Below are 144,179 nucleotides of genomic sequence, written 5' to 3'. Positions count from 1 at the left end.
TAACGCTTTTCGCCCTAAGTGGGATGGGTATTCCCAGACGTGGGATCCGTGCTCACTACGCCACTGGAGTCAAGCTATCCTGGCTGATGACGGCTGATAGCCAGAAACCGGTCCTAGGATGCTTGATTCCGGTCCAGGGAAGACATGGCTTGGCAGTTCGGGCTGGACTTATGAGGCACAAGTTCAAGACTGATTTGCATATGGACATGTCTAAACTGGGGTGGCGTAGTGGGCAAAAGAACGATGGATTTAACCCAGATCTCTTGACTGGGGGAGAATGTCTGCATTGTCAGCATTCCGTCCATCATTTGTTTGTTGTAACGCTTTTCGCCCTAAGTGGGATGGGTATTCCCAGACGTGGGACCCGTGCTCACTACGCCACTGGAGTCAAGCTATCCTGGCTGATGACGGCTGATAGCCAGAAACCGGTCCTAGGATGCTTGATTCCGGTCCATGGACGACATGGCTTGGCAGTTCGGGCTGGACTGTTCCCATGAGGCAGAGGGTCAAGACTGATTTGCATATGGCCATGTCTAAACTGAGGTGGCGTAGTGGGCAAACGAACGATGGATTTAACCCAGATCTCTTGACTGGGGGAGAATGTCTGCATTGTCAGCATTCCGTCCATCATTTGTTTGTTGTAACGCTTTTCGCCCTAAGTGGGATGGGTATTCCCAGACGTGGGACCCGTGCTCACTACGCCACTGGAGTCAAGCTATCCTGGCTGATGACGGCTGATAGCCAGAAACCGGTCCTAGGATGCTTGATTCCGGTCCAGGGAAGACATGGCTTGGCAGTTCGGGCTGGACTGTTCCCATGAGGCACAGGGTCAAGACTGATTTGCATATGGCCATGTCTAAACTGGGGTGGCGTAGTGGGCAAAAGAACGATGGATTTAACCCAGAGCTCTTGACTGGGGGAGAATGTCTGCATTGTCAGCATTCCATCCACCATTTGTTTGTTGTAACGCTTTTCGCCCTAAGTGGGATGGGTATTCCCAGACGTGGGACCCGTGCTCACTACGCCACTGGAGTCAAGCTATCCTGGCTGATGACGGCTGATAGCCAGAAACCGGTCCTAGGATGCTTGATTCCGGTCCAGGGAAGACATGGCTTGGCAGTTCGGGCTGGACTGTTCTCATGAGGCACAGGGTCAAGACTGATTTGCATATGGCCATGTCTAAACTGGGGTGGCGTAGTGGGCAAAAGAACGATGGATTTAACCCAGATCTCTTGACTGGGGGAGAATGTCTGCATTGTCAGCATTCCGTCCATCATTTGTTAGTTGTAACGCTATTCGCCCTAAGTGGGATGGGTATTCCCAGACGTGGGACCCGTGCTCACTATGCCACTGGAGTCAAGCTATCCTGGCTGATGACGGCTGATAGCCAGAAACCGGTCCTAGGATGCTTGATTCCGGTCCAGGGAAGACATGGCTTGGCAGTTCGGGCTGGACTGTTCCCATGAGGCACAGGGTCAAGACTGATTTGCATATGGCCATGTCTAAACTGGGGTGGTGTAGTGGGCAAAAGAACGATGGATTTAAACCAGATCTCTTGACTGGGGGAGAATGTCTGCAGTGTCAGCATTCCGTCCATCATTTGTTTGTTGTAACGCTTTTCACCCTAAGTGGGATGGGTATTCCCAGACGTGGGACCCGTGCTCACTACGCCACTGGAGTCAAGCTATCCTGGCTGATGACGGCTGATAGCCAGAAACCGGTCCTAGGATGCTTGATTCCGGTCCAGGGAAGACATGGCTTGGCAGTTCGGGCTGGACTGTTCCCATGAGGCACAGGGTCAAGACTGATTTGCATATGGCCATGTCTAAACTGGGGTGGCGTAGTGGGCAAAAGAACGATGGATTTAACCCAGATCTCTTGACTGGGGGAGAATGTCTGCATTGTCAGCATTCCGTCCATCATTTGTTTGTTGTAACGCTTTTCGCCCTAAGTGGGATGGGTATTCCCAGACGTGGGAACCGTGCTCACTACGCCACTGGAGTCAAGCTATCCTGGCTGATGACGGCTGATAGCCAGAAACCGGTCCTAGGATGCTTGATTTCGGTCCAGGGAAGACATGGCTTGGCAGTTCGGGCTGGACTGTTCCCATGAGGCACAGGGTCAAGACTGATTTGCATATGGCCATGTCTAAACTGGGGTGGCGTAGTGGGCAAAAGAACGATGGATTTAACCCAGATCTCTTGACTGGGGGAGAATGTCTGCATTGTCAGCATTCCGTCCATCATTTGTTTGTTGTAACGCTTTTCGCCCTAAGTGGGATGGGTATTCCCAGACGTGGGACCCGTGCTCACTACGCCACTGGAGTCAAGCTATCCTGGCTGATGACGGCTGATAGCCAGAAACCGGTCCTAGGATGCTTGATTCCGGTCCAGGGAAGACATGGCTTGGCAGTTCGGGCTGGACTGTTCCCATGAGGCACAGGGTCAAGACTGATTTGCATATGGCCATGTCTAAACTGGGGTGGCGTAGTGGGCAAAAGAACGATGGATTTAACCCAGAGCTCTTGACTGGGGGAGAATGTCTGCATTGTCAGCATTCCGTCCACCATTTGTTTGTTGTAACGCTTTTCGCCCTAAGTGGGATGGGTATTCCCAGACGTGGGACCCGTGCTCACTACGCCACTGGAGTCAAGCTATCCTGGCTGATGACGGCTGATATCCAGAAACCGGTCCTAGGATGCTTGATTCCGGTCCAGGGAAGACATGGCTTGGCAGTTCGGGCTGGACTGTTCCCATGAGGCACAGGGTCAAGACTGATTTGCATATGGCCATGTCTAAACTGGGGTGGCGTAGTGGGCAAAAGAACGATGGATTTAACCCAGATCTCTTGACTGGGGGAGAATGTCTGCATTGTCAGCATTCCGTCCATCATTTGTTAGTTGTAACGCTATTCGCCCTAAGTGGGATGGGTATTCCCAGACGTGGGACCCGTGCTCACTATGCCACTGGAGTCAAGCTATCCTGGCTGATGACGGCTGATAGCCAGAAACCGGTCCTAGGATGCTTGATTCCGGTCCAGGGAAGACATGGCTTGGCAGTTCGGGCTGGACTGTTCCCATGAGGCACAGGGTCAAGACTGATTTGCATATGGCCATGTCTAAACTGGGGTGGCGTAGTGGGCAAAAGAACGATGGATTTAACCCAGATCTCTTGACTGGGGGAGAATGTCTGCATTGTCAGCATTCCGTCCATCATTTGTTTGTTGTAACGCTTTTCGCCCTAAGTGGGATGGGTATTCCCAGACGTGGGACCCGTGCTCACTACGCCACTGGAGTCAAGCTATCCTGGCTGATGACGGCTGATAGCCAGAAACCGGTCCTAGGATGCTTTATTCCGATCCAGGGAAGACATGGCTTGGCAGTTCGGGCTGGACTGTTCCCATGAGGCACAGGGTCAAGACTGATTTGCATATGGCCATGTCTAAACTGGGGTGGCGTAGTGGGCAAAAGAACGATGGATTTAACCCAGATCTCTTGACTGGGGGAGAATGTCTGCATTGTCAGCATTCCGTCCATCATTTGTTTGTTGTAACGCTTTTCGCCCTAAGTGGGATGGGTATTCCCAGACGTGGGACCCGTGCTCACTACGCCACTGGAGTCAAGCCATCCTGGCTGATGACGGCTGATAGCCAGAAACCGGTCCTAGGATGCTTGATTCCGGTCCAGGGAAGACATGGCTTGGCAGTTCGGGCTGGACAGTTCCCATGAGGCACAGGGTCAAGACTGATTTGCATATGGCCATGTCTAAACTGGGGTGGCATAGTGGGCAAAAGAACGATGGATTTAACCCAGATCTCTTGACTGGGGGAGAATGTCTGCATTGTCAGCATTCCGTCCATCATTTGTTTGTTGTAACGCTTTTCGCCCTAAGTGGGATGGGTATTCCCAGACGTGGGACCCGTGCTCACTACGCCACTGGAGTCAAGCTATCCTGGCTGATGACGGCTGATAGCCAGAAAACGGTCCTAGGATGCTTGATTCCGGTCCAGGGAAGACATGGCTTGGCAGTTCGGGCTGGACTGTTCCCATGAGGCACAGGGTCAAGACTGATTTGCATATGGCCATGTCTAAACTGGGGTGGCGTAGTGGGCAAAAGAACGATGGATTTAACCCAGATCTCTTGACTGGGGGAGAATGTCTGCATTGTCAGCATTCCGTCCATCATTTGTTTGTTGTAAGGATGACGTTGGTCATGAACTTAGTACATAGGGGCAGATTTATGACGACTGGCGCATCCCTGCATATCAGCAGGGATGCGCCAGTTATTATGCGCCACAGCTGCGCCACCATGGATGCGCCGCATTTATAATGCGGCGCACCATGGGGCAAAAACGGCACAGATGCGTGACGCATCTGTGCCGAAAAGTGGCGCATTGCTGGAGTTGCGTCGCAAGCGCGACGCAGCTCCAGCAATGATCTGGGGGGCCCTATCTCTACAATGCTGCGTCAATCCTTACGCCTGCTTCAAGCAGGCGCAGGGTTTTGACGCAGCATGGGCCTAAAAGTGACTGAGTGAAATCTTGTAGATTTCACTCAGCCACTTTTAGGAGGCGTTCCTGCGCCGGAACACCCCCACCTGCCCTGGAACGCCTACATGTGGCGCAGGGCTTTACAACGTGACGCATCTCCCAGATGCGTCACGTTGTAAATACCCCGCACCATGGCGCAGGATTTGCGCCGCTGCTGCGTTACAAAAGTGACGCAACGGCGGCGCAAAAGTGGCGCAAGTGCAACATAAATCTGCCCCATAGATTTTATACAGGAGATGGTAATCCTGCTGTGCTTCCAAGAATCCTCATGCATAATGTATGAGATTTCGAACTAGGGAAAACCCGCGTTCTGAATGCAGTGGAATATCTAGGTAAAAGGTCAGTCCCTGTAAACCGTGACAAGTGTAATGTAGTGAGAGAATATAGGTGAAGGGTAATGAGATTACCTGGGCCTATATTATGGTACCTATATGGAATATAACACCCACTCCTCTTCAGAATGGACGACATAGTTAAATTCTAACTGTACTACTAGGCTGACGAGATACTGGTATGCAAATAGTAAAAAACATTAGTTTCTTTTTATTCTTAAAAACAATGTTTAAAACGTTAAAAAATTGTTCTGAAAAAATCTAAAAAGAGGTATATAAAACAAAATTTGGGAAATTGACACTCAAGATATAGCTCTAATATGTCCGTAGGTATAGTTTGAATTACAACAAGCATTTGAAAGCCATGCATGCTCAAAAAGAAGGTCAATTTTGATATGGAGTTCCAATTTTCTGTTTGTTTTCCAAAACATCACATTTTTTCCGAGCACACGACGGGCCAAATGAGTCAAATGTTTATGTGCCCTGGCTGGTAGAGCGACATTCTTGTTGCTTGCTTCTGCAGTTGGCGGTCCCTATAACACCTTGTATATTATGTCAATTGAGCACAGATGATCTTGCGTCCTATCCAAAGCCTGTGTGCCATTTAAGGCCAGGGTGTCAGAGGAGGAGCCGGTGTCCATACCAACAAGAGCAGATACTACCTGTGGTGGCTCTAGGAATGCCGCCATCAACATTTGAATATGCTAGAGACACTGCAGAACATGGGCCGTTATCGGGTCCAGTAAAGCATCAACGTCCGGTTGCGCACTTGATGGAGGTGTCAGACAGAGATCCAACACGCATTCTTCTCTGCAAAACAGGCATCAGGGGACAGTTAAGAAGCAGTCCATCCAGACTGGTCTAAATGACAAGAACCAAGAAGCACTTAGCTCCCTTAGGCGAGGTGTGCCTAGAAGTTGTACCATGCAATCACGGTATTTTCTCTCCAGGAGTACTGTTTCCATCTCCTTGGTGACTGGGACGTCCATTGCGTAGCAGAAAAATGAAAATCAGGATACCTGCTATTAGAAACAGGATCAGCGGCAGCCCTCCAAAGTTCTTCCTAATACGGGGATGTATAAGTTTGGTATAACTCCAAGGACCGTCTGAAAGGTGCTTAATAGTCCAGAACCTATGGTCTTAAATAGGTGGACAATGCCTGTCGTATCAGACATGTTAAAGATACGATTTTCCATTTCTGCGAAATGGAAAGGGCAATTTGTACGTATACGTGCTTTTACCTCTGCCGAAGACCTTGCTACTTGAAGATCAAAAGTCTCTTGAGCGGAGGTTAAGGGCACGGGTTTCTCTATAAGCATGGCTTTCATTCTGCTGAAAGCATCAAACTGTATTAATGAAACATTTAGCGAAAGGCCATAACGGTGCCTCCCTGACTGCATGTGTTGGTGGAAACAATACTTGCATACAGCAATTAAACCTGGAACTCACGGTTACCAGATATGCGATGCCTGGAAGTATCCCACATCAGCCTTGATCGTTCAGCATCAAGTAACTCCCATTCGAAAGTAGCCTGAATACTGGAGTGATCACGGCAGCTGGGGCACCCTTTAAGTGACAGGACAAGTTTGCTACTGAACTGTTACAGGCCCCATGAAGCACTATATACTGGCATATAAGTGATCCACCTAAAGTATTCTCGCAGTTTGTGCCATTCAGAAACACTTCTTTTTCCCCGCACCAGCATCGAAATCTGTACGGTAATTCTCTAGATTCCTCTATGAATTCTCTACCCATTTCTTCATATCTGCCTGCCTGAATTTGTTCAAGACAATATTGGAATTGAAAAGTTGTAACCGGAAGTGTTATGTGGCCATGGATTAGCCATTCCGTGGATGGTGATTCTGCCACTGAAAATGCTAATCTATCAATTTTCTCAATACGCAGCATTGTATATTTTGCTCCCCTCTGTGCCATTTCTATCTGTTTCTCTGTCAGATTGTATGAAGAAAACAGAGATGTACTGTTTATAAATGCCAAGGCACATAGCCTGCGTGCAAAGATTACAGCGTCCAGCTTAATAACATAATAGAACGTAATAGAACGTAATTGTAATTGTAATTGTAATTGTGATTGCCCTTGTTGTAATATGGACAGATCCTGTTCTAGTACATGAACAGCAGAAGATACAATGTTGCCTAGAGAATATATTCTGGAGGTTAGTGTTGTTAACCCATTGTCAACCACTGCTAGAGCTTTCCCTAGATTTATACGATCTATTTCTCGTAATCTTTCCGCTGCCTTTTGCTGTGATATTTTCCAAATCTTATTGTAGACAGCATAATAGAAACGTTTATGACGTGGCTTCCTAGGACCTAATAAAAAATCCTGTAGGTCCACATCCTCTGAAAGTAAGGATAAGTGTTGTTTCACGTGTGTGAGTCTTGAGGTCTTTAGCCAATCGAGGCATAACTTCCCAACACTGTAAGATGTATATTACCTTCAGTGTGTAATGGTGTGGGCATCCGAGGCGTATTCAAATCTTTATTCTTAGCTGATCCAAGACAGGTCATTTGCTGCACCGTTTCATTCAAAAACATTATTTGTTGAGGAATAAGGCATGCTCTAGATAGTACCTGTGTTCCCTGGGCCTGCCACCCTCTAATTCCCCAGACCGATTTTAAGTCTATGGTGTCTTTCCATAAGTCAAAACCCTTTTCAGACGGTTGGGCAATAAAGGTAGCAGAATAAATATGTTCAGTGTTCGTTAACATATTTTTTCATGCTGGTGTTGATGCAGCCTTTTAATAATATGAGGCTGGGTCTGATTTGTTAATCCCTGAAAAATACCGAAACTTCTGTGCAAATGTTTTTGAACTGTTTTTCGGGAATGTTGGGCAATGTTCCCATTGGTGGTAGATGAAAACATATCTAGGATTAGCAGATTTATGCAGAAAGTGATGACCATAATGTTGATGTCAGTACATTGTTTCAAAGTCTGTTGGGCCTTCTAACATTTCATTATTAGAAAAAGCAACAGATTTCTCTAAATCAGACAACATATTATTTACAGTTTCATAATCCCAATCATCGGAAAATGTACTGAGGAAATGATATCACTTAATGAAATCTTAAATAAATGTGGTATTTTTAAAAGTTTAGTTGGGCCAAATATATCGTAATCAACCTTGTCCCACACTATACCATCAGGTATAGGAACTGCTGTAATGTTCACTGATGATAGGTCTGTTTTCTCACTATGTGAAGATAGATGTGGTTTCAGAACCACATTCACTTTTTGTGCTGCAGAGCTTTCGCAAAGATAAGTTCCAGTAATAAGAATACTAAATACAGTAACCAGGCCTATCCAGAAGAGAAAGAAAAGTATTTCGGTAGTTACCCAGAGTTCTACCCAGTCTTATTAAGAAAGTTCAGGGAACCTTTAAATTGCTGTAGACGAGTTCTTTTGGCTGGCGTGTTTCAGGTTCACTTGGATCCAATAAAAACGTATCAAAGTCAATTAAGCAGCCTGATGCAGTTCGATCAATTTGCGGTAATTTCGCAGGTTTTGTGGAAACTGTAGCTTGCTCTCGTTGGGGCACGAAGACGTAGATATCTGTGTTTGGTTGAATAGAAATGTGTTTTTCTAATCATTTTGAACTTCGGTGTCGAGAGGAACGAGTTCCATTGCATTGTTGCATATTCCGTGTCAGTGACTCTTCAAACGTTATGTTTAGACATTTTGTATAGTTGTGAGAGGAGGTTGGCTGTTACTCTGGAGTCCACGTGGCCTACTACTAAGTATCGGCCACATAGTGTGGTTTGATCAAATCAATTGAGACAAATCTTTTCTCCTTTTTACCGGCAAGAGGTGGCAGAAGTACTGTTCTTGTTCCTTAAGCTGCCAGGACAGGTACAGGCATTCTGTATGATGGCCTAAATTATTTTTTGCCCTCTAATTTCTCTCTGACCAGATCCCCAACTTTAGGGACCAAAAAGGTTTTTGCTGTGACACTTTTCGCTCCCTAGTGGCGGTCCTTTTCACCTGAACATTACTCTGTAGTGCCCTGAATTCATTTAGGTCCTGTAAAACAGCCAAATGTTTATGGATGTCAAAAGGTTTATCGTCCGCAACTGTGCCACCACAATCAAGATCAGGTACCCACATTCTCGTCCAACATAGGGCCTTATAAGGAGTGACACCCCCTAGAAAACTTCTTGGATGACTATTTAATGCCCTTTGTACTCCATACAGATGTTTTACCCAGTTTCCACCTGAGCCTAATACTCTAGTTGTTAAAGACTGCTTTAAGTTCCGTTTTTTCCTCTCCACAACCAAATTTCCCTCAGGATGGTACAGAGAGGTGTACCGCAATTCTACACCCAAACTTTCTATGGCTTCCTTGTAAGCCCTAGAGCCCAACGCGGGGCCACGGTCAGATTGTTGTGTGCCAATTGTGTATGTTCCTATAAAGACTCGCAAATCTTTTATAACAGTTTGAGCGTCAGCCGAGCGCTGGGGCCACACCCATATGAACCTAGAGCAGGAATCCACTGCAACCATGATATACTTGTAAGCCCCATCAGATTGTAAGGGTCGCAGTGGTCCAAATAAACACACACCAGTGGTTTGTCTGATATTAATAATTGTGTCTGCACCAAACGTGTTATGGTGGGGTGTGTGAGGGCAACAGGTGACAAGAAGTGTCTTTCCCCCTTCACAAAGAGGGTCCCGGACCTAGTTCTATCCCTTTTACATTTCCCACTCTTTCTCATTACTCTCTCTTCGAGGTAAGCGTGACTCATTGGTACAGTCTCACCTTCATTATATGTAAGATAGGTGTACCCAGATTGACCCGCAACTATATGAATCATCAGGTTGCGTACATTTACGCGTGTCTGTAAGTGTTTCGAAGCTATCATGTCAGACTGTAAGGAACAAAGTTAATCTGTGTGTTGCTGTGTCCACTGTCTAACTGAAAAGTCAGGTTTTATCAAATCGTAAAAGGGTCTTACTCTTTCTGCGTAATCTAAAATGTATGTTCTGCCAAAGTTCAGGAATCCCAATATTGATTGCAAAGTTTGTAATGATTTAGGAGGTTGGAGCAGCGCACATTTTTCAAAAAAATTATCTGCTGGACATTTCCCTTCACTTGAAAGCTCATATCTTAGAATCATGACATTAAGGTAAGCAATCTTTGATTTTTTTGGAAGTTGAATTTGTATCCCTCAGTGGCAAATCCCCAAATTAAGGTATTTACTCTGTTCAAGTGTTTCTCCAGGTCATCATCCGTCAGATAAATATCATCTACGTAGGACAATGCCTCATCATCCAGGTTTTGAAGTAATTCAGTTACCCTATCCAAAAACAACCCCAGGCTGTTCCTATACCCCTAGGGGAGTCGACAAAATTGACACTGAGACCCTAGCACAGAGTATGCAGTCAAATATCTGCTCTTAGTTGCTATATTTTGGCAAACGTAAGGTTCTCCCAAAAGAGACCTCCAACTCTCCTGCATTTGCCCCCCTCCATTTCGAGTGTTATTTCATATGATTTGTGTGGGACACTTACCCTAGTATCAGGTGTTTCCACCGTGATGTAATCATTCAAGTCCGCTGTCACCAGAAATTCCACAGGTTCTGGTGAGCTATTGTTACTTCTACGGCACTGTCTAGCATCGTCAAAGCCCATTCCCCGTTCAATAGTTGAGTCCTCAGAATTCTTGGCATGTCTGATCTTTAGACCTGCAACCTTCTTCTTTTTGAACTGTGATTTTTTGTTTTGGTTTATCTTCTTTTTTTGGAAATATATCCTTAAGCGTGTTGCTTGTCTCTGGGTTTTTTTACGCTCTGCTTGTCTGTCTGACCGCCCTTCTCTCTCAGAGTTTTCCGTTGAACCCTGAAAGGAATGAGAGGAACATGTATGTATCCTGATACCTGTCAGGTTTCTTAATATTATTCCTATTCCTAAGGTTGTACCTCATTTCAGAGGTCTCCTGTGGAGGAGATCTACATCCGGATGGAGATCTGTTTTCTTTAACTTTTTATTTTTTATTATTGTCCCACTTCTTTTTTGAAGAAGCAGGTGTCTGCTTGAAGGTCTCCTTCTCGGGACTGGCCATCAGTTGTGGTTTCAATGCTTTTCCACCCAAACTGTCTCTGCCTTATCTGCATATGCAGTTTCTATTATTTTGGTAGTTCGTGCTCCTGTTGTAAAGGGCTGAACTCCCTAAGGCGTTGGCGGATAGCCACTGATGCTGATTCCCCTTTAATATTTGCTAATATTATGGCTGATACCTGGGCATACTTACCTAGTAACTTCATCCCCAAGTGCAGAGCAAGCTTTGCTCTGTCCTCATTTTGTATTTGTCTTAAGACATCTGGTATTACTGCTAAGGATGGTATACCATGAGTTCTGGTATTTGGCTGCGAAAACTGTACCCCAAGAAGTACAATCCTCGATATGTGGTGTTATCCCCATTGGCAAGCAGATTGTCAGCAATCTGTGATTTTCATAAGCGCTGGTATTTGGGAATACTGTTTCTAGCTGTGTTATTTTCTAAGCTATCCACAAAGGCATTTGTTCACGTTTTGTGGGCATTTTACCCATTACTGCATGTAATGTTTGTGGTGTAATTTTAGTTGCTGTGTTTTGAACGTGAGCTGTATTTGTTATAACCGTTGCCGAATGGACAGTAAGCGCCTCATGACAAACTGTGTCATGTTTCTGTAAAGTTTTATTAATTCTTTGTGAAGTATGAGTAAGTCTGGTCCTGGCATTGTTTCAATGTCAGGATGTGGTGTGTAGGCTGCTAATATTAGCCATGTTGCCCCTTCTCTTCTGAGCGGGCCGAGTCTCACTCTGCTTCTTGTATGGGGTAGGGTACTTTTAAACCAGTATGTGTTCCTGGTACATGAGCGGCACCTCAATGTCCTCATACGGACAATATTCCACTGGTGGTTCATCTTCTGTGTAAAAATGAAAAGTTTTTGTTCTTGCATTTGCTGCTGGGAATGTAACCCACAAATAAAATACCTTTGTTCTGTATCATTTGTGTGACTCAATAACGAAAGCTACTATACCACCCCTAGGTGTTAAACCATGCGCAAGCAGTTTCAGGGTGACTGCATTTCTAACATTTTCTGCAATCAGTATCGCATCTGCATTTTCCTCATCCACTGAGAGATTTAGTTCTTGCACAACTATCTCCCCTTCCTCAGTCATTGTTTTTTTTTAAAAAGAAGGAAGAGTTTCCCAATGAAACTAAGATTAGGTGTTTTGCACAATTTTAGGAACACTGTGTCCTTCAAGCTTGATTAACCAACAGCCAATAAGTACTCAGAATTGACAGAGTTTTGCCCACCCACTCCAGACATCTCTGGTGTTTTGTGAATAGGGATTTCTGAGAATAGCATGACTGAACTACTCAGATTCTACTGTTAAATAAGTACCCAACCAACATTGGCAATACCATGTAGTGTAGTTCCTATAAAAAGTGTACAGGATCTTCACGTTTAGACAACATACACTGTAGGATTGGTGTCAGACAAACTCTGATCACCCCCACCGGGTATAATGGCCTTTTGTATGAACTAGCTCACAGTGCCACCAGAATCTCCTCTTACCAAGGAGAGAATAGTTACTGGCAACCATCGAACATGACAACCCTTATCCCTCAGGACCGTGGAAACAATATACTACCTTTCGCTCAGTCACTCGTGCTTACTTAGTCTGTCTCAGAGAAATACACATAATAAAACAGGTTGGGCATTTTCAATAAAAATGTATTGAGTAGTTGTTATTCTGGTGTAAAATAGGTGAGCTGCAACAACAGCTAGGCAGTGTAAGATATAAATGATTAGCAGTACGATAAAGGTAAATGGATGGTATAGCTCTACCATCTTACTATAATCATGAATACATACGAATATATAAAACACATGATAAAAGATGCGTACTCCTACAATGCTTCCCTAACTAGATGTACCTAAGGGTACCTAGCATGGTGGTGGGTGTTAGGCCATGAATCACTATAGGATTTAGTCAACTCCATTACCTGAAGTGAGAGACTGTGGGACCACATCCTGGTTTTGAGTTAGACACACCGCGAGGGTTGTAATTAGACCACTGCGAGCCGGAGCATCTGCATGCAGGAACCTCAGCGTCTCTGGTCAGTGTGTCAGCCGGGAAGTCTTGGTCTACTCTGTCTTATCTTAGCAAGATGTGATGTATATAGACCCATAGGTCTCCCCAGGGGTCCTACCTTACTGTATTACTGTGTCGGCCTAAGGATGACATTGGGCATGAACGTTGTACATAGATTTTATACAGGAGATTGTAGTCCTGCTGTGTTTCCAAGAATCCTCCTGTATAATGTATGAGATTTCGAACTAGGGAAAACCCGCGTTCTGAATGCAGTGGAATATCTAGGTAAAAGGTCAGTCCCTGTAAACCGTGACAAGGGTAATATAAGTAGGGAATATAGGTGAATGGTAATGAGATTATCTGGGCCTATATTATGGTACCTATATGGGAAATAACAGCATATACTCGTTCTACTCCCGCGTACACGGCCTGCAAGTGGGGCTGGATCAGATTGTGGGTTCCCTTCACTACTGCCGCTTATTAAGACTATCAACTACCTAGGTTGCACACATTCTAACCACAGCCCCCAAATACTGCAGCTAAGCTGGGAGGCCAGCCTGCCAGTGGTACCTACTTGGCCTCTCCAACCGGCAGCTCTCGAAGACCCCACGTTTCACGCCTCAGTAGAAGCAGTTACAAAGCAATACTTTGAAGACAACGCTGGTTCCACACACAGTACATCCACTGAGTGGAAGCATTCAAGGTGGGCATTAGAGGACACAGCATGGGGTTGGTCTAGAATATGAGCAAGCAACTTACCCGGTAAATAGGAATAATAGCGCAGGATCTCTTACCGCACGAAACCCAAATGGCATCAGGCACGAGAGACCCACAGCCACTACACAAGAAACTAAGCGAGCATATCAGTCTGTTAAAACGGCTGCGATGCCTCAACTACAAAGCACACTCGGCGAGCATGCATGCATTGTCAGACAGACCTGGTAGGCTATTGGCCTGGCTGATGCAGCAGGAACAACCCAGACACCCCATACATGCCATACGCCCTGCGGACGGCCCCACGGCATATACCCAGCACAAACTACACGTGGAGATGACCAAACATTACACAACCCTCTACAAGGCCTCCACCACATTGGATTGGGGCAGAACGTTTCTGTCCGCAGTGCACTTGCCTACTATCATGCCTGAACAAAGTGAGACACTGTGTGCCCCGATTGACCAGGAAGAAATCAGGGAGCGATAGCAGCATTAGCAACAGGGAAAACCCCTGGCCCAGACGGTCTCCCATCTGAATTCTATAAGGCATACACAACAGTATTGGCGCTGCATCTCCAGGAGGTCTATGCTAAGGCAATAGACAATTCCACCCTCCCACAAACACTGAACGAAGCGAAACTGGTCTCACTACCCAAAGCGGATAGAGACCCTAAGGAGCTGGGCTCCTATAGACCTCTGCCCTATTAAATACTGATAAAATATTGGTGAAGCTGTTAGCGGACAGGCTGGCGCCATTGGTTCAATCACTTGTACACGATGACCAAAGTGGGTTTGTCCCAACACGGAGCACCTCTTTGAATCTTCATCGGTTCTTTAGGGTTGCCAAATACAGGCTCGGGGAATGGTCCGGCTTTTATACAGTGATCCAGTAATAAGGGTGCGAACAGGCCTGCACATGCCTGCCCGATTAAAGTACGAAGAGGCACCAGGCAGGGATGTCCATTATCCCCATTGCTGTTCTCAATCGCTGTGGAACCTCTAGCAGTGATGTTTTAGGTAAAGGGCATGGGCTAGGGGATCCCTCTAGGAGACAGCACACACATTATCTCAATATATGCAGACAATCTCCTCCTATATCTAAGAGATGTGCATTCAATCACAGGGGAGGTAGAACACATTCTAGGGGAATTTGCTGCTGTGTCTGGGCTTGTCGTCAATGTATCTAAGTCTTGGCTTCACTCATTTGATGATGCATCTCCCAACCCGCATTATGTACTCAATGGCACGAACATTGAGTGGCAAACGCAAACATTCCGGTATCTGGGGATCCAAGCATACCATCGCCCAGAGGATAGGCTTGAGAGAAACCTAGGCAAGGCAATGCAAAGGACAAATTGCATTCTGGAGGACGCCCCCCACTAACGACTAAGGGCCATGTGGCTTTGATGAAAATGGTAGTCCTTCCACGACTACTATATTACTTCGCTAATCTTTCAATATATCTCCAATCAGCCATCTTCAAAAACTTGGAGGAGATGGTGAGATGGCACATATGGGGGGCTTCACGCAACAGAGTAGCTCTCCGTAAGCTCTACCTACCGACAGACCAAGGGGGGCTTGCACTACCCAACCTAGAGCACTACTACCAAGCAGCCCAACTACAATGGGTGGCTGGATGTCTCTCGGAGCGGTGTCTGGCAGATACGGCGACGGGCCTCCTGGCCCTGACCCACCAAGCTATTCTTTCCCTATTTCACCTGTGTAGCAAACAGAAGCCACTGCCACAGCTATTACTAAGCGTGGCAGATAGATGCTATCGCAGAAGTCTGCTCCTGACACGTAGTGTTAAGCCATATGCCCCCACGCACCACGCACAGAATACACGCCAGCCCCAGCGAATATCACTACCCAACGATTATCACTTTGGTTGATTGGAGGTGCCCCGCCAACCTACACCCTGACCAAGTAAGCCTCAGTTACCCCCGATTTGTTGCCCCACCCCCACCATCATTATTATAGAATAGTAATAGATGCACACTCCATCAATACGCAAACGTCCCTACGATGATCAACAACACGTCATGGGTCACCCCCTACCAGCTGCAGACCCGCGGGCCAGCCCGTGGCACACACTAGCTGGGAATTAAGGTTTATCGCAGTTTCCTGCATTATGTAACAGTAATAATTATCACCGGAGATGTTATGCATTGTATTACTTATGCTGCATTTGATTCTTTAGCAATGGAAATGATGATAAATACAAAATACAATAAACAGATTAAAACGAAAAAACAAAAAAAGAAAGTGCGGGCTGTGAGCACTGTAACTAGTTCACTTTTAAAGTGTCAAGAGGTGTTTCCAGGAAATTATGGTGTAGGGCTGTACTTCCGATGCAACCCTTCATGTTTGGATGACATATGCACCATACGTATGTGCCACATGGCTATATATCAGAATCTGCATCCACAGTTAATACCTCACTGAAGTTTGCCTGGTCATACGCAATCAAGGAAACTGAATATTGAGTGAGAAGTGTTTTTGCACTGCCCTTCTTAATGTTGTTTGACTCAAGATGGCTGCCACTCCCACCAGATTTGATGCGTAAACCTAGAATAGGAAAGTTGTGTGTCACTATATGTAGATCAGCAAAATCGACAAAAGCTTTCGCATTCACTATCTCGCCTATCACAACATCCAGGAAATTATGTAGGTACTATTCTCAACTTCACCTCTACGAATCCTGATGGTGTATTATTGATAGTCTATATAATTGGTGCAATATTTTTGTATGCAAAAGAGTGACCCTGAGCACTAATAAATTATACATGATGCGCTATCGGTCTGTAGAAACTGCATTGGCTGAACTTTGGGTGTTTGTATTCTGAAAACCATCTGACCTCATGGAAAGCAGAGTACCAATATGAAGTTGAGGCAAACACATGAAAATCGTCACATGGTCATACCTTGGACCGGATACCGTGGAATCACAGAACAATACTACATGAAACAGGTTACCTTCATGGACACAGAGGTCCTAAACCTTGTTCTTGATTTATAGGTTGGGTCACACCTCCGACTGTACACCCTTTTTCTAATTGTTCAATACTTCGTATGTTTACACTTGAATAATTCCAGTTCATTCCTACAGACCACGCCATCTCACAGATTCTCAGGGTCAATGTTATATCTTAAGCCTAAGGGCTCTTGCTTACTCGCTATGGTGATATGTCAACTCCCTCTGTGCCCGCACTCTCAAGCTACTGTTGTCTCTTCTCTTTTGTCCCATCCATACATGGAGAGTTCCTCCAATGCTGCTTCTTGAAGGGGAAAGCCAGATACTTCAAGGAGATGGAAGGCCACACCCAAGATGATGTTGCCTCTTTCCAAAACACACAATCAACTTTTGTCAGCATGCCACTCGGGAGTATTACTGCGCCCACCCACTTCCGCCAGGGACCAAGCTTCTATTACTGCTATATAGCATATTTACTGCAAAGGAAGGGATCTCATGCTAAAGCCAGGTCTGGTGGCTTAGTGGACTAATGCACCAGCCCACTGTAGGAGTCTGTGTTTAACCTCATTATCACAGATTCAAATCTTGGTAGGCCCACTCAGCCTTTCTTCTTTCTAAGGAAGCTAAAATGAGTACCATTGAGTTGGGAAACAAGAAACATCTGTTATTCAGCGCCAAGATGCCCTTCGAGATGATTTTTTTTTTAAATAGCTTTTTATTGGCATTTATATCTATAACAAGGTTATACTCAACACGATTACAGATCCACGGTAAGAGTGAAATATAGCATTGTGTACTCATCTGGTAGATATTTTGTTACAATAGTTATGTGTGTCTGGGACAAAGATCCATAGTATCCACTCTATCTCTTGTCCATAATCGGTTGTCTCCAGAATAGCGTTTCCTTACAGATTCAATGCATCAGTAAAATAATCTCTCATCATGGTACTATGGTCAATAGGGAGTTATCGGGTCAATGAATAACATTGTCCACCTTAGTTGTACCTAGTTCCAAAAACATAATTTTGCCACGTAATAGGGTATACAACCATAGCATAGAAGAAAGTAATAGCCATATAAGGAAAAAAAAAAAGAAAAGCACAAGAGAACTGACTCAGTGTGACTGTAAAATGAACATACAACTACAATTCTAGATAAACTGCCAGGGGCCCTTAGTCTATATAAACATCTGGCGAACTATGAGTCGATGCTACTGTGGGGTCCGGGGGTACCCAGGGGGGAGGGGCAGGGGGGAAAAGAGGGAGGCAAAGGGAAGAAAGGCCAATAAGGCCCCAGTTCAATAGGTGGAACACCAGTGCTTTACCCAATCTAACATACCTCATAATTGTGGCCTCCCACCAGAGAGCCAATCCTCCCCCCACCCCCTAGGAGCTCCAGTCGCCCTGCCAATTTTGCTTCAGTCAATCAGCCATTAAGGTGTGTGGGCGTGTGCCTCCCCCCATTTCTGTCAGTCGAATTTGTTTGTGAGGACTGTTCAGGTGAATGTTGTGTATCACATGCCCTCACAATGTCTGCCCACGGCTTTGCTAGTGGCTTACATCGCTTTGTGATTTTATCTTCTTTATCAAAGCCTTCTCCTCAGCTCTAGCCCAGCAGGAGACATCGTCTTCCCATTTGACCACCAAAGGAGTCTGCTTCGCCTTCCACCTAAGAGCTATTCTCCTCCTAGCAAAGAGGAAAGCCAGGTCCACGAATCTGAGACAGAGTCTTTTGGATTTGGGTCTCGGGAATAGGCCTAGGAGACAAACCTCTGGAGCGCATGCCAGATTCTGAGACAAAACCCTGTTAACCATGTCTACAAAATTTTAATCCAATAATCTTTAAGCCCCGGACAGGACCACACCATGTGATCAAAATCCGCATCTCTCTGTGAACATCTGGCACAGGCCTGGTCATCACCCCCATATACCACGTTCAGCCGGTGTGGGGTAAGGTAAGTTCTGTGGAGCATATTAAATTGTATAAATTTGAAAGCCGCGTTTCCGGACACCTTTTCCGGGCCACCCAGAACCTTCTTCCATTCCTTCTCAGTCAATTGCCAATTCAGCATACCTTCCCATCTCTCTTGTAGGTGAGGCAACGGACGAGGTGTCATTTCCATTATCGCCAGGTATAGCCCCTTCACCAGGTGTCCCGCCGAGCCCAAAGTCACCTGCCCTTCGAGATGAATGTGCGCTTTACAAATGCATGTGTTATGCTATTGCTACAAACAGATATATTGCTGTATACTGACAAAGAGAATCATCTACAACTGTTGGCTGAGGTGCTCCTTTTCTGCGAGTGTGAGAAGATTACTTTGCTGATGCGCTGGTGTGACTCTTAAGTGATAGAATGTTGTATTGCGTCCACCTAGTATGCAGACATTTTATAAAAGCAGGATCTCTATTCCTGGACCATGTGCTTCTCTCTCCCATGTACAAAATGTTGCTTTAAGTTCCATGACCTGGTTTGGTAGTACAAATCAGTCACTTATTGGGGTAAAGGGACCCCTTATATCCTTGTTCCTAGGTGTCACTGCATCTCATGCACCTTTGATAGCTACACCCTAGGTTGTTTCTCCCTCTCAAACCTTTTGCTGCTTTTCAGCTTTAGCACCTGCACATCTCCTTGTACTACACCCTTCCAGCTGTATTGTATGCTGCTTCCTCCACTTTGGGCCTTGTGCCACTCCCTGTGCATGTGCATTCAAAAAAGGTATGCTGTTCCTTAGAGATACAAGACAAAGGAAAGTAGAGCACTGGTCGGTGAAATTAAATATCAGAAAGTAGGAAGGGGAGTCTCCCACTTTTGGAACTAGGGCCCTCGCACACCTGACAGGGTGTCATGCTTCATCATAGGGCATGCTTCTCATCAGGCTCACGCTGCCTGACGGGCACCCTATGAGGGGCTCTGGGTCTTTTCGTACCCAAAGCTGTAAGGTGAGGTGCCAGTGTAGGGCCTAATAGTGTAAATGAGTGTAGAGGGTGTGAAGGAAGTGTGAGGGATGTTTAAAAAAGGACTAAGTGGTACTCAAAATTAATTTTAATCGGTGGGTCCAATTGTCCAGACAAAAAATTAAGTTAGCACACCACCAATGTAATGTTCGGCGGTGGCTAAAGAGTGGAGGTCATTGTGATACTCCCACAACCTAGCCAATGGCCAATTGTCCAATGATTAGCTCTCTACTATACTGTGGAGTCTGTGCTGCTGTCTGCCTCCTGGATGCTGTGCTGTACCCTGTCCCCATGACACTGTGCTGCTTGAAGCCCTTTCCATTTGACCTATTGCTGGGCCTCACCCACTGACCCTGCACTGCTCTCTATCTCTTCTGGTCCCTCTGCTCATGTGTGACCTTCTGGACCATAACATCCGCTCTCTCTGTCTCCTACTCTGCTCTCCAACCCCCGAGACCATGGGCGGCTATTTGCCACCTGTTGAAATAGCTGTTCTCTGACCTTCTGGACCATGTATTGCCCTCTGACTCCTTAAGATTCTGTTCTGTATGTGGATCCTGCTCCTCCTGTTTCTACCACCCTTGAGCCGTGCAGTGCTCTCGAATCCATTCAGGTTTGAAGAGACCCTGGCCTCCATCCCCTGGCAGAGCACTGCCACTGCCATACCGAGAGACCCCCACATACCTGTTAAAGATCATTGTTCCTTAAGTGTATTCCCCCAGTGCTACAGATGCATTTAATTCACAGCTGCATGCATAGCAGCTAAAAACTAAGTCCTTGCATGGATTGAGGAGACAAATCATCACTTATTAATAAGATCATCCATTGGATTCGTAAAACACACAATTGCTGTTTGGTGATACAGCCTGATATCATTAAGGCCAGACTTTATTCTTCCCCTGACAAAAAACTTGATTGTACCGATTTTGCATCCTTGATTCATCTGAAAGACGATTCGCCTCATCTTAACGTTCCAAAAAACGGATCCTCGACACCAAGTCTATTAACATTTCAAAGGAGAGTCACCCCGATCATGGATATGGAATCATAACTTGTTGAACAAGGATTTGCAATCAGAGCCCTAACTACAGTAATTTAAACCAAGGAGGTATGGAACCTGCTATCTTGGAACATAGCAGGCCTCTAGGGAAAACTTCAGGATCCGGACTGGGGACTATTGCTTATTCCAAGAAACAAGGTGCACTTATCCAGTCTATAGATCTGGTTATACCAGTTATTATATGAATGCTCTTACCCTCAGGGGAGGGTCTAATGATTTGCTTAAATTATCATGTAAAGTTGTTGATAATTGATTCTTCTGATGTACTAACTTTGTAATGCTATAGCCCAATGGGGGTTTTGGTGTATGTTATAAATAAATATAACCGTGGTATAGGAAAAAATGGAGCGTCTCCAACACTGCCATTGTCAGGATCTGCTATTGAAGCTGATCCTGAAAAGATTCCATTGATAGTTGCTGGGGATTTCATTCCAATATTCGAGTCACTGGATCGCATATGGGTGATTGAGTTTTTCTGTGAACATTTATTTTGTGTGCTTTTGTTTTGTTATAGCTGGACTGGATTGGGAGATTGGTAGACAAAGGAAGCTGTGTTAAAGGCGGGTGGTTGTTACAAGGAGGGATGTGGATTTTGTATTTGAAAATATTTTGTCTGCTTAATTTTAGGAGAAGCATTGTTTCAGATTATGCCTCAAGCTACCTTGAATTATGCTAGCATTATCCTGTCCCACTTGATTCCGAAAGGGTGCGCGGGTAATAGTGATGTAGCTCAGATTTCATCTGGAGTCAGGCATTGCTTTATATTGGTGTTTCAGACAGACTGCATTTAAAATGACGCAGATTTTGGTGCAAGTTGAAAACAGATGGCACATGAAACATGAAATGAGGCCTAGTCAAATGCCTATTAAAAGTGGCACTTTTGGTGCAAAGCAAAGTGAAAGACATAAAATAAGGCCTGGTCACAATGCTTTCAGTCTGAAATGCTTGTGCTGAATTAACATGTGTTTTTGCAGTGTCGAGAAAACTCGTGATTTCAGTTTCCTCTTTAGCTCTGAAGATAAAAGTGAATGTGTGTTCTCTCTTCCCAGCACCTTTCCCTTATAAATTACACTCCCTGTTCCCTGTCTCAAGAGACTTTGGCTTTGTTTCATATTGAGACAAATACATATTCAGTTCATAACACATCTTTTTATAATTTGTATTAATTAACCATGCACCAACACTACAGGTGGGCTAAAGCATTTTGCATGAAAAGCTATCTAAAACATTGGAGCATGTTGCTATGAGTATGTATTAACTGTGTGCGCTTTGAAAATTTGCACTGGTGCATGTTTTATGCTATGTTGTACATTGCACATTTTTGCATGTTATGCACAAATAATAGAAAACCTGCTTTAAACTAATAGCTTTTGCTAGGTAATAAATAATACAAGGTATTAGTATGGGGAGGTAAACATAATGGTTTTTACTTCGTAAATTAATACTCTTTTTTGGCTTTGTTTTGTTTTTGGGCCTAAGATAAAATGGCTGCCAGTGAATCCAGCAAGGCTGTGAGTTGTATTGAATGAGAGAGCATGCGCAGAATCAGCTACATACTGCCAAGTGCCTCGAGTGAAGACCTGGTTCAAGGACACCGTGAACTGTACATTCTTGTAGTCCTGCCAATGTACCAGTGTTTGTGCAATGTGTTTATCCTGCGTACGATGTGACAGAAAGCAGGAAACTGGACTGATACATTTTTCCTATTAAATGTTGCTGAAATATATGATTGTATTTTTCATTAACGCTTCTTTTGTTAAAACCGGATTTGCAATGAGAACAGGATAGTGAGACCCTCATGTCATCTATGCTAACCAATCAGTGCAAGCTATACTGAAAACTGCAACATTATTTGTGTAGTCAGCCAAGAATTAGAGTATAAATAATGACCTCTTTGGAGGCGTGTTCTTCCTTTAGGAGGAGGAGTGAGGAGAGGCAGCAGATGAGGCCAGACATCATATGGGTTAGGTATGTAAACGTCGCGGGTACAGACTGGGAGGAGATTGCGTCCGAGTAGAGACAGAGGAAGGTGGGGGGGGCTTTGCTCATATTTTTCAGAGAGTCCTTGCACGTCATATTTTTGGCATCAGATCACATTCCTCTGTGGTCCGTGAAGGAGGGGCCTTTTCAGGAGCAGCCTCTCTCTGTGAAGCACAGAGAGGCAGACTTGAACACACCAGGGCAGAGAAATGCAGCTGATAGAAGGTTGGGATTTAGATGCTAAAACTTTAAGTTTATGCTTTGACTAATTAATTAGTTTTGAAAAGATTCATTTGTCTTATGCATTTATTTCTCTTTATGGGAGATTTTTTTTGCCAATTATTAATTATTGATTAGCCTTGCAAAACTCACTCTTGAATTGTATATTCCTGAAGTCTTTAAAGAATTCTGATTGACATTTGATGCTTCATTCCCTTCCTTTATGGAATGTTTTGTATGCAGCCTATGATATGTTTTGTATTAATTCTATTTTTCCTATTTTCAATTCTGTAACCTGATTGATATTTGACTAAATGTATAAAACGTCAGAAAGCTTTAATTTTTAACTAGAAAACAAAACCCTTTAAAAATACTCACAACTCTCTTTATTGGCTTAAAATATTAAATGCATTTTTTGATTTTTCATGATTATGTAAAGTCTCCTGAAGGTAATATACAGTGGCAAGGGTCCAGTACCTTTACAGCGGTAAATTAGAAGGTAAATGAGGTTTTGCATTGAGAAATTACCGTGACATTACCGCTGCATCAATAGGGAAATGGGGAAGTGAGCCAGAGGTATCATAGTCAACAGAGATAGGAAGCATGGCATACACATTAACACTCCGAGCTAGAGTAGGATCTTTTAAAACGTTTAAAGCCTTCAGGGTATGAAATAAAACGTTAAAGGTACGGAGTTAGATAGCTGAGATTAGGATCATGACATTTCCACTGTTACACAGACTGATGTGTTGATGGCTTTACTGGTTATGTTAAATAAATTATTATGTTTTCCTCATAAACAATTTAATGTACTTTTAGATTAAGAAGACAACACATAGTTTTCTGGACCAGGAAGGAGCTTGCCAGTGACTATTGTATTTGTCACTGATCAAGCATTTCACGTTGGCCACCAAGCCTCAGTGTTTGTGGCATATTAGGGTAGTTTTGACTAGGCCTGTAGTGGAGAGGCTTTAAGAGGTCTATTTAGTTGCATCCTGAAGTCTGTTCTAATATTATGTGTTCTTTGTTTAAAGTTTGGTGTCCCATCACATTTGATAGACATCATATTGAAGTGTAAATTCACCATTGGTGCAACATCAGTACGAGTGTGGAACACATTTAACAATGCAATTCACACTGAGTTGCAAAATCACTTCCAGAATCACCCTCAGTACAAAGTAAGCAGGACTGCAGTGCCACATTTAGGAGCAAAATTGCATGTGGGTGAAAAATCACTCTAAATGTAACAATAGTAAAATGTGGAAACAATTTTAGGTGCACAAATTACATATAGCAGCAAAGACATTTACATGCAAATTTCATTTAGGATAAAAATTACATTTAGGCGTAGCCTTGTCATTGTTGCAACACCAGCAGGAGCATGAAATACCCTTTATAAGCACTAATCACATTTAATAGAAAACACATTTAGGTACAAAAATACTTTTTAGAGCAATACCACCCTTGTTGTTATATCAGTAAGAATGTGGAAACACTTAAGTTTGAAAACACAATTAGTAACAAAATCACATTTTGGTGCAAAATGGCCCATGGTGCAACTACAACAGACATGTTAAAATACCATTCGGTATCAGAAGACATGTAGAAGCAAAATTCACATTTGAATTTACTAGCATCTTTAAGCACAACAATCACAGTTGGGGCCTTATTACGATGGCGATCATATGAGCATCCAACTGCCATAGTTTCAGGCACAGGACTGTCAGCAAACGAGTTTGTGGGTCCGACAGCCCAATTATGATGCGACTGCCATGGAGGCGGTCATAAAATGCTGTTTACCATTGTGGCTTGAGCAGGGGCCCAGGAAAAGAACTGCCTCACATGTTGCAATGGTAAAGACCATTTTTCAAACATTCATGCACCGAGTGCCAGGCACTATGTGGTGCCTGGCTCACGGTCCATGGATGTTTGTGGGGACAACACAGGTGCACCCAGGGCCACATAGCAGAGGCCTACGGGGACCCTGCTAGGGGCCCTCAAATCTCTTTTTGGCAGCCTTTCCGTGGCAGTTGGACCACCATGGAAAGACTGTCAGAAAGGGACATCGTGATCCCCACGGCGGTGCCTGCGCAGTCACCACCTTCATTGTAAGGATTACGATCCAACCAATGCCCTGACGGGCTTCTTGAGCCTGTCGGAAGCATTGGTCGGTCCTCTGATCTCTGCGGTCCGACTGACCACATCATAATGTGGCAGTCGGACCTCTAAGCTGGAAGTCGGTGGTACCGTCACTGGCAGTGGCAGTCTCACCATCATCATAATCAGGCCCTTGGTGCTAAGTCACCAGGAGAAAAAAATATTTTTTGTTATTCACACAATGGTGCCGATTCCGATCCGGTAAAAACCGGGTACGAACCGTCGGTCGAGCGTTTTCTCCGTCCGACTCGTACCCGGGAAAAATACATTACAAACATGGAAGTACGATTCGCACGGAAACACCATTTCCGTATGAATCGTAAAAAACACCGACCGACGAAAATATACATACAAATGTGATCCGGGAAAGCGCCGACGTGACGTCGGGACGCCTTCAGGCTGCGTTTCACGAACCAGGAAGTACGATCTTCAGCGACGTCACCCCGCACGGATAAAATTCTCCACCTGCCAAAAACTGCCGGGAAATCAGGACGATGCGCACAAGGAGCACCTGTACGCGACGGACAGCCATGGACCCGAACCTACGTGTCATCCCAGCCCTCATAGCAGTCCATCTGCTCTACAGGCACCGACGCAGATGCCGCAGAAGGTCAGAACAACACCCAAGGGCAAAGGGGGGGCAGGGGCAGGACACAAAACCCCCACCCAAGTCACAAATCATACATGCCCTGGACATACCTGACCTCCAGGGCGTGGTCACTTCGAGGGGGTGGGGGCGTGTCCAGCAACGGAAGTGGATGAACCGGCAACACAACAAGTCCGGTACGTACCGTACCCACGCCTTAAGAGCGTGGGTACGAGTCGTACCACGCCCATCCCTACGTCACCCCAATAATGGCGGTACGGCCCGTACCCACGTTCCAAAGGCCTGGGTACGGGCCGTACCCCCAGCCGTGTATGAATGGAGCGTACCCCCACCCCACCCGTGTATGTACGGACCGTACCCCCACCCGTGTATGAATGGAGCGTACCCCCACCCCAACAGTGTATTTTCGGACCGTACCCCCACCCGTGTATGAATGGAGCGTACCCCCACCCCACCCGTGTATGTACGGACCGTACCCCACCCGTGTATGAATGGAGCGTACCCCCACCCCACCCGTGTATGTACGGACCGTACCCCCACCCGTGTATGAATGGAGCGTACCCCCACCCCACCAGTGTATGTACTGACCGTACCCCCACCTGCGTACGTATGGAGCATACCCCCACCCCAACAGTGTATGTACGGACCGTAACCCCACCCGTGTATGCATGGAGCGTACCCAGACCCACGTATGTTCGGAGCGTACCCCCACCCGTGTATGTACGGACCGTACCCACACCCGCGTACGTATGGAGCGTACCCCCACCCCAACAGTGTATGTATGGAGCGTACCCCCACCCCAACAGTGTATGTACGGACCGTACCCCCACCCGCGTATGAATGGAGCGTACCCCCACCCCACCCGTGTATGTACGGACCGTACCCCCACCCGTGTATGAATGGAGCATACCCCCACCCCACCAGTGTATGTACGGACCGTACCCCCACCCATGTACGTATGGAGCGTACCCCCACCCCAACAGTGTATGTACGGACCGTACCCCTACCCGTGTCTGCATGGAGTGTACCCAGACCCGCGTATGTTCGGAGCATACCCCCACCTGTGTATGTACGGACCGTACCCACACCCGCATACGTATGGAGCGTACCCCCACCCCAACAGTGTATGTATGGAGCGTACCCCCACCCCAACAGTGTATGTATGGAGCGTACCCCCACCCCAACAGTGTATGTATGGACCGTACCCCCACCCGCGTATGAATGGAGCGTACCCCCACCCCACCCGTGTATGTACGGACCGTACCCCCACCCGTGTATGAATGGAGCATACCCCCACCCCACCAGTGTATGTACGGACCGTACCCCCACCCATGTACGTATGGAGCGTACCCCCACCCCAACAGTGTATGTACGGACCGTACCCCCACCCGTGTATGCATGGAGCGTACCCAGACCCGCGTATGTTCGGAGCGTACCCCCACCTGTGTATGTACGGACCGTACCCACACCTGCATACGTATGGAGCGTACCCCCACCCCAACAGTGTATGTATGGAGCGTACCCCCACCCCAACAGTGTATGTATGGAGCGTACCACCACCCCAACAGTGTATGTACGGACCGTACCCACACCAGCGTACGTATGGAGCGTACCCCCACCCCAACAGTGTATGTATGGAGCGTACCCCCACCCCAACAGTGTATGTATGGAGCGTACCCCCACCCCAACAGTGTATGTATGGACCGTACCCACACCCGTGTATGTATGGAGCGTACATGGCCAGACACAGGAGGGGTGTGTGCAGAGTCCTCCCAGCAGTGCCCAGACACAGGAGGGGTGTTTGCAGAGTCCCCCCAGCAGTGCCCAGACACAGGAGGGGTGTGTGCAGAGTCCTCCCAGCAGTGCCCAGACGCAGGAGGGTGGGTGCAGAGTCCTCCCAGCAGTGCCCAGACACAGGAGGGGTGTGTGCAGAGTCCTCCCAGCAGTGCCCAGATGCAGGAGGGGTGTGTGCAGAGTCCCCCCAGCAGTGCCCAGACACAGGAGGGGTGGGTGCCTATCACTCCCAGCAGTGCCCAGACACAGGAGGGGTGAGTGCAGAGTCCTCCCAGCAGTGCCCAGACACAGGAGGGGTGTGTGCAGAGTCCTCCCAGCAGTGCCCAGACGCAGGAGGGGTGTGTGCAGAGTCCTCCCAGCAGTGCCCAGACACAGGAGGGGTGTGTGCAGAGTCCCCCCAGCAGTGCCCAGACACAGGAGGGGTGGGTGCCTATCACTCCCAGCAGTGCCCAGACACAGGAGGGGTGTGTGCAGAGTCCCCCCAGCAGTGCCCAGACACAGGAGGGGTGGGTGCCTATCACTCCCAGCAGTGCCCAGACACAGGAGGGGTGTGTGCAGAGAGGGGTGTGTGCAGAGTCCTCCCAGCAGTGCCCAGACACAGGAGGGGTGTGTGCAGAGTCCCCCCAGCAGTGCCCAGACACAGGAGGGGTGGGTGCCTATCACTCCCAGCAGTGCCCAGACACAGGAGGGGTGTGTGCAGAGTCCTCCCAGCAGTGCCCAGACACAGGAGGGGTGTGTGCAGAGTCCTCCCAGCAGTGCCCAGACACAGGAGGGGTGTGTGCAGAGTCCCCCCAGCAGTGCCCAGACACAGGAGGGGTGTGAGCAGAGTCCTCCCAGCAGTGCCCAGACACAGGAGGGGTGTGTGCAGAGTCCTCCCAGCAGTGCCCGGACACAGGAGGGGTGGGTGCCTATCACTCCCAGCAGTGCCCAGACACAGGAGGGGTGTGTGCAGAGTCCTCCCAGCAGTGCCCAGACACAGGAGGGGTGTGTGCAGAGTCCTCCCAGCAGTGCCCAGACGCAGGAGGGGTGGGTGCAGAGGCCCCCAGCAGTGCCCATGGAAAGAAAAAGGGTGGAGTACCCACAGATCCAATGGCCACAATTGTCAGTCAGGCGCACAAAGACCCTGCAGTACATGTAACACATGTGTGTGAGGCTGGGAGTACACACATGTATACTGCCGAAAAGGGAACATGTCCACATGAAGTCATGTCAACAGACTACATACACAAGTACAGTGATCACCAAGGATGCCACGAATGATGCAGGTGGAGACATCGCTCTGCATGCATGGCCAAAGTTGAAGGGGTCCGTCACACACCCAGCCAATGTAGACACAGCTCAGTACAACATATTGGAAACACCCTGCAGGGAAGATGTCAGGGTACACAGAGGGAGGAACACACCTTGGGACAAGTTCACCATGCAGTAACTGCTTACATGAACAAAGAAACTTAGCTAACACCTTGTGATGGCACAGAGATACCAGGGTCCCCCCTATGACCAGCACACTACTACATTTCCCACACACCCAACACATGATCACCACCCAAAATCATGTAGCAGCCCCACCAACAGCAATACCACAAAATCAGTAGTGTTCTAAGGAAAAAAAAGGCTTTATTCAGCATTATCAAAAAATGTTTGTGTGGATAAAGTTCAATATTTACAAAGCCCATAGGGCAGTCCATAAGTCACAGCTGGATGGGGGACACAGTGGGACGCGTGTCCCCTAGCTTGCCTGCACAGTTCAGACCACCCTGTCTTCCACAGGGGGGGGGCATCATGTGGGGGGGAAGGACCAGGCACCGCAGGGACAGGAGGGGCAAGGGCAGGCGTTGTGGGTGCAGGGACGGAGGACTCCACCACAAGGGGTGGGGCAGCGCCAAAGGAGGTGGTGAGGATGGCGCTGCACACGTCAGCAAGGTCCCCCAGCGTATCCCCTGCACCCGAAGGAACCACAGGCCCCAAGGAGGGGGGGGGCGGAGGAATGGGTCGCAGCGCCACGTGTGGACAGGAGGGGGGGCACTCAACTCCCCTGACCGGGGACTCCTTTGCCCGCTTGCGGGGTGGTGTCACTGTTGGGCTCAGGGACAGAGCGGCCATGAAGGAATCTTTGCTGGATTCATGGCCAGGAGAGCTGAGGGGAGTGGATTTGGAGGGAGTGGATTTTGCGGAAAGCGTACTCCCACTCTGGCTGCGTGACTTACGTTTGCCCCCCGACCCAGTGGGTGTGCCTACCTCACCCTGTGTGTGCGTGCCAGGAGGTGTGCGCTTGCCCTGCCCTGCTGGTGTGGTGCCTGTGTCTGGTGGGGTGCGTTCATGCTGACGTCTGGGTGTACGTGGGACAGGCATGGGAGTGGGAAGTGTGGATGGGGCAGGGGTAGGGGGTGGGACGTAGCGCTGCAGGAGACCCACTGCTGCAGTCAGTGTCGAGTCGATGGACCTCAGCAAGTTGCGTTGGTCAGACTGCGCGGCTGAAATGCCCTCCAAGTATGCCTCTATCTGGTTCAGCACTTGGCTGTGGCCATGGAAGACATTAAGCGTCGCAGTCTGACCAACCCGCAACTGCCGCAGGATGTCCACAGACTCGGCATTGGTGGCAGCAGTGGAGACAGGGGCAGGGGGTGCGGTGCCTGGCAAGAAGGAGACACGTGGTGACCGAGCACGGCGGGAAGGGACACGAGCAAGTGGGAGGCCGGTGATCGGAATGGAGGGGGTGGGTAGTGATGGAGTGCTGGTGTCAGCTGTGGGACCAGCCACCGCCCCCTCGGAGTGCTCAGCCTCGGACCCGTCTGTGTCATAGTCGGTGGTGGATTGACTGGACAGGTCCTCCGCTGCACTCCCGTCGGCCTCCGTGCCACTTGATGTGCCAGACAACTCTGCACTGCTGGCACTGGTGCCCGCTCCCTCCTCACGGTCCGTGCCAGTGTCTCCCTCGGAGTCCCCCGACGATGCTGTGGGCAAGGTGAAGAGACAGGAAATAATCAGACACCTGTATACATATGTCACATGAGTCAAATCCACATAGGTCACAGTGCATAACCTGAAAAGCAACATGAGTAACATCTACAATACAAGGTACATATGTAGGCCCTGCAACACACAGTTGGTTGACCCACCATGCCACTGACCAACTATGGAGGGCATGACACAAAAGCAAATAACATGATATGGATTTGGACAGAGGAGCCAGGCACTGGGGACAATCCAGCACAGCATCTGCAGCACACAGCGTTGGCGTAAAAAGGGATGAGCAGGAACCATGTCTATTAACTGTAGGCACATGCTGCAAAGGCAATACTTAAAAACATGCCCAACATTAATGGGTCACTGCACCTTGAGTGTATGTCCAGACAAACATCACACACTGGCCAGACCTAGCAAGGAGACTTCAGGTCTAGACATGTAGGCCTTGCCCGCACCAACCACCCCCTACATGAGACAATTTTTTGAGACACAGGAAGCACTTACATCTTTTAGTCTGGAATAAAAACACATGGCCTGCAAGAAAGCATGATTGGACACAAAATACCCCTGGTGCGCCGGTACAAATACATCATCTACAAATGGCCATCATCAGATCATTGTACCAAGACACACAGGCACTGGCCCCCGTGAGTATGAACAAGGGACATTTGGTCAGCCTGTACAGTGGACACATGTAGCAGAGTTTACGTAAACACAAATGGTGCCAGGGTACAATGGCACAGAGCACAACCTATGCTGTAGACACAGAGATTGTCGACATTTTTGGATTACACACATGATACCTAGGAAAAGATGCCCCAGGGGACAGTAGTGGCCCCACTACTCCATGGTCCTGAATGGTAATGACTGCAACACAAGCCACCATCCCTGCACTCTGCATATCTCACACTCATGCACATCATGTCACAGGCCACAAAATAGGACATGCATGCTGTATAGCAATACACGTGAGAGACACACTCCTATGTCTGGACTCAGCATCAGTGACAACTGACATGGACCCCACAAGTACTGAACTGGACAGGGCACAGGCAAGGTCCCAAAACCTGTTACACACCACCCCCACACATGAAGCTGCAAGCACTGGGCACATCGATAAACTGGCAGCCTAGATAACCTTTTGCAAGTGTGACTACACACAGACCAGGGTACACATGCCATGGAGGGGAAGGGAGGAAGGACAGGACCGCTACACTTTGGGGACCAGGAACTGCACTGCACATGTAAACCCTGGCAGTGTATTCATGCAACTGTGCACTTACAAATGCTGGTGACACACAACAAACACACATGTACCTACCCCCTTCCTGCTGCTGCTTTTCCCGTAAGCGCCTGTCCATGTCAGGGAAGACGACCGCCAGCACACGCTTGTGGAAGTGGGTCAGACGGCGGCACCCATGGTTCTTTTGGCTCACAGGTGAGTCCCCCAGCAGGACCCGTGCGATCCTCCGCGTCCAGCACCGGATATCCTGCCAGCGTTTCCTCACCTGGGCTAGGCGCCGCTTCCGACCATCCGTCTTCCTCACGGCACTGACGGCGTCCTTCCAGATCTGCTCCTTGGCACAGGCGCCTACCTGTGAGGATGAAAAAGTGAGACAACATAAATACACCTGCGACATGTCATAGAGACACACATTAGTGCAATTTGGCTGGTTTAAACAGGGCATAGAATGCATCAAGCTCATTACACCTGTGTCATAGGGACACTTTCCTCTATGGAAGGGAAAAAGCACTAGGTGGCATTGTAGAGTAAACAGGTGGCATGAGGGGTACGACACAATCAATCATCCAGGCTCACACTGAGCATCACAAGCGACACCAGGATAATGTTCAGCACCTCAATGCAGTCACATGCCACAGGCCACTGTGGCGCCCTCAGCAGAGTACACAGACACACACAGCCACAGGACAATCACCTGCCATTGCCAACTGCAGCTACACACCTCACTCTGCACATGTGCCACTAGACTGGGGGGTGTCACAGGTATGGGGCTGGCCCATCACCGCAGACACACAGCACTGCTCCCTGCTCACATCAGATTGGCAGGGTATATCCATCCCTCATGCAGCTGGGGTGCTACACTCCACATATGCACTCACCCACATGACAGGGGACTTACACACACACACCAATGTCCAGGGGACAAACACATCAATTGTACAGCACACGCGCGTGTACGGGCCGTTTCACTGTGGCTTTGCTCGCGTATGCGTACCCATAGTGATACGCCCCGTACACACGCGTGTACGGGCCGTTTCGCTATGGCTTTGCTTGCGTATGCGTACCCATAGTTATACGCCCCGTACACGCGCGTGTACGGGCCGTTTCACTATGGGTAGGCCTACGGCAGCACTCCCATTGTGATGGGGAACGTACACACGCCCTCAGAGCGCATGTACGGTGCATTTCACACCTGACAGTGGTGACAGGCAGCACACAGAAAGGAATAGAGCTGAAATACTTGTCCAAGGCTGGACATCAAGGCATTGTCTGTGCAGTACTACATGTGTGGGGCACAGGTGTGTCAGGCTGTAATGTGGCACATTACTCCTGAGTTGTGAATGCAATAGATGTATGATGAGATGTGTACAGATGTCATGTGTGATGGTGGACTATGTGCCAGACATCCCCTTCACTCCTTTGACATGTGTGCATGTAGTACAGAACACTTGTGAAAAGCGTCACTGCCATGGCACAGTCAACAACACACGCAACTGTCCCCTGATGCCAGCTACAGGGGTTTTCACACCTGACATGTGACTCCCCGCGTTGCACGATGTGACTATGTCATGTATGTGTCGTGTGTTCCCATTAGCTTGCTGTAGGTGTTTGGTCAAATGCATCTGCAGTTGCTGCAACCAACATGTGTCTGTGTGTAGATGGCCATGGCACAGTGTTACGCATACCAGGCCACATGTGGAATCCGATGTAAGGTGTGTGTGTATGCATCGACACGGAGTTTCATAACAAGGACATATCTGCATCCTCTCAATGTATGTGGGATCATACTTGAAATGTAATCCTTCATGACAAGGTGTGTGGTCTGTCCTTTTTATATCACATGTGACCTGTGCCTCTAGTGTTCCGCAACCTGTCTGTACAATAAACATCCTTCCTCTGCACATATTTGGTTGTCTGTAACTCCTGCAATGCGTCTACCTGCTCACTTACACTGGCCCACAGCTAGTTTCATGGCATGGCATTATGAGGTTGAGAATAAACGTTTGGAGCTGTCTCTTGGTAGGAGTGTCACATGGCTGGCATACGTGTCCAGGGCATATTGCACAGACCTGACTCTGTATGTAGCATATGTGTATTGCCTGTTGACCATGTGCTCAGTACATTGACATTGGTGGTGTAATGTACTCACTCTTCGTTGTCCCTTCTAATTCACTGCAGGGCTCCGCCTCTCCCTCAAGCAATTCCGGACTTGGCTGACATGCGGGAAAATGACTGTATACGCCGCTACCGCTTCCCCCAACGTTTGATTGAGGACTTGACGACACGGCTGGCAGCACACCTCCAACCGCTACACAGGTATCCTGGTGCACTGACACCCAAGGTGAAGGTGATGGCAGCCCTACATTTCTTGGCCACGGGTACCTTTCAACATACCATTGCCCATGTCGTTGGGATGTCCCAAACCATGTTAAGCCGTGTTCTGCATGATTTTGTAGAGGCCATGTTGGAGCACCTTGATGAGTTCATAAAATTCCCAACTCCTGAACAGTTGACAGCTGTCAAGCGTGAGTTCTATGCCCTGGGAGGGATGCCCCATGTCATTGGGTCCATAGATGGAACACATGTGGCTTTGGTACCACCACAGGCACAGGAGGTAGCCTTCCGTAACCGCAAGCATTACCACTCCATTAATGCCCTTGCGGTGTGTCTTGCCAACATGGTGATTTCACATGTCTGTGCTCGTTTTCCAGGATCAGCACACGATGCGTACATCATGAGGCGTAGCAGGGTGCCTGAAATGATGCTGCAGCTGCGCAACGAACAAGCATGTATTGTTGGTGGGTATACTCTGGCAGTCCTGTATTTAACGTCATCTTCCTGTCTTACTGCTTCTCCTGACCCACTCTTGTCCATGATATTTCCATGTAGGGGACGCTGGCTATCCCAACATGCCATGGCTGATCACGCCTCTCCGCAACCCCCGCACGGCTGCCGATCACCGCTACAACAACACCCATGGGCGGACCAGGCGAGTGATAGAGAGGACGTTTGGCCTCCTGAAGAGCCGATTCCGTTGCCTCCACAAGACCGGTGGCGCACTCCCATATGCACCGGTGAAGGTCTGCAAGATATTCCTCGTGTGCTGCATGCTGCACAACATGGCAGTGGAGAAAGCTGTGCCACTCATCCTGGATCCAGATGAGCAGGACCATCCACCCGTGGAGGATAAAGGGCTTGGGCACGAGGCAAGTGATGTGGAGGAGGAGGATGCAGCAGAGGACATGCGGAGTCGGCTCATACGCGACTTCTTTGCTTAGTGGTGAGTTCCAGTGTCTGAGTGTGCACGCATTGGGCTGTGTGTGGCATGTGTTGCAATGTGTGTGTCCATCTGCATGTCTTCCAAGTGAGTCTGAGGTGTGTTTGGATGTGTCACTCGAGTTATGGTGCAATAGAGGAATGTTTTTCCAGAGTCATCATTGTCACCTAGCATGTTGACAACCTAATACGTCGAGTACATGCACATGCATGCGGATGTACTTCTTTTGGCTGACTTCTGGTGTGTCTCCCATCCACAGGTACTTGCGCATGCTGTCGTTGTGCTCCTGCTATTCCTCATGAACACAGCAACATGTGCTGAATCAGCGTTACATGCACGGACAAGTTTGAAAATCTCCTTCGGGTAAGGGATGCAGCACAGCTTTTTGGGAGTGGTATTTGTTTTGAATGTGTGTGCACTGCTCCTGTTCATGTTTGGTTACTTAGCATACATGTAGAATTACCATGGGGCACATGACCTGGAGCAGAATTCACCTGAATTGATGGTCAGACTTGGTGACAGTCATCTGTAATGGGATTGTGATGGAGCCATCAATGTGTGTAACACTGGCCTCGGAAACATTCGGGTTGCACCGGGTTGACATGGTGTGTGAATTCCCCATTAGGGGCTTAATGGTGCATTGCAGGCTCTCCGTGAGCAGCAGGGGGTGTTTAGCTGTAACCCGTCACTTGTTTGCCAGTGCCATGGATTTCCAGCATCTGTGGTGGTAAGGGGGGTGCCAGTGTTGGTCCCACGTGTTCATCCACATGACCTGTGTATGTGTTGACAGAGTTGCATTAGCATTCCGACACACATGAGTAATAAAGGTGTCCCTCTGCCTCCAAGGTGCCTCATCTCTGTCAATGGTGGTCTGTTGCCACTGTGGATGCGGCATGTCTGCCATTGTTCCCAGAGATGGTGCATATGAGTCTATGTGTAGAGTAGCAAGATGCAAGATGTTTGTCAGGGATTAGATTCTGTATTGTGCATGATGTCCATGGCTGTGTAGGTTTTGTGGCATGTCAGTCTCCACGACGGCCACTGTGCCGCATGTGAATCCATTGTGTGTGTGTGTGCCATGTTGAACCAGACATTCCTTCCTTGACATACACCTTTTGCAGGGTTCCTTCCTGAGATCCTTGTCTTTGTGTGCTACTTGTGGCATTGTTTCCTTGACATGGCGCATGCTGCTGCAGGCCCTGCTGCAAGGGCACCCAGTGTCCACGCAAACGAGCTGGTGTTCATCATGGATTGCTGGCTGACATGTGCTATGCTGATCAGCAGCATCTGTGCCTCATGCGGCAGCACACTCTGCATTATGCACAAGATCCCCAGTTCCATCCACCTCAAGGCAAGAGGGAGACCATCCCCCAGGTCAACTATGGCATCCGTGTGTACTCCTACCCTGCACTCTACGGACATGTGCGTTAGAAATCCCATGATACTTGTCCACATCCAGGGTGCATCTGCACAGCTCTGCTAATACATCCGGCGACCAGGCCACATCAACGTCCAACAGAGATGGGGGAATTGGATCACTGCCAGCTGCAGGATGACCTTCTCAATCCACGCACACCCTCAGGATGCAGCCCACACCCACAACACAACCTTGTGGCTCTGTGATCCAACACCCAATTGTGCCATCTCCATGCATCCAACCTTGGCTGGCCCACCATTCTCCACATCCACCTGACTCAAGCATGCAGGACATGGTTCTGCCACGTGTCTACACATACCTGGGACTCCCAGCCCAGGACACTCCACATGATCTCTGACCTCTGCGCATGACTGTTGCTCTTCTAAATAGGTCTGTGGGCACAGTTGTGCGGGCACCCCCTCAGCTGGTTGGGCCCATCACGGGTGAGTATGGTGCTCCATGTCTGTCTTGGATGGTAAGTTGTGACCCATGTGTGTCCTGTGACAGACTCAGACCCCAGGGTATGGTGGTTCGGAGTTAATTCAAAAATCAGGCATGGTTTGACTTTACAACACACACATGTAGTGGAATAATGCAAAATGACGGCATCATCTTGTCATTGTGATGAATTTTATTAGTGCTGGGGTACGTGTTTGGGGGGGTGACAAGAGGTGCTTGGCGGGAGTGTAGAATCCAAAGTTCACAGGGGGAGTTGGTGTCCTTGCCATTGACAGTCATCAGAGTCTGTGCCACAGTCTTTGTCAACATTGGTCAGACAGTGACCAGCAAGGCCATGTGGCAGAGAATGTCCTTTGCTGCTGTGCTGCTGTTGGGCCATAAGGCCAGGTGCCAGGCCAGGTGACCTGGGAGATGGTGATATTCCGCTGACTCTCACGGTCTTTTGCGTGGACGACCCACCTTCCTGCGGGGACCCTCAGACGCCTGGCTTGACGGTGCAAGGGACGCTCCGTCAGATGAATCCTCCTCCTCCTCCCTCCCTGTGTGTGGTGCTGCTCTACGCCTGGTGGCACAGGGAGGGTTTGCCAGGCTTTGGGCGATCTGACGGAGGGATTTGCTCAGGTCCCTCTGCACCGCCAAGTGCTCTGCATGTCTTGCCTCCATCCTGGCATGATGCTCAACCTGCAGGGCCTTCATCTCATTGAGGGTCTCCACTACCTGGGCGATGCCTCTGGAGTCACGCCGGTATGCATCCAGGATGGTTCTGACGTGTGCCATAGCCGGGTCCTGAGCCAACTGGGCAGGTTCGGGCCTCCACTGTCCTCCACTCCCACCACCCCTGCCCACTTGCGCCTGGCCTGCCGTTGTGGGCACATCGGGTCTCCGGGACCCCTGAGGGATGGCATTTGCGGTGTCGCCTGCCTCCTCCTGGGTGCCCGGAGAACCTTGTCCCTCCTGGACAGACTGGCTGCGTTGTTGTGTGCGGGCAGGGCTCCTGGGTGTCTCCTGGGATGTGGCAGGAATGGGGGTGGTGGTTGGCACAGTTGTACCTGACGCAGGTGCTGCAGGTGGATGGACACCAGAGGGGCCAGGTTGGTCTGGGTCATCCACGGAGTGGTGAGAGTCGTCGCTGCCGGTGGGGTCCTCTTCACGCAGAGCCAGGTCCTGTGAGTCTTCCCCCCCAGTGTTGGGGGGAGATCGATGACGTTGACCTGTGTGTGAGAGAGACAGTGTTAATTGTGTCACATGCGACATCCATGTTTTATTCTTGTTTGATTTGGCACAGTTCCTCTGGGTGGTTGGATTTGGCTAGCATTCCTCACACAGTGCACTTGTGCATGGGTATGTCCCTTGGCCACAGCTGTCGACACTTTACCTATGTGTGACACAATCTTAGTTGATGCATATTTTGGGAACGCAGTCAGCGGTGTAGTGAGCGGGCGTAGCAAGGCATGCAGAGCCGCCTTATGTGTTGCACTGTACGTGGCCAAATGGTGTTTTGTCCATGCTATTTGTGAATGCAGGTAGGTAACTTTACAATTTGTGACAGGGTTCTGACGAACACAGTGGGTAGGTATACTGGGTGTAAGGTTCTGTTTGTGCCTGCAGCACGGATGTACTCGTGCACAGATTGACACATGGCCTAGTGTTTATCAAAGGTTGAAGGGGGGGTTAAGGCACTGCCAAACCTTGTCTACATGCACACAGTCCACCTGCTGACGAGCGGACATGGCCACACCACCCAAGGGTGATTTGGTCTCCCTCTGTCTCCCTTTCTCCCTCCCTCTGTCAGCCTCCTCCCTCTGTCCGTCTCCCTTTCTCCCTCCCTCTGTCAGCCTCCTCCCTCTGTCCGTCTCCCTTTCTCCCTCCCTCTGTCAGCCTCCTCCCTCTGTGCGTCTCCCTCTGTCTCCCCTTCTCCCTCCCTCTGTCAGCCTCCTCCCTCCCTCTGTCTGTCTCCCTGTGTCCACCTCTGTCTCTGTCCCTCTCTCTGCCCCTCTTCCTCCCTCTGTGTGTCACCCTTTGTCACCTCAGCCCAGCTTCCTGGGCACACACAGTTTGCAGGTCTTGCAAAGGCCATTGGCTTGTTCATGTGGGTTTGTTTCTTCTCTGCGGGCACCCATTGGGCGGAGTGTCTGAGTCTGCGCTGCTGCTGTGGCGGTGTGTGCTGACACTCTTTCAGTGTGCTGCGCCTTGATTGTCTGCTGTTATGTGCAAATTGTGCCTTCATACCCATGTCGTTCTGCAACACGGCCACCATTAGTAGGCAAAACAGTACTGTGTGGGGACACACTGTTTGTATGGCTGTGCCCTAAGCCATATGGGCTGAGGGCATTGTTGTGTGCTTCAGAGTTGCTCCATGTTAGTTTTGAGGCCCACCCTCCCGGCATCGGGGACATCCTGTCTTGTGTTGGTGTTTTGTGTGGCCTGTGACTTGGCATGGCCTTGCTTGGGGCATGGGGCATGGAGGCGCTAGTGGCATGTGTGTGTTTGTGGAGTGTGGTTGTGTCCGGTGCTGGCTTTGGGGGGGTTGCGTGCATGATTGGTAATTGGGTTGTATATGGCGTTCCCCCCATGTGAGGTGAGTTGTTTGTGTACTCACCAGGCTCTCGGACTCCCCCTAGTCCGTCTACTATCAACGGCGGCAGCGTGGCCATCACCTTCTCCTCCCAGGGATGGTAGTGTACCGGTCTGCGGGCCGGCCCTCCTCCAGTGATGTTGGCCTGGTTGCGCTCGTCCGTCATTTTGCGGTGGACCGTCCTCCGCAGATCGTACCACCTGGCTTGGCACTCATGCCTGGTCCTTCTGGTGGACCCAACAGCATTCACGGAATTGACTATCCTCTCCCACATGGCAGTTTTTTCAGATATGCTGGTCTGTCTGATCAATGTTCCGAAGAGCTGTGGCTCGACTCTGATAATTTCGTCGACAAGGGACTCCAGCTCGTCCTTTGTGAACTTTGGATTCTTGTTGGTGGGCATAGTGTGGGGTGTGGGTGTGGATGGTTGTGGGGGTGGGGGTGTGGATGGGTGTGGGTGTGGATGGTTGTGGGTGTGCAGGTGTGTGTGAATGTGATGAGGGTGTGTTTGTGATGGTGGTTGTGTGAAGGAGTGCAAGTGTAAGGTGTATTGATGTTTCAAGTATGGTGCAGTGCGTTGTCTCTGGGGTCTGGCAGCAGTGGATCTGTTGCAAAGGATCATGGTTTGTGTGTGTTGGGCCTTTTTATTGGTCCATTTGTGGGTGTGGCTCTGTTTGAACTTTGGGTGGTTGTGTTATAAGGAGTGGTAGTGGTTTGGGCCTCTGTTTCTCTGTTTGTCAGTTGCAGGTCAGTGTATAGGATGTATTTGGCCTTGTTGGATATGTTTTGTGGTGTTGTGTGCCTCGGATTGACTGTCCTTGTGTTTTTTTGGTTAGTTCTGGTTCAGTAGGAGTGTTGTTAGCCTCTGTACGGTGCGTACATGGGCCATGTTGTTGTACAGTGCTGTCCTTTGCTATGGCTTAGTACTACTCGTACATACCCGATGTTGGGTGAGGGTGCTGGTGTGTGGGCCTGGGGTAGGGTCCGTACATACACGGGTGGGGGTACGGTCCGTACATACACTGGTGTGGTGGGGGTACGCTCCATTCATGCACGGGTGGGGGGGGTACGGTCCGTACATACACGGGTGGGGTGGGGGTACGGTCCGTATATACACTGGTGGGGTGTGGGTACGCTCCGTACATACACTGGTGGGGTGGGGGTACGGCCCGTACATACACTGGTGGGGTGGGGGTACGCTCCATTCATGCACAGGTACGGTCCGTACATACACTGGTGTGGTGGGGGTACGCTCCATTCATGCACGGGTGGGGGTACGGTCCGTACATACATGGGTGGGGTGGGGGTACGGTCCGTACATACACTGGTGGGGTGGGGGTACGGCCCGTACATACACTGGTGGGGTGGGGGTACGCTCCATTCATGCACGGGTGGGGGTACGGTCCATACGTACACGGGTGGGGTGGGGGTACGGTCCGTACATACACTGGTGGTGTGTGGGTACGCTCCGTACATACACTGGTGGGGTGGGGGTACGGCCCGTACATACACTGGTGGGGTGGGGGTACGCTCCATTCATGCACGGGTGGGGGTACGGTCCGTACATACACTGGTGTGGTAGCGGTACGCTCCATTCATGCACGGGTGGGGGTACAGTCCGTACATACACGGGTGGGGTGGGGGTATGGTCCGTACATACACTGGTGGTGTGTGGGTACGCTCTGTACATACACTGGTGGGGTGGGGGTACGGCCCGTACATACACTGGTGGGGTGGGGGTACGCTCCATTCATGCACGGGTGGGGGTACGGTCCGTACATACACTGGTGTGGTGGGGGTACGCTCCATTCATGCACGGGTGGGGGTACGGTCCGTACATACACGGGTGGGGTGGGGGTACGGTCCGTACATACACTGGTGGGGTGTGGGTACGCTCCGTACATACACTGGTGGGGTGGGGGTACGGCCCGTACATACACTGGTGGGGTGGGGGTACGGCCCGTACATACACGGGTGGGGTGGGGGTATGGTCCGTACATACACTGGTGGGGTGTGGGTACGCTCCGTACATACACTGGTAGGGTGGGGGTACGGCCCGTACATAAACTGGTGGGGTGGGGGTACGGCCCGTACATACACTGGTGGGGTGGGGGTACGGCCCGTACATACACGGGTGGGGTGGGGGTACGGTCCGTACATATACTGGTGGGGTGTGGGTACGCTCTGTACATACACTGGTGGGGTGGGGGTACGGCCCGTACATACACTGGTGGGGTGGGGGTACGCTCCATTCATGCATGGGTGGGGGTATGGTCCGTACATACACTGGTGTACATACACTGGTGTGGTGGGGGTACACTCCAGTCATGCACGGGTGGGGGTACGGTCCGTACATACACGGGTGGGGTGGGGGTACAGTCCATACATACACTGGTGTGGTGGGGGTACGCTCCATTCATACACGGGTGGGGGTACGGTCCGTACATACACTGGTGGGGTGTGGGTACGCTCCATACATACACTGGTGGGGTGGAGGTACGGCCCGTACATACACTGGTGGGGTGGGGGTACGCTCCATTCATGCACGGGTGGGGTGGGGGTATGGTTCGTACATACACGGGTGGGGGTTCGGCACGTACATCCGCGGCCGGGGGGCATTTTGCGCGTACATGCGGGATCTGTGGTGGGGTGTTCGGCGCGTATGCGGGCATGTACATACACTGGTGGGGTGGGGGTACGGCCCGTACATACACTGGTGGGGTGGGGGTACGGCTCGTACATACACGGGTAGGGTGGGGGTACGGTCCGTACATACACTGGTGGGGTGTGGGTACGCTCCGTACATACACTGGTGGGGTGGGGGTACGGCCCGTACATACACTGGTGGGGTGGGGGTACGCTCCATTCATGCACGGGTGGGGGTACGGTCCGTACATACACTGGTGTGGTGGGGGTACGCTCCATTCATGCACGGGTGGGGGTACGGTCCATACATACACTGGTGTGGTGGGGGTACGCTCCATTCATACACGGGTGGGGGTACGGTCCGTACATACACTGGTGGGGTGTGGGTACGCTCCGTACATACACTGGTGGGGTGGAGGTACGGCCCGTACATACACTGGTGGGGTGGGGGTACGCTCCATTCATGCACGGGTGGGGTGGGGGTATGGTTCGTACATACACGGGTGGGGGTTCGGCACGTACATCCGCGGCCGGGGAGCATTTTGCGCGTACATGCGGGGTCTGTGGTGGGGTGTTCGGCGCGTATGCGGGCACGTGTCTCCATGCTTGCTATGGGTGTTCGGTCCACACGGTGTTTTTTGCATACAGTTGTGAAATCGAAAGGACGGGAGTGATCGTACTTGCGCGGTCGGACTTCATTTTTCCGAATCATACGGTAAATCGTCCGGGGATGTGTCGGACACAATTTCCGACCCGAGGACGTGTGGGGGAGTTTTCCGGATGTGATTCGTATGGAGTTTTTCCCATGCGAATCGTACTTGGCAGTTTGTACGGTACTTGTGCGACTCGTACGTAAAAAAATACGGATGCGAGTCGTACGGTATTTTTTTTTACCGGATCGGAATCGGCACCATTGTTGTCACTTTTTTTGTGATTTGCTGCATCATATTTATGATGCTGAAAGTATTATTTTTCCAAACACCACTTCAAATTGTTTAATTGTGCAAATGTGAAGTACACTAAAAAAGCCCTTTTGTTGAAGGAGGATTATCAATATTCATCAGCCTCTGTATTTGTATGTACTAATGACATGATCCCTGACAAAAGCTAAAACTGTCTGTAGCAAGACGTAAAATGTGGGTGTTGCCTAATTAATGTTTGTATTGTGATTGGTTTGCTTTAGGAACGAAGTGTGGTATAGTGACTACATTTATGAGTTTTTAAATATAAAGACTTAAGGGTTTATTGAGAGCTCAGTGGAGTGATAGTTCCACCATAAATTGGTAGATCTCCTGCCACACCAAACTCCATGTTCCATTGTTGGAAAGTAGGATCTGCATCTTATGGTTACCCCCACTTTTTGCTTGATGTTACGCTGTTCTTGACTACTCTGACTAGGATCCTGTTAATCAGGACCCCAGTCTATCTGCTTTCTCTCTAAAATGTATTGACATGTACTTAGGTACACTCCAAGTGTATCTGTGTGTTCCTGTGTCCACTGTCTAACTGAAAAGTCAGGTTTTATCAAATCGCAAAAGGCATCATGTCACATGGAGGTGTGACCACCTCCCAGAGAGGATTTAGTGTATTGGAGCTGGATGAGTGCACTTCCAAAGTGCCTGAAAGCCTGCATGAGCGGCACATTTGGTGTCCCTGTGCATAGTCCAATTCAAACCAGTTCTAGGAGCTGTTGGCTCCTGCTCTGGCACGAAACGAGACAAAGAACATGGGTGTAACCACCCCCCTGTCCTGACCCTCCCCTGGTTGGGCCCCCTGAATCTGTCCAACTCTCTCCTGTGGGTACAAAAGGGCTTACCTGGCTGTAGGACCCTAGATTCGACATGGACAAGATTCTGAACAAGAACCCACTGACCTTTGACCGCCTGGACACTCTGGACTTCGCTGGACTTTGACTGGGCCCGACTTTGTCTCCCTGTTCATCCAAAGCATCATCTGTGCCCGTGCACCGTACAGGCTCCGTGCAGGACCTGTGGAGCATCAAGGACATCTGAAGTATCTTCCTTGGGGTGAAGGCGTCACTCTCCTGCATTCTCAGACCCGTAAAACAACTGACTGGTCTGGTGATCCTGAGCTCCTGTGGACTCCAGCAACCCAGGAGGTGGGTTCCTACGTTCCTTGAGGTTGAGCTGCCCTCTCACGAAATTTGAGGCCAGTATCACTCGTGGGGACCGCATAACCCAAACCCCTGTGCACTGCGTTCATTTGCAAGTGCAGATGCTTGTTGGTGCTTCCCAACTTTGTGCATTGGGCTGTCGATAACCCACACATTTGCACACATTTCCTACAAAGGACTTCAGCCTCCTCACACTCTGCGCCCTGCAAGCTGTTACTTTGTGAAACTGCTAGAGGTCCCCTCGCGACTCCTGTGCCTTCAGCCTGCAGGTCCTTTTGAGGGACAACACTGCTTTTCTTTGACTCCCCTGGTTGCTCCAGGCCTGCCCTGACTCCCCTTGCTGTGGTGAGTCCTTTGGTCCTTGCTGGGCCAGACCGTACCTTTCTTGGACCTTCTTGCCGCTGCCAAGACGTGTTGGTGCTCTTGCCGGACACCGACCCCTCAGCATTCGACATCCTTCGTGGGACAGCTCGTATCCGGCTCCTGGTTGTCCTTGACATTTCCTGGTCCCTGCAGCTGTAGAGTCAAGGTCTCCTTCTTCACACCAGAAGCACCCGACATCGGTGTGCATTCATCTACCGAGCCCCTGGTCACTCCTGAGTGACCCAGACTCTGTCCCCTCTGCTTTCAGGTTCCTTCCATCAAAAATCCACCTGCGGATTCCACAGGACACTTTTCTTCTTTACAACAGTGGCATTTCTTTGAAGAATCCCATTGAGAATGACAGCGGTTTTGGACGCCACTTCAGACCTATGCACCCGGCTTCCCTGGGGTAGGTAACTCTTGTACTTTGGTATCCATGGGTGGGGTGGCTCTCCAACCTTCTAGGTTCAAAAGGGTTTCCTCGTAATCCACTGGAAAGGGTCCTTTAACTTTAAAACTGCAACCGCAACTCTCCCATTGAATTGTACGTAGCATGCGGTTGTGTTGTCACACTGCACCCGTCCTCCATGGGGGGTCCCTACTCACTCACCTTGGGTGGTTCCTTGGGGTCCCAGCGATTCTAAATCCTCTAGACACTGTCTTGACTCAAGTTGTGGTTCTTATATCACTACTTTAGTATATGGTTTGGTCTCCCCATGGGGCCTACTGTGTATTAGTGCTACTTAAGATTGTTTCTATGCTAAAGTATTGAGTGCTTTGAGTTTATCTGTGTGTAGCAGATACTTTGAGGTATTTGAGGTGTTATAATAATATATATATTCTTATAACTGCTATGTGGTTCTCCTTTCATTTAATCAATACAATAAGGTTGCCTTCTGGTAAAACGAGCTGCTTAACATTCCTTCAAGTCTAAACCTGAAGGCTGCTCTCCACAGCTACCACTTGGATAGCTTTCATAAGGGTATCTTTGACCTTTTAAATCACCATAAGGGTTGTTTGGACTGGTGCAAGGTGCCCACTTTACTTAGTGGACATCATATACCAGGCCAACTTCTCACACCCATCTCTTGTTTTAAACTTCAGGGCTCCTTTTAAACTGGTCATCCAGCACAGGACCACTGGGTCACAGTCTAGTCAGCCGCTTCCTATTTAGAGCAGGGTTCCAATGACTGATTTTTTCTACCTTGGGTCACATTGTGAGACAGGAAAATTAGAAAATTAAAGGTGTATAACATTTGTTTCATTACATTTTGCAAACTTCAATGAACATTTTGAAAATTTACAAAAAAATAAGCATTCAAAATCTGGTTTGCTGGTAACTTGCATGACAATTTTCAAGTGCCGCTTTTGAAGTGAGCATAAAAAAAGTCTTGTGAAATGGTAGCAGTAGCCTGATTTGAGTAGAAAATTCCACTCAGCAAGACATTATCTGTATGAATCAGTCTTGCACATGCAAAAATTGGTGAAAATACATAGGTATAATTTTGAGAAATTTTGTAAATTTTGTATAACATGAAATTTACAAATTTTATATACTTCACTTGCGAAATTAAAAAAGTCATTCAATCTTGATGATAATGTCTGAAGTACAAAACTCCTTTCTCATTGCCAACATTTTATTTTTGTTCTGTGGAATAAAACTCCAACTATGAGGGTGTAGGCCAAGCAGGGCCCTTAAATACGGTGACTCACTTGACATTCAGCTGTGTATTTAATTTGTTGTTTAATTTGGAAATGCAAACCAAAAAACAGAACAGAACAAATAAGATTTTCATCAAATTTCATCGACTACATAGAAAAAAAAGAAATCATGGTGCTTTATCATAGATCAAATCATTTTGCATAGGATTTTTCATGCGTAATCCACACACATACCAAGAATGTTGCTACACTGTATACTATGACTTCGTCAGTACATGAGCTAAGAATTCTTAGGGCATCTAAATGTTGCCCGACCTCTACGTGATGGCATATTGGTAAAATCCACTTTTTCCTTGGGATATTATAAGCATCACAAAACAATGGAAGCACAGAACCATTTCAGACGTTTTCCCACATAATGACAAAGGCCACTTTCAGTTTTTAGCCTACCCCAATTCATACAGAACACCATTAGTGGTAAAATTCCATATCTGAATTTGGTATAAATAGTTTTCCACAGCGTGGACGTTATATTATCTAAAAAGTGCTCAAAAGATGGCGAACATTCATAATCTAAAAATGTATCTGATGATGATCCGGGTTTACATTTTTGCACATCTTCTTTCCCATTGTTCACGATAAAATCTTTCTTTCAAGGCCGACTTTGTGATCGAGGTTACCACCATGGGCAAAATCCAGAGGTTTCCCAACCATCAACTCTCAAAAGATGGAATAAAAATGACCTTATATTCGCAAGCCGGGGATTATCCTGATGGTTGTTACAATATTGAAGTTTGCTGAAAGCTAATCTGTATGAAACTAGCTCTGCCAGGCCTAACTCAATGAACTGCGGGATTAGGGCTGCAGTCTGTGGGAGGTTAACAAGAGATTTTAACAGGCTATTTTCTTTTATTGTCAACATAGTTACTTTCGCATTCTCCTATTGCGCTGCACTATAAAGTGTGGAACCTAAGTCATTCAGCCTGTAAATATCCATAACTGGGCTAATAGTACGATTTCATGTTTTCTTAAAATTTTTATAAAATACCTGCTGATTCATGTTGGAGTTTCAATGCACTCTTGGTGATCCAGGCTAAACTGCTTGTTATCCTTATTTCCAAGTAATCAAAGTCTGTAACTTGCTTGATTTGATCAGAGTAGTCCTGTGAAACCTGTTGGATTAAAGGTCATGTGTTTTGTCTTTCAGGCATTTAGCTCCATTTCACGTATATTACAACATTCTGTGAAACGCTCGAACAGGACCTGCAGTCAGGTTAGCATCCTAGATATCAAAAGCGTGTCGTCGGCAAATAACAACCCTGGAATTTTCAAGGTGCCAATTTTTTAAGAATAACTACCAGGGGTATCAAGGAAAGTAAACACACCACTGATAAAAAGTGAAAAAAGTGTCGGGCAAGGACACATCCATGCCTGACCCCTTTTACAACTTTTATCTTTTCAGAAAGCTCACCCATTGGTCCCCATCTAACGTGGGCATCTGTTATCATTATGTAGTCCAATTATAACAGACAAAAGAGTTCGGAAGTCCTGGGTCCTTCAGCGCCTTCTACAACTTATGAGGCATGATCATGTCACAGGCCAATCGTAGATCTACAACGGGGACATATAAGTGCCCCTTGAACAGTTTGATGGTTTCCAATAGATTGTACAAAATCTAAAGAGCTGGTCAATGGTGCTGATCTTAGTCTGGAAATCTGCTTGCAGATCGAATAAAACCTTGTTTTCAATTTATCCATATCAATAATTTATTTAGTAACTGCCAGCAAAACATTGTTTGTAAGCTGTCCATAAGAATTAATGGTCCATAATTCTGAGGGTCATCTCATGCCCCTTTTTTTAAAGATGGGAATGATCTCCACCCCACATCAAGACATTGGGACCTCTGCCCCCTACAAAATGCTATTATTTAATATGTTATTATAGGGTCCCCATGTTTCCAAATCAGCAACATATAACTCTCCTGGGATTCTTCCTGGGCCAGGGGCCATCTCACTTGCGGTATTAAGCAAAGTGTCATAGGTTTCATCCAGTGTAAATGATGACACACTAGACCCAGTCTTCGACTCCTGTTCATCAACAGTCAGAGTTAGGTAAGTTGCCTAAGTCATTTGAGTACAAGATACCATTGTTTGTAGGTACTTATTATAATTTGTAATCTGTTTATTGTTTATTATTATTGTAATAATTATTATAAGCATTATTATTATCATATAATAACATAACAAATACAATTGTTAAAATGGTTTTCATTTTAATTAGGGATTGGGCTTGGGGACATAACCCTCCCCCCCCCAAATGAGCTACAAAGGGAAGAATTAATGCTTTTAATTTTAAAGAGGCATAGTGATTAGGCTGGGAGTTTTAGCTTCCACCCGCCATAAGCAACACAAATTCAATTAATTATTAGTTTTATTGGACTCCTCCACGAAAATTGTGGGACAGGTCATATTAGGAAGACTACAAGAATGGGGGGAGGATAAGTAGATTCTGTCAGACCTGCAATACAGCTTCCGAAAGGGTTTGGGAACTGTAGAACAGAGCCTTAATTTGAGTATTTTAATTGGGAAGTATGCTCATTTAAAGAAAGGAAAACTATTTTTAGCCTTCGTAGATCTAACTGCAGCCTTTGACTGTGTGGTACATGAGAGGCTGTGGGGGGTTCTAGAAGACATAGGTGTAAATGGTAACATCATTGACTTCCTGAAAGAAATGTACCAGAATGCTAAGGATAGAGTACGATACGGTAATGATGGAGCGTGTACAAGATTTTTTCCAATACAGAAGGGGGTCAGGCAAGGGAGTGTCCTGGCCCCCTATCTTTTTAATCTTTACACAAATGGACTAGAAAAAGCTCTGCTCCAATCAGGTCAAGATTTTCCAGTAATTAGTGGACGCCCTATCCCATCTCTAATGTATGCGGATGACGCAGTGTTAATGTGTCGAACACAGATAGGGCTGCAAAGATTATTAGATGGCTATGTAGTTTTCATGCGTGAGCTGGGATTAAGGGTAAATACGTCTAAAACTTTTATTCTGAGATGTTGTAGAGGGAGTAAAAAGTGCAGAGACATCTTTATAGATAACCACAAAATTAATTTTGTCAATACTTTTAGCTACCTAGGTATTTTATTTGATCATAATTCTACATGGGTCCAAGCGGTCCAAATGAGAAGACGTGCTTTCACTAAAATAACAGCTGCATTATATAATTTTTCAAAGAAATTAGGTACAAGGCCCCCGAAAGTATTGCTACAAATTTACAGAGCTAAATGTATATCAACAGCTACGTATGGCTCTGGATTATGGGGGCACTGTAACGTCCAACCACTCCAATTAATAGAAAATAAATTTCTGAGATATATTTTGGCAGTCCCCAGAAGCACATCATCATATGTCTGCCATGCTGAACTGGGTGTCCCATTTTACCAGATATAATCAAAACAGAGACAGCGATGTTGTGGCACAGGCTACGGACAAATGAGGAGACCCATGTAAACAATGATGTTTTTAAGGATGTAATGGGAATGACCGATGCTATGAATATGAAATGGTTAAAATATGTCTGAGATTTTCTAATTGATCTAGGTCATCCTAATTTCTATAATGACCCGTTATGAGAGTGATATCTAGGAAAGAACTGAAAATGAAATGTATGGCATTACTAGAATCACAACGGTTACTGAGAGAACGAGTAAAACCTACAGTGGTGCACCATCAATTGACAATGATTACATATAGTATGCAACCCTACCTTATCCTTGTTCCTAGTCAATACGAAAGGTTACTGCTGGCCAGATTTAGATTAGATATTTTTCATCGCATGATAAGCTTCCCAAAAGTGAAGGAATGGACTCGAGAGATGCAACTATGTCCCTGTGACGATATTTCAGAACAGTCTACAATTCATACTGTATTCTTCTGTAAATTTTATATTTTGATACGAAAGAATTGGTTGCTACCGATTTTAAAGAAACTAGATTTTAAAAAATGCCGACCAGCGTTTTTAGCATTACAATTTTGAAATAATGAGTTTGTTATCTGGTGCTTGGAAAATTTTCTGAAATGTGTTATAAAATGCAGGAAATCTAATATAATATGACAGAGGAAGGTCTCTAAAAGGTAGCAACTTTTTTACTGTATAAATGTGATTTTTTGTATGTTTACCTGTACAAATTGTGCATATTAATATTTGCTATGTATTTTTTTATGATGCTTTTATGATTCTTGTTTATAGTAATCGAATAAAGCTTTTTCATTCATTCATTCAATTAATTATTAGTTTTACGTTTAATTAGGAGTAGTGAGATGGTGGGTTACCCCATAAGCTTAAAAAGGATTCATTAATGATTTTAATTTTAGTTATGAATTGGGGATGAGATGAAATTAACATCCCGTATGCCAAACAAACATTGCCGAAGCCAATAGATCTGGCCTTGGCCAAACCTACATGTTTTTGTTATTAGTTTTTCTTTTTGTTTAGCACACCTATGCAATATACATAAACAGGTGTAAAGGTAACATAATGTTAAAACGCTGGCATGTGAAGGTCCCATGCAAATAAATTATATAAAATCAGTCATGAAAGCAGAGAATGGTCTACCAGCCCTGGTACTGACATGAATTACCTTCTAAGGGGATGTTGAAATGTGCAAGAGCAAAATTTCTGTCATTTATACCACAGAGAGCCAATAGCTGACCTGCAAGCTGTAGTGAGAGTAAGCAAAATGTGAATGACACATTATCTGACCAATGCATGTAGTGGACTGACAGAAAGCCTAAACTGAGAAAAATCCTAATTTTAAGACTTTCGTTATTCACAGAAGGCATTTAGGAGTCCTAAAGTTAGGAGTCCTAACTTTACTACTCCTAAACTGAGAAAAATCCTAACTTTAAGACTTTCGAATTCACAGAAGGCATTTAGGAGTCCTAAAGTTAGGACTCCTAACTTCTGTGAATACCGAAATGAGTAAGTGCCTTCTGTGAATACCAAAATGAGTAAGTGCCTTCTGTGAATACCAAAATGGTAGTAAGTTTAGGATTTTGTCTTAAGTTAGTTCTGTGAATCAGGCCCATAGAGATATGGAGTCTGTTGTGATCGATTAACATTGATCAGTGTTTGTGGAACCTAATTGCGCAAACACCGAAAACTACATTTGTCTGGGTGATATTGCACTGGTGGAGATTTCACTTTTGGTGTGGAAAATTCTTGAATGTTTGTAATGCTGTTGTTTCTATTTAGTAGAGCAAACAAAAGGTTGTTTTGAAGTTATTTGTTGAAGTTGTGTGAATACGAAGAAAATTGTTAAGTAGGGTGAACTGCTGTGAGGAGTAAGGTTACACGTCATAGAGTTAGTGTGCTTTTGCGCTGGGATTGGTTGTTTATGTTGTGGTTCAACGCTGGGTTTGGGTCTCCAAAAAGTGAATACTGCATTTGGATTGAATACTGAGACTTGTCAAAATAACAGTTGAAGTTTGATTGGTTCTTTGAGATCTGACATATACAGAACAAAATCAAACATTCTAAATAATTTTGTGTTGGTTCCAATAGATTTGTCTCTATGAAATCTTTTAAGGATTTGAAGAATTTGGTGAGAGGGAATGTTACTATTCCAGTAAGCAGAGGTGAAGAGGCACCTCTTGAGGGTGCGTCTGCATGCATTATGACTACTGAGCATTGTTTAAGCACATGTCTTTGGCTTTGCAAAAGGAGTAGAATTACTGAAAAAGAGGGTGTATTGAGCTTTCCTAGATATGGAACATTTAGCACCAGAGTTCTTGACCATTTGAAAAGAGCACTGTGTAACCAGTAACCAGAAGCCACTACCTAGACCCATTCAATATGAAGCATTAAATGTTTGGGAAAAAGTAGTGAGGAAAATATCAGAGGAGAACCAATTGAGCAGTGAAGAATTATGTGAATGCTTGGTGGGATGAAGAACAGTGTAGATGGTGAAACGCGATTATAGAAGGAATTAGATTATATATCTAGTGATTACACCAGAAGCCGCTAAGAAAGGAAAGGATATGGATGTGATTAAGAAAGAAGGGAATTACTCAGAAACTAATTAAGTGATGAAATGTTTGAAAACATGTTAACTTCCAGACCGCTCCACAAACCAGCCTAGCTGATCAGAGAGAATTAGGTGCTAGCACAAGTCTGATGGAGGCTACTGTTCCTGTGGATCCAGGTGTTAAACCAGTTGAACGACCCTTACAGATTTTGCAATTTGCACCACCAGTTGTGGCTCGACCACAAGCTATAGTTCCCACTGTGACAAATACAGTTGCAAGGCCTAGCACAGCCCTGGAACTTACTGCCAATGCCGAGATTGCTTCCAGAGTTGTTGCGAGTGCTCCTCCCCACACAGAGATTTGACCAGACACTCAAATAGCATCTGCATCTGGATGTGTCTCAACTTCCCAAAATGTTCACATAGTTTTGTGGAAACCCCCACAAATGCTACAAGCACTAAATAATGGAGGGACCTTAGTCTTTACAGCCTGATTACTGCTGGTGACATAAGTGACACTGAGGAAGGATATAAACCAGCTTGGTTTGAGGAGACAGCAGGAAACAAGATGTTAGAGAGCACAGAGGTACAAGAGAAAGAAGACACAAAAAAAGAGAGACTCTTAGCCACATCAAAATTGAAGATAGAATTGGATGAAATAATAAGGGGATGTTTGGAACTCGAACACCTAGAACAACATCAAAGAAAGGAATTCATCTACCTGTGTAAGTAGATTACATGGAAAGTAGCTTTAGTGCATGACAGATTGACTGAAATATTAAGTAGACCTCACTGATAATGACATTTGCACCAAAGCTACAGGGTTTATTTGGATAAACCAGCTTTAGAAAATAAGAGGATTACAGGAATGCGTTTGCACATTGTGGTGTTAGCTCAATTCATTTGCAGATGGAAAGATACTGAGAAACTAGAAAATAGAAACATAAAAAGAAAAATAATCAGCCATTACAGCCATTACAGGAAAGAAAGATGAGCCCGAGGAGGGAGAAATGTTAGTCTACCCACTCAAGAAATTAAAGGAGGAACATATGTGCATGCTCCTTGGAGTCAAGGTGATTTGGTAGCATTTACAAACAAATTTCCAAAGCAGAGAGATTAGCCGGTGCGCGGTTTGCACAAGTATAAAGGTTCATAAAAATCTCAATGGTGCTATGGACTAATTTGAATACATTCTTTGAAATTATGGTGCCCTTGATTTATGGGCTGAATGTAAGCTTGCACTACAATGGCCTAAAGAGGAACCAGTGAGAGAGGTTAGGACTAATGCATCATCACCTGAGGTAATGGAAAAATACAAAGCAGTTATTATCTTTTTAATAGGTAGAGAACACCGGAAAGACATGGATTGGCTCAAGATTAAAAGAACCACTCAAGAGCCAAAGGAAACTGTTCATGAGTATTATGAGAGATTATTGCAGGTGTTTCAGCAGGTTAGTGGAAGTGAGTATCCTGAGGAACTGATATGGGGTTATTTGTATCCCAGTTTTTGTTTTAGGGCTGAAGCCAGAGATCTGTTCGCACATACCACAAAGCATGATCCACTGGCAGAACAAATCATTCAATGAAATTATGGGATAAGTGAAATATTGTAGCAATGAGTTGGGCATGAAGCCGAAGAATATAAAGGAGAAATTGATGTTAGTACAGACGAAGCTGACTTAGAAAGATTTTCAGAACCCTTCCTTTACAGGAAATCAGGAATACATGCACAGTTCTTCTGTGCCACAGCCTGGTTTTCAGGGAAATCAAGGAGGAATGAATGTGCTGCAAGGTAGAGCTAGAGGTGTTTCTGTGGGTACAGGTTCTGGATCAGACATTGCTGCTATGAAAAAGACTACTGCTCATCACATCTGTCATAGAATTGGACATTGGAAAAGAGAATGTCGACATAACACTGATAATGTTAGAGAAATGGAAAAATGCCGCAAGGAATGCAAATTCAAAATGTGTCTGCACAACGGATACAAATGCTGATGCAGGGACAGGCTCCGATGATGCATGTTGCACCCACACAAATTGCAAATCCTAGATTCAGCCTAAATCATACGCCAAAAATGAATACCAATCAATTTCAAAATGCTAATCCAAATTCCACGATCCAAACCAAAATGCGTTGCAGTAATTCCCTTTATTTGAGAATTACGGTTTTGGTTCAGTCTATGGCCATCCTGTATCATTTCTCCTCGATACAGGTGCTACCCGGTTCACTGTTAGAAAAGTGGAAGTCCCAGACCTGCCTCTCTCTGGTAAATCTATCCAAGTTGTAGGAGTTACAAATAAACATATCCTAAATCTAGTTTCAGAGAAAGTCCCAGCACAAATAGGCTTATTCAAAGAAAAACACCAATTTGTCATTTGTGAATCAAGTCCTGTAAACCTATTGGGAGCAGATTTGTTGTGTAAGATAAATTGCACCATTTATTGTCCACTGGATGGTGTAGTCTTTCAGACCCATGATCAGGATGTTGATTTTAAAATGATCAAGCAACATGCTGAGACAGGAATGCTCCCTTTGCTAACCATTAGCAAAATATCTGAGGATTTGAAGGAAACAGTGACCACAGAAGTTGGCATTGTACAGGGAAAGACATCAGGCTTATTAAAGGCGTAGAATCACCAAGAAAGCAAATGAAGTTTGCCCCAGAACACCACTGTATCATTTGAGCCCAGAAACAATTGCAGGAATAAAACCAGTAATAGATGATATGCTACAGAAAGGGATCTTGAGAGATCTAATTGGAAGTCCATGTAACTCCCCAATTATCGGGTTACAGAAGGCTAATCAGAAATTTAGAATAGTGCAGGATTTAAGAAAGGTGAATGAAATAGTAGTGCCTGGTTGTCTCGTAGTACAGAATCCAGCCGCCATATTAATTCAAATCCCATTTACTGTAGATTGGTTTACAGTCATTGATTTGTTACAGGCTTTCTTCTCAGTGCCATTGCATGAGAAAAGCCAGTTTCTATTTTCTGAAAAGAAATATCGAAACCCTGCAAATGCCATGCAATTCTGTCCTTGTTCAGTACATAGATGACTTACTTGTGGCATCTCAAACACACTGATAAGTGTAAACATGATACCATTGCACTCTTGAATCACCTGTCTGAGAATGGAAACAAAGTTTCTCCAGGGAAACTACTGTACTGTCAAAAAGAGGTTCAATATCTGGGACAAATCATAGTGAATAGAGTTAGGAAGATGTCTCCAGAAAGAGTGGAAGTGATCTTACAGATGAATCCACCACAAACTCAAAAGGAAGTCAGAATGTTTTGGGGAATGGTTGGCTACTGCAGGCAGTGGATACCAAACTTTTCCTTGACAGTCAAACCTCTACCGAGGTTGACACACAAAGATGTGTCTGATCCGATTCAATGGGACAACAATGTACCAAGGTGTTCCTAGAGTTGAAAGAGAAATTGTGCCATGCCCCGGTGTTAGGGATGCCTGATTATACAAAATAATTCATATTGTTTTGCAGTTAGAGAGATGGGTGCGCTCTCTCAGTTCTGACATCGATGCATGGCGAGGCTCGAAAGCCCATTGCTTATTTTTCTACTACCCTTGGCTCTGTAGCCACAGCTCTTCCCGGTTGCTATAAAGTGGTAGTCCCGGTGAGTACTAGTTTGGAATAGAGTGAGAACATTGTGAAGGGATACCCTTTAACTGTCATAGTCCCATACTCTGTGGAGTCATTACTAACAAGAATAATTACCCAGTATTTGACCCACAACAGAATGGCCAAATACGAGCAAACCATACTTTCTTCAGATAATATCACCATGAAAAGGTGTACTTACTGAGCCCTTCAACACTGTTACCTGTAAATGATGATGATAATTCTGATAAAATAGAACATAATTGCCTAGCTGTCACAGAATTATGCACCAAACATCAAACTGATATTAAGGATGAACTCCTGAATGAGCCCGATCAAGTATTGTTAGTGGATGGCTCATATTTGAGAGGAAATGATGGCACACTAAGAGCAGCGTATGCCGTGCGCATTATAAACGATGTTGTTGAGGGTTCATGGCTTCAGAATGTTTTTTCTGCCCACGTAACCAAATTGATTGCTCTTACAAGATCTTGCAGTTTAATAGCACAAATGAGAGTCACCATATTCTTTGATAGTTAATACGGATATGGTGTTTTCCATGATTTTGGACAATTGTGGTCCCAGAGAAGGTTTCCTACCTCCTCAGGTACCCCAAACAAGAACAAACTTATGTCAAGGACCTGTTGGAAGCTCTTCAGCTACCCAAAGAAATTGTTGTGGTAAAATTCTAGGCTCATCAAAGTGGAAGTGGATATGTTGCCATAGGCAACAGATATGCTGACTAAGTTGCTAGATATTGTGCTTTGTTAGCTTGTTCATTTAATAGGAGTTTCACATGTAAATCTGAGGAAGAGATTTCTTTCACAATGTTGATGAAAGTAACACATGGGATGAACTGAAACATTTGAAAGAAAATGTGTCAGAAGCAGATTTAAACCGTTGGGTAAAAGAAGAATGCGAGAAAAATGCAAATTACATTTAGATGTCAACTGATGGGAGACCTGTATGGTCAGACAGCTTGTTATTTCCAATGATACTACATTCCCATGGATATACACACTAGGGAAGGGATACAATGGTGAGAATTTTCAAGCAGAGTTGGTACCCCATCTTGGCAGAGGAGATTTGCCATAGGTGTATAACATGTCTGCAATTGAATGCAGGAAAGGGAACAGACATCACACTAACACAAATAGGGAGATCAGGTGGTCCCTTCAACAGGATTAAGATTGATTTTCCCGAGATGCCTATAAATAACGGGTTGAGGTATATCCTGGTGATTGTGTGTATCTTCTCAAGGTGGGTGGAAGCTTACCCAACTAGAGGAAAAAACTGTTTAAATGTAAGAAAGCTGTTATTGTGGAAATTAATACACAGGTTTGCTGGTTTCTCTAAAGATTTTGACCAGAGCGATCTCACTATCATTAAGTAGAAATTCTGAAAACCTCTCCCGGCACACTGTTAACTCCTACTCACGTTTCTGCAGGAACGCCATGGAAAGATGAGAGGTCCCCAACCTTTCCTGGTCACCTATTGCACCCAACCAAGTCAAAGTACCAACAGTAACCAGGTGTTATGTCCCGGGTTCCGACCGCTGCGCACTCCGTAGCCCCACCAGTGAGGGCTGACTTTTGGGAAAGGACCGTCGTGCTTTTCTGCAAGATGCGGGAGAAATGGAACAAGGCCGCTGGAGCTAGGACACTACAGCTCCCTGCAGCCTGTGCAAACAAAGACGCACGCGCACAGGAAGTGACGCGGCGTGAGTTCTGGTCGGCTACGTAAGGCGGAGCCGGAAAGGAATTTCCCGCAGGTTATCCTGGATCTGCAGGGAGAGACACGTCAGGGGAAACATGCTGCCGAGTATCCCGGGTGGGGTAAGGGTGTCGGTGCCACAGCCAAAAGTCATTTCCTGTTTTCTAGCGTTCTCTCGCTAGTGGCCTCTACCATAGCGCGGAAGTAACTTTGATTCCCCCACAACATTTGGCTAAGTGTGTTTTCTTTGGAGTGCTTTCCGAGCTGGTCATTTCCAGTGTGCAACGCATATGTTTGGGCTGGTAACAATACCAGGTGGTATAGTGTTTGTCCAGTAGATTGACTATTGCTCCAGGACTGTTACTTATGTTCATTTACGCTACAAATGCAATACAAGCTGCTTCATATGATGTTATGAAACTCATGTATTTATAAGTGTGTGTTTGTCTCGTCTGAAGCCCTCGCTTTCAGGAGGGCTTCAGTTCTATCGAGTCGTTTATGGATACTCTGCTGCGCATCCTCCAAGGCTGATATGCGATTTTCTGCTTCCCCAATTCGGGCGTCTTGTGTCTCCAGTCGCCAATGAATTTCGTCTAGTCGAGACGTAAGTACATACAGGCGAGTGATGATGGCCTGAAATCTAGCCTTCAATTCAGCCAATATGGCCGTGGTGCCTTCCAACGGTGAGGCCTCAGCCTCAGACGGCCGTTGTTGTCTTCCCGCCTGGGAGTCTTTGGAGCGTCAAAGCTCAGCTGGCGCTGTTTAGGGTCCGTTCGCCGCATCGTGTGTGGCTATTCTTAACAAGGTGCATGGAATAAACAGGGCAGAGCTCCTGCAAGTGAGTTGCTCCCACCTCAGGCCTCAATGCAGTAGCAAGGGTAGTTGGGCACTACCACTATCTGTTTGCTGTATGCCCCCCATTGGAGGAGACCAGCGGCCGAAAGTTGTTGCAATGGGGGGGGCAGTCGAGAGGGGCAATTCAGTGCAGTCAGGCGGTTGAAAGTAAGCTGTTCATGATATACCAGTGTCTGTCCCTTATCATCATTAATAAAAGCTCCCACTTACTGTTGCAGAACAGTGGGTATTGGCAGCCTTGTGTGGTGGCCTCACAGCGGTTAAATCGTCATGTTTATCGTGTGTACCGGCTATGGCCCGACGTCAGTCATTAAAAGCGGTCATCACCGCTCATCATACACTTACTGGGGAGCCTTGTTGCTTGCATAATGAAGGTCAGTTTCCCCACCGAGGTATGCCACTGGATTTATTCATCAGCCCAAACCGTGCCGTCCAAGCTCCGCCCTCAGGCTCACCCGAGTCCCTTGCCGACTTAGGGATATGAGGGCCGCGTCAGGCCCGGGCTCACATCCGCTGCACCAGTTCTTCCCGGCCGGTATTCAAGACCGCTAGTGGCTCAGATGCATGCCGCTCAATCACTGCACCTCAGCGCGCAGATCCCGGGGCACCAGTTGGCATTTGAAGCAGATCGGGAGGATATAAAAGCGTGATGGTCCTAGAGCTTCAGAGTCAGGCTGCCATCTTGGTCGTCGGCTCGGCCACGCCCCAAACAGGGTAATTTTCTTAAACAATACGGAAAACTAGCAAGCCCGAAGTCTGGTGAGACAAAGACTTCGGGTAGATCAGTGTTAATTGCCTCGCAACAGATAGTTCAGACAGATGCGGTCTTGTCCTCTCCTCACCATTTTTTCCTTTTATCCAGACTGGAATCGGGACAACAGGTTATGGACATTCAAATAATGGTAGATTCGGGAGCCACGGGTAATTTTATGGATTTATGTTGGGCTCATAGCAAGAACATGGTTACCAAGACCTGTTGACAGAAAGTTAAAACCATAGATGGCTGTAACCTTAAGTCTGGTCCTATTACACACGCTACAATTGAATTAACGCTTACAAATGAAGAAGAACATCATGAGATTATCGTGTTCGATCTCATTCAGTTTCCTTAGTTTTGTGCATTACTAGGTCTTCCGTGGCTATGCCAACACAACCCACTCATCAATTGGAAAGAGATGTAATTAACATTTAGTTCTGAAAACTGCAAAAACCATACTACCCACAAAGGGAACAACCAAAGGGAGGTAGCAGTGATCACAAACCCCAAAGTCTCTGATTTACTCACTTCCTATCATGACTTGAAGGAGGTTTTTGATAAGGAAAATGCCACAAGTCTTCCGCCTCACAGATCTTGTGACTGTAGGATTGATTTAGTACCTGGAGCTCCCATACCCTGCAGCCGAATCTACGCATTAACAGAAAAAGAGAATTTATACCTACGTAACTACTTGAATGAGATGCTTAGAATCAGTTTTATTTGACCTTCCTGATCACCTGCTTCCTCATCTCTCTTCTTTATACCTAAACGAGAGGGTATCTCAGGTGCTGTATTGATTATTGAGCTCTCAATTATGTTACAATCAAGAACTAGTACCCTTTACCACTGATACCCTCCCTCCTTGACCAAATAAAGAATGCCAGAATCTTCACTAAGTTAGATTTATGTGGAGCTTACCATCTTGTAAAATCCAGGAGGGGGATGAGCCTTTTGTACCAAGTTTGGCCTCTACGAATATTTAGTAATGCCATTTGGGTTGTGCAATGCCTCATCTGCATTTCAGTTTTTTATTAACAAAGTACTTAAAGACATGTTGGACGTTTTTGTTATTGCTTATATTGATGATATCCTGATTTATTCTACTTTACTATAGGAGCATAAGGTCCATGTTAGGCTTGTCCTCGAGCGATTGTGAGACAACCATCTATACTGCAAGCTAGATAAATGCCAAATCCATACCTCTCATGTATGTTATCTTGGGTTCATCGTATCCCCCCAAGGAATCAGTATGGATCCCCAGAAGTGGAGGTCGTAACACGTTGGCAATCTCCAAAGAATGTAGGGGAAATCCAGAATTTTCTTGGCTTTACCAACTTTTATAAGCGCTTCATTGACAACTTTTCTGACTTAGCCTCCCCATTACCAGACCATTTAGAAAAGGGGTTACGTTTCTATGGACCTCTGCAGCTGAAGAGGCTTTTTGTAAACTGAAGGAAACATTTACTCGAGCACCGATATTGAGCCATCCAGATCCTTCTCCTCCCTTTGTGGTTGAAGCTGATGCCTCACAAATGGCAGTAGGTGGCGTTCTTTCTCAAGCAGACCCAAGTACAGGATGTCTTCATTAAACTAACACCTGCTGAGCTGAATTATGCCATATGGGACAAGGAACTGTTAGGCATTAAAAAGGTCTTTGAGGGGTGGCGGCAATATCTATTAGGCGCAAATCAGAGAATAACAGTCCTTATTAACCACCAAAATTTACAGTTTCTTAAATCAGCTAGAGCCTTGGCCATGAGAGAACTGCCTTGCATGCAGTTCTTCAGCGACTATGATTTTATAATTCAATTTCAGGCAGGGATGAAAAATGGGAAAGCAGATGCCTTGTCCCGTCTAGGTTATGAATTGGAATAGCCTCAGTGTTAGCTCCCCCATAATAGCCAGGGAACATATAATAGGGACTATTTGCTCTGAAGAAGAGTTTCTAAAGGCAGTTGAGGAGGCACACGGGTCTGCAGCAATGGAAAGTTAGTCCAAACCCATGATACCACTAAGAATCAAGACCTGTTTTACATTGAAAGGGGATTACTGCTTCCTACCCACAGTCTCCAGCAACAAGCGTTAGAGTGGTGTCACATCCATCCTCTCTCAGGACATCCTGGGTATAAAAAAACGATGAAACTTCTGAAACAACACTTCTGGTGGACCAATATGGGGAGTGACGTCAAAAGATACATTCAAACATGTCATGTGTGTGCACTAGGGAAAGAGTCTCATCAAGCACCTGTGGCATTATGGAATCCATTACCCACTCCACCTAGCCCATAGCATACAGTGTCTATGTATTTTATTGTGGACTTGCCAAAACCACTCAAGGGAACACTACTCTCCTTGTTGTGGTCGATTTACTAACTAAAATGTCCCATTTTGTCCCGTTAAAGGCAATCCCTACATCCAAAGTATTGGTGTTTTCTGTTTGTTCAACACATTGTGTGTATACATGGTCTTCCCTCTTTTATGGTGTCTGATCGGGGAGCTCAATTCATTTCTAACTTCTGGAAAGGGATGGGTGACTTATTGCAGATAGACATAGGGTTTAGCTCTAGCCATCACCCTCAGATGGATGGTTAAACCGAAAGAGTAAATCAATGTTTTGAACAGTACATAAGATGTCAACTTCTACATTCCACAGCAGACTGGGACACATTCGTATGGATAGCTGAGTTTTCATATAACAACAGTTGCCACTCTTTTACTACTCATTCTCCTTTCTATTGCAACTACGGTTTTCACCCGCGAACCATGCTATCTCAGCTCCCTCTTTCTTACCCTGCTCCTCTTGACTTTGTGAAGAAACTGCATGAAATGCAAAAGGCAGCAACAGATAACCTAGAAAAAGCCAAAACAGTTTATAATGAAAAGGCAGGTCTCCATCGATGTGCGGAACCTGCATATGCCATAGGGGTTGAAGTATGGTTATCTATTAGGAACCTTGCCTTGAGGGGGTTCTGTAAATTTAAACCCCGGTTTATAGGTCCTTACAGAATATGTAAGATTATAAACCATGTTGCCATGAAGCCAGACTTCCCTGCTACACTGAAAATACACCTGGTTTTCCATGTCTCCTTACTGAAGCCTGTAGAGCCTGGCACGCGCATTCCTCAAAGTCCAACTCCTGTGATCACAGACAATGAACCCCAATATGAGGTCAAGGCTATCATTGACTCGAGAAGGGTGAGACGCAGACTACAATATCTCATATCCTGAAAAGGCTATGGTATTGAAGTTCGCATTTGGGAACCAGCAAGTCATGTGTACGCCCATCGCCTACTACATCTGTTTCACAGACGTTACCCTGAGAAACCTAAGCCGGTAGGGGGGCTGTAGGAGGGTTGTACAGTCATGCCTGCCGGACTCGCTCCCGCCCAGCCAACAACTAAAATGGATGGTCTCCCTACCACATTTGTGCAGGTACTGGCAAACAAGCCTAAAGCCTCGGCAATCCCGAGTGGAGATGCTGCGCGTTCCAGCTTCAGGTTAGAGTTTCCTCTTCCGGGTCCTTACCTGAACTTCCAAGTCATCTGTCTATCGGATCCTGCGTTTATCTACCAGCGTCCTGCTCTCTTCTTCATCGTGTCACCGTCTCGTGGCCTCCTGGTCCCCATCCGTAGTTTCCTGGCAGCCTTCCTGCATTACTCCCTTAAGCACCAGCAGTAGTGCCCGGCTCCTTGTGATGGCATAATATTATCCCCTGCAACAAGAAAAGGAAAAGAAAACACGAAAGCTCCATTGATCCTACAATTTCTTTTAAAATTTGCTTTATTACTTATCTGATGCGGAACCCGCGTCTTTTCAAATCTGGTTGTTTCCAGCTTTTGTTTAATCCAAGAGTATTCCTGAAAGCATAGGAATTCCTGTTAGGTCAACCTGATGTTAAGGTGGACTTCATATAGTTTTAAAATCGTACCTCATATACTTTATGATGGCTTTATTTTAGGAGTTACAAATCCAGTCATCGTACGCCCATAGGTGGGTTTCAGTGTGCTCTTCTTTATATTTTTCTTCTTGTTTCTAAACCCTGAACTCTTTGTTCATACTCTTCCTTTTACCTTTTTAGACAACAACTCCCCTTCACTCACACCATTTACCAGTATTAAACGGAAGAAGGGAACTATCCAGGTAGTCTAGACTTACACATATTTTTGTATAGACTTTAAGGACTAGCATTTCCCTGTATACTTACCTTTTCTGTCTTTTGGTTGACAGAGATTTCTCCTGGCTGACTGGTCCTGTCCTAGAGTGGGGTGCTACGTGGGACGTTTGTTTTCCCTCCTTGTTTTCCCTTCTACCCCTGGTGTCATGGTCCCTCGAAGGCCTCTCAGAATCGGTTTGTTGCTCAATGGGGTCCACCTATTGACAACCTCAATTCCGAATTGCCGTAAAGGCACAGAAGATTAAGGGGGTCAATCAGGGAAGGAAAGGAAAGGAAGGGAACAGCGGGGAGGAAGACCTGTGAAAAGAAAAGGTTTTGTTAGGATACACTGTACGAGTGCATTAATACACCTCATGCCATGCTTTGTTCCGCCTTAATTAATCAGGTCTACCTGTAAAGTAAAAGAACCAGTTCTGGCAGCTACAAGAAGAAGGGTGATTAGGTATTCATCAAGGCCTTCTCTTGGCTACCTAATTTTCTACGTTGTAGAAGACCTTACGCAATACTCAGACTGGAGAACTGTGGACAAACGAATACATATGTAAACACGAGATCACCACAGTTCTGTAGCATAGACTCAGCGTTTGGAAGTATATATTTTACCCACCCGAAAGGGTGTGTGCGCAGACTTCACAAGGGAAGAAGGTTTTATGCTTTACTTCAGCTACGACTCTAAAAACCCCTGCTAGGAGACGAGACAAACACACACTTATAAATACATGAGTTTCATAACATCATATGAAGCAGCTTGTATTGCATTTGTAGCGTAAATGAACATAAGTAACAGTCCTGGAGCAATAGTCAATCTACTGGACAAACACTATACCACCTGGTATTGTTACCAGCCCAAACATATGCGTTGCACACTGGAAATGACCAGCTCGGAAAGCACTCCAAAGAAAACACACTTAGCCAAATGTTGTGGGGGAATCAAAGTTACTTCCGCGCTATGGTAGAGGCCACTAGCGAGAGAACGCTAGAAAACAGGAAATGACTTTTGGCTGTGGCACCGACACCCTTACCCCACCCGGGATACTCGGCAGCATGTTTCCCCTGATGTGTCTCTCCCTGCAGATCCAGGATAACCTGCGGGAAATTCCTTTCCGGCTCCGCCTTACGTAGCCGACCAGAACTCACGCCGCGTCACTTCCTGTGCGCGTGCGTCTTTGTTGGAGAGTTGGAGGCGTGCTTGCGACGGAATAATCTCCGCATCGCAGGAATTGCTGAGTCTACGAACACTGGCCCCATGGCTAAATTTGTGGAGACTGTGCTGATAGACCTCTTTGGAAAGGAGGCCTTCTCAGGCACCTTCACGGTTGAAAGAGCGCAACGGACACTGGGGCCCTGCCCAGTGCCGGGCGCATCCCCAAGACTGATCATAGCCAAAGTCTTTAACTATCAAGATCGAGATGCAGTGCTGCATATGGCCTGGGAGCGAGGTTTGCTCTCCTACCCGGGATCGGAAATAGCACTGTTTCCCGATTATACGCAAACGGTGCAAGAGGCGAGGTGCAAATATAAAGACATTAAATGCATGTTACAGAAGACAAATATCAAATTCACAATGCTGTACCCAGCTAGGCTACGGATCCAAGTGGGCAGCAAGACTCACGTTTTCCTAAATCCTGACGAGGCAGGAAAATTCTGGCAACATTAAAGCACAAACGCCCTTCAGAAGGATGGAGAAGACGGAGAAATCAGATCCTAGTTGCCCTCGGACTCCCTGAAGTACAAGGCCGACTCAGCACCCCGCCGCCCACAACTCTGAACACTTTTTTGTCTTCACTGGTGCAGCATATGGGACACGAAGACGCCAAACCATGAGCCATAAATATTCTATGAACATTTATGCCACACACGATCATTAGCACCCTTGCCACTGTCTTAACTAAGATGGGAGTGAAGATAGATATCATGTTTAACTATATATATATGGCCCTACCCCCATTAGAAGAACCTTCCTTCTGCTCCCCCCGTGGGCTTGGGGTTTCCTTTTTTATTATTTCTCGCTTTTCTTACAGGGATTCTTAATGGGATTCACTGGGTGCTTGTTTATATGTATCCGATATGGGTGGGGCGTGGGATGGAAACTGTTGGGAGTTATTGTTTGTTCTATATGTTTTTTGTACAGTCATGCCTCAAAATTTAGATAGAGCAGTGAGAAAAATGCACATACGTACTGTTGTGATTCATACTACGTCACTTACATGACCTCTCCTAGTGCACGCGGCATGGGTTTACGGCTTCGATGTATGTCCTGGAATGTCAGAAGACTATCATACCCTTAAAAAGGGACACCAAGTTTCAGACTACATGTCCAGACATTTCGTTCAGCTGGCATTCCTACAAGAAACACACTATGCCCAATCCCCCAAACATCGTTTTGCATCGACGTGAGGCACTAACAGATTTTTTGCCAGTTACAGCACATATTCGCGTGGGGTGTGTATACTGATCCATTGAGCACTCCCCTTTTTGGTTGGGGAAGTGGTGGCGGACGAGGAAGGCAGATAGGTTATAGTATCAGGCACACTGGGTGGGGAACCGCTTTACTGAGTAATATATATGCACCAAATGTAGACACTACAAACTTCTTCCCTAAGGTCGCCACACAAATTACACGGCTAAATGTAGACAATATCTTACTGGGAGGAAACTTCAACCTTACTCTAAACCCTTCTATAGATTCCATAGGGCCAGGATGCGTCACTAAACCGCATGTAATGCAGGGCCTCATTTCAATGCTAGAGTCCACACTTTTGTCAGATCCCTGGAGGACTAGACATCCCTCTGATCAGGCATACTCCTTTTATTCAGCTTCACACTGCACAGGGTCGCGAATAGACCACTTGTATCTTACACCCCGTCTTCTACTTGCAGTCCAGGAGATCGATAATTTACCCCGTGCATTATTAGATCACTCCCTGGTTCTCCTCAAATTAGATCTGTCTATGATACCGAGACGACACAATCAGTGGAGATTCCCCGCTGAGGCCCTTCTCGACTCAGCCTTTCATATCGAAGTGGAAGAAGCTATTCAAGAATACTTTAGGTTAAATGAGGGCACAGTGGATTAGAAATCCACATTATGGGATGCCTTTAAGGCAAATATTAGAGGGGTGTGCATATCCAATCACGCATGCAGGAATGTTGCGCTCAATAGGAGGAGACTTAGTGGCATTGGACAAAAAACTTAAAGACCTCTACGGGACTGCACAAAAGACCACCCCCCCCCCCCATTGACATTACGAGAAGGAATGACATCGATAACTGAATTTGCTGAGTTAGCGGACCGTGAGGTCAAATATCTGGGCAAATACCCCAGAGCCCAATCGTACGTCGAAGGCGAAAGACCAGGCAGAACACTCGCTAGACTACTCCTCCTGCAATACCAATCAACGTATATCACTCACTTAGAGGCGGACGACGATGCTTTGCTGACACGGGGCCGCGATATCACAGCTACTTTTTTATCCTATTATTCACAATTATACACGATGCGTGAGCCACTAGAAGGGAAGGCCCTTCTGGATTATCTGAACAAAATAGCCATGGTGTGGATAGAAAAAGGGCACTGTGATTTTCTAGCCTTCCCATTAGATGAAGAAGAAATTAAGCAAGCAATTGGGGAACTTGCCAACTGCCGGGCCACCTGCTCAGATGGCCTGACTGGTGAATTCTATAAAGTCTATGAGCACATCTTAGCCTCCCAACTTCTGGAAGTATACGATGAAGCCCTACAGAAGGGCACCCACCCCCTGACTATGAGAGAAGCTATTGTCACGCTTCTGCTCAAACCCAGTAAAAATCCTTGGAACTGTACATCTGACAGACCGCTATCACTTCTTAACCCCTACTACAAGATCTTAGCTAAAGTCCTAGCTACCCGCCTTTCACTATGAATATATAAAATTATATGTCCCTTTCAAGCGGGGTTCGTCCCCGGCCGTTCCACGGCAGTGAACCTATGTACTATATTTGCAGTTATCAACCAGCTGGAACCCACTTTGCCGGCCGTGGCACTTCTCCTCGATGCTGAAAAAGTGTTTGATTCCTTAGAGCGGCCCTTTCTGTATACCATGCTACAGAACCTGTGGATTCCGATCGGTTTCCGTAATTTAATTAGACTCCTGTATGCCAACCGGGTAGCATGATTAATATTAAATGGTGGGGTCACCCCTCAATTTAATATGATGTGGGGCACCAGGCATGGATGTCCCGTCGCTCTCCTTTTATTTATTATAGCCATGGACCCTCTGGCTAGGCACATACAGAAGAGGCATCTCCATTGCGGAATACAATTTCGTGCCGGCCCTCTTGTGGTGTCATTCTACGCGGATGATGTTATTCTCTTTGTGCTCGAACTGGGCACTAACTTGTCTCCATTGTTAAGAGAGGTGGTCCGATTTGGGACATACTTTGGACTTATAATACACTGGACTAAGTCAGAGGTCTTTGCACTAACACCGGCCACTATTCACGTTGATATCGAATACCCACTTCGATGGTGTACAGACCCTCCAAAATATCTGGATATATACCTACATTGCAATGCTCCGGAAGTGATCCGCCTCAAATATGGACAGTAAATGAAGAGAACACACACCAGGATAAGAATTTTCAATGATGTATCCAAAATTAAATATAAAAAAATGTTAAAGGCTGTCACGCTTAACAAATTCAATTGTAGTGAGGAATAGGTGACTGTGGTGAAAATAATGACATATAGTGATTGGTGATATTGACAGTACAAGACAAATAGACATGTGCCACTGAGCTTGGGGAGAAAGCGGGATATTGTTTTGTCCATATCATTTATTCACATATGCTGTAGGATCCATTGATAAGTATAAACTGTGATCATGAGCACTGCGCGGACATATGCAAAAAGTCGACGTTTCGACCCTGTATGTGGCGCAACTGTAAAAACATCAAGGCGGGTCTTCCTCAGGACTGGAAAAGGGGGTGTTGTTTGACAGCCACGGGCCGACGCTTTAATGGGTGAGATCTGCCAGTTTGTGTGAATTCTTCTTGTCTAGTATAGAGCCAGGTCTCCACCAGTCGGTTGGAGTCTCAAATAGTTCTTTACTTGAAAATCCACCATTCGGTTAGAATCCAGTGGATTTAGCCATTCAAGTTATTTACATGATAAGGCAACCAGCGTGTCCGTCCGGTAACTGCTTCAGATTTGTTCTACACCAAGTATAGAGCTCGTTTGCGGGGGCACTCCCGGAGACGATGACTGAGCCCTCAGATTTTCCCCCACTCACTTTATTGATTACTTCACCAGATGGGACACATCTGGTGTCGAGACTATATCACTTGTCCCTGAAGCTTAGACCCACAGTTGGTGCAAAGGCACGTTTAGCTTGGGAACAAGATCTGGAAATGCCATTAACAGACAATATATGGGCATATTGCTGTGAAGAAATGTGCCGTTTGTCAGGTAACCACTGCCATTAACTGTTACATTTTAATTACCTGCACCGTGCATACATTACACCATACTTATTGGCTAAAATTGACCCCAGCACGCCATGCGTATGCGCTAGATGCACTGCAGAATGTTCTGATTTTGCACACTTAGCTTGGAATTGTGGACCGGTACTGACATATTGGGGGGAGGTCTTTGGGCATTTGTCCTCAATGATAGAACATTCACTACACCCGACACCAATAATGGCATTGCTGGGGTATGTAAAGCCCCTGAAGAAAAATATACGGTGATTTACTGCAATACCTCTATTGATAGCAAAATAACAGGTATCCTTGCACTGGGGTACGGCACAAGTCCCAACGGTGACGGTCTGGATAAAATACCTAGGGCCATATTCTCAAGGAGCTATCGCCGAGTTAACGGCACTTTAACGCAGCCAAAGTCGCAATAAATTTACCACCCAATTCACAAGCTGGTGCTACCAGCCCATATCACCAGTTTTCCGGCGATAGCATCCGCCAAAAACATCGCCACAGATGACCCCGGCAACTATCGCTAATGAGATGCATAGTAGACGTTGCCGAGCAAAAAGCTGCGACAACACCACACCTCAACATTCCCAATGACCAGCCACATCGGCGATAAGATCACAAAACATGCGATAAGGCACGTTAGCACCAGGAAACTAACACCTGCTCTGACCTGGTGCAAAGTTGGACTACAACCACCACCAGTCAAGGGAGCCCATCTAAGAGCCACACGTGAAGAACAAAAGATGCCATGGAGCCACTGATCATGCGTGCCAGACAACCAAGAGGGCCACAACACCCACCACCACCACCCCCAGGACCCCCCCTCTCTGGCAACCCCCTAGATCCCCACCTGGGCATCCCAGACTCTCCCCAGGACCAAGACACTGCACATCAATGGCACAAAACATGAACAAAAGCACCTGCCTGATGTCGCACAGTTGCAACAATCAACATACATGTGAGCATTAAAATCCTGATCCATACATTCACCATTGAAAGACCAAACAAAATGCCAATTCCTAATGTGTCACCAAACAACTATTCTGAAGAGTCATGGCGGGGCATCCCTGGACAATCTGTGACTCACAGCCTGCAAGACAATATCCAAGATAAGAAGGTGTGTCAGGCACTTATCAAAGGACAGGGAGAGAGAGAGAGAGAGAGAGAGAGAGAGAGAGAAAGAAAGAGAGAGAAAGAGAGAGACTGAACAAGGAGCGCATGGTAAATCGGGCACTTGGCTCATGCAAACATGCCAACAGCTGCGTGTGTCTCAAAATCTGTGCGCCACAAATCACATTTAAGAAATACTTACCAACTAGTCTGTCCCCTTTAAGTCTCACCGAACTTTGGATAACTTCTACAAGTCAGCGCCTCCTCAAAAAAGCAACAAAGAGAATAGTAAAGAATCAATCCTGGATTGAAGACAAGGCAGCCCTAACAAGAAGGTCGCACGGCTGGATGATCTTGAGCTCCTATTCCTCCTTGGCTGCACAAAAGTATGTAGCTTTGGGGGTTTGCCAAATATACTAAAATTCAATTTTTAAAATATAGATTAGGCCTACTGCCATGCATAAAGCACTTTCCACATTGGCTGAAAAACCAATCTGATTCCACCTGTTACCTATGCGGTATATTGCAAGAAGATATGATACACCTTCTCTGTACGTGTAAAGAACTAACACAGGAAAGGAAACAGCTTTTAAAACCACTTTTTAATCAGAGAGGTATCCGCACACGGAGGCAGGCTGTGCTGGCGTGATTTGCACCTGAGGACACGCAGCTTAACTGCCGCTTTGTAAAAAATTTGAAACAAGTGGAGAAGAAAATGCCTAGACAGAATATCAATATAGCTGACAAGGAAAAGTCGGACGCTGCTAAATAGCTTCTTATTTAGCAATGTATTGCAAAAATCAATTAGTTTGAATTGACTTTTAACAGTTTTTTTTAGCAAACTGGTTTTATTATTTTAGAAATTGATGATATGTAATGAGATATTTTGTTGCAATGGTTTTAAGTAACTGTGCTAAATAAAATAAATTTGAAACTTGAAACATTTAAGAAATGCAACCAGTAGTCAGACTGATATCAGGAATGAAAGCCCCTTTGTCTCAACACACAAGGCTGAAGGCCAACCAAACCCCTGACCTTGGTCCTGAATGCGGCTGGCACACCCTGCGTGAGATACCATACCAGCCTCTGACAACTCCCATACCACGAACTGCGCTAATGAAACACCAACATGCCCACACCCCACACACACTTGTCCCTGCATGACCTACACCTGCAAGGGATGCCCTTGACACATAAGTCAGAAACTACCCATACGTCCAAACGTCGCACACACATACAACTCATTGCCCAGAGCTGTGGCATATTGTCCACTGAACTTCCGCCAGTCTGAGGATTGCCGGTGCCACGAGCCCAACAAATGCAATGGCAGGCATTCCCGGGCACATGCACAACCCCTGTCACGTGGAACTGTACTGTGCACGAATGCTGCATCTGTTGGGATCCCTGCCAATGACAGTGTTGCGAATCAGTTACCGTCTGAGTTTCCGTCTTGCCTATGTCACCTGCATCCAGCCCTGGTTCCACTGTTGATCATGCACATTCGAGTTGCCCATGGAGGTCTGCCTATCCAACGCAATGGCAGCTGAATTGGATTATGACCTGACAGTGCGCCCCTGTTGGCCCACGAACAGGAGTGTGACCGGGATAGCCGTGCATGGGATGCACTGATCTTTGGCGTATGTACTGGCAGTTGCGCATGGGAGATTGCACAACTCCTCGTGTGCAGTGACCACATCGAGGCGCTCCCCTATTGGGCAGTGTTGAGGATTGGGGAAATGGCTTGGACTGAGTACATGTGTTAAAAGGTGAGGTTCCAGGTCCTTGTTTATTAAGCAATGTAACTGCACAACTCATGGGTTTATTGGCAATGAATTGCAATATTTCAACAGATCACCCAATTCTAAAGAAATATCCTAAGCTATTTGAAGGATTAGGTAAATTTAAAGAAAAAAAATTACTCTGCATATAAATGAGGCAATAAAACCAGTAGCACAAACACATAGAAGGGTGCCAATTCACATGCAAGGAAAAGTTGAAAAAGAAATTAAATTATTACTTGAACAAGATATAATCGAAGGAGTAACAGGTCCAACACCATGGGTAAGTCCCATTGTCATTGTCCCAAAAAAAGACACTGATGAGATCAGGATATGTGTGGACATGAGGATCCCCAATACTGCTATTGAAAGAGAACGTTACCCAGGCCCTCATTTGAATGACATGTTAAGTACTATAAATGGGGCAACAGTATTTTAAAAACTTGATTTATATATATAGGATATCATCAGCTAGAGATTGACAGTCAATCAAGATATATCACAATGTTTTCAACGCATTTAGGATTGTTTAGATACAAACGGTTAAACTTTGGAATCTGTCCTGCGGCGAAGATTTTCCAAGAGATTATAAAGAATGTTATAAGGCCAGTACAAAACTGTATGAATTACAGTGATGATATTTAGATTTTTGGAAAGACACAAGAAGAGCATGATCAAGCGTTTCACAGAGTGTGTCAACAACTTCAAGAAGCTGGATTAACACTAAATAAAAAAAAATGTGAAATGAATAAGTATGAACATTTTTTGGTCATATATTTTCAGAAAACGGGATGAGACCAGACCCCATTAAAATAACAGCTTTAAATGCAATGCAGAGACCAAAAGATATAGCAGAACTGAGATCTTTTCTTGGAATGGCAAGTTATTGTGCAAGATATATAATGAATGTTGCAACAGTAAGCTTACCACTAAGAGAACTGACAAAGAAAGGACAAACATTTCAATGGAGTAACGATTGTGAACAAGCTTTTGAAGAAATAAAGATGGAAATAACGAATGCGGCAAATTTAAAATACTTTAACCCATATTTATGTACAGAATTAATAGTAGATGCTAGTCCTGTAGGTTTAGGTGCAATATTAGTGCAGCATAAACCTGGAAGAGGAACTCCAAGATATGTAGTTTTACATGCTAGCAAAAGTTTATCTGAAGTGGAACCTCTGTTGGAACAGAGATATTCTCAGCCTGAAACAGAAAGTTTAGCTGTTGTTTTGGCATGTGAACATTTTCATGATTTTATTTATGGAAAATCATTTGTGATCATCACTGATCATCAGGCTCTAGTTTCCATTTTTGGAAATCCTAAAATAAAAATGCCACCAAGAATTGAAAGATGGGGAATGAGACTCATGGATTATGATTTTAAAATCATTCATAAACCAGCAAAAGAACCCAGCAGACTATTTATCCAGACATCCATCCAAAACATTGGTTGAGCAACAGTTAGAAGTGGAGGAATATATAAATTTTATAGTAAAATCAGCAGTTCCAGGAATTATTAAAGAAAATGAACTAATTGAAGAAACACTGAAAGATAATACGCTACAAGAAGTAAAAGAAATTTTACATGAAAACAAGTGGAGATTAATAACTAATGGGAGTCGGTTTAGATCGAATGTCAAGAAAAGTCATATACTGTCATTCAAGAACATAAATTCAGAATTGTCTGTGACTTCCTCAGGAATATTACTTAGAGGAAATAAAATAGTAATTCCAAAAAGTCTTCAGCGTTGTGTAATCGATCTGGCTCATGAAAGCCATCGAGGTGTTTCTGCAACAAAAAATGTTCTAAGGGAACAATTGTGGTTTCCAAGACTGGATAAACAAGTGGAAGAAATTATTCAATCTTGTCATGTCTGCAAATGCACTGTAAAAGAGAAAGGAGTTGAAGAATTACACATGTCTCAGTTACCAGATGCTGTATGGTCAAATGTAGCAGCAGATTTTTATGGACCATTAGATTCTGGACATTATTTGCTAGCAATAATAGATGAATATTCTTGTTTTCCTGTTGTAAAGTTAATATCTTCTACATCTTCTTCAGCAGTACTTCCGGTGTTGGATGAAATATTCTCAACATGGGGAATCCCTTATATATTGAAGACAGATAATGGACCACCATTTAATGGAGATGAGTTTGGAAAGTTTATGAACTATTTAGGAATAGTACATAAAAAAGTAACTCCAATGTGGCCTAGAGCAAATGGAATTTTAGAAAGACTGATGGCAACAATCAAAAAAGCTATATAAAGAGCAAAATTGTCGCAAATGTCAATAAATCAAGTTTTAAGAGATTATAGAAACACTCCACATGTGTCAACTGGAAAATGCCTTCGGATCTAATGTTTGGACAGTCTAGACGAACTTGTTTACCACAACTGCCTTTAGTTCCTCCAAAGGCACATAAAGAAGTGATGGAAAGAGATAAAGAAGCAAAAGAAAAAATGAAATATTATGCAGAAAAAGGAAAAGAATATCAAAGTCAAGATTATCAAGTTGGTGATCTTGTATTAGTTCTTGTATTAGTTCGGCAACAACAAGTGAGGGAATCACAAACTAGATTTCATCCTATACCTTTAGAAGTAACAAAAATTCAAGGCACGGCAATGACTGCAGGAAATGATAACAGGATAATAACAAGAAACAGGTCATTCTTCAGAAAAGTAGCACCAAATGTTGAACAAAAAGTTACATATTCAAATGACCAACGGGATGAATGGATACACAGAAAACCTGAAAGAATTTCAAGAAGACCTAAAAGACTAATTGAACAGTGTTGATTTGTCTACATTATTTATTTATTTATTCTTTTTTTTATTATTCATTTATTTTAGGGGGAGGGGGAGAATGTAATGATGTGAATGTGTAATGACATTATGATGTCATGTATTCTGTAAGGGAATGTTGGAGGGCTTTGAAAGAATATACGGGGTATTCAGTTAGAGGATTGAAGCGAGATTGGATGCTGATTTACGAGCTCCAATAAACAAGTTATATTAAACCACTTACTGAGTCCAGAAGATCCTTTCACAGTACCCGTACATTATCATCACACAATGTCAGTCAATGCCAGATGTGAGTGGCCAGTGACTATGCACAAGCCAAACCTGTTGTGTCCTCTGTCCTGTGGTGTAGGTGTTGCACTTTAAACCACATTGCCGACATTGCTGATGTTTTGTGATTGCTGTGTGTGATGCATTGTGGGGGAGTAGCCCCTGCAGCTCTGATTTCGTGTACCCTTATCCCTTTGAGGCGGTGTGCCTTTGAATTGTGTGCTTTTCGGGGGCTGAAATGTTTGCGACTTGGGTCATATGTGCTCTTGGACAGATTATGTGGCCTCGTGCATTGCTTGTGCTGCATGTATTGGACAGCAAAACACACAAGATGATGGACGGAATGTTGCACATTGGCAAAACATTCACCCCCAAGTCACAGATCTGGGTTTAATCCATCATTATTTTGCTCACCACGCCACCCCAGTTCAGACATGGCGATATGCAAATCAGTCTTGACCCTGTGCCTCATGGGAACAGTCCAGCCCGAACTGCCAAGCCATGTCTTCCTTGGACCGGAATCAAGCATCCTAGGACCGGTTTCTGGGTTTCACCCCTCTTCAGCCAGGATAGCTTGACTCCAGTGGCGTAGTGAGCACGGGACCCACGTCTGGGCATACCCTTCCCACATAGGGCGAACAGCAAAACACACAAGATGATGGACGGAATGTTGCACATTGGCAAAACATTCACCCCAGTCACAGATCTGGGTTTAATCCATCGTTATTTTGCCCAGAAGTAAGTCCCGTGCTCTCCATGCCACTGGAATCAAGCTATCCTGGCTGAAGAGGGGTGAAACCCCGAAACCGGTCCCAGGATGCTTGTTTCCAGTCCAGGGAGGACCGGGCTTGGCAGTTCGGGCTGGACTGTTCTCATGAGGCACAGGGTCAAGACTGATTTGCATATGGCTGGGTTCAAACTGGAATGGCGAGCAAAAAAAACGATGGATTTAGGCCCAGATCTCTGTACTGGGGTGAATGTATGACATTGTTCTGCATTCTGTCCATCAACTGTTGGTTTTGCATTTGTCACCCCGAGTGGGACGGGTATGCTCAGACGTGAGTCCCGTGCTCTCCATGCCACTGGAATCAAGCTATCCTGGCTGAAGAGGGGTGAAACCCCAAAACCGGTCCTAGGATGCTTGTTTCCTGTCCAGGGAGGACCTGGCTTGGCAGTTTGGGCTGGACTGTTCCCATGAGGCACAGGGTCAAGACTGATCTAACAGAGTTTTTTCTCCAGAAGGTATATGTTTTTGTTTAAACAGCAGAACCAAAACTAACTCTCAAACAATTTTCTATCCTTATTTTGATGATTATATCAATTATGTGTTGTCAGATGTGTAAAAGAGTATGAAGAGAAAACTTCTCTATTAAGATCTAACAGCAAGCAGTTACTGATTTCTTTCAAGAAACCTCACAAAGGTGTATCATCTTCAACTCTGGCAAGATGGGTTAAAGAAGTGATGAGAATGTCTGATGTTGATGTTAGCATGTTTGGCGCACACTCTGTTTGTGGTGCTTCTGCTTCTCAAGCTTTCATGCAAGCAGGTTCTTTGAATGATATTCTTAAATGCGCTGATTGGTCAAATTATATGTTTTTTCACAAGTTTTATTTTAGACCTATTGAGAATGCTACTTTATGTCTATTGAACATGATTTAAACTTGCAATAAGATTAGCCTCTGGTCTTCACATATAATGTAGATTTTCCCCAACCTTGATGGTCAGAAAATCTGGATTTTATTAAAGACACGGAGGCTAATATTATTCCCTCCCTAATCCCATCCCTTTGCTCACTTTTCTTTTTTTTTCCTTTTAGGTCGTGCTCAACAATAAAATGGAAGGATTATTTAGTTGGATATTTTCCTATTGGACTCTAATGTTGACAAGCTTTTTCTTCCCCTCAAGAGGACTCAAAGGAATTGGGACAGTTCTTGTTCTTGTTTTAATACTTTTATATGTCTTACTTAAATTAACTTTGATTGAAAAAAGAAGGAAGAGTTATGAGTGTTCTGGCCTTTTATTAGGTTGGAATTTTTTGTGGTTACAACGTTCTAAGTTCTTTAAAGTGGCTGTCGTATGCTAATTAAAGAAGATTGCAATAATATTAGCCTCCGTGTCTTTAATAAAATCCAGATTTCTGACCATCAGGGTTGGGGAAAATCTACATTGTTGCTGGTGGAGGTGTTCTTGTCTTTGACGTAGCTGATTGTACTTGAGAAACATACACAGCAGGGTTATATGCCATCTAGATGGTTCTTTTAGCCAGATTGCTGCCTTTCGCACCATTCCTCCTCCCTTAAAAACCTAGATGTGAACTTCAGATGAAATCTTGGGATAGAGATTAACTTTGTAGATAGCCTTGCACTAGCTCTTATGTTGTAAGAAGGTGAAGCCTGTCAGTGTAGGACGACCTGTCATTTATAATCAAATTTTGCTTTTATGAGGTGCTGTTGTACTACTTCCTGAACATTTCAGAGGGAACTTTAGAGATTGTAAGCATGGAGTGAAGCACACTGGTATGGAGACTGTAAATGGTTTGAATTGTTCTGACTACCTGGTATACCTCAGGTAGACAATAAGCAGGTGGGTAGTAGTGGTAACAGTTATCACACCTTGTTTGAGAGGAACAGAAAGTAGAGTGGGAAATTTACGCCGGGGGTTACTAAAGTAATGTTGAGGTGCTGTAAAAGTCAGGGCACCCTACTACCAAAGGTGCAGACCCACACTGATAGTGATATCAGTGGGTTAAACATGTGTTATACATGGAACCAAAGCACTCTCAAGCGATATTAAACAGGAAGTAAAATGCCCAAACAATACAGACTAGTATGACAAGCACAATTCCTCATTTATTGCAAAACATATGTAAGAGTTTAATTCACAAAAGCATGTAATGTGTTACATATTATTTATCAGCCTTGTATTCTTCAGCAAAAAACGCACAGCCAACACGTGTTTCATCACTTTGTGACATTTTACATCCTGTTTAATATACGCTTGAGGGTGCATTGGATCCATATATGACCTATACCCCAGCTAGACAAATTTTTCCAAGGAAGGCAATAGTGTATCTCATCAATTCCTATTTTGTGGTGCTGGAAGCAAACATCTAAATTATAGATGTCAACCAAATGGTATATCATTAGGTGTTAGAACACTGTATGGAGCTGGTTTATGGGATTATATTTCTGGCGATAATTCCAGCTTCTTCAATAGAATACGAGCATAAGTCTTAACATCAACATTGAGAAGAGCAATCAGTATATCATTGCAAGGCATCTGTCGGTCCCTTTTTCAAGAAGCACTTTTAATATTGAGCCTTTGTAAGACTGTGGGCTATTTGAGAGGTCAATACAGTGTGAAATATCAGAATGGGGATTGGGAGCACACTGCCTCACAGTCCCAGCACAGCTCACCACTTTGCATCCTGGTAAATTCAGTACACAGTTCAAACTTACTTCAAAATTAGCTGGAGTTTTTCACCAAAGTTTGTGCACACATTGCTGTATATCTCTAAACACGTGTTTCTGGGATGAGCCTGTCATAAGAATAGAGCAGCAGAATTAGAGAGCAAAGAAAAATCATCTGGAGTTGCTGGAAATGCTGCCAAGTTCCTCTCAGGTCACAGTACTACTCACAGGCACACATGTGCATCTCCAAAGCTCGTCAGCTTGCTGGCTCAAGGGAGCCTTTTAAACAGAATGGGGGTTGGGAGCACACTGCCGCACAGTCCCAGCACAGTTCACCCCTTTGCATCCTGGTAAATGCAGTACACAGTTTAAACTTACTTCAAAATTAGCAGGAGTTTTTCACCAAAGTTGGTGCAGACATTGCTGTATATCTCTAGACATGTGTTTCTGGGTTGAGCCCGTCATCAGGAGAGAGCAGCAGTATTAGAGAGCAAAGAAAAATCATCTGGGGTTGCTGGAAATGCTGCCAAGTTACTCTCAGGTCACAGTACCACTCACAGACACACAGGTGCATCTCCAAAGCTCGTCAGCTTGCTAGCTCAAGGGAGCCTTTCAAACAGAATGGGGGTTGAGAGCACACTGCCTCACAGTCCCAGCACAGTTCGCCCCTTTGCATCCTGGTAAATGCAGTACACAGTTCAAACTTACTGAAGCATTAGCTAGAGTTTTTCACCAAAGATGGTGCAGACATTGCTGTATATCTCTAGACATGTGTTTCTGGGCTGAGCCCGTCATCAGTAGAAAGCAGCAGTATTAGAGAGCAAAGAAAAATCATCTGGGGTTGCTGGAAATGCTGCCAAATTCCTCTCAGGTCACAGTACCACTCACAGGCTAATAGGTGCATCTCCAAAGCTCGTCAGCTTGCTGGCTCAAGGGAGCCTTTTAAATAGAATTGGGGGTTGGGAGTACAATGCCTCACAGTCCCAGCACAGTTCACACCTTTGCATCCTGGTAAATCAGTACACAGTTCAAACTTACTTCAAAATTAGCTGGAGTTTTTCACCAAAGTTGGTGCAGACATTTCGGTACTTCTCTAGACACGTGTTTCTGGGTTGAGCCCGTCATCAGTAGAGAGCAGCAGGATTAGAGAGCAAAGAAAAATCATCTGGGGTTGCTGGAAATGCTGCCAAGTTCCTCTCAGGTCACAGTACCACTCACAGGCAAAAAGGTGCATCTCCAAAGCTCATCAGCTTGCTGGCTCAAGGAAGCCTTTTAAACAGAATGGGGGTTGGGAGCACACTGTCTCACAGTCCCAGCACAGTTCGCTCCTTTGCATCCTGGTAAATGCAGTACACAGTTCAAACTTACATCAAAATTAACTCGAGTTTTTCACCAAAGTTGGTGCAGACATTGCTGTATATCTCTAGACGCCTGTTTCTGGGTTGAGCCCATCATCAGTAGAGAGCAGCAATATTAGTGAGCAAAGAAAAATCATCTGAGGTTGCTGGAAATGCTGCCAAGATCCTCTCAGGTCAAAGTACCATTCACAGGCACACAGGTGCATGTCCAAAGCTGATCAGCTTGCTGGCTCAAGGGAGCCTTTTAAACAGAATGGGGGTTGGGAGCACCTTGCCTCACAGTCCCAGCACAGTTCACCCCTTTGAATCCTGGTAAATGCAGTACACAGTTTAAATTTACTTCAAAATTAGCTGGAGTATTTCACCAAAGTTTCTGCAGACATTACTGTATATCTCTAGACACATGTTTCTGGGTTGAGCCCGTCATCAGTAGAGAGCAGCAGTATTAGAGAGCAAAGAAAAATCATCTGGGGTTGCTGGAAATGCTGTCAAATTCATGTCAGGTCACAGTATCACTCACAGGCACACAGGTGCATCTCCAAAGCTGGTCAGCTTGCTGGCTCAAGGGAGCCTTTTAAATAGAATGGGGGTTGGGAGCACACAGCCTCACAGTCCCAGCACAGTTCGCCCCTTTGCATCCTGGTAAATGCAGTACACATGTTCAAACTTACTTCAAAATTAGCTGGAGTTTTTCACCAAAGTTGGTGCAGACATTGCTGTATATCTCTAGACACGTGTTTCTGGGTTGAGCCTGTCATCACTAGAGAGCAGCTGTATTAGAGAGCAAAGAAAAATCATCTGGGGTTGCTGGAAATGATGCCAAGTTCCTCTCAGGTCACAGTACCACTCAAAGGCACACAGGTGCATCTCCAAAGCTCATCAGCTTGCTGGCTCAAGCGAGCCTTTTAAACAGAATGGGGGTTGGAAGCTGTTACATGCTGTATAACTAGGTGCATGTATCTTTAAGTCAGGTTCTGTGTCGCATGCCACTGCATGCAACATGTGATGTTTTCAGTAGGGTTCCACATTCTAGTTAGAGACCTGGGGTTGGAAGAATAACTGTAGGGGCAGAGTTGTTGGTTACCTGTAGCTGTTGGATTGATTTTGAATGTGCTGCCAATAAACTTCTATTATTAATTATACTACATTTGAAGAGCTATGTTTTCAACATTTGGCGACGACGGGAAACCACTGAGCAGCACAGGGTAATTCAGTGGTTGGACCATTTTTCGGCGATTTTCACCGTTTTAAGAAGATTTATACAGTTCATCTAAAATTGCCATACCGGCGATTTTTTTTTTGAGAAGTGGCGACATCTATTCTCAATCAATGGAATTTGGATGCATTTATGGCTGTTTGGCAACAATTTCCCGGTGTTTGCGCAAACTTGGCGATTTTTTTTTGAGAAGTGTGACATCTACGTTTAAATCAGCAGAATTTGGATGTAATTACGGCTGTTTGTCAACTACTTCCCGGGGTTTGTGTGAACTTTGCCGTTTAAAAGAAGTGCGTTTTGGGTGTTCAGCGTTCTGTGTTTTAAATAAATCGCGGACCTCAAATACTTCGCGCTCTTTGTTTTAAGTAAAGGAAGGACATATTTCGCTTTACAGGGTGAAGGCATCGAGCATACAACGCATTGCAGCCGTGACCTTTGGAGGTAATGAGCAGCTGTGCCGCATAGCCTGACATTCAATTTGAGGACTTGTTTTTTTTTTCGCACAGTTGGCAAGGAATATTTTCATCGTGTTTTCTTTTGAAAGGAAAAGAGAATCTTACATAGTGATAGCGTCGTCCTCAACCTTTCATGTCTGTCATGATCATCACGCACGTAGTGATGAATGCGCGTTCATGATGTCACACGCACAAGGTTCGGTTGCTAAGCAACGCCCACAACAACCAACGCGCTAATGCGCAAAGGATTAAACGAACGTATTTAAGGCCAGAAATTGAGGTGAAAGCAACGCGTGTGTTGGGGGAAGTAAGTACTTTATCGATTTGTTGCTCAGGGTATTTTCATTTCAAAAATTTCAAAAGGTTATACGAACAGTGTGTAATTTAGCACCACAAGTCGTTTTTTTACGTTACTGGTATATCCGGTTTCAATTTTATTGTACATTTACCATACAACCAGAGTTTGTGTAAAAATAAGGAAGTAATAGCAAAAATTAAAATGCAATTTGATCCGCCTGCAAAATTTTTACAAGTTAAAGGAGATCCACCCATGCCATGGCCAAGGTGGAAAGAAGAGTTTTTAAACTACATGAAAGCTATTGATGGTGAAAGGATGGGTTCAGAAAGGAAAAAAAGCATTCTTTTACATTGTTTGGGCTCAGAAGGGCAAGTTATTTTTAGGTCACTTCCTCAGATTAATATTCCAAATGCAAGTGGTGACTCAATGAACGTCTACACAGAAGCGCTGGCACGATTAGAAAAAAGATTCAAACCAACCATTAGCATAGCCCTAAATCGATTTAAATTTTACACCAGGAAACAGAAAGAGGAGGAATCATTTGATGATTTTCTAACTTCGTTAAGGTCATTGAGCATGCATTGTAATTTTGGAAACATGTCAGATGAGATGATACGTGACCAAATAATAGTTCATGTCAAGTGTAAGAAGATTCAAGATAAGTTATGGGTAATGGGTGATCCAAATTTGAATGAAACTATTGCAACAGCTAAAGCGCAAGAACAGTCGGATCTATGGATGGATACTATTAAAAAAAGCTCTGATAAAAAAACGACAGAAGAGGAAATATGTGCAGTCCGTTACAAAGCTACAAAACAGAACGCAACACAAAATTGGGGAAAGCAAAATTTGAATAAAACCAAGCAATATGTTCCAAGACAATTTGAAGGAGCTGTCAACCAAGGAATGTGTTTCAGATGTGGGAACAAAAACCATTTTGCTTCGTTTCCAGGATGTCCAGCATTGAAGAGAGAGTGTAAAATCTGCAATAGGATTGGACATTTTAGCAATATGTGTAGAGACAGACGTGCACAATTCCAAAAGCAGGGTCCAGTTTCAACAATTTCAGAAGAAGACAACACCTGTATTAATACAGTCCAAGAGCATGGTTTTGTTGTATCTGTAGTGGGTGATGTTCCAAAGCACATAAGTCCTCCTAAATGTACTTTTCAAGTTTGCGATGTAGATATTTTGCTTATGGTAGATTCAGGTTCCCCTTGGACCATTATATCTCATGAATATTACATGTCATTATTGGTAAATGTGTTGCCGTTAGACACATTGGAAGAGCCAGACATTGTTGCTGAGAGTTTTTGTGGGACAAGGATTGACATGATTGGTTTTTTTTCTGTTTGCTTACATTTCAAACACAGAGTGGCAAATGTCAAACTATATATTTCAAAAAAAGGGTTAAATGTGTTGGGATGGTTGGATCAATGGAAATTCGGTATCATACTTAATGCGAGATCTATAGAACCAGTTTCCTTATGTGAGGATCATCTCATGAATTCAGTATCAGTAGTTGAGAAGAGTCAAGTAGAAGAAACAAATGTTATCGTTAAGGATCAAGTAAGCAAACTCATCAGAAGTTTTGGGAAAGTTTTTATGGATAAGTTGGGTAGGCTCAAGGATTTTTCACACAGAATTGTACTTAAAAGTAACCATATTCCTGTTGTACAAAAACTTAGAAATGTACCCATTAACATCAGGGATGAGCTCAAGGAGATGTTAGATGAATTACTTAGAGAGGGCATCATTGAACCTATAGAGTCATCAGAGTGGGTTTCTCCCATAGTTTTGGTGCGGAAACCCGATAAAAAGTTGAGAGTGTGTGTGGATGTGAGAGCGTTAAATTCTAATATTATTGTGGACTGCCACCCTTTGCCAAACATTAATGAGCTTGTATCATTTTTGCATGGTGCTAAAATATTTTCTACCCTCGATCTCAGATCAGAATATCACCAGATCGAACTCTCTGAAGATTCTAGAAAATACACTGCGTTCATCACTCCACAAGGTTTGTTTCAGTACACTCGCATGCCTTTTGGGTTGGCGTCCGCAGCTTCCGTATTTCAAAGAATCATGTTCCAAATTTTCAAGGACATTGATGCTTATGTCAAGTGTTTCCAAGACGATATCTTGGTCTTTTCAAAGAATACACAGGAGCATCAAACACATTTGCAAGAAGTGTGTAAAAGACTGGAACAAAGTGGTTTGACTCTCAAAGCGCATAAATGCAAGTTATTTAAAGAATCTGTAGAATATTTGGGACATACGCTTTCAGGGGAGGGTGTGGTGCCAAAAAAATCTAATGTAGAAGCCATATCCAAAGCCCCATCCCCAGAGAATAGAGATCAATTACTCTCCTTCGCAGGAATGTGTGAGTACTACAGTAAGTTTGTTGTTAATTTTGCCACCAAGATGGAACCTTTGAGGAGACTTTTGAGGCAAGGAGTGAAATATGTGTGGGGTGAGTCTGAACAACGATCTTTCGAAGAGATCAAATATGATATTGTCAATGCACCCACACTTAAACCTTTTCGCATCAAATCTGAATGTGTCATCACGGTGAATGCAAGCCTTTATGGTTTAGGTGCGGTGTTGTCACAGAGAGAGAGTAAGGAGGAATGGAATGTGGCGTTTGCTTCAAGGACTCTTAATGAATGTGAACGTAAATATTCCATTATTGAGAGGGAGTTGTTAGCTTGTGTTTGGGCTATTGAGCATTTTAGGTTATATGTGTGGGGTTCTAAGTTTGTTTTAAGAACGGATCATAAGCCATTAGTAAACATTTTATCGGTTGGTGGAGGGTGGAATTCCACGGCCAGAATTGCCAGGCTCATGTCAAAATTGCAGGAGTATAATTTTAGTACGGTATATGTTCCGGGCAAGAAGAATGTTACTGCTGACTGTTTGTCACACTTACCGTGTAAACAGAGTGAAATTAATTCTGTACGTGAGTTTGATGTGGTAATGACTATTGATGATGTACTTCAAGGAGATTTTCAAGACATTTCTGAAACCCATTGGAAGGATTGTGAGCAGAAGGATGCTAAATGGTTATTGCTTAAGGATTACATCAAACATGGTTGGCCAAGAAAGGATAGAATTGGTCCAGAGCTCATACCATTTTTTAGGGTTATTGAAGAATTAGAACTTGATGGTGATTTTATTTTTAAATCAGGAAAGTGTATTCCACCAGAAGGAATGTATGAAGTGATTTTGGCAATTGCTCACAAGACACACCCGGGCATTTCATCAATGAAGCGTTTAATTAGATTGTTTTTCTGGTGGCCAGGCATTGACAGATTTATTGATAAGACAGTCAGGGAATGTCCTGAATGTGTATCTAGTGAAAGGTCACTTAAGGTGTATACTCCACCGCTTAAAGTTGTAAAATGGCCGTCTGTACCGTGGAAGAAAATAGCTTTTGATATTTCAGGTCCTTTCCACATTCTTCCAGAAAATGCACGTTATGCTTTAGTGATAGTTGATTATCACTCAAAGTGGCCTGAAGTGAAATTTGTCCCGAAGGCTACCACTAGTGCGGTCATTGGATTTTTCAAAGATGTTTTTGCCAGAGAAGGGTGTCCTTCATGTTTAATTACTGACAATGGGGTTCAGTTAACATCGGGAGAAATGGGTGAGTTTTTAAAAAAAATGCAATATCACTCATAGATTTACTTCCTTATATGAACCACATGAGAATGGACAAGTAGAACGTTTTAATAGAGTTCTGAAGGGATTTGTCACGGAAGCGGTTAAGGTTGGATCAGATTGGATTAGCGCTTTGAGAGAACGTTTATGGACTTATAGGATTACACCACATTCTACAACTGAAGTTAGTCCATTTAAACTTTTTAAAGGAAGAGATCCGGCTTCATTTGTTTTACCTTGGTGGTTAAAAGAAAAGTCTCATTTTTTTGATTCAGATAAGGAGAATTTGGAAGTGGTTGCTAGACGTGTGGAAGCTAAACAGATTGTAACCAAAAGGCGGTATGATGAGAAATGGAAAGCAAGGCCTCATGAATTTCAAGAGGGAGATTGGGTGAGGATATTAAAGCAGGGTTTAATTTGTAAAGGTGACAATAAGTTTGGTGATCCTATTCAAATTAAAAAAGTTTTTGAGAACAGTGTGATGACACAGGATGGCAAAATCTGGAATGTGGGTAAGTTGGCGAAATGCATTAAATCTTATGTTGCAAATGATATATCACTCAACAAGAGTAATGATCACAATAACGGTGATTCTGTGGCTCACAGAGTCAAAGACTGTAAACGAGAAACTAGATTACCCAAAAGATATGCAAACTATGTGTAATCGCTGTTGGTGTTATTATCATGTTTCATTGTTGTGTTTTTATTCTTTTGTTAAATAAGGGAGATATGTTACATGCTGTATAACTAGGTGCATGTATCTTTAAGTCAGGTTCTGTGTCGCATGCCACTGCATGCGACATGTGATGTTTTCAGTAGGGTTCCACATTCTAGTTAGAGACCTGGGGTTGGAAGAATAACTGTAGGGGCAGAGTTGTTGGTTACCTGTAGCTGTTGGATTGATTTTGAATGTGCTGCCAATAAACTTCTATTATTAATTATACTACATTTGAAGAGCTATGTTTTCAACAGAAGCACACTGCCTCACAGTCCCAGCACAGTTCGCCCCTTTGCATCCTGGTAAATGCAGTACACAGTTCAAACTTACTTTAACGTTAGCTGGAGTTTTTCACCAAAGTTGGTGCAGACATTGCTGTATATCTCTAGACATGTGTTTCTGGGTTGAGCCCGTCATCAGTAGAGAGCAGCAGTATTAGAAAGCAAAGAAAAATCATCTGGGGTTGCTGGAAATGTTGCTAAATTCCTCTCAGGTGACAGTACCACTCACAGGCACACAGGTGCAGCTCCAAAGCTCATCAGCTTGCTGGCTCAAGGGAGCCTTTTAAACAGAACGGGGGTTGGGAGCACACTGCCTCACAGTCCCAGCACAGTTCGCCCCTTTGCATCCAGGTAAATGCAGTACACATGTTCAAACTTACTTCAAAATTAGCTGGAGTTTTTCACCAAAGTTGGTGCAGACATTGCTGTATATCTCTAGACACGTGTTTCTGGGTTGAGCCTGTCATCACTAGAGAGCAGCTGTATTAGAGAGCAAAGAAAAATCATCTGGGGTTGCTGGAAATGATGCCAAGTTCCTCTCAGGTCACAGTACCACTCAAAGGCACACAGGTGCAGCTCCAAAGCTCGTCAGCTTGCTGGCTCAAGGTAGCCTTTTAAACAGAACGGGGGTTGGGAGCACACTGCCTCACAGTCCCAGCACAGTTCGCCCCTTTGCATCCAGGTAAATGCAGTACACAGTTTAAACTCACTTCAAAATTAGCTTGAGTTTTTCACCAAAGTTGGTGCAGACATTGCTGTATATCTCTAGACACGTGTTTCTGGGTTGAGCCCGTCATCAGTAGAGAGCAGCAGTATTAGAGAGCAAAGAAAAATCATCTGGGGTTGCTGGTAATGATGCCAAATTCTCTCAGGTCACAGTAGCACTCACAGGCACACGGGTGCATCTCCAAAGCTCGTCAGCTTGCTGGCTCAAGGGAGCCTTTTAAATAGAATGGGGGTTGGGAGCACACTACCTCACAGTCCCAGCACAGTTCGCTCCTTTGCATCCTGGTAAATGCAGTCAAACTTACTTCAAAATTAGCTGGAGTTTTCTACCATTGTCTCCCTTGAGCTAAGGTGCTGACGAGCTCTGGGTGATGCACCAGCGCCCAGCGAGTGGTACTGAGACCTGAGAAGACTTTGGGCAGCATCTCCAGCACCCCCCCAAAAAATGTTGCTCTCTACTGAAGAAGGACAATTATCCTGAAACACGTGTCTAGAGATACACAGCACTGACTGCACCAACGAGGGTGAAAAACTAAAGCCTGACCCCGAAGAAAGTGTTATCATGCACTGCATTTATTATGTTGCATTTGGGCAAACCGAGTGCTGGAGTGTGAGGCAGTGTGCGCCCACCCCACTCCTATTTGAAAAGGCTCCCTTGAGCTAACGAGCTGACGAGCTCTGGTTGATGTACCTGCGCTCAGCGAGCGGTACTGAGACCTGAGAAGACTTTGGGCAGCACCCCCCAAAAAGAAGGATAATTATCCTGAAACACGTGTCTAGAGATACACAGCACTGGCTGCACCAACAAGGGTGAAAAACTAAAGCCTGACACCGAAGTAAGTGTTATCATGCACTGCATGTATTATGATGCATCGGGGCAAACCGAGTGCTGGAGTGCGAGGCAGTGTGCGCCCACCCCACTCCACATTGTGAAATATCAGATACATCCAATCTGGCAACCACTCGGGGTAAAATTAGGGAGTGATTTTAGTTTACTACTTGGTCCAAATGCCCCATTGTTACCTAATAAGATTATAAAATTACACCCTTGATTGTTCGTTTGTAATGATACTTCTTCCTCTATGTACTGTGTTGCAAACATTTTCCCCTATGGGGTGGCTTTGCACAATCCATTTGTATTTATGTAAGCTGAGACCATTTGCACTCCCTACACCTGTGGGTGCCAGAGACTGGTTCATCCATCATTCCGTCATATTTGGGACGCTCATGTTGCATTTTTATATAGCGTTGTTCTCCCAATACCATCCTGAGATGTGTAGGGGTAGAATTTCACCTTCCCCAGGCCCTTATTTTCCTATTCAACTACTTTTTAACGGAGCTAAATTAAGAGTGTGTCAGGGCTGATATCTACTTTTTTTTAATATATATTGTGAGAGGGATGGGTGTAAATAGAATCTCGAAAGCTTAATGTGTGGCTTAATTGTGGCGGGGTTTAGTGTGGAGCGAGAGGAGAAAAATAATAATACAGAATGTCACAATCAAGATGTTCTCCCCTTCCTGGTGTTTTTCTTTCCTTCTCTTTTTCTTCCAGCGTTTAAGCGAAGATACGACCCTGAGGTACCTAGAAAGGAAGAAGAAGAAGGTGGTAAGTAGGACTGTCAGGAGACTCCAGGATCTACAAAATGATATCCTTCAACGTCCCCGGGAGTGCAGAGGAATTATTGGCAAATGAGTGCATAAACAAAAGAAATACCATAAGAAAAGATCATGGGCCTTTGTTGGGGTTGTTCCTACACTCCGGTCCCTTATCCCCAGGGATCAAGTTTACACCCAAGAAGGGGTTGTCCCTCCATTAGACGGGTGCACGCACAAACTCAGTGTCCCCCAAGAGAAACTCAGACTCTGTAACGCTGGTCGACGCGGGTGCTAAAAATAATGATCCTTGTGCAGAGGTATTAGGGTGGCTTGACATGCGTTGACACCCAGCAACAACCAAAAAGACCCCGTGTTCCCCAAGTAATACCCTCCCCTACCCTTTACGCCCTCCCCAGCCTCAAGTCACATACTGCGGGTGCCGCAACACTTTGGCGTTGCGGCGGCATGAGCGCGTCCTTGGTGGTTTCCACCAGTCTTCGGACCAGCTTTCCGGTTTCTCATTTGTGTCCTCTTCCTCCCTCACGGTGGCAGCTCTGCTTCATGGTTGGTGTTCTTCTTGTCCTTGCGTGGCTTGACTCTTCTCCTTTTCCTCAAGCGTTCTCGACGTCTGTCCCGCTGCAGGGCTCTGTCGGTCGTCGCGCTCCTCTGCGTCTTCCGGGTCCTCCTTATGAGGCGGTCGCTCCGCCTCTCTTCTGCCTAGCCATGGTTCCCATTGGCTCTTGTTCTCCGGAGGGTGGTCCTTTCCCTGCACATGAAAGTTGTTCGGGAGAGTTAACCCTTGCTTTCCGGGTCTTTGTGAGACGGTGAGTCTGTCCTATGGGAGTGGACATGGCATGGGGTCAGGGAGGGGGTAAAAGCTGGGTCCTCATCCTCACACATATATTCCGGGTGGTGAGTGAAGTACAAGCAATAATTGTAATATTCTATGACCTGGTTCCACATACAAGTACCACCCCCATTCATTTCAAGTCTTGTATTGTGGTTAAACATTTCATTTCACTCCCTGAATTTTTTAGTGCCCTGGTTAGTACACTGTAGGCCCCTGTGCTGCAATATACCAGACTGTGTCCCAAGTTACATGTAGGAAGCAGCGCTATAAGGAGTGCATCTAATTACCACTATTATGCAGCATGATAGCTTTCCAGTCTTGGAGAGACTAAATTGAAGTTCATAATTAAAAAGGAAAGGGAAACCGAAAGATACTCTAGCACAGTCTGTTGTTGGTGAGCTAAAGTGGTGTACCTGAAAGTGATTTCGTGATTAAGTCTGCTGTGGAAATTACAAAAATGCTGATATGTGCTCAGCTGCCAGCCACTAACTCTGAATAGTGTTGTCTTTCCTGAATTTTAAGTGCACAATATCACTCATGAGAGTTCTCAGTAAAGGGTTTCAAAACTTTGGATCTTTAACGAAAATCTGTCCCATCATTCTGCACCAATTGAGCATGCATTTATAAACATCAGATCAAAGAAAAAGGATCAAACATATTGATTTGGCTGGTGGTAGGTGAATTTAGGCCCAGTTGATCTGGAGTCATACAGAGGGATTTAAAGTGGATTCATCTTTGGGGCAGCAGCCAAGTAAGAGATCAAATGGCAGGTAACGCAGGGACTCATATATCTGGACCACATTGCAGGCAAGCAGTAGCTTTCCTATTCAGCTGAAGCCAAGTTATGGCATGCAGCGGGAATCTTTTTTTATGAAACAAGAAACTGTCCCTTAATTAGGATGCTTTCAATGCAAAGGAAAACTCTTGATAACTATTGCAAAGACTGTATGTGAACCATTCTTATGGGTAAACAGCTCTCACTATCCTTAATAGTGGCTGAATTACTACAGGAAGTCAAAATGACAAGGAAGGCACAATCCATGAATAATAATCTTCAGAATATAACACGACCAATGGCCACGCACACCACAGTATTTCAACTCTAACATGATCAGACCGGTTAAAAAACCTCACCACTCTCAGTAATTCAACTCCTCGTAAGAATATCATGGACGTGAATACACAAACGCCAATTACAATGAAATCATAAGACAAGAAGAAACTAATACAAGGCAAACAAATAACGCACCAAATTCCTCTGTTACTTTGGACATCTTGTGTCACCCTCCATCAGAACATCTATCAAAGCGAAATAAGAAGCATCTTAGGAAACTGAATAAAAAACAGGCCAAATTACAGCGAAGCACGAGTCAGGCATCACTGGATACCTACTTCAGCTCTAACAATTAGGCAAAACCTACAGGGCAAAAAAACAAGGATAAATTGCACACGGCGAATCCAGAGAGCAGCATCACCTCTCAGATTTGTATTAGCATTCAAAGAACAGACTATCTCATCAGTCCCGGAGGTAAGTAAACAAATAAATAAATAAAATTAATTTTGTTGCGCACGCTGCATCGCATTTGGCAATGCAGCACGCGCAATGAAATTTGTTGTATTTATTTATTTGTTTACTTACCTCCGTTGGGCCGTATTCCATAATTTACTATTCCCCGCCCTGCTCCCCCCGCCCCGCCCCACCGCCCCACAGCAATCCCACCACCGGCCGCTACTGCTGGGTGACCCAGTTATTCTTAATGCACACCTACATTTTAAAACAGCTCTCAACAGAAAAGTAAAAAGTAAATCTTTTGAATCCGAATACAGGGAATTTGCTAAAAGAGAACACGCTCTTCTGGTTCTCTTTAGCAATGATAGAAAAGCGCCCCAAAAATATATCATGGAACTATTTTCACCATATTACAAAACAAAATACCTGTATCTCCGGATGGGCTCCTTTTCATCACTAGACTTACTACCTCCATGGACAATTTAAACCGAGTATAAATCATGTTGATTATGTGACCTTTCTCAGTAACCGATAAACCACCTGCTCTGCATATGCCCCACCGTCGTTGAGGTTGGCAGAAGATTTCTTCGGCATCTGTGGCACAACAAGGGGTCAGACATTATCATTTGCTGTGAGCCACTTATTGAATAATCTGCAGCCGCAAGTGGTCACCAAACTTATAAAATTTGTGGAGATTACAAGCAACCTATTAATGAAAAAATCCAGAATCCTAAAAGAAGCAGCTGCTTAGCCGCTAACTTCTTTAGCACTAAGGATAAATTGCATTCAGCTAAGAAATATGGGATATATATCTGATTTTATCCAAAGCACAGATTTTTATTAATGTAGCACGAACAGAAACAATGAGCAGTTATATGGTCTAATTTTGATTTTTATCATTTTTTATCTAAAATCACATGGTCGTAATCTGAACAGTGCAAAACACTATGCAATGTCCACATTACTAAGTCATACGCTGCTTTTTGAAATGTATTTTAATTTATTTACATTGCCTGCATTGATTGAACCTGTATGATGATAATTCGATCGATTTGACTAATCATCTACATTTCTGTAAAAAATGAGGTCTCGATCATTCCATAATTTTATTTGCCACTTCTGCACTTTAATAGACTTGATTGTCTAAATAAAGCATTTTTTGATTTGATTTGATAACAACTGCATTACTTGTTCATACAATAATGAAAAACAGTTGAGCATCATTTGTGAGGTTGTCAAAAATATACATTGGTCACACGAAATGGAAATGGTTGGTATCCTGTGAACCTAAATATTATTCTTTCTGGGGGAAAATGTACATCATTCAAAATTCAGACACATGAACTTGATGTGTTATAAATTCCCGCAGAATTCAGAAAGTGTGTTTGTTTGTTAAGCAAGTTTTTATGTAGAAGTTGTTTTGTTTTTTTGTTCAAAGGAAACATATTATATAGTGTCAAATTTGATAAAAACGAACCGGAAAATAAATCAGCACTTTTAACATTAGTGGAAGATTTTAAAAATTGAAATATATATATGTCCCTTTTCTTTTCAAGGACACAAGGATGCACATATCAGTCAGTGTAATGTGTCGCCTAGATGGAATGCTCACTGCTGCGTCACAAAGAAACCATGATGTTAGCTTGGAGACGCACCTTTAACTGTTCTGATGCACCATCTTTCAGCTCGCGCGTAGCATCACAGGTGACATAACAATCACTGCGCTCGCTGTTTGAAAACACACAGAGCCCGTGGTTAGTTCTTGCCTTTTCTTGAGGGAGAGTAGTCAGCAGAGGTGACTCTAGTGACTGGTTACTTCTGTTTAAGGTACGTTTTATGGACTCCTCTCTGTTCTGTACTATGGGCCCGATTCACAGAACTAACTTAAGACAAAATCCTAAACTTACTACCATTTTGGTATTCACAGAAGGCACTTACTCATTTTGGTATTCACAGAAGGCACTTACTCATTTCGGTATTCACAGAAGTTAGGACTCCTAACTTTAGGACTCCTAAATGCCTTCTGTGAATACCGAAAGTCTTAAAATTAGGATTTTTCTCAGTTTAGTAGTAGTACAGTTAGGACTCCTAACTTTAGGACTCCTAAATGCCTTCTGTGAATACCGAAAGTCTTAAAATTAGGATTTTTCTCAGTTTAGTAGTAGTACAGTTAGGACTCCTAACTTTAGGACTCCTAAATGCCTTCTGTGAATACCGAAAGTCTTAAAATTAGGATTTTTCTCAATTTAGTAGTCCTAAGTCTAAACTTAGGACTACTAAATTGAGAAAAATCCTAATTTTAAGACTTTCGGTATTCACAGAAGGCATTTAGGAGTCCTAAAGTTAGGAGTCCTAACTATACTACTACTAAACTGAGAAAAATCCTAATTTTAAGACTTTCGGTATTCACAGAAGGCATTTAGGAGTCCTAAAGTTAGGAGTCCTAAACTTAGGACTACTAAATTGAGAAAAATCCTAATTTTAAGACTTTCGGTATTCACAGAAGGCATTTAGGAGTCCTAAAGTTAGGAGTCCTAACTTCTGTGAATACCGAAATGAGTAAGTGCCTTCTGTGAATACCAAAATGAGTAAGTGCCTTCTGTGAATACCAAAATGGTAGTAAGTTTAGGATTTTGTCTTAAGTTAGTTCTGTGAATCGGGCCCTATGAGTTTTGAGTTGACAGATGAACTGTGTCATATGTTAGTCTCACTATTTATTCCAGCTCTTCCAGCTCAAAATCTCTGAAAAGCGACAAAGGACACATCGCACAAGAAAGAGTGAAAGACAAGGGTGTGAGAGTAAAAAAACAGGAGGAGGAAGGAGGTGAAGGGGAAGACTTGGGCTCCTTTGTGTTGTGTTCTGCCTATTATGGAATGCTCCTTCTCGTGTTGTCCCCTAGCTACCTCGGGAATTCTAGATTGTAAGGAAGCTACTTGGATGTAGAACATTGTTTACCTTCAATTCCTTCAACCGCCTTCGAATCCAGCTCCAACTGCACTCCATTTGCGGTTTCCATGGTTGGAACCTTGCTGCCTGCCGCACTCCTTTGAGGATTACTCCAAACGTGCTTTCCGTCAGTGCGACGCCCTCCGGACAACATTCTACGTGGGAGCTGAATCTGGCAACGTCATCGTCATCATTTCTAGGGTTCACGTTTCCGTATCCTAGCAACACCACTCTTCGACTAGGAACTTCTAATCTAAGAGTTACGCTTTTACGCTTGTGTATCCTAGCAACGCTTCACTTCCATTTGAACACTGCTACAAGTGATCGGCTTACATGCAATACCCCGTTTCATTTAGGAACATTTCTATGAGTCTGTGCCAACACTCAACTCTCTGTTCTACAAGGAACATTATTACAAGTACTGGATTATGCCAGTTATAAGGAGGAACTTCTATTTAATCACAGCTCACTGAGTCTTCTTTTGCATAGTGACGTAACGTATATTGCTGCACTTAATAAAAAAAAATCTTCTTCTCTTCTATGTCATTTCTGTACACTGCTTCATTGTGTCATATTACTATATATATATATATATATGGTGTGTAATTATCTTACAGTGTATACTCTATATAACTGCCATTATTTCTTTTACTTGCTAATATCGTTATACTTTACATTTTAGTCATTTAAATCATTTGCAAATATGAGTACACAAAATTACTCATTAACCCCACCTCAAGCATTTTGGCCAGCAGGGAGGGAACCATGCATGAAATGGCCTTATTGATAATCATAATTCCAAAATTACTTGGATACTATTGATTTAGATGGTGAAATGAAACAAGAACAAAAGAAACATATATTTTTACATTCTATAGGTCCCATGGGCTTGAAGGGTTTTGAAAAACTACCCAATGTAGGCGTTGGCGACATTAATGTTGTTGATGCTGCCATTGCTCTATTTGATAAATATTTTGCTCCTAACGTATGGATTGGTATCGTTGGATACAAATTTTTCAAAAGGAAACAAAACCATAATGAAAGTGTGGATGAGTGTGTGGCAGCTTTACGCAAACTTTCTCTTGATTGTAAATTTGAAGGATTGCAAGAGCAATTTATCAGGGACCAAGTTGTAATGCATGTGAATGATCCAGTTATCTAAGACAGGCTCTGGATTAATGGCGACGCCAATTTATCTGACATTCTAGCCATTGTACGTAAAGCTGAAATATCAAGTCGTAGTTTAAAAGAGGTTAAGGGTGAGCCTTCTAATAAACAAAATGATGTTGTAAGCAAAAAAGAAAAGAGTTATTTTTCTAGTGAGAAAACTAATGACAGAGAGGAACTGGGGGAAAATGTATCAACCTATCGCGTTGGAAGAGTCTTGACTCACCGGTCAGCCGGGTACAGCAGGAACGATGTGTTGCTATTAGACCCTCTCCCCACAGGGGTGACACCCCTGCGTGCTCATGAAACACCACATGTATGTCACACCTCTAGGGGGAAGGGAAAAAAGGGATAAAAGAACCAAAACAAAAATAATCTACTGCTGGCGGGCTCTGGCACGGGAGGTCCTTGCTAGATACACAATCTCTGGTAAGGTCCACCCCAAAGGCCATGCAAGTGGGACAGAAGCACATAACACATCAGACGCGCGCTCTGCACCTACCTCCCCTTCTCTGAGCTCCCCCCCCGCTTGTACACTTACACTGACCAGTCTTTGCTTTCCTCATAGGTCGACAGGTTGGTACACACCCTAAAGAGTTCAGTACTGTTCTGAAGAAATGTTAATAGTACTTATCTGCGGGGGTTGCTGAGGCCGTGAGAGAAAACGGAATCCTTCCTTGGTTACTTCACCAGGAAGTTCGGATAGCGTGTCTCGGCAAGCGCTACTACCGGCTTATCCCGGGTGTCCTTGGGGAGTCGGCTCGGTAGGTAGGTTGCGCCCAAGAAAAAGGTCTGGGAGGAAGGGAACAGAGAGCAGGGCGCTCGCTGTCTGTTGGGGGCTTACGGTCGTCACCGCGATGCAAGGGGGGGTAGTCGTTTGTAGTCCGGAAGAGAAGCGCGAGAAAACTCGCAATGCGCCGTGCACGTCTCCACCGGATAGGCGAGTGCGTACCACGCACTAGCCTCTCACACAGGGACTGGGGGAATGTCTCGGGGGTTATCCGCTCCTTGCAGAATGCGTGGAGAGCTGCAGCTGAGAACACGGGCCTGACGCCCGCGGAGTCTCCTGGAAGAGGAGAGGTTCTTCTCGGTGCTAACGTCCCGCTTCGGTAGTGGTAGGCAAGTCCATGGGATCTCCGTCCGAGACCCGGAAGTACACAGAGTGACAAGCCCCGTGTATCAGGTAGGCGGAGCTTATGTAGGCCACGCGCGGTTTGCACGAGGAGTCTGGGAATTGTAGTTCTTGCCTCCGTGACCTGGGAGGTGTAGTTCTCAGTCTTCTTGTCGGTCCTATGCCTACGCTGCGCCTCTACTAGCTCCTCCGTCCCCGAACCCTGACAGTACCCCCTCCCCAGGTCCGGCGTCTCGACGGCCTGCTTGGCTTCAGAGGGTAACGGGAATGAAAATGCCGTAACAATAAGGGGCAGTGGAGATTGGACTTGGGTTCCCATGACCGCTCCTCTGGGCCGTACCCCTTCCATTCAACTAAGTAGTATACCCGTCCCCTGATGACCTTAGAATCTAGGATACACTGTACTTCGTACTCCTCTTCCCCTTCTACCTCTATGACTGAAGGGCGGACTGGAACCCGTGTGTCGGGGTGACAGGGTTTGAGTAAGGAGACGTGGAACACTGGGTGGATTCGCCACTGTGGTGGCAGTGTGAGTTTCATTGCGACAGGATTAATGATTTTGGCAATCAGATATGGGCCTATGTATTTGGGCTGTAAGCGAGTGCTGCCCTTGAGTCTTAAATGTTTGGTACTAAGCCACACCTGGTCTCCTACTTGATAATCTGGTTCAGGATTTCTCTTTTTATCAGCCTGTTTCTTGTCCCGCTCTTGAGCCTCTTTTTACTGTTCTTTGGCTGCGTCTAAGGTCTGTTTGAGGTGTGCATGATGTTCTTGTATAGAAGGGTGCGAGGAGGTTCCAGGACGTGCGAAAGGCAACATGTTGGGATGAAACCCTTGGAGACAGTAAAACGGGGAACACCCCAAGGAGGAATGGGACGTGTTATTGTATGCAAACTCGGCGGACCACAGTAAGCTGCTCCATTCCTCCTGATGTTGCAGGGTGAAGCACCGAAGGTATTGCTCCAGAGTCTGGTTAAGCCTCTCCGTTTTCCCATCAGTCTGGGGATGATAGCTGGAAGAGAGACGGGCATCGATCTTCATGCTGTCACACAGGTGTCTCCAAAATTTTGACGTAAATTGGGTTCCCCTGTCGGTGATGAGGACTGATGGTACTCCGTGCAATTTAACAATGTTCTGCAGGAAGATCATGGCTGTGGTGCTGGAATTTGGTAATTTGGTAAGAGCCAAGAAGTGCCCCATCTTGGTTAAATGGTCGATCACCACTAGAATGGTGTCATACCCCTGACTGAGTGGCATCTCTACTATAAAATCCATTGACACGGTGTGCCACGGGGCTGGAGGAGTGGGTATAGGTCGCAGTAATCCACTGGGTCTTTGATGTTGTGCCTTAGCTTGTGAACAAATGGAGCATCGGGACACATATGCGGCTACATCCTTCTGTAGTGATGCCCACCAAAAATATCTGGATAGGGTCAGTCCCGTTTTCTGTGTTCCAGGATGTCCCCCCAAGGGGGAGTCGTGAATCCATTGTAACGCCTGTTGTTGGAGATTCTTGGTAGGCAACAGGATCTTGTTTTCATGGAACAGGTATCCCTCCTTCATATGTCGTTGTTGGGGGGCTTCTTGGATCCAGGTAATGGGATCGACTGAGGAGGAGTGTTCTTTTAGTTCAGTACAGAAGTCGTGAGACGAAAGTATTGCCACCGTCTCTGGTGGAAAGGACGCCCTTTGCATGATCACGGGAGGTTCTTCTTCTTCTTGGGGTGCCAGGGGTTCTGCCGCCGGGGGTCGCGACAAGGCGTCTGCCTTTCCGTTCTGGGGGCCGGGCCGGTACTTAATAACGAAATCAAAGTCCGCAAAGAATAGCGACCATCGGAGTTGTCGCGGTGTCAGGGCTCGGGCACTCTTCAGAAAGAGCAGGTTTCGATGGTCCGTGTATATTTCCACGGTGTGTCTGGCTCCCAACAGATGATGACGCCATTCTTCGCAGGCTCTTTTGATGGCCAACAGCTCCTTGTCCGAAATTGTATAGTTGATTTCGCACGGAGTCAGCTTCTTTGAATAGAATGCGACTGGATGGAGTTGTCCGGTTCTTGGGTGACGTTGTGACAAAACACCTCCTACGGCGTAATACGAGGCATCCGTTTCGAGAATGAATGGTAGCGAGGCGTCCGGATGTCGTAAAACCGGGGCGCTGACAAAGCGCTGTTTGAGCTCTTGAAAGGCCTCTTCTGCTGTAGGAGACCAGTGGAACGCCGCCCCTTTTTTCAAAAGAAGAGTCATGGGCTGAATGATTTTCGAGAAGTCCTGGATAAAGCGCCGATAAAAGTTCGCAAACCCCAAGAAGCTTTGCAGGGCCTTCACACAAGACGGCGAAATCCATTCCCGAATGGCCAAGGTCTTCTTAGTATCCATACAGAGTCCCTTAGGGCCTATGACATACCCCAGAAACTCCACTTCTGGGGAATGAAACAGGCATTTTTCTAGTTTCGCATAGAGAGAATGTTGTTGGAGTCTTTCTAATACCGCAGAAACATGAGTAACGTGGTCCGTCAAGGAGGTGGAATACACTAAAATGTCGTCAATGTAGACGATACAAAAGACGTCCAATAAGCCTCTCAACACCTCATCCATGAAATACTGGAAGGCGGCGGGGGCGTTACAGAGACCAAATGGCATCACCTGATATTCATAAAGGCCAAATTTGGTTCTGAAGGCCGTCTTCCATTCATCCCCCCACCGCACTCGTACCAAATGATACGCTCCCCGGAGGTCCAATTTAGTGAACACCGTAGCCCCTTTTAATTGATCTAACAGGACCGGGATCAAGGGGAGAGGATATCTGTTCTTCTTTGTAATGCGGTTGAGGGCTCTATAATCGATACACGCCCTCAAACCTCCCTCACGCTTCGGTATGAAAAAAAGAGGGGATGACGCCGGGGATGTAGAATGTCTTATAAATCCACTGGCCATGAGGGTTTTGAGATATTGCTGCAGATATTCCGTTTCGGCTTCGGTGAGGGCGTATATGCGACTACAGGGAATGCTGGCTCCTGGTTCAATGTCAATGACACAATCATATTCCCGATGAGGCGGGAGAGTGTTCGCCTCCTGTTCACTGAACACATTTTGGTATTTGAGGTATACGTTGGGTAGAGTTGTCGTACAATTCACGCTGGCGGGTACCTCACTGTTGGCCAGGAACCCCGCGGGGTTGATTGTGCGTGGCGGTGTGTGTCCTGTTTCGAGGGTGCAATGCTCCTTACAATAGGGAGAGTTCAAAGTAACCGTCCTTGCTGTCCACTGCACTAAGGGGTCGTGGAGCGTGAGCCAAGGCATGCCTAATATCAGGGTAAACTGGGGTGCGTCAATAAAATCAAAGCGGATGGCTTCTTGGTGGTGGGCTCCGATTCTCATCTGAATTGCAGGAGTATGATATCGTATGGGTCCGGATGTTAGCTCAGACCCGTCCACCGCCTTGACCATCTCTGGTATTTTCTTCTTCACCCCTTGTAGACCTATGGCTCTTGCATATGTTTGGTCGATAAAATTGCCTGTTGCTCCAGAGTCCAGCAACGCATGCACCGATCTCAGGCCGATATCAGGAACGTCCAAGGTAACGTAGATGTTGATATGGGCAACCGCGTTCTGGACGGTGTTGACCGCCGCATGGCAGACCTCCTTCTCTTGGGGCCTCAAACAAGGGGTCTGAATCGTGTTTGGGCATTCTAGTTTTCCGGTAAATCGGGGGAGTAGGCCATCGCCGGCACTTTCTGTTCACCCTTGCTGTCTCGGTACGGAAGCCGTGCTCTTGCTTTACATTCCTTTATGAAATGACCCGGCTTCCCACAATATAGACAGAGCCGTTGTTTCCTCCTCTTTTCTCTTTCATCTGGGGTAAGAGGTCCTCTGATCCCACCTATCTGCATAGGTTGGCTTCCGTCTGTGACAGGGGTAGTGCTCGCGTTGGGAATCGAACCTCTGTACGCGGTTTATCTCCCTTCCTCTCTTGAAGTCTATGATCGAGCTGTACGGTGAGATCGATGAGCTCGTCACAGTCTGCAGGCAACTGTACCACCTGGGCCAAAACGTCCTTTAGCTCACTTCTCAATCCTTGGTAGTACAGTGAGGACCGTTTTTCCATAGGCCAATCTGTTTCGGACACAAGTCTGTTGAAAGTCGTTATATAAGTAAGCAAGTCTTGACTTCCTTGCTTTAAGGTGAGCAATTCTCTTTCCAAAGAAAGGAGATGTGCCTTCCTATCAAATAGTTTACGCATCTCGTCACATAAGTTGTCGAAATCTCTCAGGATTGGGTCGTTTCTTTCAATGAGGGGAAAGGACCAACTCGTAGCATTCCCTCCCAGATAGGACATGACGAATGCTGTCTTGGTTTGATCATTATGGAAGATCTCGGGCTTACATAGAAAGTGTAAATTGCACTGCCCCAGGAAAATGCCAAATTTCTTTGGGTCGCCATGATATCTTTCGGGAGGTGCCAGAGGCAGGTGTGGGGGATGGAGGACCTGGACCGTCGAGGGACTAGCACCACCCCCTGTCGCTCCTTCTCCCATCCCTTGTTGAGTGGGGGGTGGTAGCGTCCACGGTTTGATGTATTGGGACCCCCGCTTGTCGCTAACCCCCTGACGAGATATCCCTGCAACCTCTCTCCTCATCGTACTCATCTCATTACGGAGTTCTATGTTCTCTCCGCGAAAGGCGTCTACTTCCAGCCTTAAGGCTGTTAACGTTTCCAACACCGAACTAAGTACGGTGTTAGTATCCATCGTTCGGGCTGTACGTAAACGTGGGCTTGTCACTCTATCGCGTTGGAAGAGTCTTGACTCACCGGTCAGCCGGGTACAGCAGGAACGATGTGTTGCTATTAGACCCTCTCCCCACAGGGGTGACACCCCTGCGTGCTCATGAAACACCACATGTATGTCACACCTCTAGGGGGAAGGGAAAAAAGGGATAAAAGAACCAAAACGAAAATAATCTACTGCTGGCGGGCTCTGGCACAGGAGGTCCTTGCTAGATACACAATCTCTGGTAAGGTCCACCCCAAAGGCCCTGCAAGTGGGACAGAAGCACATAACACATCAGACGCGCGCTCTGCACCTACCTCCCCTTCTCTGAGCTCCCCCCCCGCTTGTACACTTACACTGACCAGTCTTTGCTTTCCTCATAGGTCGACAGGTTGGTACACACCCTAAAGAGTTCAGTACTGTTCTGAAGAAATGTTAATAGTACTTATCTGCGGGGGTTGCTGAGGCCGTGAGAGAAAACGGAATCCTTCCTTGGTTACTTCACCAGGAAGTTCGGATAGCGTGTCTCGGCAAGCGCTACTACCGGCTTATCCCGGGTGTCCTTGGGGAGTCGGCTCGGTAGGTAGGTTGCGCCCATGAAAAAGGTCTGGGAGGAAGGGAACAGAGAGCAGGGCGCTCGCTGTCTGTTGGGGGCTTGCGGTCGTCACCGCGATGCAAGGGGGGGTAGTCGTTTGTAGTCCGGAAGAGAAGCGCGAGAAAACTCGCAATGCGCCGTGCACTTCTCCACCGGATAGGCGAGTGCGTACCACGCACTAGCCTCTCACACAGGGACTGGGGGAATGTCTCGGGGGTTATCCGCTCCTTGCAGAATGCGTGGAGAGCGGCAGCTGAGAACACGGGCCTGACGCCCGCGGAGTCTCCTGGAAGAGGAGAGGTTCTTCTCGGTGCTAACGTCCCGCTTCGGTAGTGGTAGGCAAGTCCATGGGATCTCCGTCCGAGACTCGGAAGTACACAGAGTGACAAGCCCCGTGTATCAGGTAGGCGGAGCTTATGTAGGCCACGCGCGGTTTGCACGAGGAGTCTGGGAATTGTAGTTCTTGCCTCCGTGACCTGGGAGGTGTAGTTCTCAGTCTTCTTGTCGGTCCTATGCCTACGCTGCGCCTCTACTAGCTCCTCCGTCCCCGAACCCTGACACAACCGAACAAAAAGAAAGACATTTTCAGATGCTATCATTGTAACAGCGAAACACATTTGGCACATAGTCAATCTTGCCCTGCTCTTAAAGTAAAATGTTCTGCCTGTGTAAAAATTGGACATAATACCAAGGTGTGTAAGCCAAAGAAAACCCCAAAAGTGAAGTATGTTGAGGAAAGCGATGATTCTGATACCGAAGAACGAGTCAATAGAGTTTTTCATACAAAGGACTCATTCTTATTAATGGTTAATGATGATGGAGGTGTTAGAAAGAAACCTATGTGTTCCATGAAAATTGGGTTGTTCAAATCAACATATATGCTGATTCAGGTTCACCATATACTATTATTAATGAAGATGTGTGGAGAAATAGTTTTGTGAAACATATTGGAGAAAAGTTATTCCCTATTAACATTAGACCAGAACGTTTCTCTGGCGAAAAGATTGATATGCTAGGGTACAGACCCTAACTTTTCAAGTTCAAAGATAGGGAAAGTCAAGGACATTTGTACATTGCAAAAAAAGGTTCATCCGCACTAGGTTGGCACGATCAGGGCAACCTTGGGATAATTTTAAATCCTAATTCTTCTGAACCTGTCATGATCATTGATGATGGTGAAGGAATAAGGAAAGTCATGTCAGAGAAGTTTCCAAAAGTTTTTTCTGGAAAAATTGTCAACCTTACTAATTTTGAGCATTGTATTATCCTTAAAGACACTGCTCAACCTAACATTCAAAGGAATAGAATCATTCCATTGTTGTGGAAGGATGAGGTACAAATGGAATTAGTCAAGTTATTACACGCAGGTATAATTGAAGAGATTGAAGCAGCAGAATGGTTATCTCCGGTGGTTATGCCAGACGGAGCAATGGCAAAATTAGGCTATGCATAGACTTGTGCTATCTTAATAATAACTTTATCATTGACAAATTTCCATTGCCTAAAATTTCTGAAATGCTTGCCTCTGTGGATGGTGCCAAATGGTTCACTTCCCTTGATCTTTCTGCGGCGTATCATCAGATTTCATTGCACGAGGATTGTAAAAAGTACACTGCATTCATCACTCCCATGGGTTGTTTCCAGTATAAGAGGATGCCTTTTGGGTTGGCGTCTGCAGCCGCAGTCATTCAAAGACTGCTCCATCAACTCTTTGGAAAAATAAAAAATTTTAAATGCTTTCAGGACGATATTTTAGTCTATAGCAAGTCTAAAGAAGAACATAATTTTTAAGTTTTAAACACTGTTTTAGAGATTTTGAATAATAGTAATCTCACTGTTGGGTTTTCTAAGTGCAAGTTTGCCAAAACATCTGTCTCTTATTTGGGACATGTTTTGAGCGCGGAAGGTATTTCACCCAAACCTGAATTAATCGATGCCATCATTAAATCACCATCCAATAAGGAGGAGTTGAGATCCTTTTTAAGACACACAGAGTTTTACTCCAAGTTCGTCAAGGGTTTCTGGAGCAAAATCTAAAATGTGAGGCAACTGTTGAAACAAAAATGTAAATTTTGTCGGTCTGTTAAATGTCAGCAAGAATTTGAACAAATTCAAAAAGACATTGCCAATGCTCCTGCCTTAAGAAATTTTGACCCTGAACGTAATAACATAATCACAGTGAATGCTAACAATAAAGGCTTAGGTGGTGTGTTAATTCAAAAAGATTCAAAAGGTATCGAAAGGACCATTGCCTTTGCATCTAGGGCTTTGTCACGTTTAGAAGAAAAATTCTCTGTAATAGAAAAAGAGACCTTGGCATGTGTTTGAGCCCTTGAACGTTTTAGGACATTCTTGCGGGGTAAAACATGCATGGTGAGGTCTGATCATAAAACCTCTTGTCAAATTATTAACTACTGAGGGCATTTTGAGAGCATTGGCTAGGATAGCCAGAATGTCTATGAGACTCCAAGATTTTATTTATACTATTGAATTTGTTCCTGAAAAAAGCCACGTTACTGCTGACTTTCTAGGATGCCTTTGGAAATTGAGGAAGATGTTGTGTCTGAGTGGGAAGATTTCAGTGTTGCATACATTTTTGATCAGGGCGTAACATGCATCAAGAAAAAAAAGTGGATTGAAGAGTGTTCTCGTGACAAGGTTTTAGTTAAACTGGGAGAATACATTAAAGATGGCTGGGTAAGCAAATCAAGTCTGTCCGTGGAGCTAAGACAATTCTGGGAAGTGAGATGTGAATTGTGTGTGGAGGACAACATAACAAAAAGAGGACAGAGGGCAATTCCTCCCAGGAGTCTTTTCAAGAAGGTGGTTGCTTAAAGTCATGAAGGGCATTTGGGTATTGTTAGAACTAAACAAAAAGTCAAACAGTGGTTTTGATGTCCTGGACTTGATCTATTTGTAGAAAGATTCTTAAGGGATAGTGTCACTTGCGCCAATTCCAATAAGTCCTTAAGAACATTGAAACCATCAATGTGCGAACCTATTGTTCCATATGGTCCTTGGGAAACTTTGGCCATAGACTTTAAAGGTCCCATTGGAGAGAGTCACAGGTTTGTCATTGCCGTAATTGATATTTTTTCCAGATGGTCTGTCATCAAAATTGTTGATAGAGTAGACTCTAATGCTGTTTTGGAATTTTTGGATGAAGTTTTCCTTAACAAGGGTATTCCTAATCTTATAGTTAGTGACAATGGTGTGCAGTTTGTTTCTGGTAAGGCACATGATTACTTCGCTAAGGTTGGCATCAGACATAAGACAACATCTCTTTATAACCCCAGAGGCAATGTCATGATAGAACGCTTCAATAGAGTGATTAAAAAAGCTGTTCAATTAGCCATGAAAAACAATGAGAGTTGGGAAATTCAAGTTGTCAAAGCGGTATGGGCCTATAGAATTTCTGTGCATGATGCTTTAGGCGTTTCCCCTTTTGTTGTCATGAGAGGCAGAGAAGCGAGAACTAAAGTTAATCCTGATTGGCTTCTGCATCCCCTTAACAAAGATATTTCCATGGAAGATATCAGGAAAAGAACTGTCGATACACATTTGAAGTATAAGATAAAGTTAAGTGAGAAATCCTAGCAAAGTCAAGAAGGGTGAGAGTCAATTTTTAGAACCTTTATCTGTTATTGTAGTGTTATGCAATGCTGTCTTGTTTAGTGATAGCAAGGTCTGGAATCTGAAAAGAATTGCAGTAGTTAATCAAGACTTGGCAGAGGATGATAAGCTCACTAAGAGGTTTGATTATTTTTATGATGTTTGTGAAAGTATTGATTTCAGGAACAATTCTGTTGGTAATCATTCTATTGTGGTGAGACAAGATATTGAAGATTTTGTTTTGAATGAAGATGTTGAAAGTGAAAATATTGAAAGTAGTTGCAGCAATACTTTGCTTAAAGCGTTTTCATGTGGAAGTGGTTGCAGCAGTATTTTACCTGATTTGAGCAATAATAAGCTTTCCGACGAGAGCTGCTGTTGCAGCAATTCTTTGCCTGAGGTGAGCAATAACAAATCTTCTGATGTAGGCAAACGCGTAAGAAGTAAATGTATATGGTTATCTGATTATGAATGTGATCTTGATATTGTATAGATTAGCAGTCTCTTGTCACATTTATTTACAATGTATAACTTTTATGCTGTATAGCTTTGCATTCATTCTTTTATTTATTTAAGTATGAGGTATACTTTGTATTATTATTGTTTTTTTTGTACATTTTGTTCAGGGGTAGATGTGTTGTGTTCTGCTTATTATGGAATGCTCCTTCTTGTGCTGTTCCCTAGCTACCCCGGGAATTCTAGATTGTAAGGACAGTTGGTCCAGGGAGCCGGTGGAGCAGGGAAGGTGTTCAAGCTCTCTGTCTCCCGTTTACTTTTGGAGTTTCCAGCTTAAATAAATACTTCAGCATACTTTGTGGATTGCCCTACTTAACACTTTGCCACCTTATGTGGGCCCCACGGCAGAGTGCAGGGGAGGAGCAGGCGAGCCAGAGCATGTGAGTGAGGGCTTAAAATAAGCAGACGGGTGCTGGGGCTGGAGAGTGTTGATAAGACATTATTTAGATGTGCACTGTTCAAAGCCTATTTGCGAAACTGTAAAAAATGATTTAATATACAGTGTTTTACCGTCTACTATTATAATATGCAGCCCATTCTGATTGGCCTGTGCTTTTAAAATATGCAACATTTTGAAAAAAGTGATTAAAGTGTGTCAAATGTTTTGTACTTATGAGAAAGGTGTTTGATAATTTGTTTTCATTTGACTGTATTTTTCGATTCCAGTGAAAGCAGTTTTGTCTTGTTTGACCATTATGAAAACTAGTCTAAACCGTAGCAAAGGCTTCTCTAGGCTCAGGTGTCTTTGTGCACCACATTAGACCGGCTTCACTTCCGGATACCACCTTTTGTCCAATCCAATGTTATGTGAAGCTTTCACCATCCCCACACACACTACGGGCCTCCCTCGAGAGGGCAGAGTGTCTCTATGACCGACCTGAGATATATCCAGTGCTTTAAATGGGCCGCTACTGGCCGGTACAGAGTACCGGCACTTTTTTTTATTTTGAGAGAGAGAGTACCGGCACTTTTTGAGACGGACATAATACTTTGTTGTGTATTACTATGATGTATTTGTGTTCTAGGAGCGAGGCATGGAATGCTTGCTGCATTCTTACACGCCATTCCAGTCCAGGGGTCAGTTGCTGCTTGCTCCATGGACTGGAAGCAGTGTTACCTGGCTCCCACCTGTTCCGTTATTCTGCGATAAATTTCTTTTCAAGTAACCTGATGTCAACTTTCATTACAATTGGCAACAACTAGGTTACCTACGCGTGGAAAGATCTTCAAGCAAGACAGAAGAAAAAAAAGGAAATATATAGTTTATATATTTTTAAACTAGAAAGGTTGGACTGTATCTTGTCTAACGGACTACCAGAACCGGAACATTCACCTTTTCATCTGCATTCCAGTGTTCCGGCAACCATCATTTTGTGAGTAGTTTTGAAGATTTCTGGCTTTGCTGTGCCTTCTGTTGTTGTAACTGCCCTTCGGCTGCATCTTTCGAGCAGCGGCAGCATTCTAAGCCTGAAAGGTACGTCCCGTGAGGTTGTGACGCGCATAACGTCGTGCTCAGTGTTACGTGTTACTACAGCTACATCCTCTCTCTCTTGCAAGGAACATTTTAACGGAGTTCGGGCAGGAATTTAATGATTTCGATCAGTACGGTAAATCGGAACAGGTGAGGAAGTCGGAGAGGCAGATTATTTTTAAAAAAAAATCTTCTGCATTCGCTTTAAATTAGATCTGCATGTTCTCAATAGAAATGCACATGTTAAAATAGAAATGTGTGTACAAGTACCTCAATTATTGTATCTTTTGATATCTGTATTATCTTTTTTATATTTAGAAATCTGAGAAGGTAACATTTCATAGTAATTCATTGTGTGGCCATAATTTGATATGTTTATACTCCTTTTTTAATGTATTATTTATAAACTGACATGTACTTCTCAATAAACATATACCAAAAAAAAAAAAGAAATGTGTGTACAAATATGACTTTTCAAGGGAATATCATCTATAGAAGCATTCTAAATAAGAGTATATTGTTACAACATTCTCGTCATTCATTGTATCAAGCATCTGTATGGAAGAAGGTGACCATCAAGTTCAGGAAGTAATGGCTCAACAAAATTTTACAATAAGCCCTCCTCATTCCTTTTGGTCAACAAGACCGTGTCCAACCATGGAATAGCTGGAATGGAAAGATTACTTTGTCAACTACATTAAAGCTGTAGATGAGGCAGGTAAAATGAAGGCAGATCAAAAGAAGAGAATTATTTTACATTCCTTGGGGCCTGTAGGGCGAAAAACATATAATTGTATGCCCAAGATGGTGGCGAATGCAGAAGTCGATGATTTTGAGGCAGCTTTGAAGGATTTACTTTGCACCTAAAGTTTGCATGGGTATTGTTCGATACAAATATTTCCAGAGGAAGCAGAATAAAGGTGAACTAGTAGATGACTATATTGATGAATTGAAGAAACTTGCTAGTGACTGCAGGTTTGGGAATTTACATGATGAGTTGCTAAGAGGTCAATTAGTCATGCACTGTAGTAACTCTGCAATCCAAGATCGCTTATGGTTCAACGGTGACACACCTTTAGAGGATATACTTTCCATTGTAAGGAAGGCTGAAATGTCTGGAAGATGTGCGACACAACTTAAGGATTCTGACAAGGATACAGGAGGGGTTCTTAAAGTCCAAAATATGAACCGAGGACAACAGCATCAGAACATGGGCAAGGCCCCTAACCAAACTCAGAAGAACTCTTGGTGAGAAAAAGAACCGGAGGATAGGCGATGTTATCGTTGTGGAAGCAAAGAACAATTGGCGTTCAGCAAGAACTACCCTGCTGCAAAAAAAGATGTAGCATTTGTGGGTTAATAGGCCATTTCACTAAAATGTGTAGGAGAAGGAAAGGCAATGTAAAATATGTATATGAGGATGAAACCCCTACTGATCTTGAAGTAGAGAAGGAGAATAATGATTGGGAGTGTGTTAAAAGTTTACAAGGTAACTTTGTGATTAACATTACAGACAGTTCAGTGAAGGATAAACCTGTGTGTGATATATCCATTGGAGGTGTACTTGTTAAGATATTCGCTGACTCAGGGTCACCTTATACTATAATTAATGAAGAGATTTGGAAGGAGAAGTTTATTTAAAAAAACAGGGCAACAATTAAGTCCTACTGATGTCAATCTGCTGAGTTTCACAGTTGAAAGAATTAATATGTTGGGGTTCAGGTGGTTGACATTTTTGTTCAAAGGTAGGTCAGCTAGAGGGAAACTTTACGTGGCTGAATTTAGTCCTTCCGTCTTAGGTTGGATGGACCAAAAGAATTTGCACATTATCCTAGACCCGAATAGTGAAGAGAAGGTACTCATCGTGGATGATTCAAGTAAGTTACAAGATGAAATGAGTAGGATGTTTCCTAAAGTTTTTAATAAGGAACTGGGAGCACTTAAAGGTTTTGAGAACACTATTGTGCTTTAAAAAATGCTGTGCCTAAGATTCATAAGGTGAGGTCAATTCCTATACTTATAAGGGATGAAGTTGCAAAAGAGCTAGATGGTTTACTTGAGAGGAATGTGATTGAAGAGGTGGAAAGTTCAGAGTGGATTTCTCCGGTGGTGGTGGCGCGCAAGGGGAATGGTAATATCCGTTTATGCAGTGATTTGCTCCACCTTAATAATAACATTGTCATTGATAGGTTTTCGCTGCCTAAGATCAATGAGATGGTGTCATCTCTCAAGGGTACTAGTTGGGCTTCCACCAATGATCTATCAGCGGCATACCATCAAGTGATTTTATCGCCTGAAACAAGAAAGCTCACCGCTTTCATAACACCTTACAGTTGTTATCAATTCAAACGCATTCCTTTTGGCCTTGCTTCGGCAGCTGCTGTTTTTCAGCGTTTGATGCACAAGTTGTTTGGGAAAATGAATGGAGTCAAATTTTTCCATGACGACATTTTAGTATCTGTTAAGTGCAAAGAGGAACATGATTGCAAACTTAAAGAGGTTTTAGGTTTGTTACAAAGAGTTGGGTTAACTGTTGAAATCAGTAAATGCAAGTTTGCACAGAGGAGTGTATCCTATTTAGGACATGTTATTTGTAAGGACGGTGTTAAACCCAAACCATCTTTAGTCAATGCAATTGTTGATTTGCCAGCTCCTGCTAGCAAGGAGGAGGTGAGATAATTTTTACGCATGGCTGAGTATTGTGCACAATTCATCCAAAATGCTGCCAGTAAAGTATTCAACATGTGTTCCTTATTGAAGAAAAACACACAATTCAAATGGACTAGTTAGTGTGATGCAGAGTTTAGTCAAGTAAAAAAATGACTTGCAAAATGTTAGTGCTTTGAGTAGTTTTGATCCCAATCTGGAATGCACTTTGACAACCGACACAAGTGACAAAGGTTTAGGAGCTGTATTATCGCAGAAGTGTGTGAGTGATTGTGAAAAAATAATTTTGTTTGCTTCCAGATCAATCTATGCACTGTTGTAAACGAAGGAAACCAATTACCTTTGCTCTAAGGGCTTCACATTTGCATGCTCTAAGGGCTTAACACTTGCATGTTCAATCGCCTGCTTTAAATCTCGCTCAACCAGGCACACGTTTACTAACTGATTTATTCAACTAATCGGTCTCTTGCCTGCTCACTTCCTCGCTCACTCACCCCGACTGATTCATTCACTCACTCTCATTTTAATAGCTTCCTCTTTTCTTCATCTCACAATTAGTTTTTCTGTACTTTACCAGGAGTGTGTCCTGCGCTTACAACTTCCTGCTGTAATTCATAAACTTATTTATTTGTTCATATATGGAAGTGAGTGAGTAGGGAGCACACAATGGAAGCTTCTCCAGCAGACATATCCTCCAGTCAGATTTGGGTTTATATTGTGTGCTTGGCTAGAATGAAGGAAGGACAAGCTGGGTTCCAGTATCATCATTTTTTTTTCTTTTGTGGTAGGCACCAGTTCTGGCTGGTTCCGGTCCTCCCAAGTTTGCTCATTGTGATGTGCTAATACCGAGATAGATGCACTGGCCACCATGCATATCTCATGCAATTGCTGACAGACTGGAGAGCTTTGCATTGTAGTTTATTCCCAATCCAGGGTGCTGAGTCAAATGTTTTATTTCAAGCAGTCCATTTGTCCAAATGTGGGCAAGGACGGGCGCAGGTGATGGACGTTAAAAGCAGTTCATCTTGATAATGACACTCATGGGCCCAGATTTACTAACAGATTACACCTGGCCTTCATCGCGAAACTGATGCTGACTGGTGAAAAGTATTGTATCGGGATTCACATTCCAGCGCAATACTTGTTTTTGTGTTGTAAAGTAGCCCAAACTAGCTGAAAGTAGAGCAGCTTTCAGGGGCACAGCTGACATTAGTGCAGCAGGTACAGTGACAATGAGGGGCCCATGGAACTCTGATAATTGTTGTATTTTACTACACCAACAGCAGTTAAAGGGCCTAGTTTTCTTGCATGCAGCAGGGACCATGGCTACTTCACATCATGGAGCGTACCATGTGAGGTACGTCGCGTTCCAGTGCAACCACCTATGGGTTTCAAGTAGGGTGACCAGGCGTTCCGGATTTACATGGACAGGCTCGGTTTTTCGCCAGCTGTCCCGGAAGATTTAAGGAAATTAAACTCATGTTCCGGTTTTTAGCAAGGGTTAGCTAAAAAAGGTGGGAGGTATCTCTTTATGATTTGCAAAGCAAGGTTAGTTAGCAGCTGTTATAGTAAGCAATTTAATTAACAGGCATGCTCTTGCTGTCTCTTCTGTGATTCTCTTCTAAGGAGCACTGTCATTCTGTGCGCTGGGTTAAAGTAAAATTGTAGTCCTTCTTCTATTTTTGGGAAATGTCCCGGTTTTTGGCTTTAAAATTCTGGTCACCCTAGTTTTAAGGCAAATCTCTAGCTACTAATATTGATTGACAGGCATTTGCATAAAAAATAAACTTCCATTAGGCGTGCATAAGATTGGGGAAACATTTTCTTTTCTCCAAACTTTTCTTCATTTGTATGGGTGTTGTACTGCACAGCACATATACAGGCTTGGAAAACATTAAACGTATATATGTCTTCAAACTGAAAGGGTAGCCATCCGGTGCGAAACTTATGGTAGACATCGAGTAACCACCGTTGCACTATGGTGCAGGGGTGTCTGCATGTTGCAAGGGAGCCAAAAGTTGTCAAGTGCAGGGAGAGAGAGAACCTGTGCTATATGTATGTAAATATGGAACCGCTCTGCTCTATAGCTTTGACACAAGGTGACACAGCAAAGTTAGGTGCAGCTCTGCGTTTCGTCAAATCTTAATAATTCTGCCATGGGTATCACTTCAGATGTTAGACACAAACCAAAATAGGACATATTTTACTTTCTTGAGCTGCAAATGTACACTATGCAGGTTAAAATATGTAATTACACTTATGACTTGAGGCTTCCTCCAGTCTTGGCTTAGTGCAGTGATCCTCCTAGTTTATTAAAACGGTTCTAGAGATGATCCACAGTGCTATAGATAAATCTCACTTGTGAACTCGGTGGTCATTATCAGGGCATAGCCCTTAGAAGGACTGAGAAGCGGTCTAGTACAAATCAGGTAATTTCCCCCATACTCCATGGGTTTAGGGAAGGCCTGGGTGCTATTAGGCAAAGTCTTAATCTCCCCTTAGTTATTACCCACTGCTAAGGGAGGCTCGCTGTTTCTCTCCTTCATGGAGTTCAGTAGTGCTTTCGATAGAGTTAACAGCAGGAAGCTCTGGGACATTCTTTCTGATTATGGGCTCAACATGAAACTGATTACTTTTCTTCATGCCCTGCCTTGTGGGGCTAACGCTTCCATCCGGTTTGGGCCAGGTGGGAGATGTACAGAGTCTTTCAAGCTTCAACGAGGTGTTCATCAGGGTTGCGTCTTGGTCCCAATTTTGTTTTTATTGTACATTAATGGGTTGAATGCTTGTTTAGCAACTGCTCGTAAGGACATGCCCATGATTAGCACCATACCTGTTCCTGCTCTGCTTTATGCAGATGACGCCGTGCTAATGTCTTGCACTCTGAATGGTTTAAGGACCCTCATCAGTAGCTTTGTTACCTTTGTGGAAGGGTTAGATCACAACATTAACCTAGTTAAAACTAAATATATGGTCTCCGACGCTAGATCCAAGAAGAAAGGCTCATTCCTGATTAAAGGTAGGCATATTGAAAGGGTCTCGGATTTTCCATACCTGGAAGTTGTTTTAGACTAGAAATCGACATGATTACCTTGCATTGCAAACAGGTGCCTCCTTTTTAACGCTTTGTGGGCACACTATTTAACTATGGGCAATAAACCAGTCCAGCCCCTGTTTGAGGTCTTTCAGTGCAAATGCCTACTAGTTCTAATGTATGGTGCGGGGTGTGGGGTTAGAGAGAGATTACTACTATTCAGGTAGAGGAGAATTGCTTCTGTCACCGACTCCTCAGCCTTTCACCTTCTGCCCCACATTATTTCCTTCATGAGGAGATGGGTATCATTTACATATCAGACTGGATTGGATGGCTCAGCTTGTCCTTTGGACCTCAGTCCGGGCCAATACGTTTACCTCCTTGAACAGAGAAATCATCATGGATTGCCTGGCTTGCAAAAAGGACCCCACCATCCACTGGCTGAATTATGTGAGATGCATGTCTATTGCTATTGGTTGGGAGGAATTGTTTTTATCCCCCCATCCTCTCTTACCAAAGCTAACATTCGAAAGATTAAAAAACAGTTTCTGCTATTTGCCCAGGCTTCTCGAGAGCAGGAGCAGTTCAGGAAACCCGTGTTGCGTGATTCTGCAATCTTACAACCTACTCATGAACAATACCTGAGTTGGATTCCGAGCTCTTAGGAAAGATCTCTTTTAGCAAAATTCCGCTTACGATCCATAAGGTCTTTACTCTGCTTTCTCCTGGGTCAATATATTTTTTAAACAGATTTTATTGCATTTTACACAGCTGTCCCATCATACAATATCTCTGTTGCAAGTAAGTCAATTTAACAATCATGTCTAACTACCCGTATATCATTTGAACATTTTCTTCCTTCTCGCATTACAGATTGCCTCTATTACTGAAGTACATTTCCAGATCTGGTCTGCCATCATATCCCCCCCCCACTGTTGTACCGCCCATTAATTTATTATTATTATTATCAGTATTATTTCTCATTCTTTTCCTTACGCACAGTCTACTTGTGTATTTTTTCCCTTTCTGTTTTATGAATCTCACGCGCCTCACCGTAGAACCCTCACCGGGTATATTAGTGACGTCATGGAACGCTTTGGTCAGTTGCCGGTTCCTTATTGAGCTGTTAAGACTATTAACCTTATGCTGCCTGTGGGCCTTTTCTATTTATATCTAATTACAATAAATTCATATTTATTTACCAACCATTGTTCTGGCTTCCTTCCGCAACAACTTGGCGACGAGTACGAGAGAAGAACCGTGGCCCACAGCGGAGTTGAAATATACAAATCGATGCCTTTGAAATTCTGAGGTGAAATCAGCGATATACTTATGAGGCAAAGAATTGGAGTCATCAAATAGCAAGTACATCGTGAAATACCTTAAGAAATAACTAAAAAAGTAAGTCTCTGCTAAGTATATAAATAACGTCAAGTTACCTTTGGCAGTTGGCGTTTAACGGTGTACTGGCTGCAGTGTCCGCGAGAGAGCTGTTGTGACGTAGGTGTTCTATTCTGCATCTTGTGGAGTGATGCCGGAAACGTCACACGCACGCGTTACGTTGAAGAAATGTGTGGCCATTTTGAAGTCAGTCAAAACGAATGATACTGACTTAATTTACACCGAATGAGAACGCGAACAATAAACGATACTTAAGCAACGTGCAGCGCATTTGAAAATAGTTAAAAATACATTATACAAAGGAAATGTGTATTAATTAAAGACTACATACATAAAAAAAAAATTGTTAAAAGAAAGGAAACAATATGGCTCAAAGCAATAATATATGTGTGCCTCCGCATTTTTTGAATAAGCCAGGAAAACCACCATTAAAGTGGAAAAGCTGGTTAAGATCATTTGAGAACTACATAATATCTATTGATGGAAAAGAATATAAATAATAAATATATAATATATGGTAATGCAGGTCAAGAGATATTCAATAGTCTGCCAGAATATGAAAGTCCACCAGGTGTGTTTATTCCATTGGATGAGTACCAAGAGGCAATAAAGAGATTAGAAAAACAGTTTTCAGAAGAAAGTAATGTAATGGTTGGCAGACAAAAATTTGCTTTAAGAAAACAAAACGAGGAAGAAACAATTGAGGAATATATTGCAGCTTTGCGAGTTTTGGCTAAAGATTGTGAATTTGAGGAAATGACTTATAGTTATATAAGAGACCAACTAGTATTTTATTGCTACTCAAAGAAAATACAGGAGAGGCTACTTGCTTGTAGAAACCCAACTTTACAAGAAGTAATAGACATTGCGAAAGGCATAGAGAGATCGTTAATTTCTACTAAAGAATTGTCAAATGCTGATTCCAACACAAATGTTTTCTATTTACAGGAGAAAAAGAAAAAGAAATTATGATAAAAGTAAGAATAATAAGAAAATTGAAGGTAAAAATTGTGCGTGTTTTAGATGTGGCTCGCATGAGCATTTAGCGGATTGTAAAAAATGCCCTGCTTTAGGGAAAAGATGCATGAAATGTAAAAAATATGGGCATTATACAACATTGTGCAAAACCAAAAAGAATTTTAGTAATGCAAAAGTTAAGGTAATTGAAGAATTTGAAGAAGAAATGTGCGCTAATATTGTGTGATCAATAGACTCTGTTGATGGTAAAATAAAAGGACCTCTAGGAAATGTACTTATTGGTGAAGTTGAATTGAAAGTCATGGCGGATTCAGGTTCACCAATAACTATAATATCAGACATTACATTTGAAGAAAAATGGAGTAATGTTGAACTAAATGAAACCGATGTAAACCCAAAAGCTTTTGCGGAATATGATATCGATATGGTTGGTTACTTTCAAGACACTCTTTCATTTAAAGGGAGAATTATTAAGACAAAACTTTATGTTGCAGAACGTGGACGTAATTTGGTAGGGTGGAAAGACTTAGCTATACTTGGAATTATTTTGAAACCAGGTGCTGAAGACCCCATCATTCTTGATGAAGAATATGTAAATACTATTGAAATAAAAGCAAGATGTGAAAGTATAGAACAAATATTAGAAAACAATAAGGATGTTTTTAGAGACGAAATTGGATGTGTTAAAGGTTTCGAACATAAAATTAAACTTAAAGAAGGTGCCATTCCAGTGGCCCATAAGGTAAGATCTGTTCTGCTATATGTAAAGAAGGAGTTAAAATTGCTTTTAGATAAGTTATGTAAAGAAGGTGTCATTGAAACAAACGATTCTTCAGAATGGGTTTCTGCAATTGTTGTTGCAAAGAAAAAGAAAACTGGTGAGATTAGACTTTGTGCAGACCTGAGATCACTTAATAAAAACATTATTGTCAATTGTCACCCACTGCCTAAAATTCAGGAAATATTAACATCTACCGCTGGTTCAAAATATTTTTCATTGATAGACTTAAGGTCAGCATATCTCCAGGTATGTTTGTCTGAAGAGTCCAGGGATTTGACAACATTTGTAACCCTATTCGGGGCCTTTAGATACATTAGATTGCCATTTGGATTACCATCCGCATATTGTGTTTTCCAAACATTTATGAACATTCTGGAGGCTTTTCAAGACGACATCCTTGTACATGCTAAAAATAAAAATGAACATAACCAAATTTTAAAAAAAGTTTTAAAAATCTTAAAAGAGTAAGGTATGACTGTTTCTAAGGATAAATGCAAATTCATGGAAAATAACATTGAATATTTAGGTCATGTCTTGTCATCAGATGGAATTAAACTCAAGAATGATTTGATCAAAGCAATTAGAGAAGCCCCAAAACCCAATGATAAACACTTAAATCATTCATGGGACTAAGCGAGTATTATTCAAGATTTCTTTTTGGATATGCAGATAAAGTAGAACCTTTAAGAGAATTATTATGCAAAGGTGTAAAATATCAATGGGGTAAAGAACAAGATACTGCATTTGATATCACTAAAAAAAGTATTGTCGAAGCACCAACACTTCAGCCATTTGATCCTACTCTCAAAAACACTATAACGGTAGATACTAGTGCAGTGGGCTTTGGTGCTGTATTTTGCCAAAAAAAAGATCAAAAAGAAAATACCATTGCATTTATTTCAAGAGGACTAAGTAATGCAGAAAAAAACTACAGTACCATCGAGCATGAAACACTAGCGTGTGTATGGGCAGTGGAAAAATTAAAGACATTCTTATGGGGAAAGGAATTTGAAATAGTAACTGACCATAAACCATTAATTTACATGATGGACGGATGTGGTTGTGGAAATGGAAAAGCAAGTGCAATGTTGATAAGACTACTATCTAAATTACAAGAATTCAATTTCAAAATTAGACACATTAAAGGTGGATTGAATTGTAGAGCAGACTGTTTATCATGTTTGCCTGTTGGCGATTGTGAGCAAGGTCTACTTGATGATACCGAATGTGTTGTGGCACATATCGATGCCACAATTATGTGTGAAGGATCTATCAGCGAAAGGGAATGGTTAGAAAATCAAGAAGAGGATGTCATCATTAAAAACGTCTTTGATTTCTTAACTACCAAATGGCCGCCGTTGAGAAACTTAAATGCAGATATGAAAACTTTTCAACAAGTTTGTGATGAACTGACTATAGAAAATTAATTTCTTAAAAGGAATGATCTCTTTGTACCACCGTTAAAGTTAAGGAAAAAACTAATACATCTTTCTCACAAGGGGCATCCTGGAAGTACTGCAACAAAGGACATTTTAAAAAACTATTACTGGCGTCCAGGATTAAACGACGATGTCAACGTTTTTATTGACAACTGTGAACAATGTTTGAAAGCAGATAAACATTGGAGAGTAAGTAAGAGTGAAATGCAAATGGTAGAAATACCAAATGGACCGTGGTCAAAAACTGCCATAGACTTTTCAGCTCCGTTTAATGTCCTACAAAATGACTTCAAATATTTAGTTGTTTTAACTGATTATTACTCTAAATGGGTACATTATGAGTTCTTACCTAATATAACAACAGATATTATAATCCAGTTCCTTAAAATAATTGTTGCTTTGGAAGGCCAACCTAAAATTATTGTTTCTGATAATGGTACTCAATTGGTATCTAAAAAGATGAATGATTTTCTTAAAAATCTAGGTATAAAACAAGAAAAAACACCACTGTATAGTACAAATTCTAACGGGCAAGTGGAGAGAGTGAATAGATTTTTAAAGGAGGGTGTTCAACTAGCTATAGCATCCAATTTAAATGTCCAAGAGTATATCAGAGATAAAATAAGCAGTTATAATAACACTACCAATGAGACAACTAAACACACTCCTTTCTATTTAATGCGAGGTAGGAATTGTCACCGTTTTCACACCTAAATTCAATGAGTGGTATAGAAAAATAACACTACTGAAACCATAAATGACGATGTCAACAAGGTTAAGGAGAAAATCGTAGCTAAGCAAAAGGTCACAAAAATGTATTTCGATTTGAGTAATAAAGCTAAAGAAAAAATGTTAAAGAAAGGTGATTGAGTCATAATTAGGAAACCATACAAAGTGCCCAAAGGTGAATCTATGTTTACCATTCCTTTTTGTGTAAAAGAGGTTTCTAAAGGGGCAGTTTACCTTGGTAAAAATGGTTGGTGGAGCAAAGATGACATTGTAAAATTAATAGGTCAGGAAAAAATTATAATGAAAGGTAGGTCTGAACAATATGATAATAACAATGACAGTTTGTTGGATTTTGAAAGCAAAGCATCTTGTAACAATTCTGTACTTGAAAGAAACACAACCGTACCACTAGAGGAAAATGATTTAATTGTTAAAGAAAATAATCCATCTAATCAAGATGATGCTTTGCACAAGGAAATCATTAACGAATCTGTAACTGAAAATGGTAATGTTGTCCGGGTTAATGATGCTTTTGATAGTCAAGCCAACTTTAATCAACACCAGACTGTGTCAGGCAGAGAGGTCAGGATTCCCAAACGATATGACAAATTTGTTATGTTTTAATTTGTTTTATTCATTGTAAAGGAGGGAGATGTTGTACCTCCCATTAATTCATCCTTTATTGTTGTTCAGTATTATTTCTCATTCTTTTCCATACGCACAGTCTACTTTTTTTTTTTTTTTTAAGTTCTTTTTATTGGCATTTGTATTAACATTACATACATAGGCACGTTTGGTAATACTACTGGTGTGTAAATGTACAAGGCAGGAATGCCCATTCGCGCCCCCAAGCGGGCTCCTGATCTCAGGGACCAGTGGGGGCGCGTGTCTTTACTCTTGCTAAGCTGCAGTCAGGTGTCCGGGGTCTGCGTCTGGGCATGCCCTAACAGTGCGTGTGGTGGTCACCGCGCCGCATGAGGGCCCTGTAGTGCATCTGTTCCCATGTGAGGTGTATCATCAAGTTATGGGGTGCAGACATGAACTAACCTTCAACAAACTGGGGATATATAAACTGGGGGGGGTGCACTATGTCGTGGATGATGAGTAACAGTAGTCTTATGCCTGGGAGCTGGACCGTCGCGTGGGATGATGTCGGGGGTTGCGCAGGTGCGGGAAGGGGAGGGGGGGAGGAGAGTTGGAGGAGGAGGGGGCCTATATGGAGGCATGATAATGGAACAGGCGTTATCTACCTCTGCGACCCGCCGGATGCCTGGTCTCCTCGTGTGTCTCCCTGGGTACGCACAGTCTACTTGTGTATTTTTTCCCTTTCTGTTTTCTGATTCTCACGCGCCTCTATGAGTCACCGTAGGACCCTCACCGGGTATATTAGTGACGTCATGGAACGCTTTGGTCAGTTGCCGGTCCCTATTGAGCTGTTAAGACTATTAACCTTATGCTGCCTGTGGGCCTTTTATATTTATATCTAATTACAATAAAATCATATTTATTTACCACCCATTGTTCTGGCTTCCATCCGCAACACCCACCCTCCCCAAAATGCAAACTTAAACATAAACATCACCCCTACCCCTCCCTCCTCCCCCGGCACTGCTGTCTCCTATAACTACCGGATGTTTTCCTGTGGTCCCTTCTCTCATGCCATGCTGTGTGCGTCGTTATTCTCCTGGGCCAATATGATAACGGCTCTCTTAGTTTGCCCATGCGCTTGAGCATTGTGCCTTTTTTTTGTAAAGCTCATGCACTGTTAACTATAAAGCTTTTGAAACAGATTTTAAACGCTTGCAGATTTCGTCAATGGAAGCTTGTTTGCATTTTTTACCTGTAGTGCCCAATACTCAGGTTTGTTTTTACGTGGGCTGCTTTCTAAAATCACGTGTAGCTAAACGGAAAGTTTTAACCATTTGATCAATTGTATTCTTTTATGTAATTTACGTCCTATGTTTGTACCCCTATGGTGTATGCATAATGCTTGTGTTGCTTTTATCATTTTTTTTTTTTTTAAATAGTCGAATAAAGTTTCTTTGATGATGATGACTAACAATTTTATAAGAAACAGCATCAATTGAACTGTGTTTTGACATTTATTATTTGGGGTTACATACTGAACAGTTCATAGGTACCCATTTTATCGGCCTTAGAGAAGTTGAAAATAAGTGAAAACCTGCAAGATTACATGCTGCGTTTTGCAGCAGGGGCAAAATCAGTGAGCTATTTCAGTAGAAAAGGGCACTGTGAACTGCATATTATGTGCAGTGCTAAGAAGGGCAAAAGCAAACTCTTATTATCACATTTAACCATGTCAACTTCTTTGAGGGCTGAATTTAAAAACAGAATTCCTTGGTTCATTGTCTGCCATCATCCACATTTGTTCTTTATACAGTGCTAAATTAACCCTTGATGGGCATCCAAGCGCTATTACATGTTTCAGAAGAGCCCGATGAGTTTGAATAAAGGTGTCTTAACTTTGTGTACTTTATTACTTGCAAAGATTGTGCCGCCAATGGGTCGATTTCTGTGATTTATGATTCTTCTGTGAATCCATAGCCTAAGATAATGTCCTCTCATTGTATTCTTGAGCTTTCAGCCTCACCAAGCATATGTCAACAAGTGCAGTTGAGGGGGGAGAACAGAAGAGATACAAGGCTAGAGAAGGGAGGGAGGCAGAAGAGAGGTGGGCTACAGAAATGAAATAATCAAACACAAGGAAATGATGGACGGAGCGCTGAAACTTTTCAGACACTCACCCCCATTCACAGATCTGGGTTGAATCCATCATCGTTCTTTAGTTTACTTCACCACCCCAGTTCAGACTCAGTTATTTGCAAATCAGTCTTCACCCTGTGCCTTATGGGAACAGTTCGGCCTGAACTGCCAAGCCAGGTCTTCCCTGCCAACTTAGGGTGAACAATACAAGGAGATGATGGACGGAGTACTGAAACCTTTCAGGTACTCACCCCCACTCACAGATCTGGGTATGAAAAGTTTCAGCGCTCCGTCTATCATCTCCTTGTGTTTGCTTTATTTGCCCTAAGTTGGCAGGGTCTGCCCAGACGTGGATCCCTTGCTCACTTTGCCACTGGATTCGAGCTAGCCTGGCTGATGAGGGGTGTTACCCCGAAACCGGTCCCAGGATGCTTGTTTCCGGTCCAGAGAAGAGCTAGGTTGGCAGTTCGGGCTGGACTGTTCCCATAAGGAACAGGGTCAAGACTGATTTGCATATGGCTGGGTCTGTACTAGAGTGGCGAAGTGAGTTAACCCCTTCCATGCTGGGCGGATTCCCCTGCTGTGCTGATCTTTTCCTGCGCGGGCGTGGTCATGACGGAACGGTTCCGTCATGAGCACAGCTCAACCGTGGCTCATGACGGAACCGTTCCGTCATGAGCACCGAAGGGGTTAAAGAATGATGATGGATTCAACTCAGATCTGTGACGGGGGGGGGAGTTTCTGGAAAGTTCCAGTGCTCCGTCCATCATCTCCTTGTGTTTGCTCTACAGAAATGAAGTGACAGAGGTAAGGTTGGAACCTTTGGAGGGGGACAAACGTTGAGATTGGTGTACAGTGGAAAGAGGTCCGCAGGGTATACAGTGTTGGAGAGCAGAGAAGGGACAGAGGTCTGCTGGGGAAGGAGGCAAAAGGAGGCAGGGAGTGGGACCAGAGGTAAGACCGTTGGTCATAGGTAGGAGGACCAGAGATGACTTAGCGGAGGGATGCCAGAGGTGAACCTTGAAAGCACCCGGAGTGGGAGCAGAGGGGGGGAGTAGTCAAATGAGACATAAGGGCAATGGGGCCAGAGGTGACATTGGAAAAAGAGGAGAGAGCAGCAGGGGTCAGATAGGGCAGTGGGGGGAGTAGATTAAGAGGTGAAACGGCCCGAAGGCTCCAGTGTCAAGGAGACACTGGGCTACAGGGATGGGTAGTCAGAGGTGAGGCAAGTTATGGGGAGAGTTGGTGGTGTGCATCCATAGTGGAATCAGGACAGGTGGAGCTCAAGAGGGAGTGAGTTTTCTGTGACACTGGGCTACAGTGGGGGGGAAGTGGTGCACAACTGATAAAGGACAGTGTCGGAGAGCTCCAGAGATGAGACTGGCCAGCAGCTGGAGGTGAGAGAAGACAGAGAGAAGGGGCCAGAGGTGACACAGGATTGGGGAAGTGGAGTCAGGGATGTGGTCAGAAGTGAGGAGGGGCCAGAGTTGACACAGGACTGTGCAGGTGGAGTGGGTGGGGGTGGTCAGCAGAGAGGAGGTGCCAGAGTTGCCAGGACTGCCGAAGGATGGGTGAGGGGGATGGTTACCAATAGGAGCATGGTGGGACAGTGGAGCACCACAGGAGAGCAGGGGCAGCGGTGAGTAGGCTGGTGCAATGGGCTATTGTGGGAGGAGAGAGAGGCGACACATGCTAGCAGGAAGGAAGCGAAGTGCTGCATCTGGAAGTGGGCAAGAAGTGAGATGGGACAGCCGAGGGAGGGGCAAGAGGTGTTAGGGGGTAATGAGGGTGGAGGTAAGGTGGCACAGAGGAAAAGGGAAACCAGAGGTGAGACAGTTCAGCAGGGGAGGGGAGCAAGAGTTGAGAAGGTCTATGGGGGTCGAGGGAGGAGAGCAAACACAGTAATAGAGGAGGGGGCGGGACAGAGGGAGACATAGTGGGGATCTACAAGGGGTGGGAGCTAGAGGTGGCACTGGACAACTGGAGGATGGCAGCAAGAGGAGACACAAAAAAGCACAGGCAATAGGTAAGATATTACAACAGGAAGGCATGGACCAGAGGAGAATCGGTGAAAAGGAGGAGAGGGCCGTAGGTGAGGCAAAGCTAAAGGTGAGGTGGGGAAGAAGTGAAATAGGATAGAAGGGTTAGAGAGGCCAAACGTGAGAGAGGGAGGCGAGATAAAAGAGATGACACAACTTAGTGGTGAGGTTTTGAATGTAGGAACCAGTGGTGTAATGTAAAATGATGGAGGCCCCCTGCAGAATATGATGAGGGGCCCACGAGTCTCTCGTATTTCACAGATATTCATTGACCTTGGGCTGAATAGGGCCCTTCTTGGTGGGTCAGGGACTACCTGGAGGTTTCTGGGCTCTTCTGCGCTGCAGGGGCATGTGTTAGACACTTGGTGGGACCCCTGGGGAAGGGGAGATATGTTCATACAGATTATTTGTTGCGGGCCCACAGATTGTAATACCCCCCTTACCCCTCCCCATATTTTGAAGCAGAAATTGAAGATTACACAGTGGCAGACAGAACAGGACTATCTGACGCCATACAGCACATCACCAAAGTCAACTTTAAGTGCTGTAACTCAAGTATCAAACTCAGTGCTGGCTATATGACGTTTTTGTTTTGTTCATTATTTAATTACGGTCACTGAGGTGTTGAGTCTCTTCTAAAATTAATTGGTTTGTCATGCTAGGCGTGCCAGCAGAGCAAGGGATGGCAGGAGATGATTTTTTATCTTAATATTCCTGCTTGACTAGCCTGAAACGGAACAATATAGGAGAAGCTAAAAGTCACTGCCTTCAATTAAATCATTGGTGAAAAAAGAGGTCTTGGAGCCACTACAGAGTTTCAGCTTAAGCACGCACAAGTCAGGGGTACACGCAGGTACACAGCGTTCACCCCACTATTTTCACAGGGTGGACGCAGCCCCCCCTTCCAAGAAGTTGGGCACCACTGAAATATGCTGAACTTGTCCTGTGTAAGACACCGGGACACGTACAGCAGCCACTGCACATTGTCTGCTTTCAATTCCCAGCAGCAACCTGCAGGCGCTGAGGGAGCTTTTATTTTCGCCTCCAGCTGGGCGGAAGTTAAGGGGCCATCAGACCTCCATTTGTTTGTATATCCTGACTGTAGGCGGCTTGGAACCTCACACTTAAATGTAAATGCCACAGAGGGGAAACAAAGTCACACAGCTTGTTATCTCTTCACAGGTACTTAAGAGAGGCATGATTTTGCCTTTGTTCCGTCCCAGTATAGAAGAGATGAATGTAGTGTAAGAATGTCAGATGTGTTGGCCAGTCCCAGCTTTTACACAGATAACAATTTCAATAGCACTATTTTGTTTCTTTTATAGCGCTACGCAACCCAATGCAGGGTGTCAGAGCTGTTTACATAACATACACATTATACATTGACAATAAATCATGTACATGTGTAAATCAATGTACAAGATGAGACAGAGTTACAAGGTGTAGGAGTCACATGTCCTTCATAGCTCACTGTGCGATATTACAAGGATTACAATTTATGAACTGCAGGAAACAAACGGATCACTGTGTTCAAAGCAGTAACCCACTTTACTATCTACATAAAATACAAATCTGGGATCTGCATATTTCTTGATGTGCTTTGTGGGAGACACCTTAACCCTCTATATGGCTTTGATTCAAATCTGGGACTACACAAAACAGAGATCTCTCCAACAAATGCGTTATCCTGCAGTTATCTCACCATTATTACTATTCCCTGAGATTTACTGGGCACCTTTACAGCAGATGCCTTAATCCAATCAAATATTTTAAAATGTAGACTTTGCAACCAAGTAAACATAACCGATCTACTGCCATGCTTCTCCATATAGACAATTTCTTTGTGGTAGGGCTTAAATAAATAAATGTATTAGTTGAGGTCCAGATTTTGCGTCGGGATTGTGCCACGTTTTTAGCACAACCCCGACGCCAAATCTCATTTGCTAAATCTCATAATGCACTTTAATGTACTCATGACATACATGATAATCATATGTGTGAGGTCTTAATATCTGATGTCACTTCTTGTGAGGTAATTTCCTGTGATGTCACAAGCAATGTCACGCATCATGACATCATGCGCTGTGATGGCATACATCATAATTTTGCTTGCATACTGCCTAACCTGGTTAGTCCCCCCACTTCTTTTTCTAGGACTTGTACCCTAATCCTAAAATCACAGATCTTCAAAGAGACACAGTGAACTGCAGATAGACTTGTTGTGTCACTGTGTTTGATCTTCGGTGTCACTGAAATATTCCAAACAGAAAACATACTTTTATGGCCACTTATATGTATATGTGCAAATAGTCTTAGTTTGATTTAAGGTGTGACGATTGTACATATTGAGCACTAACCTTTGTTGTTAAACGGGTGAGAGAAGAATGTAACCCTACAGTGTCTGAATTGTCCAATGTGCAACTGGGAAACCTGGGCTCAAATCCCAGCTTTCCTATTAAACCAAATTGTATGATCCCTATCCCATCTTTACTTCACAATGTATCATCTACCTTAACCGACCAGCTTGAGAGCACATTGAAGTAATTCAGTTCAGGATCAGTGCTCTACAAAAACCTCACTGCTTATATGGGTAATGTAAAATAAGCTTGCTTCACATTTAATAATAATATAGACCATATAGACAATACACATGACAAACTGACACATTTTGGATTACTCATGATTCATCATCAGATCATGAGGTATTCTTGAATTATCTGTTTTAAAAAAAATACTACTTTTAATAAATGTAATGTAACAGTCCTGTGTACTTTCATTCGTATGTACTGAATTGAGACACTGAAAAATGTTGAAAATAAATTTTTCATTTTAAAGTGGCTTTACCATATTTTTCATGACATTTGCCACCTGAAATATATATTTTGATGTCTCTGCTCCTAGAGTCAGGCCAGACTCTGGCTTGGCACTAAGAGTCAATGTACAAGCAGAGACATATTGGCTCGCCCCACGGCTGTTTTTATCTTCCCCAGAAATCTAGTAGCTCCTAAGCCTTTTGTTAAGACTACGACAAGAGGGGACCTATGACAGTGATGGGGGAGGAGGGGGTGGCAGAGACGAGACAGGCAGCTGGTGGGATGGGAGCTAGAGGCTAGGTAAGGATATGGGAGGGAGCAAAAGACGACATGGACCCAAGAGGCAGTAGAGCCAGAGACAAGAAGAGTGGTGTAATGAAGTACCGCAGAGAGAAGAGATGAGTTTCAAACGTTTCTTTATTCTTGAGAATAAGAGTAAGCAGAGAAGCGTCCCATCCACAGGAAATCCAGAAGCAACTGCCCACTGGAGAACTCTGCAGCTAGGGAACTTAAACATTCTTAATTCTAGAATTAAACATGAGGCATAGATGCCATAGTAGGTGGATACCACACACCTTCCCCCAAACATAAAAATAAAAACAAAATAAAGCAAACTTTACTTGCGGACATAGTCAAGCAGTTTAGTAGGAACAGAACAGGTGCGAGAACTCCTACGCAGAGGAGAAACATTTTGGGAAGACGTAGATAGTTGAGTATGGGGTTTCAAAGGTGTAGTGGAACATGCAAGAGCAACTCTATTGAGATTCCAAATGCGCCCATCATCAAGTTTAACAGCATTCAAAAACAACTTAATGACTTTCCGAGGAACAGAGAACTTATTTCCCCCACTTTTCTGTGGGGATCGAACTCTCACAAAATCGCCTACATTGACTAACGTGTGAGCAACAGCATGCCTGGTGTCAAAGTTTGCTTTCATTTTTTCATGCTTAGCATTCTGACGAATCCTCCACTGAGGATCCTCAGGAACACTAATGTCAGCTCCATACCCTCTCATCCAGGATTGAAATAAGAGTGTGTTAGGTGTACGTCCCCTGAACATTTCGAAAGGAATTTTTTCTGTCGTAGAATGAGGAGTTAGGCGATAGGCCACAACTCTCTCAATGATAGCATCTCTCCAATCACGACTTTACTCTTTGGCTAATTGAATGGATTCTTTTGGGACCCGATTGAATCTCTCAACCATTCCGTTAGATTCCGGATGGTAAAGAGAACATTTCTTATGAACAATACCTCTCTTTAGTAGAAAGTCTTCCATTTCTTTTGAGACCAGTTGTACACCATTATCAGTTATAAGAATCTCAGGAAGACCTCCCTGTAAAATACATTCTCAAGAAATGTTACTACATCTTTGGTCTCAATACTTTGGGTGATCTTGACCTCTGGCCACCGAGAATACATGTCCATTAGAACCAAAACATAGGACTGTCCAGACCTGGAGGAAACCGGTCCCAATGGGTCAAGAACAACATTCTGCCGACATCTAGAGGGAGGATTGTGAATAACCATCGGTTGAGTTCTGGTTTTGCACACTTTATCAGACAACATGCATTCAGAACAGTCTCTGACCAACTGTTCCACCAAGATATCCACTCCTGGCCACCAGAAATGCGTACAAACTCTCTCTTTTGTTTTTGATATACCTTGGTGACCTTCATGAGCCAAACGAATAATTTTCTCATGAACTGAAGAAGGTGGAACCTGACGCGAACACCTCCACAAGAGATTATTAAGCAAAGAGAGTTCATGCCAGACATTCCAAAATTTGTTTGCATCTTCAGAAAGAAATCTAATTCCATTCCAGCCATTAGATACATTCTTACATACTTCAAGCAAAACTCTGTCATTCCTCAGAGACTCTCGCCAATCTAATTCAGATACGACTCCTTCAACAATCTCACACACTTTGAAGTTGTCAATCTCCCAAGAATCATCAGAATCAGGTTTTTCAGAACCAGGAGGGATCAGTCTAGATAGACAATCCGCCACCTTATTATCCACCTCTGAGGTTCTGTAGCGATCCGAACCCGTGTATTCGGTATCGTAGTACTGACACGATTTTGGTACCAATGAACCGTAAATGATCCATTTAATGCATGACAGTGTTTTCGCTGCGCTACGAGCATGAATTCACTGAGAAATAGGGCATTCTGTTGTAAAGTCATGGCATCCATTTTAGATACGGCATCCATCTTGTTTCTTGCCCTCACATAGTCAATGGACGAGCAATGACCCCGGCAGAATCACCTTGTTAAGGACACGTAAGCTTGAGCCCGAGGAAGCTGACGCTGCGTGACTAGGCAGAATCAAGCTGCCTCCCCTGCCTGAGGCCAACCCTGCTATACTGGTCCTCGTGTCCATTGTCCTGATTAAGAGGCCGAAGACGGTAGCCATGCCCGTTTATGATCCATAAACACCTCTTATCCTACTTTTCTATCTCTTACACCTGGCTATGCTCCTCTCCCTCTGGACTTTTACTATGGGGAGGATACGATTTTTATGATGGGGAGGATCGGTCAAAGAATGGGAAACTGACAGAGAGACTTGATCGAATACGGGAAACCTACGACTAATTATTGTTTGGTGTATGTTTATTGTCTGTTGGGGATACCGGGTTGGGCATGAAAGATATTCGTGTAATGTTGCCTGAAGACATATTTCGTGTATTTAAGGAGCAACCCACTTTTTACAATTCGAACAGTCTCGTAGATTCTGCCTTTGTGTGGTTCCTATGACTTCTGTGTCCCTGCAGTAAATAAATCTTGGTCTCTGACGCCACCATCGAGAAGCCCGCGTCTCTGTTTATTTGTGCACCAAGGCAGGAAGGAACTCAGGGGTCTTTGGGTGTTGTTTCCCTGACACCTCTGGACTCTAAAAAGTCCAGAACCTCAAATTGGCGCCCAACGTGGGGCGACGTCATCCGGTACCGGTCCAAAGCCTGAAAATTTCGAGGAGCTTCGTGTGAAGATTCCGAAGGGAGTTACCCCGCTTCATCGATCCCTGTATGTCGTAAAAGTGGCCCGACGATCTCTTCCACGAGGGTTCCCGTTCCTAGACGGCTACAGAGGACCGCTGCCCTGACTGTCGCCCTGTCTTGGACCCGAGGTGCAGACCTTAGTACGGCGAGACGTAGACGGGTTCTCCTTGGTGACGTCTTCCACACTTCAGTTAAGTATTAAGTGGGTTGCGCTTTGTTGCTCTTTTTTTGTTCTCTGGATACGTTTGTTTTTGAATTCGTAGATTATCATTGGTTGCTCTTGTTAAGATAATCTTTGTTCTGGTATTGGTTCATTTGGTAGGCCTAAGTTCTTTGCGCATTTTGGTTGGAATCTGTCCTTAGTTTATAATGACTAACAGTAGTAATTGTTTCCTGTCCTGGTTAAGTTGCAACGGGGATTCCCGGTTGGAGGATACGTGTTCGGTTCCTCCGATTGGAACTCCTACATATGAGCTCTATTGTAAACATGGTGTAGGTCCTATCGCTTATAATGAAGTATGGGTCCGTTACACCAGGAAAGATGGTGTCCTTAGTTGGCCACCGCATGGTAGCTTTGAAATTGAAATTCTAGACAATCTAGAAATGAAGTTGTTTAAAAAGAAAGCCCGGCCGGCAATGTTTGATTCTTTTCGCGTATGGCGTAAAGAAGCCAAACAGAGAGAAATTAGGAAGATGAAGAAGGAACAGAAAGAGAAAGGGTTGACATTAATGGAGTCTGCTAGACAGTTGCATGTCAACGAGACTGAGAAAGCAATAGAGATGGCGAATAGAAGACATAATTTGGCGATTGATAAATGCTACCCTGTCTTGCCATCGTGCCCTGCTAAACCGATAGAGGACTCTGAAAAGGATCCTCTATTGTCTTATCTGTTGAGATCACCTCCACCGTATGCACAGAGTAATACAGCACCACAGCTACTACCTGTTGTGCAGCCAGCTGCTGGTCAGCCTGGAATAGTTGCTCCACTTCCTTTGATTCAAGCTCCTGTCCTTCCTGTGGTTAATGTTCCCTCGGCACCCCCTCTTCCTGGGTTGCCTATTCCGCCTTTGCCTGTCGTTTCGCAAACTGCTTTACCTGCTACTCCCACCCTTACCATTTCATCTGCTCCAGCTTCCCTGTTCCCGAACTCTGTAAACATTCTGACTCCGCTTTCTGTTCGTCGGAAAATAACCGACTCTGTAACTAATATCTTAACTCCTCTCTACAGGTCTTTAATTGGGACCCCCGTTTCTGACTCTACACAGAGACGTAGCCAGTTTCCTGGTCCCCAGGAACGAGAAATATTAGATTCGACAGATTAGGTGGATGTCGAAAGCTGCGAAGTATGATGCACGAAGAGTGTCAGATACATTTATGCAATGGAATGAACCAACTCAGCGTTATGTCTTTGACATGATGTGTTCTCTTTTGCGTGAGGAATGGGATGATGATGACTTAGTTTCCGTTCCCTCTGATTTGATAAATATTCAGCAAAAGTTCGCCACAGGAATGGTGATAGGTTCAGAAGTAAGGGAAGCGATAGAACTGATTTTAGCTTATAGGGATGATTCTCCTCTTCGGTCTCCAAGGGGTTCTGATGGTTCACCGATTACTAGGAAGAGACAAGGTCAATATCCGATGAGGGAAGTTCCACCGAAATGGCGCGAAGCAGTCCAAGCTGATGTGAACTTGGGTATTGCAGCTGCTCCAGCACATTTTCATAGAGTGTGGATACACATCCCTTGGAAGCGGGCTGAAGTATTAGCAGTGAAACAGACATTACCGGATCCACGTAAAAATCCTGCTGGTTATTATAAAGAGCTAACGCAGACAGTTCAAGCGTGTGTCATGAATTTTGGCAGACATCGAAATGCTATTTGGCAATGTAGTGCCACAGCCTATATGGGCCAAGATCCGGCAAGAGAATCACCCAGTAGCATTAGGAGGTGATTGGCCAGCTATTGTAGCGGCAGACGCGCAACAAGTCGGTGGTGCTAAACCTGAGCCTCTGATTGCTGCTTTACCTGGCAGAATAATTAATCTGATGAAAACGCTGATGCCAGCGTTACGGGTCAACTGGGATAAACTATCAGCATGCAAGCAGAAGAAGGACGAAAGCGTCTCTGACTTCTTCACTAGATTTGAAGAGACCTTCGTAGACCATAGTGGGCAAGATATGAGTACTGAGGGAGGTCAGAGGTTGTTTGTCGACAAGTTTGTGTTTAATTTACTGCCTAAGCTTAGTAACAAGTTAAAGGATTCTGAGAGTGCATGGGCAGTGTCGACGACAGCACAGATACTTGCAACTGCTCAGTATTACGAGAATAGAGAGAAAGAAGAGAAGGAAAAGTCAGAAAAGAAGACAAAAGATTTAAAAACTAAAGTTCTTTTGCAACAGGCGTACCCCAAATCAGTCAGATTCACAGCAGCGACCCCAGTTTCAGCAACAGCCACAATTCCAGCAAGGGATGTCCCAAAGATTTGATTATGGTCCTCCCCGACAACAGTTAGCATGGAATCAGTGTGCCTATTGTAAAAAGGAGGGTCATTATAAGAACGAGTGTCCAGTACTGCATACACAAACCAGTGGTGTCCCAGCTCAGAGAGGTAGTGGTGGGTTTATGCAAGCTCCTAGAGGTAGAGGACGTGGTACAATGACTCCACAGGCTAATCGCTCATCAAATTATTTCGATCAGCGAAATGTACAATCTACGCAACCGGGTAGATCTCCACAGTATCATGTTGAAGATTACTATGAACATAATGAAGAGATTCAGAGAAGCGAGTACTAGGACAGCCACAGGCAAAGAGAGGGAGTAGTATCAGTTCCAGTTGATCAGAGTGGACCTTATGTCGCAGTAGTTACATCAGGCGTGGTCGAACCGTTTCTGTTGGATACTGGTGCGGCAAAAAGTTCAATTATGCATGCGAAACTCCCTGGCGCACCTTTGTCTGGCTTAACGAACACTTCAGTAGGTTTCTCAGGCGCCCCTGTTCACAATCCTGTCTCTAGTCCTTTGTCAATTTCTGTTGGGACATGCGAACTAGAAGCACCCCTTATTCTAACAACAGGTTGTAATGAGAATCTGCTTGGTTTAGATCTGTTGAAACGCCTGCATGCGACACTGTACTGTTCTCCTTTGGGAGTACAGCTCACGTTGGGTAAGAGAGTCATTTCTCCAATGTACATGTCAATGAATAAGCTCCCACCGGAGCTGCGTTCTCTCCCTGATACTCTTTGGGCAACTGGTCCTAATGATGTAGGTCTTTTGGAAATTCCCCCTTATGTGGTGAGTCTGAAAGCGAATGTTAGATTCCCACGAATCCCACAGTATCGGATTTCGAATGAAGGTGAACGTGCACTTTTACTGATCGTGAAAGACTTGATACAGAGAGATGTGATAGAGGAAACTAGAGGAAATGTCTGCAATAGTCCAGTTCTGCCGATTTTGAAACGCACTGACCCTTCCAAACCTCCAATCTACAGATTTGTGATTGACCTCAGAGAGGTTAACAAAATAGTGATTCCACAGTTTCCTGTGGTACCAGATATCACTGCATCATTGACGTTGATTCCTGCCTCAGCTACATGGTTTACAGTGATTGACTTGAAGAATGCCTTTTTCAGCATCCCGATAGCCGAGGAAAGTAGAGACATTTTTGGTTTCTCCTTAGGAGGTCGCAGTTTCAGGTTCAAGCGCGCTCCACAAGGTTATTGTGAGAGCCCTTCAATTTACAGCCAAGCATTAAAAAGTCAATTAGATGCTCTTGTACTTCCTCCTGGTGTTGCTCTGATCCAATACGTAGATGATCTTTTAGTGGCTGCTGATGACAAGGAAACTTGCAAAACAGCTACAATTTCTTTATTACGTCATTTGTCAGACTTACATCACAAGGTTTCACCTTCTAAACTGCAATATTGTTGCCAAGAAGTGACCTACTTAGGTCATCTTTTGTCAAAGGAGGGAAGAAGGTTGACCCCAGAGAGAATCAAAGCAATTTCGCAGATGACTGTACCAAGCACACAGAGAGAAGTGCGTGTGTTTTTGGGTATTACGTCATACTGCAGGCAATGGATCCCAAATTTTTCTCTCTTGGCAAAACCATTGGTAGCCCTCACTGGAAAAGGTGTTCCGAGCCCTTTGCCATGGTCTGATGAATGTCAACAGAGCTTCTCTGACTTACGTGATGCGCTGTGTTCAGCTCCTGTGTTGGGTACTCCTGACTACAGTAAGCCGTTTACTTTATATGTCCATGAAAGAGAAGGTTGTGCGTTGAGTGTTTTAACGCAACAATTTGGTGACAAACAGCGACCTTGTGCATATTTCTCATCCACATTAGATCCGGTAGCCAGAGCATTGCCAAGTTGTTTGAGAGCTACAGCAGCAGCTGCAGTGTCTATTCGACAGTCCGCTCGATTAGTCATGAACAACATGTTAGTAGTCATGGTTCCACATGCTGTGGATACACTCATGAATCGAACGAAAACTCAACACCTCACCAGCGCTAGACTATCAGGCTATGAGCTGACGCTTTTGGCAAGTCACATTCAGATCAAGCGATGCAACATATTGAATCCAGCAACGCTGTTGCCGACTACTCAAGAGTCGAGTGATTCAGAGCCCCATGATTGTTGTTTTAGTACTGAGGAAGAGACAAAAGGTAGGATTGATTTAAAAGATACTCCGTTACTAGATCCAGATGGCACTTTGTACGTCGATGGGTCATGTTTTAAACTACAGAATGGTGATGTGACGGCCGCGTATGCAGTTATGACCTTGAGTACGATTGTTGAGACCGCAAGAGTAAGTCAGAATTCTGCCCAAGCTGCAGAATTAATTGCATTAACAAGAGCGTGTGTTTTAGCTGAGGGAAAGAGAGTGAATGTGTTTACTGATAGCCAATACGCCTTCGGCGTAGCACATAGTTTTGGACGTCTGTGGAAAGAAAGAGGTTTTCTCACGTCTCATGGGACTAAGATCCAACATGGACAGTTAGTCAATGACCTGTTGGAATCTCTGACCCTACCGAATGAAGTTGCGATTGTGAAGTGCAGTGCACATCGAAAGATTACGGATGATCTTGGCCGTGGGAATGCGTTTGCTGATGAGGTCGCCAAAGAGACGGCCAAGAACATGATGAGTCGAATGTACGTTGCAACGTCTGCAAGATGGATTGCTGAATCAGGAATGTGTGAGAATACGATTGAAAGTGTGAAGGCGATCCAGAATGAAGCAACTAAAAATGAGAAGAATGAATGGAAGGAGAAAACGGGTAAAATGGATTCAAGTGGATGTTGGGTTGATTTGTCTGAGCAGCAGCGTTGGATGTTACCCGATGCGTATGTACTTGCGGTAGTCACGATGGCGCATGGAGCGGCGCACATTAGTTCGAAAGGGATCTGTAAAATGTTAGCTCCAGTATGGAAGAACGATGGAATTACTAAGTGTGCGGAGAGAGTGGTGAAAAATTGCATGATATGCCTGATGCATAATCCTGGCAAGGGAACCCCAACCCCAGCTGGTCACTTTGCTCCCCCTTCTTGTCCCTTTGAAGTGATTCAGTTGGATTTTATCCACATGGACAGGTGTAATAATCTTAAATATGTCCTAGTGGTAGTCTGTGCATTTTCAAGATGGATTGAGGCGTATCCATTAAAGGATAACACTGCTATGTCTACTGCCAAAATCCTCCTCAAGGAGTACTTCCCCAGGTATGGTATGCCACGGATTGTATGGTCGGACAATGGAAGTGAGTTTGTAGGGAAAGTTATGAAAAGTGTGTGTGCGGGTCTGGGAATCACCCAGAAATTCCACAGTGCGAATCACCCACAGTCAGCAGGTTTGGTTGAAGGGTACAATGGTACCTTGAAGCTGAAACTTGCTAAAATCCAAGCTTCCACTGGTCTATCATGGCCAGACGCACTGCCTTTAGCTTTACTGTCCACCAGAGCGACTGTACACTCTCGAGTAGGGCTTAGCCCATATGAGATTGTGTTTGGTCGTCCTGCTAATGTTTGGGGAGTCCCTAGGCCAAAGGAATTCAAACAGATCGAATATCCAATGTTGATTGATTACCTTTTTGACCTGACTGCTAAATTGAGCCTTATTCATCAACAGGTATTTGAATCCTTGCCTAAACTGCCAGAGAGTCCAGGCCACACGTTGAAACCCGGTGATCAAGTTGTGGTGCGGAATTTTGAACGAACCCGGAACCTCCAGCCAAGATTCGTGGGCCCGTTTCAAGTGCTCCTGGCCACAAGAACTGCTTTACGCCTAGCTGGAAGGAAGAATTGGGTGCACGCTAGCCATACGAAGCGTGTCCCTCTCCCACTCCCCTACGACAACTGGGTTAGACAGGGATTTGGTGTATCCGAGACAGAACCTGTTCCTAGGCTCATCCCCTTCAGTGATGCAGAGTACATAACGGACAAACGAACTGAAACGCAGAACTCTGATACCCCACCAGGAACTGTTCCTTCGAACCCTGAACAGGGTGTTGTACAAAGTGAACATTTGTCACCTGTGGATTTGAACATTACTGCACCTGTAGATCAATTGTTTCAAGATCAGACGAGACCAGAAAAATTTAGATACAATCTACGTTCTCATTTTAGAAAACAATAGCATTGCATAATTACCTTTCTATTTAAAAAAACTCTTTCACATTTCCATTCAGTCAGGAAGTTTGCTACATAATTTTTGTCTTTTTTTGTTTTTTTGCGTTGTTCTCTCACCTTGCCATCTGGGTTACCGTAGGGTCGTAACGTGTGCCTTGTTTTAACTTGCAGGGAACCAGACACAAGGTCGGTTTCTTCTGTTTATTTTGGGAACTCCCAGGGTAAACAGAGGCAATTTTTAACAGGTACAAACCATCCGTTGCGAACGGTTGTAGAAGATGGAGCTTCCTGAACTGCGACGGGCTAACATCATAAATGCTCGCAAGACAAAACTGTATGAAATTTTGCATAGCAAATGTTTCCTAATGCAATGTGCTCTGACATTTCTGATTGTTTTAATTACTCTGGTAGGCGGAATTATTTTTGGTATTCAATTGATCCTTGCGCCTGTTACATCTACAGTATCTCCCCATGTTTCTATTTCTCCGACTATTGTTTCTTTTCATTCTTTCCATCCTTTTCCTGCACATGAGCAAGCTCGACGCTCTGAGTTTATAAATAACACTTTCATTCAGCTCTTGCACCAACACCAACTAGTGGTAAACACAACGAACTGCTGGGTGTGTGGCTTGATACCACATACCATGGACAAGGGTATCCCTTATCTGGTTCTGCCCTTTAGTTATAATGGATCATTCTGGGCATTTCAGACCATGTTCGTCTATGCTCTAGAGACCTATCCCCCGCGACCTCCGCGTTCCACTAGGTATAACTCCGCTAATAGAGCCTTGGTAAAAGGTATTACTGACATGGTTAGAGATGTCAATAACACTCCGTTTATTCCCAAGGATGAATTGCGAGTTTACATGGGTTGGAATGTTACGGAGTATGGCATTACTTTGGGTGAGAACAAACGTAAGAGCTCGACTCCGAGCTGGGTCGTACCCCACCAAGGTCAGGTCTGTTTGCAAGGAAATGGGAGGAATCCGAAAGCTCGACTAGGGAAGAGTGACTGTACCGAAACATACGTTTTCCCGTCACAGTTTTCCCCTGCATTCTTAGCTGCTAAGGACACCTATTTTGTTTGCAAAGACAGAGCATATACATGGTTGCCTGCTGACATTTCAGGCTCATGTTATATCGCTCAACTGTTGCCTCCGACATTCACTGCTGCACCGGATTATCACAAAACTAGAGTTGTGAGAGGTGTTTTCAATAAGGAAGACACTACTGGCCAAGAAGCAGGAGACTTCTTCAAAGGTTTCCTTCCGTTCTGGGGGCCTATGGCCAACAGTAGAAACTTACGCCAACTAACACGGGTAGTTGAATCCACTATTACCGAAACTGCGGGTGCCCTTAGTAACCTGACAGCTGAGCTTCAAGCGGATCGCCTCATGACGTTACAGAATCGTATGGTCCTTGATGTATTACTTGCAGATCGAGGTGGGGTATGTAAGATGATCCAATCGAGTTGTTGTGTTTTTATTCCAGATAATGCGCCAACGGTATATAAGGCCATTTCTAAGTTACACAAAATCTCTGACTCTATTCATGTAGAGGAAGGTGACTGGTCACTAATGGGATGGTTCTGGAGTCTGTTAACTGCGTGGGGATGGAAAGTTCTGATAGTCATTGGTGTTGCGTTGGTATTTGTATTCTCGTGCTGTCTCATTGTTCAGTGTGGTCCTGCCTTATGTAGCCTTTGTGTTTCAACATGCGTAAGAAGACCACCTGTTCTTGGAGATACGCAACGAGATAGAATAATGCTCCAGCAACATATCAGTGACCTGATGAACATAGAGATGGACTCTGACATAGAGTAAGTTATTGCCTATGTAAGGGCAAAAGGACGGTCTGAGGTTCTGTAGCGATCCGAACCCGTGTATTCGGTATCGTAGAACTGACACGATTTTGGTACCAATGAACCGTAAATGATCCATTTAATGCATGACAGTGTTTTCGCTGCGCTACGAGCATGAATTCACTGAGAAATAGGGCATTCTGTTGTAAAGTCATGGCATCCATTTTAGATATGGCATCCATCTTGTTTCTTGCCCTCACATAGTCAATGAACGAGCAATGACCCCGGCAGAATCACCTTGTTAAGGACACGTAAGCTTGAGCCCGAGGAAGCTGACGCTGCGTGACTAGGCAGAATCAAGCTGCCTCCCCTGCCTGAGGCCAACCCTGCTATACTGGTCCTCGTGTCCATTGTCCTGATTAAGAGGCCGAAGACGGTAGCCATGCCCGTTTATGATCCATAAACACCTCTTATCCTACTTTTCTATCTCTTACACCTGGCTCTGCTCCTCTCCCTCTGGACTTTTACTATGGGGAGGATACGATTTTTATGATGGGGAGGATCGGTCAAAGAATGGGAAACTGACAGAGAGACTTGATCGAATACGGGAAACCTACGACTAATTATTGTTTGGTGTATGTTTATTGTCTGTTGGGGATACCGGGTTGGGCATGAAAGATATTCGTGTAATGTTGCCTGAAGACATATTTCGTGTATTTAAGGAGCAACCCACTTTTTACAATTCGAACAGTCTCGTAGATTCTGCCTTTGTGTGGTTCCTATGACTTCTGTGTCCCTGCAGTAAATAAATCTTGGTCTCTGACGCCACCATCGAGAAGCCCGCGTCTCTGTTTATTTGTGCACCAAGGCAGGAAGGAACTCAGGGGTCTTTGGGTGTTGTTTCCCTGACACCTCTGGACTCTAAAAAGTCCAGAACCTCACCCCTGGGATGTATTTGACAAGAAAGTCAAAATCTTGAAGGGCAATAATCCACTTACAGATTCTCGAGGAAACTGCATTGAGATCTTTCTTGTAAAATAAATCTTTAAGAGGTTTGTGATCTGAGTGTACCACAAAAGAAGAACCCCATAAGAATTTCTTTAGTTTTTTGATAGCCCAATAAATACAAAGGGCCTCTTTTTCAATCACGGAATATTGTAATTCCGGCCCTACAAGAGCCCTGGAAAGGAACATTATAGTTTCTTCTTTGCCATCTTTAACTTGTTTGAGGACAGCCCCTACACCCTTGGAACTTGCATTCGTGGTAAGAATAGAATTTGAAGAGGTGTCAAAACTCTGCAAGGAAGGAGCAAATTTGAGAGCTTTCTTGACCTCCTCAAATTCTACTTGGTACTGAGTTGACCAAAAAAACGTTATGCCTTTTTTAAGAAGAGATCTGAGAGCATGAGTACGGCTGGAAAAGTGTGGCATAAACTTATTATAGTACTCGGCCATGCCTAAGAACGTTACAAGTTCCTCACGGGACTGGGGAACAGGCAATTCATCTATGGTCTTCACCAAGCGTTCTCTGGGACTTACACCATCACATGTCAGCCGATGTCCAAGATAATCTATCTCGGCAAGGTTAAATTTGCATTTATTCACACGAAGAGTTAAACCCCTACTGCGGAATCGCTCAAGAACTTCTCTCAACCTCATGTCATGCTCTGATTGTGAGGAACCATGAATTAATACGTCGTGTTGATAGATTTTGACTCCCTTTATTCCCTTCAACACGTCCTCCATAACTCTTTGAAAGACAGAGGCTGCGGAGACTAAGCCAAAAGGGAGACGTGTGAATTTGAAAGTACCAAATGGGGTAATGAAGGCAGTCAGATCCATGGAGTCAGTATCTATTTTGACCTGATGATATGCGGCCTGCAAAGCAAGTGTCGAGAAGATACAAGAACCTTTCAATTGCAAGAGCATTTCTGTGATGTTTGGGAGTGGATATTTGTCTGCAATGACTGCGCGGTTAAGTGCGTGTAAGTCAACACACAAGCGCACCTCTCCTGAGGCCTTACGAGCGAGGACAACCGGAGCCAACCACTGAGTGGCTTCAGACTACACAATAATACCATCACGCCTTAGTTTTTCAAGCTCTAAGCGCATGGATTCCCTCATAGCTAAGGGAACATTACGGACCTTACAAGAGACTGGTACAGAGTCCGGTTTCAGAATAATCTTGTGGACATAATCAGAGAGGCAGCCTAATCTTTCATTGAATCATTAAAGACTTCGTTGAACTTACATTGTAACTTTAAATCACTATCACATTTAAGTGAAACTTCATCCATAAGTACACTTTCAATGCTTTTTGTTGGTAAATCCCTCAAAACGATGCATGGGTCTGCTCCAGGAACCAGTGAGACACCAAGATCAGCCTGGTGAAACCAGCTGATAATGCTGTCACCTCTGTAGGAAATATAAATCTTCCCTGCAGTTAAACATCCTTTATATTCAATACTACCAATAAAATAGCCAAAGAGCGTTATGGGTTGGCCTCCGTACGCCAAAGGCTTGATATAAGGCTTGTACACCTTCACCTTTCCAAGTAACTTTGAATCAAAGAAAACCTTTGGTATAAGAGAGATCTTAGCACCAGAATCAAAGAGCATTCTAATGGTCATGAACAAGGACTGAGTCAACAGGACCTTTACACTAGTTAGGAACATCAGGAGATATAACCTCCCCACAATGTAAGTTCTCTTGATCATGTCCGGATTTGTCACTCTCGAAGAAAACTTCCTTAACACGCTTGTTTGACTTAAGTTTCCTGGCTCTACATGCCTTTGAAAAGTGGCTAGTTTTGCCACAGTTGAGACATTTTGACAAAAGAACAGGGCAGGATTTATCATTGGCAAGATGACCATGTTGATCACAACGAAAGCATTTAAACTTGGTATCCTCCCTCCACCTGGATGAAGACGCAAAGTAATTGGAAGGGCGGTTTTTCTTATCCGAATCCTTTTGTTTCAAAGCATATTTTTGCGATTGTTTGTCAATGGAATGTACTTTTTCATGAAGTTCATCTTTACTATGGAGATTATCGTTCTCCTTTTTTTAAATAATTTCAACACAAGCTAAAGAATGTTCAATTCTTTTGGCTAAAACAATTACTTCATCGAGATTAGGATAATATTTTTGCCAGAGTTTGTCTTTAATTTTTTCGATGTTACAGCCTAGCATGAATTGATCACGTATCCGTTCTTCCAGTGAGTTTCCAAAGTAGCACCCAATTTACGCAAGGCTGTGATGTAAGTTTCCACAGATTCATCAGTTAATTGTACGCATCTCCCGAAGTGGTAACGTTCCAGGATGGTACTGAATTTAGATAGGTAATGTTTGTCTAACTTCTTAAGACCAATTTCAAATTCATTGAGGTTATCAGCTTCCTCACCGTTTAAATCTGGGAGATGTTCGAAAACGTCTTGGCCCTCTGAGCCAAGACAATGTAATAAAAGTGCAAATTTTCGCTCTGCACTCAAAGACACGCCACAAACCCTAGCATAATTGAGGAATACTTTTTTCCATTTAGACCATCGTATAGGTGGCTCACCAGGATTTGATAAAAAGAAGGGTGCAGAGGTTACATTTTGCATGTTTGTTATTAAATTAAGTAAAACCTTGTTGAAGTATAAGTGGATCCTAAACCTGAAAATTAGAAATTCAAAGTATAATACAGAAAATGGCTTTAAGTGATGAACAATTCAAGCAATGAATCATTAAAGTTTCAACAGAGTGAACATAAGTTAATAAAAGAAAAAAAATGTAGGCTTAAGGTCAATTAACTTGCTGTGTATTTTTTTTAGGAAGCTGTGTTTATCAGCGTGATGTGACAAACGAGAGGTTGAGTTGTGTTTGTCAACATATTCAAATGGTAAGCAATTAACAACTTTGTTCTTCAATGTGCTGTGTTTGTCAGCGAAGAATGACAAACGTGGATAAAGCAAGCTTTGTCTTGAAGGTGCTGTGTTTGTCAGCGAAGGATGACAAACGTGAATAAATTAAGCGCTATTTAGCAGGGTTCACACTTGACTTTTGGTCTGTAAGTCATTGAAATAAAGTCCGACGAGTTGCTAGGAGACTAGGGAGACACAGTCAATGACGCGTTGATGCGTAGCAGAGACGCTAGTCAGAGGCATCAATGCGTTGGCATGGAGACGAGTGTCAAAGACGTTCCAGCGTGCTTGAATGACAAGCAGAGGGAAACGAAGCAGTGCGAGCACGGCGCGTGAGGATTTCAAAACGCGGAGGTGAGTGAGCGCTTCAAGTAACTTTTAAGTTTATGAATAGAGGAAAATTAAACAATTCGCTGCCTTTAAAAAGACGCTTAATGAAGGAGATAGCCTTGTTGGAGCGCTAACATGTTTTGGTGAAGATTAATGTAGCAATGTTGATAGCGGCCATAACGAACGCTCCTTTAGGAATGAAAGTGCCAGTACAGTACCTTGATATTGGTGAGATTTGTTGCAAGTTGTCGCAATCACAACGTGTTGAGACGCTTAAGAGATACACCTCACCAAGTAAAAGTAGGATGTTTGAGGTTCCACGAGCTTGTTGCAAATTCTCGTCAGCTTATCAGCGCGTGGTGGAAACTTCAACTCCTGGTCGTCGCCAGTGTAATGAAGTACCGCAGAGAGAAGAGATGAGTTTCAAACGTTTCTTTATTCTTGAGAATAAGAGTAAGCAGAGAAGCGTCCCATCCACAGGAAATCCAGAAGCAACTGCCCACTGGAGAACTGTGCAGCTAGGGAACTTAAACATTCTTAATTCTAGAATTAAACATGAGGCATAGATGCCATAGTAGGTGGATACCAGAAGTGTATGGTGTGTGAATGGACATGGAGGGAGCAGAGTTGAGACGGGACAGTGGGAAGGGGGGAAAGAAGTGAATAGTGCCTCGGTGAGAATAGGCCAGGTGTGAAATAGGACATTGGGGGGGCACAAGTGGAACAGAGCAGCGGTCGGAGGCAGGCTAGAGCTGAGATGGGCAGCTGGTGGAAGTGGACTGCAAGAGCCAAGGGGCAGAGAGTGAAGGGGTTAGAGGTGAGTCTACAGGAACCCTGATCAGAAGATGCACAGGTCTCCGGGGTAATTAGACCAGAGGTGAGACAGAGCTCTGGGGTGAGGGAACAGTGGGGTCAAGTAGGCCAGAGATGGGAGGGAACCGTGGGGCGACAGGCGATGAGAAAATAGACAGGACCGGAGGTGCAACAGGGCTGAGGTGTAACCTAAGGGCCTAAGAATGAAATAAAGAACTTTTCGCCTACATGAGTGGCTCAAGACTCTTGCGAAAAGACTCTACCATGCAACTACAATAGAGACATAGCTCTATGGGGAAAGAAACCAGATCTGAGATTAGGCCATGGTGGAGGAGTGCTAGAAACAGGGGTATAGAAGAGGGGCTAAAGTTGAAATGAGGAGCAGGGCCACGTGTGAGAGGAGAAAGCAGGGAGGGTGAGGTTAGATTTGAGATGGGACAGAAACAGGAAGGGTCAAGCGAGGAGGAGACAGGGCAGCAGGAGAGACAGGGACCATGGGGGAGATAGAGCACTGGGTGGAGGGGTTCTGAGGTTAAACAGGGCAGAGAGGTGGAGGCCAGAGGTCACAGCAGACAGGCAGGAGAGAGTCCCTAAAGAGTAAGACAGGGCAGAAGCAGGAGGTGATACAGAGCTATAGGGCAGGGGCCAGGAGGCGACACACTATTATGAGGGTATTTGAGCTAAAATAAGATGACACAGACCCAATTGGACAATGGTCCAGAGGTGATATGTATGAGGTAGTGTTGTCCAGAGGTGAGATGTGGCAACAGTGCGCCTAAGGTGGGACAGAGTAAGGTGGGTTAGAGGGATAGCAGTGAGACAAAGTGACTGATGGCAGAGGGCCAGTGGAGAAAGGGGCAATGGGGCAAATGACACTATAAGTGGAGAAGGCCTGAGTTGACCTGGGGGTGGTGGGCCAAAAATGAGACTGGACATCACGGGATGTGTGAGTAAGATGGGGTTGTGGGAGAGGGGCTCCAGGGTTGAGCTAGAACAGTGAGAGGGTCAGGGCAGACAAGGGTCAGCAAGAGGAGAGAAGCCAGAGCTGACCCGGGACCGTTGGTTGCCTGAGGTGAGTCAAAGCTACAGATGAGAGGACGTGCAGAGGAGACATGGTGCGTCGGAGCAGCGGGGCTGGAAATAAGACAAGGCTATGAAGATGAGGTCCAGGGGTGACTTTAGTTGGCGAATAGGATGTGGTGTTACACCATGCAAGGGGCCACAGATGTGAGATGAGGCTGCGGGGGGAGACAGATGTGAGATGGCAGAGTGGGGATGGACCAGAAATGAGATAGAATGTAAAAGGAAACAATGGTTCTTAATGGCCTATGAAGGTCCAGGACAGAGAGGGGCCCTTAAGAGGGCAGGTGATTTTGTATAGGTACAAAGACTCATAGGGGAGAGTGATAATTAATATAGAGAAAGGGGACAAGAGAAGTCAATATATGACACTTATTTATTATACATAAGATGAATTCAAGTGCTCACATATTCAGTGACAATAAGCGTGACGTGAAGGTGAGGGTGAACTTTAAAAAAGAACATCGCATTGGCAACAGTTGTGAACCATTTTTTGTTAGATCAGTATAAAGGTTCAAGTTGCGTAAGGTCGACGACGTTTCGAACTCAGTTATTCGAGTTCATCTTCAGGACAAATGTGAGCATATGAACTTTAGCATATGGGAGGGTTAAGCATTGAAGGTGTAGTCAATTAACTAGCGTTTCACCGGTGGTGTCACCACTTCAGTGAGTGCCTCGAGGAAGATCGAAGGCTTGCGAAAACCGCTGTGTCCAACCACATCAATTTAGAATGGAGCGAGGGTGTTCTGGTGCCGGGAATTGAATTCTTTGAGGCGGCACACAATCCAATAAATGGGAGTCTCAAGGAGGAGCGGGTCCTGGTCGTAGCGCGTACTTGCACGCGACCAGGACCCGCTCCTCCTTGAGACTCCCATTTATTGGATTGTGTGCCGCCTCAAAGAAATGGGGAAGTGTGGAAACAAACGTTGGAGAGGGTAGTGGGGAAGTGCGACCAGAGAAGAAACATTGTTACAGAGGGAG

The sequence above is a fragment of the Triturus cristatus genome, chromosome 5_2 (assembly GCF_964204655.1).
Source record: "Triturus cristatus chromosome 5_2, aTriCri1.1, whole genome shotgun sequence".
In the NCBI taxonomy this organism is placed as follows: domain Eukaryota; kingdom Metazoa; phylum Chordata; class Amphibia; order Caudata; family Salamandridae; genus Triturus; species Triturus cristatus.
This window is presented reverse-complemented; position numbering follows the sequence as displayed.